Raw genomic sequence first — 144,179 nt, 5'->3', positions numbered from 1 at the left:
CCCATATTGCTTTTTTTTTTTTTTTAAATGTATGAAAACATTTATTTGAAGCAATTTTTTAATTTTATAATTTATTTAATAATTTGGGAAAAATTTAAACAACGTGACATCAGGACGGACAAGGCGACAGCTGTTTCGATTATACCTTGTAAATCTCTTCAAAGCCTTTTCTCCCGGGAGTGGGAGTCGAACTCTCACCCCTGCGATAGTTGAAATGGTTGTAAACGCATTCAGCTACGTCATGCCTGTTGTGAAGTCTTTCCCAATTGCCTTCTTTATGCATATTTTAATCTTTTACACATTGCATACTTCGTATGCAATTATGTGTTAAAGCTATGCTTGGTACGGCGGTTTTCAAAGAAACTTTGGTTTTTGTTGCTGTTTTCGTTCTATTTATAGAACTACAACGAATTAACCAATTTTGTCTGTTTGTATGATTTTTAATAATCGGGGATTGCCCATATTGCTTTTTTTTTTTTAAATGTATGAAAACATTTATTTGAAGCAATTTTTTAATTTTATAATTTATTTAATAATTTGGGAAAAATTTAAACAACGTGACATCAGGACGGACAAGGCGACAGCTGTTTCGATTATACCTTGTAAATCTCTTCAAAGCCTTTTCTCCCGGGAGTGGGAGTCGAACTCGCACCCCTACGATAGTTGAAATGGTTGTAAACGCATTCAGCTACGTCATGCCTGTTGTGAAGTCTTTCCCAATTGCCTTCTTTATGCATATTTTAATCTTTTACACATTGCATACTTCGTATGCAATTATGTGTTAAAGCTATGCTTGGTACGGCGGTTTTCAAAGAAACTTTGGTTTTTGTTGCTGTTTTCGTTCTATTTATAGAACTACAACGAATTAACCAATTTTGTCTGTTTGTATGATTTTTAATAATCGGGGATTGCCCATATTGCTTTTTTTTTTTTTTTAAATGTATGAAAACATTTATTTGAAGCAATTTTTTAATTTTATAATTTATTTAATAATTTGGGAAAAATTTAAACAACGTGACATCAGGACGGACAAGGCGACAGCTGTTTCGATTATACCTTGTAAATCTCTTCAAAGCCTTTTCTCCCGGGAGTGGGAGTCGAACTCGCACCCCTACGATAGTTGAAATGGTTGTAAACGCATTCAGCTACGTCATGCCTGTTGTGAAGTCTTTCCCAATTGCCTTCTTTATGCATATTTTAATCTTTTACACATTGCATACTTCGTATGCAATTATGTGTTAAAGCTATGCTTGGTACGGCGGTTTTCAAAGAAACTTTGGTTTTTGTTGCTGTTTTCGTTCTATTTATAGAACTACAACGAATTAACCAATTTTGTCTGTTTGTATGATTTTTAATAATCGGGGATTGCCCATATTGCTTTTTTTTTTTTTTTAAATGTATGAAAACATTTATTTGAAGCAATTTTTTAATTTTATAATTTATTTAATAATTTGGGAAAAATTTAAACAACGTGACATCAGGACGGACAAGGCGACAGCTGTTTCGATTATACCTTGTAAATCTCTTCAAAGCCTTTTCTCCCGGGAGTGGGAGTCGAACTCTCACCCCTACGATAGTTGAAATGGTTGTAAACGCATTCAGCTACGTCATGCCTGTTGTGAAGTCTTTCCCAATTGCCTTCTTTATGCATATTTTAATCTTTTACACATTGCATACTTCGTATGCAATTATGTGTTAAAGCTATGCTTGGTACGGCGGTTTTCAAAGAAACTTTGGTTTTTGTTGCTGTTTTCGTTCTATTTATAGAACTACAACGAATTAACCAATTTTGTCTGTTTGTATGATTTTTAATAATCGGGGATTGCCCATATTGCTTTTTTTTTTTTTTTAAATGTATGAAAACATTTATTTGAAGCAATTTTTTAATTTTATAATTTATTTAATAATTTGGGAAAAATTTAAACAACGTGACATCAGGACGGACAAGGCGACAGCTGTTTCGATTATACCTTGTAAATCTCTTCAAAGCCTTTTCTCCCGGGAGTGGGAGTCGAACTCGCACCCCTACGATAGTTGAAATGGTTGTAAACGCATTCAGCTACGTCATGCCTGTTGTGAAGTCTTTCCCAATTGCCTTCTTTATGCATATTTTAATCTTTTACACATTGCATACTTCGTATGCAATTATGTGTTAAAGCTATGCTTGGTACGGCGGTTTTCAAAGAAACTTTGGTTTTTGTTGCTGTTTTCGTTCTATTTATAGAACTACAACGAATTAACCAATTTTGTCTGTTTGTATGATTTTTAATAATCGGGGATTGCCCATATTGCTTTTTTTTTTTTTTTAAATGTATGAAAACATTTATTTGAAGCAATTTTTTAATTTTATAATTTATTTAATAATTTGGGAAAAATTTAAACAACGTGACATCAGGACGGACAAGGCGACAGCTGTTTCGATTATACCTTGTAAATCTCTTCAAAGCCTTTTCTCCCGGGAGTGGGAGTCGAACTCGCACCCCTACGATAGTTGAAATGGTTGTAAACGCATTCAGCTACGTCATGCCTGTTGTGAAGTCTTTCCCAATTGCCTTCTTTATGCATATTTTAATCTTTTACACATTGCATACTTCGTATGCAATTATGTGTTAAAGCTATGCTTGGTACGGCGGTTTTCAAAGAAACTTTGGTTTTTGTTGCTGTTTTCGTTCTATTTATAGAACTACAACGAATTAACCAATTTTGTCTGTTTGTATGATTTTTAATAATCGGGGATTGCCCATATTGCTTTTTTTTTTTTTTTAAATGTATGAAAACATTTATTTGAAGCAATTTTTTAATTTTATAATTTATTTAATAATTTGGGAAAAATTTAAACAACGTGACATCAGGACGGACAAGGCGACAGCTGTTTCGATTATACCTTGTAAATCTCTTCAAAGCCTTTTCTCCCGGGAGTGGGAGTCGAACTCGCACCCCTACGATAGTTGAAATGGTTGTAAACGCATTCAGCTACGTCATGCCTGTTGTGAAGTCTTTCCCAATTGCCTTCTTTATGCATATTTTAATCTTTTACACATTGCATACTTCGTATGCAATTATGTGTTAAAGCTATGCTTGGTACGGCGGTTTTCAAAGAAACTTTGGTTTTTGTTGCTGTTTTCGTTCTATTTATAGAACTACAACGAATTAACCAATTTTGTCTGTTTGTATGATTTTTAATAATCGGGGATTGCCCATATTGCTTTTTTTTTTTTAAATGTATGAAAACATTTATTTGAAGCAATTTTTTAATTTTATAATTTATTTAATAATTTGGGAAAAATTTAAACAACGTGACATCAGGACGGACAAGGCGAGTTCGACTCCCACTCCCGGGAGAAAAGGCTTTGAAGAGATTTACAAGGTATAATCGAAACAGCTGTCGCCTTGTCCGTCCTGATGTCACGTTGTTTAAATTTTTCCCAAATTATTAAATAAATTATAAAATTAAAAAATTGCTTCAAATAAATGTTTTCATACATTTAAAAAAAAAGCAATATGGGCAATCCCCGATTATTAAAAATCATACAAACAGACAAAATTGGTTAATTCGTTGTAGTTCTATAAATAGAACGAAAACAGCAACAAAAACCAAAGTTTCTTTGAAAACCGCCGTACCAAGCATAGCTTTAACACATAATTGCATACGAAGTATGCAATGTGTAAAAGATTAAAATATGCATAAAGAAGGCAATTGGGAAAGACTTCACAACAGGCATGACGTAGCTGAATGCGTTTACAACCATTTCAACTATCGTAGGGGTGCGAGTTCTACTCCCACTCCCGGGAGAAAAGGCTTTGAAGAGATTTACAAGGTATAATCGAAACAGCTGTCGCCTTGTCCGTCCTGATGTCACATTGTTTAAATTTTTCCCAAATTATTAAATAAATTATAAAATTAAAAAATTGCTTCAAATAAATGTTTTCATACATTTAAAAAAAAAAAAAAAAGCAATATGGGCAATCCCCGATTATTAAAAATCATACAAACAGACAAAATTGGTTAATTCGTTGTAGTTCTATAAATAGAACGAAAACAGCAACAAAAACCAAAGTTTCTTTGAAAACCGCCGTACCAAGCATAGCTTTAACACATAATTGCATACGAATTATGCAATGTGTAAAAGATTAAAATATGCATAAAGAAGGCAATTGGGAAAGACTTCACAACAGGCATGACGTAGCTGAATGCGTTTACAACCATTTCAACTATCGTAGGGGTGCGAGTTCGACTCCCACTCCCGGGAGAAAAGGCTTTGAAGAGATTTACAAGGTATAATCGAAACAGCTGTCGCCTTGTCCGTCCTGATGTCACGTTGTTTAAATTTTTCCCAAATTATTAAATAAATTATAAAATTAAAAAATTGCTTCAAATAAATGTTTTCATACATTTAAAAAAAAAAAGCAATATGGGCAATCCCCGATTATTAAAAATCATACAAACAGACAAAATTGGTTAATTCGTTGTAGTTCTATAAATAGAACGAAAACAGCAACAAAAACCAAAGTTTCTTTGAAAACCGCCGTACCAAGCATAGCTTTAACACATAATTGCATACGAAGTATGCAATGTGTAAAAGATTAAAATATGCATAAAGAAGGCAATTGGGAAAGACTTCACAACAGGCATGACGTAGCTGAATGCGTTTACAACCATTTCAACTATCGTAGGGGTGCGAGTTCGACTCCCACTCCCGGGAGAAAAGGCTTTGAAGAGATTTACAAGGTATAATCGAAACAGCTGTCGCCTTGTCCGTCCTGATGTCACGTTGTTTAAATTTTTCCCAAATTATTAAATTTAATTATTTATTTTATCGGCCCTAGCAGGCAAAGATTAGTGGGGTTTCTGGTTTTTTAATTAGCTATTTGGATTACTTTTTAGATATGATGTATCTGATATCTTTATTTTATTGTTTCCACACGCATTTATATTTTTGATAATTTTGCTGTTTTACTATAAAAGGTATAATTAGTAAATAAATACAAATACAAAATACAAAGTTAATGCAGACACCAACATTGCCCATCGATTTAAAACACAGCTGCTATGGTGGCTAGATCATGTTATGGGAACCCATCTATGAAAGCAGAAGAAAAGGGTGGTCCCCTCTTTAAGTGGATCAGGTGGAGAACGATTTAAATTACTTTGGTACGACCAATTTGCGCCAGTCGAAGAAGTAACTGGCACAGCTTGTTGGACGATCATGATCGTTTAAAAAGTTAAGCGGAAATTAAATATGAAAGCTTTAATACCTATCCTGTATTCATGGGTCAAAATTGTCCAAACAACATTTAACATTAAATATTTTTGCATAGCCCTCGTTTTATTTGATGAAGCTGTTTTACTTTAATAATTAATAACACTCAAGTTTAAAAACATTGATTTTGTTATTCTCTACTTTATCGGATACACTAGACAAAAAAGTGACACATACTGTAATTGTGGGTCAAAATTGCCCAATACGATAATGAGCAAGTGATCGCATTTCTGGATAGATCTGGAACTGCAAATCTTTCACTAACTCGTAAAATTATTTTTTGTTCGTAATTATCTGGAACTGCCAATCTTTCACTAACTCGTAAAATTATTTTGAGCTTTGCGGTTGTTGTTTTTGTACTAAAATAAGAGATAATAAATAGAAAAGTTTTCGGTAACTTAGGTTTATAATACAAGTATTTTCGAGTTTTTGAAACGATTTTTTATGGTGCGGTTGTGTGAAAACTGTAATTTGGATCACGAAATGTCAAATGATAATGCCAGTGAGGATGATGAAGATGAAATATCGGACGTGCGGTCATTTTATGACCCTAATTTTATTCGAGGGAACAGCCGAAGAAGGCGATATTTCGGACAATCAGCAAGAGTAGGAATTTTTCTATCAAAGGATGGTAAATATATGTGGTATAATAATTCAGTTCTAAGCAGATCTTGCAGATATTCTAAAGAAAATATTATAGTAAAAAATTTACAAAGCCGCAGTGTTACATGCGACAACTTTTTTACATCTCACGAGTTGGGCATTGAATTGTTGAGGCGTAAGCTAACCTTGGTTGAAAAAGTTCGAAACAATAAAACATTCTTTCCTGAAGAAATCACAAAAATAAAGAAGAAGAAAGATAATTATGCATATTTCTTCTTTGACAACAACAAAAAACTTCAGTCGTTGGATATGTGCCTAAAAAATCGGGAAGCATATTTGCTCAGTAAATTGCACATAATGTTGAAATCAATGACTATACTAAAAAGCATGAAAACATAGATTTTTATAACAAGACCAAGACTGGGGATGACACACTAGACCAAGTAATCAGGACATACACTTGCAAGCGTAGAACAAACCAAAGGCTCTATTTTGCAACATGCTGGATATAAGCGCCTACAATCACTATATAATTTTCAGAGAAATAGAGCCTGAATGGAATATAAATAAGAAATTTAGATGTCGTTATTACTAGAAGACTTAGGAAGTGGACTTGTTTCTCAGGAAATATCGCGCAGGACAACCTCTGCTCGCAGCAATCCAGCCAAAGCTGTTGTATGTTTTTAACGAGGTAGTTGCTACATGTGCCCAAACCGATCAGCCAGCACAAAATACAGCAACAATTGTTTCAGTTGTGAAAAATGTATTTGTAAGAATCACTCGGAGATGTCGATAAAATGCAATAATTGCTCAAAACTACTGAAATTATTTATTATATTCTTTTACAAATTAATTTTGTGTTTATTAAATAAAAGAACTGATTTCAAACTTAAACAATAATCTAAAGGTGTTTTTTTTTTATATTGGGCAAAATTTACCCATGAACGTCATATACGCTATGTTTGTGGAATACAGGATAAGGGTTAAGACATACCTATGTCAATAACTCATAAAACAGTTGGCTGAAAGCACTCAACATTATTAATATTCAATAAAATTTTTAATAATGATTTAGAAGATATCATTCTACCATTACGCAACAACGTACTTGTAGACGCATGTTGCTATACGTAAGATAGATATTTCAATTTGTATTGAATTTCACTTGCACCACTTGAACTTCGTTAATTTTTCGTAACTATTCGCAATTTGTTTTTTGAAGTGATAGTGCAACGATAAAATTTCTGTGTGTATACAAGTACATAGTTTATTCTTCAAGTGGATTTGAAAAGTTTTTGCTGCGTTAACGCTTCAATAATAATGGGCGTAAATTTTACAAGCGGCAACTTGTTCACCCGATTTTGGTTGTTTTGCACAATCTAATGTTTGATGTGTACACATGTGTATATGCATACTTATGCCTAGCTGCCTAACTTAACGGCCAAGTGATGCTGAGCGCACATCTGAGCATATATTTACTTTTCAGATCTTTTTAGCTATGTTGCTGTGTGTGTGTGCCACACCAATTCTAAGCTGTACAACTTTTTGGTCTTTTAAATGCCATTATGCGCAAGTTCCAGTTTGATCGCTGGCTGAAATGTTCATTCTAGAGAGGAAGGTGTGCAGGGGCACGCCACAGGGAGGTTCTATCTCCTCTGCTCTGGGTTGTGGTAGGCAACGAGCTTCTTGTACAGCTGGAAGCCAATGGTTGTCGGGTGGTTGCCTATGCAGATGACCTCGCTATCCTAGTCAGAGGCAAATTTCTGGGCACCCTGCGCGATGTTCTGCAGGGCTACCTGAATAATGTGGTTATGTGGGCTGAATCATGTGGATTGGCAGTCAACCCGGGAAAAGCGGAATTGGTTCTTTTTACAAGGAGATATAAAATGTCCGATTCCAGAGCTCCCTCGATTGGAGGGGTATCGTTGGTACTTTCTGATAGGGTTAATTATTTGGTGATTGTTTTGGACAAGAAACTGTCCTGCAGACCCAATGTGGAAGATTGGGCTAGGAAGATCGCGGTTGCCTTTTACTGCTACAGGGGGAGGGGGGCTATGGGGTGCTGGTCTGGTGGAAAGCATTGTACTGGCACAGCGAGCACCATGTTAGTGTCAGTGCAACGGGCGGCGCTGATCGGTATCAGTGGCACTCTCAGAATAACACCTACCATGGCACTGAATGTCCTGCTGAAAATACATCCAGTGGATATTGCGGGAAAGGCAGCCGCGGCCCGGTTGTTGGTCAGGCTTCGTGATATGGGGTGTGGGCTTTCTGACTTCGGACACTCTAGCCTTCTTACCAATTTCGACTTTATCCCTGACAGGACGGACTATTTTATGCCGATAACTGCTATACAACCTTCCTCGCTGTCACTCCCCCGAGAGAGGAGTGGGAAGAGGAATTTTCAGGGGCAGGGGACCAGTTATTTTGTTCCCGCATGGGTCGAAGTTAGACCGAAAAGTTGGTGGGGGGTCTTTTATCAAGAGCTAAATATAAGCCGCAAGTTTTAGTTGGCTGATCACTGCAATGTATTCCAAACGGAATGTGCTGAGATTAAGTATGTGGGAGTGCCTGACCTCGCTTGCGATTGCATCGAACTATTTTATAATTAAGATTATCTGGGTCCCGGCCATAGTGATATCCCGGGTAACTGTCAAGCGGTACAACTGAACCGAATGAAGATGGCTGTAGGGATTTCGGGATACCGCTGGCCACCTGTGGTTTGCTCCTCCATAGCTGGGCCTCGAATCAGCTCAGCAAACGTTGGGCGGACACCACCTCTTGCAGGGTAGCAAAATCTTTCTGGCCGAAAGTGGATGGCAGGAGGTTTGCCGAAAGGATTGGCTTCACTACGGCTCACCTGTAAATGGTCATTGGGGTTTTGGCAGGGCACAGTCCTCTGGGTATCCTTGCGGTACGTCTCAATATACTAGAAACTGCATCCTGCTGTAGCTGTATGGAGGATGATGAGGTGGAATCACCAAATCACTTTATGCTTGATTGCCCAGATTTTGCCAGAACTAGGCGAAAGTGTTTCGGTCGCGACTCACTTGGATCTCCCGAGGATTTATCCAAGGTTGAGATCGGTATCATTCGGAACTTTATCGTTGCTACTCAACGATTCCCTAAGTAGCTAGAACTACGTCACCGTTATTTCTGTTGTATGTGGTATCACAACGGACCTTCGTGTTGTCCAAGTGAGCTTTCCTTATCAGGGCAGCTACCACCTAACCTAACCTAACCTATTTTCACTTTCACATTTATATATGATACATGGTTTGCAGACTATGGGGGCGAGGGCAAGTAGGACGGCAACTTAGATATATATTTTCCCCCGGATGTTAATTTAGGTAAGATTAGGTGAAAGCTGCTCTGGTTGGGGAATGTCACTTGGACAGCATGAAGGTCAATTGTGGTACAACGTCAAATAACATAGCTATAGCTATTCAGAGAATCGTTGCATATATAGTTTCTAATGAGACCGATCTCAGTCCTGAAAAAATCCTCCGGAGCTCAAGGTGAGTCGCGACAGGTATTCTTTCGCCTAGTTCTGTCAAAAGCAGGGCAATCAAGCGTAAAGTGATTCGATGATTCTACCTCATCATCCAATGCAAATAGCCTTTGATAGATGAGCCTTAGTGAACCCAATCATTTCGGCAGAACTCATTCCATCCACTTCCGGTGAGAAAGATCTTGCTACAATGCAAAATGTGATGTCCGCCCAAGGCTTGCTGAGCTGAATTCGAACTCCCTGCAGCCATCTCCTTCCCGTTTATTTGTTCCGATGCAGGCTAAGACATCCGCTGGACAATTCGGAATATCACCATGGTCCGAGACCCAGATTATCTTAGTCAAAAAATAACTCGATGCAGTCGCAAGCGGGCTCAGTCACTCGCAAGCCGCCCTCTCTTAGTTGAACTCAATGCCCTAATAGTCGCTTGAATATAAGAGATGTTAAATTCCTGAGCGGTAGTAGCAATGGATAGAATTTCATCTACCACATTTTTAATCGCAGCAACTTTCACTTGGAAGACGCCGCTGCAGTGATCAGCCAGCTTAAACTGGCAGCTTACATTAAGCTCTAAACAAAAGACCCTGGATGCTAAGTATAAAAAATCATAACATATTGGGGATATGCAAATGTGAAGTCAAGAAATAGGAATATGAATAAGAATATCACTATACCTCCCCCGATACTCTCCGTCGGTATAACGTGTGGAACCATAAATCTTCCGGAGAGTTTTCTCTCGATCACTCCAATCTCTGTCCATGATTACGAGCCATACATCAAGATAGATACGATGAGCGACTTGCAGGGCGTGTGTTACTTTATTTTTCAATTGCCTACTCAGTCCAAAGTAGCACTTGCTGTCAAAAGTTATTCTCCGCGTTATTTCTAGGCTCACAATCCTCATCAGACTCGAATATGTATCCGTCAAAAGTGACGTGGCTGCCAAGGCACGAATGCAAAAGCAATACTTACTTTCTGATGCCTCTTTATCTAATCCAGAGAAGAAAGAACTTAGAACGTACAAGCAATTTATTTCCGACTTTCAAGGGCTGATTTGTAGTGAAAAAAAATATGGTGAGTGTCGACTCTTTTACAGTGGGTCGATCTCAGGATTTGGCGCATTGTGAGACTGGGCCGATAGTAGATTCACCAGGTCTCAAACAGCACTGATTAGGTCCGGCCAGTTCTTTGCTTTCTGGCCTCAATATTTGCAAAGTACGCTCGGTAGAGCATTATTGCGAAGAGCACACTTAAGTTCCAATCTGGAGGTATGTCCTCATCCGACTTTGTATTGCTACCGAGTTCATTCATGTTCTATATCAACTCTTTGCCTCCACGTTTGAGCAGCTCGGCGGGTAGTCCGTTACTACCCGCAGCCTTGTTATTGTTTTCCACGTATAATCCCATTCCCATTTCATCATAATTGAATACCGGAAAGTGTTTTCCATCATAAGCGAATAAAATGTCGGGTTCGTCTTCTCCCTCGCTAGCTAGTAATGAGGAGAAATGTTCCCTTCTCAATTAAAGCATACTCTTTACGTCAGTTACCAGGTCACCATTGTCATTCCTGCAGAAATTTCCACCGGCCTTGAAAACTTCTATCTTCTGGCGCATGTCTTGGTAGAATTTTGGAGCGTCCATTTTCCAGAGGCAGCTGTTTCAGCGGACCAGTTGGACACATTTGGTTTTAGCAGTGGCGATACGTTTTGAGAGGGAAATACGCTCCTACTGTTCAGTCACGTCGTGAGCTCGAATATTGATCTTTGTTTCGTGAGCAGCTTTTCATCGAAAATATTCTTTCTGTTACGTTCATATCTTGGCTTCCACAAGGTCCTAGTCGAAATTTAGGATAGGAATGGAAATTGGAATAGGAATTGGAATTGAAAAAGGAATAGGAATATGAGTAAGAATAATCCTATCCCTATTCCTAAGAATTGGAAAATAAATAGGAATAGTGATAGGAATAGGATTACGAAAAGGAATAGGAATAAGAATAAGAACAGGAATAGGAAAAGTAATAGGATTAGGCCTAGCAATAGGATTAGCAAATGGAATAGGAAGAGCATTAAAAAAACGAATAGGAATGGAATAGTAATATTAATAGGAACAGGTATAGGAGAGGGAATAGAAATAGGGATAGGAATACGATTGGGAATAGGAACAGGAATGGAAATCGGAATAGAAATGGAAATGAAAACAAGTAAGGAAGGCTAAGTTCGGGTGTAACCGAACATAACATACTCAGTTGAGAGCTATGGAGACAAAATAAGGAAAATCAATCTGGGGTAACCCTGGAATGTGGTTGTATAACATGTGTATCAAATGAAAGGTATTAAAGAGTATTTTAAGAGAGAGTAGGCCATAGTTCTATGGATGAACGCCATTTAGGGATATCGCCATAAAGGTAGACCAGGGCTGACTCTAGAATTTGTTTGTACGATATGGGTATCAAATGAAAGGTGTTACTGAGCATTTTAAGAGGGATGGGCCTTAGGTCTATCGGTGGACGCCTTTTCGAGATGTCCCCATTAAGGTGGACCAGTGGTGATTCTATAATGTGTTTGTACGATATGGGTATCAAATGAAAGCTGTTAATGAGTATTTTGAAAAGGAGTGATCCTTAGTTCCATAGGTGGACGCCGTTTCGAGATATCGCCATAAAGGTGGACCAGGGGTGTCTCTAGAATGTGTTTGTACGATATGGGAATCAAATGAAAGGTGTTACTGAGCATTTTAAGAGGGAGTGGGCATTAGGTCTATAGGTGGACGCCTTTTCGAGATATCGCCATTAGGGTGGGCCATGGGTGACTCTAGAATGTTTGTACGGTATGGGTATCAAACGAAAGGTGTTACTGAGCATTTTAAGAGGGAGTGGGCATGAGGTCTATAGGTGGACGTCTTTTCGAGATATCGTCATTAGGGTGGGCCAGGGGTGACTCTAGAATGTGTTTGTACGATATGTGCATCAAACGAAAGGTGTTACTGAGCATTTTAAGAGGGAGTGGGCATTAGGTCTATAGGTGGACGCCCTTTCGAGATATCGCCATTAGGGTGGGCCAGGGGTGACTCTAGAATGTTTGTACGATATGGGTATCAAACGAAATGTGTTACTGAGCATTTTAAGAGGGAGTGGGCATGAGGTCTATAGGTGGACGCCTTTTCGAGATATCGTCATTAGGGTGGGCCAGGGGTGACTCTAGAATGTGTTTGTGCGATATGTGCATCAAACGAAAGGTGTTACTGAGCATTTTAAGAGGGAGTGGGCATTAGGTCTATAGGTGGACGCCCTTTCGAGATATCGCCATTAGGGTGGGCCAGGGGTGACTCTAGAATGTGTTTGTACGATATGGGTATCAAATGAAAGGTGGTAAGGAGTATTTTAAAAGGGAGTAATCCTTAGTTCTATAGGTGGACGCCTTTTCGAGATATCGCCATAAAGGTGGACTAAGGGTGACTCTAGAATGTTTGTACGATATGGGTATCAAACGAAAGGTGTTACTGAGCATTTTAAGAGGGAGTGGGCATTAGGTCTATAGGTGGACGCCTTTTCGAGATATCGTCATTAGGGTGGGCCAGGGGTGACTCTAGAATGTGTTTGTGCGATATGTGCATCAAACGAAAGGTGTTACTGAGCATTTTAAGAGGGAGTGGGCATTAGGTCTATAGGTGGACGCCCTTTCGAGATATCGCCATTAGGGTGGGCCAGGGGTGACTCTAGAATGTGTTTGTACGATATGGGTATCAAATGAAAGGTGGTAAGGAGTATTTTAAAAGGGAGTAATCCTTAGTTCTATAGGTGGACGCCTTTTCGAGATATCGCCATAAAGGTGGACTAAGGGTGACTCTAGAATGTTTGTACGATATGGGTATCAAACGAAAGGTGTTACTGAGCATTTTAAGAGGGAGTGGGCATTAGGTCTATAGGTGGACGCCTTTTCGAGATATCGCCATTAGGGTGGGCCAGGGTGACTCTAGAATGTGTTTGTACGATATGGGTATCAAATGAAAGGTGGTATAGAGTATTTTAAAAGGGAGTAATCCTTAGTTCTATAGGTGGACGCCTTTTCGAGATATCGCCATAAAGCTAGACCAAGGGTGACTCTAGAATATTTGTACGGTATGGGTATCAAACGAAAGGTTTTACTGAGCATTTTAAGAGGGAGTGGGCATTAGGTCTATAGGTGGACGCCTTTTCGAGATATCGCCATTAGGGTGGGCCAGGGTGACTCTAGAATGTGTTTGTACGATATGGGTATCAAATGAAAGGTGGTAATGAGTATTTTAAAAGGGAGTAATCCTTAGTTCTATAGGTGGACGCCTTTTCGAGATATCGCCATTAGGGTGGGCCAGGTGTGACTCTAGAATGTTTGTACGATATGGGTATCAAACGAAAGGTGTTACGGAGCATTTTAAGAGGAAGTGGGCATTAGGTCTATAGGTGGACGCCTTTTCGAGATATCGCCATTAGGGTGGGACAGGGGTGACTCTAGAATGTTTGTACGATATGGGTATCAAACGAAAGGTGATACTGAGCATTTTAAGAGGGAGTGGACATTAGGTCTATAGGTGGACGCCTTTTCGAGATATCGCCATTAGGGTGGGCCAGGGGTGACTCTAGAATGTTTGTACGATATGGGTATCAAACGAAAGGTGTTACTGAGCCTTTTAAGAGGGAGTGGACATTAGGTCTATAGGTGGACGCCTTTTCGAGATATCGCCATTAGGGTGGGCCAGGGTGACTCTAGAATGTGTTTGTACGATATGGGTATCAAATGAAAGGTGGTAATGAGTATTTTAAAAGGGAGTAATCCTTAGTTCTATAGGTGGACGCCTTTTCGAAATATCGCCATTAGGGTGGGCCAGGTGTGACTCTAGATTGTTTGTACGATATGGGTATCAAACGAAAGCTGTTACTGAGCATTTTAAGAGGGAGTGGGCATTAGGTCTATAGGTGGACGCCTTTTCGAGATATCGCCATTAGGGTGGGCCAGGGGTGACTCTAGAATGTTTGTACGATATGGGTATCAAACGAAAGGTGTTACTGAGCATTTTAAGAGGGAGTGGGCATTAGGTCTATAGGTGGACGCCTTTTCGAGATATCGCCATTAGGGTGGGACAGGGGTGACTCTGGTATGTTTTTGTACGATATGGATATCAAATTAAAGGTATTAATGAGGGTTTTAAAAGCGAGTGGCCCTTAGATGTATATGTGAAGGCGTTCTCGCGATATCGACCAAAATGTGGACCAGGTGATCCAGAAAATCATCTGTCGGGTACTGCTAATTTATTTATATATGCAATACCACTAACAGTATTCCTGCCAAGATTCGAAGGGCTGTTGATTTCGCCTTGTAGAACTTTTTCATTTTCTTCTACTTAATATGGTAGGTGTCACACCCATTTTACAAAGTTTTTTCCAAAGTTATATTTTGCGTCAATAAACCAATCCAGTTACCATGTTTCATCACTTTTTTCGTATTTGGTATAGAATTATGGCATTTTTTTCATTTTTCGTAATTTTCGATATCGATAAAGTGGGCGTGGTTATGGTCAGATTTCGCCCATTTTTTATACCAAGAAAAAGTGAGCTCAGGTAAATACGTGGGCTAAGTTTAGTAAAGATATATCGGATTTTGCTCAAGTTATTGTGTTAATGGCCGAGCGGAAGGAAAGACGGTGGACTGTGTATAAAAACTGAGCGTGGCTTCCACCGATTTCGCCCATTTTCACAGAGAACAGTTATAGAATCTATGCTCCTACCAAATTTGAGAAGGATTGGTAAATTTTTGTTCGACTTATGGCAATAAAAGTATTCTAGACAAACTAAATGAAAATGGGCGGAGCCACGCCCATTTTGAAAGTTTCTTTTATTTTTGTATTTTGTTGCATCATATCATTACTGGAGTTGAATTTTGACTTAATTTACTTATATACAGTAAAGATATTAAATTTTTTGTTAAAATTTGAATTTAAAAAAATTTTTTTTTTAAAAGTGGGCGTGTTCTTCATCCAATTTTGCTAATTGCAATAAGTGCAATTTAGCACATATAGAGTAACAGTAGTAACGTTCCTGCCAAATTTCATCATGATATCTTCAACGACTGCCAAATTACAGCTTGCAAAACTTTTAAATTACCTTCTTGTAAAAGTGGGCGGTGCCACGCCCATTGTCCAAAATCTTACTAATTTTCTATTCTGCGTCATAACGTCAACCCAACTACCAAGTTTCGATATCGTTCATTTTAAATAGCGATCTGAGATGAGTGCTCAGGAACCTACATACCAAATTTCACCAAGATACCTCAAAATTTACTCAAGTTATCGTGTTAACGGACGGACGGACGGACGGACATGGCTCAATCAAATTTTTTTTCGATCCTGATTATTTTGATATATGGAAGTCTATATCTATCTCGATTCCTTTATATATGTACAACCAACCGTTATCCAATCAAACTTAATATACTCTGTGAGCTCTGCTCAACTGAGTATAATAATAATGGGAATAGGAATATGAATATAAATAGGAATAGGATTGGGAATAGAAAAAAGGATAGGGATGGCAATGGGAATATGGGTTGAAATGTGAGCAGAAAAAGGAATAGGAAAAGGTATAGATATAGAAATAGGAACAGAAAATTTACTAAGATGAAGCAAAAAGGCAAAAACTTATAAAATCAAAAAATTATTTCGTCCCTTTTGACATTTTCTATTGAAACCTGCTTACGCCTCTGCTTAATAGCATAAACACACACATATATATATTTGAGTGGATCTATATATGCGTTTGTATTCGGACTCAATCTTAAACAACTGCCTTTGCTTGCAACATGCTTGTAATTGAATAAAACAACAATAACGGAATGAAAATTGAGACTTAGTTGCAAAAAGTTTTACGTTTTCCAAATGACGGCTGGATTATAATTGTTGTTGGTATTACTTTTACTATACTTGAAGCTTTAACTGTTGAGTGAATGAACATAAGAGGCTTTACGAAAGAAGGAGCGGACCATTTGTTGTTGCCCAGACATATAACCATTTACTTTTATACTGAACAGGGCTCTTGAAATTCCAAATGGGCAATGTAGCGGGGGGAAGAGTGCTACGACCGAACGAAGTGGAGCATGTAGTTGTAGGATAAGCTCAGTGTTGACAACTTTCTTCGCTATATTTGGACTGAAGAAAATCGAATGCGTGCAACTTGCCCTTCGTGTGAAGGAATTGAATAACTGGCCAAAATATAGTGAATGGGTAAGAGGAAAGCTTGAAAGTTTGAAAAGAGAGGCGTTTGGACCAATCAGATATTAGCAAGCAAAGCATGATGGGCACTTTTCGCATGTGCTTTAAATTAGGAAAGCAAAATAAACAAAACAAAGTTACGAAATGTAGCAAAAATTTGTAATTTCGATAAAAGTTTTGCGCATACTTGTTTAATTTCGGTTCTAAAAGCGATGGGAATATGTCTTTGGTCATTGGGGTAGTCGAAAATTATCTAGATTGTACAAAAGTGTAGGTTTAGTGAAGTAGGCAATGTATTATCATTGAATATTTTCATCCCCAAATTTTCGATCTCGAAAATTAAAAAAAAATAAAAAAAAAACGATATTTCAAAACCCAAAGGCCAATAAGAATAAGAAATTATTAAAAATGTTGCTAAATGGGCATGGCACCGATCAAATTTAATAGAAAAACATTTGAAAGTTTCAGATGCCGAGATCAAATGCCATTGATGATAGGTGATGAAATTTGTCATGTAAGTTTTTCTTTCCTTTGTATAATCGCCAAGTTAGTATACCATTAAGGCCTGGCGTCTTAAACTAAGAATAAGTCTACATCGCTCAATGCCTTGGAGCAGCTTGAGCGAAGACCATACGGCCATTGTAGTATAGCATAACCAATTATATCCCACAAGCTCCCCGATCACTGTAGTGCTTTTCAGGCGGAAATACAAGCCAAAACCAAAGCAGTAGAAAGACTGGAAAAAAATTACTTAAACTTAACCCACGTCAACTTCTATATTGACATCCAAGGAGCAATTAGGGAAATAATCTCGCATACCACAACATGTTACAGTGTAAGAGTGTAAGTGATCCCTGAAAAAAATCGCAATAGGGAGCAGCATCCACCTTTATTGGTTTTCAGGGAATAAGGGAACAGATGGGAATGAAAAAGTGGATGAACTAGCTGGGTAAGGGCGCACCCCTGAAAACTTGTACCGCGGACTTCACAGTCAGATTGGGCAATAATAAAATAAGGGCACTCGATCTACCAAGCAGGAAAGGTGTGGAACCAAGCGCGAGGGTGTTAAGTAACGATGCTCATGTGTAGGTCTTAAAACCAAATTTTCTCTTATACTTAAAACTAAAGGTATGTACGCTGATGACGAGTATTCTGACGGGACACTGTCTTCTTGCATCACATGCTTTTAAATTAAGCCCATTGCCTGCGCTTTCCAGCCTAAAGGAGTGATACAGCTTTCAAAAGTAAAAGAAGGAAGCAATATAGGTTCTAAAAATCTTCAGTAATTTTTGCTAAGAAGACCTAGCTATTTTATTACGTAGGTCGTAGTGTTTGATAGGGTTTTTCAATATTAACTCATTCAGTCTATGCGAAGTCCTCACGTAACGGCCAGTTTAACCTAACCTTATGGGGCTCTATATTCAGATGCAGCATACAGAAGGCCTTTATAAAATTATAGGCTGATATCTGGGTCTTAAATTTGACGGCTTGTGTTAAACGTCATCTAAATAATTTCCTTCCCATTCGCTCTCCTCACACTTATTATCTCATATCTTGCCTCTCTCCTTTCTCCCTTTTTGTCTTACCTTTTCTTCATTTCTTTCTTTGACTATGCTTGTTGTTATTCTGTAGTGGCACTCCCCCTAATGCACCGCCTTCTGCTAGTAGCAAGCCATTTTTTTCGAACTCTCTCTGTGTGCGCAAACTTTTCAAACGATTCAAAATGACTTGTTATTAATAAGGAAAATTTTCCATTAGATAGATCATTGGAAGCACGACCTACTATAATGGAAGCTTTTACCGCAAATACTTTGTATGAAAAAATATAATTCCCTTATTTGCATAAGCCCGCCACTTTGATCAGTGGGTAATACCAGCCGCCCACTACTATTTGTTCGGAGACTGAACGTTAAGACACTTAGTTTCTACTCCCTTCTTCTCGCAGACACAGATGTGTCCACCCCCATAGTAACGGGGCTAGGACACGAATAAAGAACCTGAGTATACTACCAACGATTAGCCGGGTATCGAAAACACACATCCTATTCAATCCGCCAATCCATCGGTGCGATTCCACCAACCAACGGTTCTTTGGAATCGTTTCGTCATCACTGATTCACCGGCATCCACTAAGACACCGATTCGTTGCCTAGAATACATCCACCGATTCGTATACTGCGAATGGCCGGACATCGATATCACTAACCAACTTGAAAACAGATCAAGCATTTCGTCATCTTCGTTTTCCCAATTCACTAAACCTTTCCACCGACATCCAGAAGTTACATTTGAACCAAATACCACCAACAAAATAACGTGCACTCATTTTGAATGGAAATAGGTGCCTTCTTGACTCTGTATTGACTGAGTGCTACCCCAGTCTTCGACGTAACCCACCTTACAAACATACATATGCACATGCATATAATGTGACTTAGTTCGTGAGTTATCCCTATTTGCCAAGTTTCTGGAAAAAAAGTTTTTAGCATGCCACATGCAACATATGGCGGCCTTACATTCATACATTCAATCCTAAATAAGCATTCGTATCATCGAATGCGCCTATCATCATCACCGTTTTCACTTCAATATAAAGTTACGAACTTTCGATTACTTTTTGTTTTGCGAGCGGTACGATGTGAAGCAAAAAAAAAAAAAAATTGAAAACAGAAACAAAAAACTGAAACAAAGTTTTCTTGTTGCATGTTTTTCCGTCGTTTTGCCACAGGTGAGAGCTTTCGGCAGCATGTGCGTGTTAAGATTTCTTTACTGAAAAGCGATTTACGACTCTTTTATTACTTTTTCGTTTTAATTCGCACTTCTCTGCACCAACTTTCTCTTAGACTCGAAGTGCTGCGATTTCATTATTTCCATTTGATAAGCCTAAATTGCTGCCGTTAAGTAACTGCTGCTACAAGTGCTACTTGTCAAGTAGCGAATTGTTACTTTTTAAAAGGCTAATATTTTTTCTTATTTGTGTGTATTGCTGTGAGCAACATTCGAACTTTTAGACTTTGGTGTGCAATTATCACAACACCGACTTCAAGTGAACGACTTCAAGTTTGGCTCTTCAATGACGCACTCGTTATGTAGATTAAATGTCTAAATGTGGCGTGTAATTGGTGTGAATAAACAAAAGCAAACATGCAAGTGGATCACATACACTCATACATATATACATCAGATCACAAAAGGAAAAAGTTGGAAAAACGAATTGGTCTGAGAGTGAATGTGAAAATGAAAAGTGGCAACAAACTTAGCCATTAAGACCTATATTAAGCAATTGTGTAGTGTGAGAGAAAAAAGTATTAAATGTAATCAGTATGTGAAATGGTATGGGAGCGAAATGTAGGTAGTTAAGAGGCAGGACAAGAAGCAAAATCACATAAATAACAATTGAGATTGTTTTACTTTGCCACCCAGTATTTAAGCTGCCCAAACATCGAAAACGCTTAAGCCACCATAAAAATTACTCACTCCATTCGCGTTTCTAATTTAATGTGACATTTAGAGAGCGTTAATAGAAATTTATGGTTTGTTTGTGTTTACTTTTTTTGGCAGGTATAAGAACATATTTAGACATGGGAATGTGATAAAAGGGGAGGATTTAAAATTAAAAAATAACTAAGAGAACCCAAAAGTGGGTATATCTGTTTTGATTTTAATGTAATGCGATTAAAATTGCCCTTAAGAAGATACGAGATTTTCTCAAGTTGCGTGGAAATGGTGACGGTAATTTCTTTGTTTAACGTTTTGTTGCTTTAAAGTTGAAAAATTTAATAAAAATAAGTGAAAAGTATTAAGTGCCAAGTTAAGTAATTGAAAATATGAGAAGATAATATATTTAACTTAACCTGTTGAGTTAACCAAGGATAAAGTTTTCAAGGCATAGAAAACTACTAAGCAGTTTGTATTCGTACAGCCGTACAGCAGTATAGCGCTATTAATTATAGGGAGAACGGTCTACACGGTTCTGTGCCTGAGCTTCGAAAGTGCTATTGAGCCCAACATAGAGGCGGAGGGTTTACGAAAGTGTGCATTGGTGAGACGTCGCTCAGGCCGGAGCATCCATCTGTACTTGGTTTGCTGCAATCATGCACAATTCTGCGTGGGCAGGAGGCTATAGGGTGCTAAGATTATATCCACGGCAGATATGCCTGTCGTAAAAGGAACTCTAATACCTAAATGACGCTAGGGATTGTGTAGCGCAACCTTTTCAAGACGTGGGTTGCTGGCGCTTCTCCAATTAAATTTTCCACCTGTGTCGAATTGTGTTTCTTTAGCAAACGAAGCGACCCCAGCTCCTCATTAAACTAGGGGGTGTGGGCGAGTTAGCCTATAAGGTTCAATGTGATCATATAAAATCGTTCCTGGAATGGTACAGCTTGTACCTTAATGGTACTTGCTATTAGAATGTGCCGGATAACAAAAGAGGCGATACAAATGATTGAGACGAGTTTCTATTTTTTTTTTTTTTAATATTGCAAAGCAACATGCAGATCACCAAGAAGGGTATTGTCCCTACATATATTTTTCCAGAATTCAGCAAGACCATACGGTTATAATAGTATAAATTCAAATATTTTACGGACAGACTACCTGGCTACGTATCTGCACTTCAAAGGATCTCTTGGAGCCACAATATCGGGATAGGTAGAAATAACCTAACTAGTTATTGTTTGACCGCTGTTATTATGTGTCCCTTGGGGGACTGCACTGTGCATTGAGGGATCTCTTCGCATCTGGGACTGATGGCTATATTCCATGCTTCGTGTTCTGTCTTAGTTATTTGGCAGTCGTGAAGTTCCGCTTTGAATTGCTATAAGCTGACGTGAGTACGACATACTCACGAAGTTCCACGTGGAAACGTACTGGTGTGAGTCTAAAAAAGTGATGATTTTAATTTACACTTATATTAAATTTAAATCATAACACAAATAACTTTGCCAGAAAAAATAATTTGCGCATTTATGAGAAGATCTTTGTCGACTTATTATCGATAGCCAATTATTTGTGTAAAGTTACAGATGTGACACCAATTTTATATTGCAGTTTTATTGGAATCTGATTCACAACAAACGGATGAGTTGTCAGTACGCAAATCGATAATACGCCGATAAAAAATTAACAACAAATCGATAACAAATTTAATAAAAAATCGACCCGCTTTCGATAATATATCTAATAGACCTATATATTTTGTGCGACTCGTAACGGATTAAGATGAATTTTCAACGATAAATTTTTTGATGCAGAAATACACTCGGAGTGCTTGCAAAACCACTACCGTTTGCAAAAACTCTTTTCTAACTGAAAATACCCAAAAATCAATCAAAATTCGACCAACTTTATTGATATTCCATCAGCACTTAAGTCGTCTCTTTGATAGCAAACGTTGTATAGCCTCTTACGGAAAACGATATTTGATTCTACATAACTAGTTTGTTTTAAATCATTTAACGTTCGTGACGTTTCTCCTTAGATATATCTTTAAAATATTTGTAAGAGCACAAAACTGGGCTCATATTATTCCATTTTGTTCAAACTTAATTTTCCTTACTTGTTTTCTACTAAGTTCAGTACATACGATCTAGTTTTAGAAAAAAGTTTCTTCTATTTTGGTAAAAATTCTGAAGTACTCACTTGGATCGTGTATACTCCATACCTTTTACTGATAATGAGTACTAGCAACGATACTTTGATCCGGGTATTATAAATGAGTACCGGTGTCGATACTTTTTCTAAAAGTTCTATCACTAATCATCCACTCTCTTTCCACCCTGTTGTTGTTGTAGCGATAAGGAAACTCTCCAAAGGCCTTGGGGAGTGTTATCGATGTTGATGGTCCTTTTCCGGATGCAGATCCGGCACGTTCCGGTACCAAGCCCGACCATGTCGGGAACGATTTCTTATGACCACGTGCGACCTTCTAGGCCATCGGGTTCTTCTACCCCCTAGATCCGTTAGAAGTTCGGAGTCGCCAGAGCCTCTATTTATTATAAACGTTAAATAGAAAACTCGCTGCTCAAGCAATTTTAGACCAAATTGCCTTAATCTTGCTATGCGAACATGCTATGCAATATAAAACAAGTAAGGAAAGCTAATTTCGGGTGTAACCGAACATTATATACTCAGTTGAGAGCTTTGGAGACAAAATAAGGGAAAATAACCATTTAGCAAAAAGAACCTAGGGTAACCCTGGAATGTATTTGTATGACATGTGTATCAAATGAAAGGTGTTAATGATTATTTTAAACGTAGTGGGCTTTAGTTCTATAGGTGGACGCCTTTTCGAGATATCGCAATAAGGGTGGACCAGGGGTGACTCCAGAATATGTCTGTACGATATGGGTATCAAATTAAAAGTATTAATGAGGGTTTTAAAAGAGAGTGGCCCTTAGTTGTATATTTGAAGGCGTTTTCGAGATATCGACCAAAACGTGGATCAGGGTGACCCAGAACAGCATCTGTCGGGTACCGCTAATTTATTTATATATGTCATACCACGAACAGTATTCCTGCCAAAAGTCCAAGGGCTTTTGATTTCGCCCTACAGAACTTTTTAATTTTCTTCAATTTAATATGGTAGGTGTCACACCCATTTTACAAAGTTTTTTCTAAAGTTATATTTTGCGTCAAAAACCCATCCAATTACCATGTTTCATCTCTTTTTTCATATTTGGTACAGAATTATGGCATTTTTTCATTTTTCGTAATTTTCGATATCGGAAAAGTGGGCGTGGTCATATCCGGATTTCGGCCATATTTTATACCAAGATAAAGTGACTTCAGATAAGTTCGTGAACTAAGTTTAGTTAAGATATGTCGTTTTTTGCGCAAGTTATCGTGTTAACGGCCGAGCGGAAGGACAGACGGTCGACTGTGTATAAAAACTGGGCGTGGCTTCAACCGATTTCGGCCTTTTTCACAGAAAACAGTTATCGTCATAGAATCTATATTCCTGCCAAATTTCACAAGGATTGGGTAATTTTTGTTCGACTTATGGTATTAAAAGTGTTCTAGACGAATTAAATGAAAAAGGGCGGAGTTACGCCTATTTTGAAATTTTCTTTTATCTTTGTATTTTGTTCACCATATCATTACTGGTGTCGAATGTTGACATAATTTACTCTTATACTGTAAAGATATTAAATTTTTTGTTAAAATTTGACTTAAAAAAATTTTTTTTTTTAAAGTGGGCGTGTTCGTCATCCGATTTCGCTAATTTTTATAAAGCATACATATAGTAACACAAGTAACGTTCCTGCCAAATTTCATCATGATATCATCAACTACTGCCAAATTACAGCTTGCAAAACTTCTAAATTCCCTTCTTTTAAAAGTGGGCGGTGCCACGACCGTTGCCCAAAATTTTTCTAATTTTCTATTTTGCGTCATAAGGTCCACACACCTACCAAGGTTTATCACATTATCCGTCTATGGTAATGAATTATCGCACTTTTTCGGTTTTTCGAAATTTTCCATATCGAAAAAGTGGGCGTGGTTGTAGTCCGATTTCGTTCATTTTAAATAGTGATCTGAGATGAGCGCCCAGGATGAGAACCCACCTACATACCAATTTTCATCAAAGTACCTCAAAATTTACTCAAGTTATCGTGTTTAAAGACGGACGGACAGACAGACGGACGGACGGACGGACGGGCATGGATAAATGAATTTCTTTCTCCACCCAGATCATTTTGATATATAAAAGTCTATATCTATCTCGATTAGTTTATGCCGTTACGGATTACCGTTATGCGAACAAAGTTAATATACTCTGTGAGCTCTGCTCAGCTGAGTATAACAAACCAATAAACATACAACGAAGAATGTTGAATGAACACTGCGTGCAAGGCAAGCAGCAAGAAAAGCATCTGGAGTGAAATATGTAACAGACGGCAAAGAAATATGACTGTAAAAGCTATTAGTGGTAGTGTGAGTCCATTTTGTGTGCAAGCATTTCATGTGTGAAATGATCTTCGTTTAGTTTACGCATATACACACACACATAGATACAATCACAAACACTTGCATATTTTACCATTTTCCGCATTGTTGAATCACAAAAGCCAACGCATAATACAAAGCTATTATTGTTGTTTTTGTCGTGCACACTTAGTCAAAGAGAGATTCTTCGTATGAACGCTTTTGGCGATTCAAGTTAACCATTGACTTTTGTTCAGTTTTGGAAGGCGGAATGAAATAAATGCAAGTTCTTATTGTTAATGTATAGCACATTTTAAAATACTTATTATTTAGAGCTTTTGCTGTTTGAAGAACTTTCATGCAACTGGAATAAAAAAATAATATTGAAATTTAGTTTATATAAACAGGCTTTTTAAAACATGACTTCAGTATCACAATTTGTAACGCAGGCTCTGCGCCGGCTGTTTTAATTTTGGAGGTGCAATAGCAATAGAAATTGTGCTTTTGTTAAAAAATTTGTTAATGCTAATCGTACAATATATATTTCTATTCTATTTCATATTGCAGATAAATCAAACTAAACATAAGATATTTTAACTAATAATTCGTATTCTAATTTACTTGCAGCATAAACTTCAAAACTTAAAAAATAAAATTCAAAAGTGTCATTATCCAACAATCACCTATCTCCATTAAGTAAAAGTGTTGTACCACATTTCTGCGTAACATTTCGTTAAGGTGAGTTCATCCAAAAAATCGATCATTAAGATTATATAAATTGCGGGCGAACCACAAAATTAGCACATTTCTTTACAAGCGAAAATTGTACAAAATTTCTATCATAAAAGCAGAAGCATACCTTTATAAAGGCTTGGTATCGAATGCTGAACTTTTTTAACACCTCCTCTAATTCAACACGTGATACGATGGAAAGCTCACGCTGACTGCACTAATGAACGTTTGGTTCACTGCGAACAAACACGCAACCTGTTTTGTTTTTGAAAAGACACTATTCGCCTAATAGAATAAGTTTTTGTTCAGGAAGAGGTATAAGGTTTCGAATTAGACAAGACCGGAGGCAGGAGAGGTATTATTATTATTATTATTATTAGGCCCGGAAGCATTGCGACCTTTGTGTAGATCTTTTGTGCATGAACTTTCAGCTTATTTTGTATGTGGAGGCTTTTAATGTATATAAGTACCTCTTCAAACCAGCACCAACCCTAGCAACAACATCAGCTTTGAAATCCAGCGAAGAATAACTTGCCAATAAATCCTACTTTGGACTAGGTAGGCAATTGAAAAGTAAACTCCTCTCTCGGCAAACGAAAATCATACTCTACAAGTCACTTATCGTTCCTGTCCTGCTATATGGTGCAGAAAAATGGCCCATGACAACATCAGATGAAACGGCTCTGGGAGTGTTCGAGAGAAAAGTTTTTCGATGGTGATGGCGAGTACCGAAGAAGATTTAACGATGAGCTGTACGAGCTGTAGGCAGATATCAACATAGTCCAGTGAATTAAAACGCAGCAGCTTGGTGGAAAAATAAACAAATATAAGGCACTATAATCTCGGAAAAGATTTAAGGCCGAGCTTTTCTTCTGTAATTGCAAAAAAATTCTGCTTGAAAAAAATTGTGCTTTTTTAAAATTCTGCTTTTTCAAAATTCTGCATGCTAGGCCGAAGGCCGCCCTCGCAGAAGGGTATACTACGCAGAAGGAAATCACCGTGGCGGTAGCCAAGGTTATACCACACACCCGGACTTGGGATGGCGTAACCCAGGGTTATTTTTTATAAGCGCGGCCGAAGGCCGCCTATGCAGAAAGCTGTTCTACGCAGAATTACTGCGCATGGCACAGCCGGTGTTGGATCGGCTTTTTTCAGAATATTGACTTCCATAATATTGATTTCCGGTGTTTCGAATTCCGGAATTATGAATGCAGAATTTCCAAAAAAGCAGAATTTTGACTTCCGGAATTTTTAAAGCAGAATTTTAGAAAGCAGAATTTTAAAACAGCAGAATTTTGTTTTTAGAATTTTGTACATACAGAATTACGACACCAACCCTTCCCTAGATCATTGGACTTGTACCCTAATGATGGTTGTTACAGGACAGGGGATCTATACCCATGTCTATATCACTACAAGAGAAACAAAAAGGATAACCGTTTTTTTATTTATTTCATACTAGAAGCGTATCCGGCGTTGCTCGGGTTGGGCAGGTACTAATCTAAATAAGGTGCATTTTAACGCATTCCTTCCTGGTACTCAAAGTCAATCAATCAGCATATAAGATTTTATTGATCTTCTTCAAAATGTATCTCCCGATTTTTCTCATTTTTACCAGTTATAATTTCCTTATCTCTCCCTCTTCTTTTTACACCCTCTACCTCTCTCCTTCTTTTTTCTTAGATTCCTTATTCCTCTTATTTCTCATTCTTTGCTTTATTTTTAAAATTTTATTTTGTCACACACAATTCGTTCCCAAAATCTCATAACTTAATTAAAACATTTTAGCTGCACAATTTTTGTCTATCATCTCATATAGACAGCTATTTTTACAATGGAATGCTTAAATTAAATAAAAACCTTTATATCACTCATGCAATGTTTTAACATTTTGTGAATTCAATGCTATGACCAAAAAAAAAGTTCTGCACTTAAGTACGTACATACATGGCGTATGAGTAACTTATGCTGACATATATCATTTGTCGCACCACCCAGTGCAATTGAAAAAAAATTTTATTTTAAAATTCTTAGTTCTGAAATATGAAAATGCTTCGTCTGGATCCAATGAACCTATAGCCAAAATTTGGTGATGATTAAAGTGTAAGAAATACGTTTCGTTTTACGATTTCTATGTATATAGGTTAATCGCAACAGTTGCTTGAGTAAATCTATTCTGTTTATATCATGCATCTTATACAACCGATTATTCGAATACTGCGAATATTATAAGATTGTTGCTCAGCTCCATTCATAAAATCTATGAGCTCCACAGCACAGAAGACAGTCGCGTCCTTACTTGTGTTTATTGCACTTAGATACGAGACAAGATTCGCGAATTTTATTTCGCAACTTAGTCGTTCTTATATTATTTTACGAACTATTTTTTTCATGCCAACATTCAACTTGAAAACATATCGCTTTAACACTAATACATCAATAACTTTTTATTTCTTAACATGTAGTTCCACAAACTTGAACGTATAGATTTTTGTTATTTCCTTGTTTGAACCTCTCCGATATTTAAAAAGTTTAAAAATTATCACTGTACGTCTTAGATATGCTGCGTTAGTTTACTACATCATTTTTAGTTACTTAGGTTAGTAGAGAAAGATTACAATTGCTCATTCTTCTTCATACACATACAAACATTCATATGCATGCTCGTATAATAAGAATATTGCTCATACGCAGTGTCGTACATAAAACTTTTATTGAGCATTTAACTCAAACAAAAAGCTATTACAACTTTCATAAACATAAGCGCATTAACGACACAATACAATTATCAGTTGAGTTGTCACTCTTCAGGTCTATGCCGTTGTTGTTTAAAATCCCTAAAAGCTTAATGGCTCATCGACTCCAAGTACGTGCATAGTTAGGTCTGTCCGTATGTATGTTGCACATAAATAAATAACATCATTGACCCAATTATGGCTTTTGTTTTATGAGTTCACCAACTCCTCTTGCTCTCACTTGACTTTCTCTTCCAGCAAAGTTTTATTACTATAGCTTACGTAATTTTCGCTTCGAACTATCTGCCTTATTCGATTAGCTGTTGAGCTTGACAAGTCAAAATATTTTTCTGAAATTAATTTCATAAAATATAGATATTAGAGGAAATCCACAAAACTTCCACACAGCCATGGTAACTAAGACATCTGAATTAGCTTTGGGATATGAGTTTTGAACTTGAAATTTTCTGCATTCATACAAGCGCAAAATCTCATACTCCAGTGGTGAAAAATAAATGGGGCATAAAATTTACGCATTAGACGTTTACTACTTGAAGTACAAGCGAAAGCGGATTCACTGCTGAATCTCAGTCGATACGCTCACACGACATGTGAGCGAATGCCGTATAAATGCCCGACCCTCTACGAAGCTCTTGTGAACATCTCTGCTCTATCCACTCAGTCATTTGAATGCCTCGCTGCACGCTTTGTAGTTGATTTCCTAGTATCGCCTATTTGTTGTTTTTTTTTTCTTTTTATACACAATCAGGTACAAAAGTATGTATACTATATCCAAATTGTGTGGAACATTTACAGGCGCGTTCAACAGAACTGTAGCATTGGATTTTAAGCAGTGATTTTTTAGCAATACTTCCACTGACCACTTTTATATCAATATAAATTATATGTACTTTCCAGAATCCCTTAATATAATCAAATATAAATAATCTGTATTTAGCAATTAACATTTTCCAGCAAGGAAGCTCTAGACATATTGTGCTACTATCAACACCGGAATTATATTTACATTTTAATTATTCTTCCCACTATAGATTATTAACAAGGTTAGGTTAGGTTAGAGTGGCCGCCGAGTACCAGTGCACTTATGCCCAAAAAGATCAAATTGTGATACCACGTGGGTCTCTCCTCTACTCAAATCAAGAGCTCGATTCAATAAATGTCAGGAATTTCTTAGGTTCCCATTAGTCAGATCACAAAGATCGTCAAAGAAGGGTTATCCCAGAGATGTCTTCCTCTTGCGCCAAAGCGCAGGAAAATCGTACAGAAAAAGCTTGACTGTTTCTATCTCCTCTTCGGCTTTGCAGCTATTCCAGTAATCATTAAAGGGGGCACCCTGTCGTTGCGCATGCTTCTCGATTGCTATGTGACCGGTTATAAGTCCAACCACTAGAGATATATCCCCCCTTCCAAGAAGAAGGAGACTTCTTGTACGTCTCGCGTCCTATTCAGGCCATATGAGCTTAGTGTGGTAGCAGGATTCGAGATTGCTCCATCTCACACTCGCTTCTCTTTTAAAGTGAGCTTACAGGTAGCGAGCGGCATGCTCAATCCCTTCCAGGACGACAAAATTTGAAGGGATGTGCAGCTTCTTGAAAGTTCATCAGCCATCTCATTGCCCGGTACAACAGAGTGTCCAGGATACCAGACTGGGGGAATTTTGCTCAACGATCTCGTTAAGAGATCTGCGGAACTTCTCTACTGTCCTGGACTTACATGTGACTGATCCAAGCGCTTTTAGTGCAGCCTGGCTGTCAGAGTAAATACAAATTTGATTATAGTCGTGAACAGCATTTCTCAGGTGATCAACGGCCTCATTTATAGCAGCCACCTCCGCCTGAAAGACGCTGCAATGAACGAGTAGGCTAAGGAAGGGGTTCCATTCTAGTTGAGGTGCAAATACCCTGCGGCCCATCTTTTTATCCAGTTTGGAGCAGTCAGTATATATCTGCAGCCTATCGCTCAGGTCCGGCAGCTCCTTCAATCAATAATCTGGTATAACCAACCAATAATCCGGGATAACAACCTCGTACTTCATATCGAAAAATACAGTCGGAGCGCAAGAGTCCGACAAAGGCGAATCCAGATTCTTAAGGATAGCTGCATGGTCAACCACATTTTCTCTCCAGCCGGATAACTCACGCAGCCGTAGAGCAGAAATTACCGCATATTGTTTGTCCATTAAATCTATTGGCAACACATTAAAAAGAGTATGCAGCACCTCCCCAGGGCTGGTGCGTAGAGCACCCCCCCCCCCCCCCCCCCACGCAGACTGACAAAGGATGACAAAACTCTTTTAGCTTGCAGGAATTTTTTATTTGTATCATTGTGTTTGTAACTTAAAAGATTTTTTTTTTTTTTTTGAATTTCTTTCCATCGAGCCCTTAAAAGTTTCAAGATTCTGATATAAGTATAGGTCGAACAGAATAAAGTTTAAAATTGATCCAGGGTAGTTTAGATTAGATCCCTCTCTTTGTTTCCCAGGCAGCGCTGTATGCCGTCACTCAACACTGGGTGGGCACCAAGGAAATAATTTACCCTTTTCTTCCCAACACTCAAAAAAATAATTTCCCAAAAACGTGGAAAATAGCTATTGAAATAAGTAAAAATGGTTTATGGTATTCCGCCATAGAAACCCTTTCGTACGTCTGGACAAATAAATTTCTTAACAATGTAATTTATTTGTTTCCTTTGCCGTGGATCTCCCGTTAATATTTCCCTCACGATACGGCTCCCTTGCTTATCGGCATGCCTACCAATAAGGCAATGGCCAGTGAATTCTCCTACAAGTCTGTTAATTGTATCCATATCCACGTAACGAGATCTCTTAAGATCTCCTTTCTACCAGGTTTGCTTAGATGTCCAACACTCTGGAGTTTGAAGCCATCTTTCGGTGTCTTCCCGGTAGATGTAATCTTTAAGCATAAGCTTACATGTGACAAAAGCTATTCCTAAGCATTTTTTGTCAGTAAGGATCGGCTTGGTAATGCTCCGCCTAGCAAGTTCGTCTGCAATACTGTATACCTCGATGTCCCTTTGTTCTGGCATACATGTGAGGTGAACACACTTCTGTTGGGTCATCCCTTGAAAAGATCGGCGAACCTTAAATGTTAGTTGAAAATTTATTTAGTAGGAGCCGGCGTCGCAGTCGATAAAAATAAAAAACCATTTGTCGATAGCGTGTAATCCTTCAATTCACGGCATCCATGGTATTTGCTATTTATTCTAGAAAATACCACAATGATCGTGTTCTCTGAAAGTCTGTTGGAGATGTCGATTGTTTAACAAGGACCTTGCAGCAATAACCTTTAAATTAAAACCATCAATGTATATAATAATGTAGTCGTTATCGATTGCCTTTATCGCCGGAATCTCAAACATAACTAAACTATATCTCTGATTCAGATAGAGATACAGAGAGCTTAAAAAGTAAGACTTAAAATGTGACTAACTTAAAAGTTGCGATAAGTACGATAAACAAGAGCAAGAAGAAAGTAGTATAGTAAAGTAAAAGTATGTAGTTTCTTAAAAGTATAATTAAAGGAAACTTAACTAAGTGAGAGTAGCAAAGAGAAAGAAGGATGTGCAAGATTACTATGTAACTATATGAATATACTGGCATGAACAGCAATCTGCTCCACTGGAAATGTTTACCAGAAATTTCTATCGCCCACAGTTGTCATAGAACAGCGGTCTGTACTTCGGGAAAGAACAACTGAGCTTCTCCATTAAACGCAGAGCCCAGGGGTTTAAGGGGTCATCTCCTTAAGTATTTTGAGGAAATACGGCACCTGAGAACACAGCCGTATGAAGCAAAAAAAGCACAAGCATATCCTCAGTAATATCCACAAACATGCGCCGGACCTCTATGCCAGGAATTGTTAGGCGAATACAGTACTTGAAGAAAAATACACAAAACTAGCAGAGGAGGAAGGCATATTCCCTAGGGAAACGCGCGTTACTCTAGCTCAACTTAGATCTGGGTACTGTAACAGGTTAAGCTCTTACCTATACAGAATCCACCTCGACATACGAAATTGCAATGCGTCCCCACATGACACCAACCATCACCTCAATTGTATTGTGGAACCAACGCCTCTAACACCCCTCTAATTATGGTCCTCCCCTGTTGAAACAGCAAGTTTCCTTGGACTTCCGTCAGATGATTTTGATGACAATTTGTGATTGGTCACATTTATTGGATGGGGTGAAGCTCTGTTACAACAACAACAACAACAACAAAGGTACTGTTCGGTATTTTGTTAAACCCAAGGTTAGGATGTCTCGAATGATCTCAAGAGCTTCGCTCGGTATTTCTTGGAGCACCATCTGTGCTCATCATACTAGATATGTGGACTTCAACAAGCAAGTTTAGGTTTGCCGCCTGGTTCACCGTTCGCCGCTATACGCCTTTCCCATACAACGTAACATAATCGCGGTATGGATCCATCTACATATAAATTGGCTTAAGTTTTTCTGAAACTACCTTAATTATTTAGTTCTGTTATTGAGATGCACACTATAAAATATCTTAATAAAAAAAGTAAGATAGACTTAGTCAGTATCGCGAACAAACACGTAGCTTTAGCATAAGGAAATGGTAATTACTAGTACTAATTTTGTGCCCGAATGTCCTCTTGCTCTCTGTAGACCAAGTGATCGCATTTTTAACTGGTTCGAAGGTGATTCTGAAATAGTTAGATCTTTTGATTTATGAACTTAAGTTAACTAAGCTCACCCTTAAGCGCTGTTGGTACGATTATGGCTTCCAACTGTCCCGATCGTCCCATTAGCAAGTGTTAGGAGATAGTCAGTAAAGTTCGTGTGTGAAACTGTTGCTTGATTCTCTCCAAATTTCTCTGCAAAGTAACTATCAAATGATATGTCATAAGCTGTTGGGGATAAAATTGTATGGCTGAATTCCCGATCGTTAATATAGTTTTTCAATATGGACTACATATTTATTTATTTTTCTACGTGAATTATTGTAGCAGAAATGTCACCATGATGTGTTCTATTTACTTTGAGGAATATAAATAACTGTAAACGTGTGAGTCATAACTTATGGTGGTTTTACTACTTGTTTTCAAAGAGCATACCCGAAATATTATTTCAAATTTCAATGTTGTTATAAAATTTCACATTTTAAAACAAGTAAGGAAGGCTAAGTTCGGATGTAACCGAATATTATATACTCAGCTGGCAAATTACAGCTTCCAAAACTTTTCAATTGCCTTCTTTTAAAAGTGGGCCGTGCCATGCCCGTTGTCCAAAATTTTACTAATTTTCTATTCTGCGTCATAAGGTCAACCAACCTACCAAGATTCGTCGCTTTATCAATCTTTGGTAATAAATTATCGCACTTTTCGGTTTTTTTGAAATTTTGTATATAAAAAAATGGGCGTGGTTATAGTCCAATTTCGTTCATTTTAAATAGCGATCTGAGATGAGTGTCCAAGAATTTACATACCAAATTTCGTTAAGATACCTCAAAATTTACTCAAGCTATCGTGTTAACGGGTAGAGGGACGGCCGGACGGACGGACGGACATGGATAAATGAATTTATTTTTTGTTTTGTTAATAAATTTATAAAATTACTAAAAGGTATGTAGAAAAAAAAAAACTCACAATAAGTACTTTAACGATACGTATATCCCAAAAATGTTTTTGTGGTCGCTTTATCACGACTCGCTTTATATTTTGTGAATAAGGAATATCAGTTTCTTTTCATTTTAAAGGTCTTTTGAGATGAACTTATTGACGTACCTATCTACCTAAGGTGCAATTTATATGAAAAATTCAATTATTTATCAGTTGCTTGACCGATTTAAGCAGTCAAAGAAAGCGTTAGTCTCTTCCACATTTTACCACGTGACGCCTGTTACAAACGTTATAGAATCTTCAATCACATAACGTTGGATTTGAACAAAGAAAATGAATCAAAATATATACTATTTTTACATGTGAAAATGATTTGTATCCAGACGTACTTTCATTAGATAATTTCCGTCCATGCGTTATCACGGAATCTCGGCAAATCAGCTTGGTGCAGGGGCATAAGTAGAACTATCAAAGTTTGGTGTTGAAAATGACCAAAATCACTCTTTTAATACACCCAGATTTACAAATTCGAAAACTTTCAAAATTAGAAAGAAAATGGATAATTCAATAATCCTTCGTAAGTTCAATTTATTATGTGCAAAAAACTTTAATGAGATTTTTGAAAAAAGGTGTGGCATCATTTCCATGAAAATTTTGTATTTCAAAAGGCTACAAATTAAAAGTAAAAGTAGTATCGTTATAAATAGCTCCCCTTGTTATACCCAGCTGTACTTCTACACAGGATATTATAACTTTGATTGGATAACGGTTGGTTGTACAGGTATGAAGGAATCGAGATAGATATAGACATCCATATATCAAAATCATCAGTATCGAAAAAAAATTGATTGAGCCTTGTCCGTCCGTTCGTCCGTCTGTCCGTTCATATTTCCTTTTACACGATAATTTAAGTAAATATTGAGATATCTTCACCAAATTTGGTACAGGAGCTTATCTGGACCCATAATAGATTGGTATTGAAAACGAGCGAATTCGGACCACTCTTTATATATATAACATTTTGGAAAACACAAAACCCTGATTTTTAGTAAATAATACACTTATAATGTTGAAACTCGACATGTGGACTGATATTGAGACTCTTGATGAAAATAAAAAAAAAAATTTTAAATGGGCGTGGCACCGCCCACTAGTGAAATCATTCATTTTTACAAATATTATTAATCAAGAATCAAAAATCGTTAAACCTATCGTAACAAAATTCGGCAGAGAGGTAGGTGGCCTTTACTATAAGGAACGATTATTAGAAAAATCAACGAAATCGGTTAAAGACCACGCCCACTTTTATACAAAAGATTTTTAAAAGGGTCGTGGACGAATATATTAAGCTATATCTTTGCAAAAAAAGAGCTTTATATCAACAATAAATAGGAATCACTTCAAATTAAAAAAAAATGGGGGTGGCACCTTTTATGACTAAGCAATTTTCTATGTTTCGGGAGCCATAGCTCAAACAAAAATTAGTTCAAAATAGAAACAAATGTATATGTATTATTGCGCAGCCTTGTAACACTATTAAGCACACAACACAAACAACAACAGCATTTTAAGTGTACGGCTGGGTATGTTATATTCGGTTTCACCCGAACTTTTAAGTTAAATCATGTTGATAATTCACATCAGTAGCGATACAGCGGAACGAAATTTCGTTTAAAGGCTTAGCCAAACCTCTTTTTAGTTAAGCTTTGAGTAATAATTATATACATAAACAAGCAGATCTCGCTCACGATGCTTTGCTGTACCTTTGGTATAACTGAATGACTTCAAGAATGCTTACATATTTTACTTCCACTCTATCTCCAAGCTCGTTCCCTCACTCAACCCCTATCGCACTCCCTCTCTTTCATTCTTCTCAACATTTTCCAGGTCTTTGAATCTCTCTCACTTTGCCTCTCTCTGCATCACGTTTTCTCTTCCGTCCTTTCCTTCCCCATATTTTCTCTCCGGCATCCAGCATTCTCTCTTTTACATTCCTCGCATACATATGTACTCAAATGAGTAGTTATGCAAGCAAGTTCTGTTTTTTTTTTCAACTGTTTGTTCCAATTCAATATGAATGTAATGTGGTGCAACTTTTCCCCGAACGCATGTTATACGTTTGGTTCATAACGAACAAACACTCACATGACCTTTTTTGCAATATTCGCACGGAATCTGCTATTTTTGTGATGTGGCACAGACTAAATATTTTAAAGTTAAATTGCAAATAAGATAAAAATAAGTCTTTAAAACACTTAATCTTCATTTGGCGACTTGACTTTAGAAGATGTGTAGATTAGTTATAGCAATGAAATTTAGAAAAAACATGTACCCTAGCACATTTTTATTGTTGTGCGAATGCCTGAAAAGGGTTTGAGAGCTAAGCGCATTTGTTTAAATTAGTAAAACCATTTTATTTCCTTCATATATTCGTGAAAACACAGTACGTAATGTTCTTTCACATCCGAACTTAAATTTTTTACTTTTAATGTATAGACTTCATATGCAGATGGATAGCATAAAAGTTAAGATTTGCTGGTAGGTTCTAATGTCTACACATACATATATATTTACTCATTCAAACATTTAAGCGGTAGTCCAAAATTACATTGCAATACAATATTTTCTTTGAACACTGTATATAAGCTCGATGGACGTTGTACGATATACGCCCGTAGTGAAACATATACAATAACAAGAAAATATTTATTAAGTTGTTTATTCAACCTTTTATCCACCTGTCTGGCGAAGGTTTAACTTTGTTTCCCAAATTGTTATAAATATTCATTTACACATTCCTACAAACATCCATTCATACATATATAGAAACATTGCTGACCATTGGTTGATAAAGAAATGAAAAGGGATTTACCTGTGTAAATGTGTGAGGTTGTATTAATATTTAAGCTGAGGGTAAGGTTGGACATTTTATCACTTTCTTATTCTGTATTACTTACTATTATGGCAAACGAAAATCCCCTTTGATCCCTTTCAATTATCTTTATGGCAAACTCATACAAATGTAATATAACACTGATTTGGATTTAATTCAAATTTGTAGGCGTACGCAAATTTACAAAAATACATAGTTCACGCATATATGTATAAATATGAGTAAAAATTTGAGAAAAGATTGTAAAGTTCACGAATATATGTATACATATGAGTAAAAATTTGAGAAAAGATTGTAAAGTTGGAAGTGCTGATTTTTCTACTCAAGTATTTTACATACAGATTTCTTTATAAATGTCCAAACATTTGGATTTTAAGTGCATTAATTTTACCCTGTGAAACCATATTAAATATTTGTTCCTGTATGAAGCCATTTACCTCTTAGAAAAGCTGTAAAGTCTAAACGTCCATAGCGAAAACGCAATAAAATTCACTATTGCCTTTAAGGAATTTTGATGCCATTAAATTTCTGTGATTTATTTTTTACTAAAGTTTGGTTAAACCGGCCGGCTAGTGCGGACATCACATAATCTGAATGAGTCCGTAGTGTTGCCAGGAGTTCGTTTAATGACCAAACTGAAAAATCCTATTAAAAACCCGGACCTGTATTATAAAATAACTTCTTTCTTTTGGCAAGTACTAGAAGCTTTTGACTGCTTTTTGCTGGATTTAGATCTGAGAGCTTTATCACTCTACATAGCTAGAGTTTTAGCTTGGCGAGCGCAGACCATGAGCACAAAATGTGCTCAATCGTGTCCTCTTTCAATCCGCATTTCCTACCTCTGCTGTCACAGACCAAACCTAATTTAACCGTGCTGTGCATAGATGGGTAGCCGGGTACCTTTTGCATATTCAAAAGCCATTTTTAAGTAATCTACAAATAGAAACGAGTAAAAATTTTGTGGCATGGTATGGGAATAAGTTTTCTACAAAAAGGAGAGACAATTTTTTCAAATATAATTTCATAGAGATGATTTTTTTAATAAATTAGTTTTTTATTACTAGTTCTCATGGCTGGGATACCCAGGTACTGCTCGTAGTTCTCACGTTTTTACGTAATCTTCAAATAGAAACAAGTTAAAATTTTGTGGCATCCTATGGGAATAAGTTTTCTACAAAAAATTTTTCAAATATACTTTCATAAAGATGTTTTTTTTTAAATTAGTTTTTTATTACTTAAGTTAGTTTTTTATTACTAGTTCTCATGGCTGGGATACCCAGATACCACTAGTAGTTCTCAGGTATGAACTGCCTTGTGGTACCCGTGTACCCAGCCATGCAAACTAAGAAGAAAAATAATTCATGAACAGGACGGTTAAAGGCACGTGACGCCAGAAAGCAGTGTCCAGTCAGAAAACCATTCATGAGTCTACAGTCTTCTCTTTTCAATGAAAAGAGCCACTTTGTTAGTATATGGTAACTCATTGACAAACCAAATGCTCGTTTAAAATTCATATTCAAAGATAAAGCGAGAATTGTTATTTGATGTTGACTTGAGAACTCCTTAGTTTCTTATATAAAAATTCGATTTTTTTTTTAGTGCACATTTTACATCGAACCGCCTTTTTCTATGAACGAAAGTATAGTGAAATATGCCACTTATTAACTGAACAGCTTCATGCAAAAATGTATGAAATTACAATCGAAATGTCCCAAATTTTGATGGTTTAGTGTTGCCAGCAACTCCCTTAACAAGAGTATGAATGAAGTTTTACTCGAGTTGAAAGCTTGACACCCGAAAAGCTAGCTGAAGAAGTTAAAATTATAAGAAGAAATTCAAAAGTATGTCCTAGTAACAATGGTCGCATGTAAATCTTGTAAATTTTACTCTATTAAAAAAATAAAAAAATAAATAAATATAAGGCGAGATGGCCTATTAAGGAATTTGAGCCCGAGCTTCTCTTCTAACTATTTTTTTCTAATAGACTTTGTGGCAGCGCGCTGCCCTCAAGTGGCCCAATGAAAAAAGGCTAATCCTGCTCACGCGATCGATTTATATATATATACTAGCAGACCCGGAAGACGTTGTTCTGCCCTAAATTTCGCCTATCTGCATATATTTTAATAAGCTTTTTCCGTCTAAATCTGCCCTATCCCTCTACACTTGTTCCTAATATTTTTATTAACTCCTCCCTCCGTCTTTTTCGCTTCATCTCCATCTTCGTTTCATTCTATATCTTTCTCAGTCTCCTTCTCTCTTTTCTCTTCCCTCAAGTTTTTCTCTTTCTTCTTCATATCTTATTGCCAGTCCCAGAGGGTGGTATGTGTTTTGTTCCATTCCAATTCCGAGTCTCAGTCCCAGTCCCACTCCGAGTCTCAGTTTCAATCCATGTCCTAGTCCAAATCCCACTCCCAGTCCGTCTCTGGTCTACTTCCCGGAAAAAAGCATTGTAAATACTAATATAGGCAAATTTATATACGAAATTTCAGGCAAATCGAATAGGACGTATGTAAATAGGTATGTGAGTATTATTAATTCTTGTCTCTATTTCGGCTTCGCATGCATATTTATCAGTTTTGCCAGGTTGATGCGACTAAATCGAATATCGCAATTAACTTTAATGTCTGCATTTCTAATGTATGCATTCTAGGGGAATCCAGGCCCATGTTTTGGCCTATATCTCGAGACCTTAGTCACTCAGCGGTGTAAAACTTACTCTGTATTATAGCACACATCAACAGCTTCAATTTGATACCCATATTGTATAAACACATTCTAGGGGTACCCGGGTCCACGTTTTGATCTCAAGACCCTAGGCACGTAGCGAAAAAACAGGTAGACGTTGGCCGATCCTCAGACCTACCCAATATGCTCACAAAATTTCATGAGAAATGGTTCAGCCTTTTCGGAGGAGTTAAGCCTCTAAAACCATGACAGAAGAATTTTGTATATTAGATAATAACTTTTTTTTGTTTTTGCCGAGTCTTTGATGGGCAGCGATTTGTCAAGCGTCGCGATCTGAGACTGCTCAGCTACAGAAGAGATTTCATTAGCCAAGCGTAATACTTAAGTAGAACAGAAGCAAACGTATTATACATTAATTATTAAGAGAGGTGAGAACAATATTTTTTATAGAACAAAGGGAGTCCGAGCTATCAAGTGTGTTTGAGTGAGAGTTATAATCTTGGCATAAACGCCGAGAAAGATCATTTTGTTTGAAATTCGTTCTACATTGTTTCAGCAGAAGAGGTTTGAAGTGTCTCCGAGAGGGAATGGAAAAGTTCACTTCATTCAGAAGGAACGGGCTCGAAATTGATCCATTTAAAAGTTGTGTCATAAATATTACACCAAGCATTTCATTTCGACTAGCAAGAGTTGGAAGATTGATAAGTTTTAATCGATTAGTATAAGGTGGAAGTGCTTCTTATAAGATTTCCTACAAATTGTTGGGGCGGGACCTACTTGTGTTATGCCGACTTCGAACAGCACCTGCAAAGCAAATGAGTTTTCACTAATCATGTGAAGCAGAAATATACTCGTAGTGCTTACCAAACGCTGCCGAGGGTCGACCACGCTTAGAAAAATTGTCTTCTAATTGAAAAACCCTACAATCGCCTACTTCTTATCAATAAAAAAAAAAAAAAAACAATTATATAAAGCACCAATTCAATACATATAAATAATAGATATATAATAATGAAAAGCGGAAGCATTGCAAATAATGCACTATTAAAAATGCAATTTTACAAATCAAGATCTGTTGAACGTGCCTGAAAATATTACACATAATTTGGATTAAAAATATGTAGTAAGCACATGCACCTAATTTTCTACAAAAGGAAAAGCAACAGCAAAAGCAATGATTAGAAAAAATTTCTGCCCCTTCAAGTACGAATATTGGAGAAACATTTGAAGTTTTCTAAGAAAAAAATATTTTCTTTGAACATCACTTTTCGTCATTAACTACGGAAAAAATGCTGAGGAAACCAATTTTATAAATACGATCCAATATAATAAAAAGGTCATCAATATGACGATCTCCAAATTCCCAAAGTTTTCGGGATTATTGTACTTTTATCCCTGAAATTTAAAAATTCATTTTAATGTTGCTATTTCAATATCCATTTAGATTATTTAAACGTTGTTCCATAAATATCCCTCTTTCAAGAGCAAAACAAGCGCTGCCCTGGTGGTCAAAAAATATAAGAAATCGGTGGCAAGATTTTTAGTTTCCAAGGGTTTTTTTTTTTTAAACAACATATACTTTCTCGAAATTTCGACGTGGTGAACACGAAGCAAATTCATCAGTTTGGCAATTTGCGCTTGAGCGTAAACAGCACGACGTCCTTAGACGCAAACAGCAGGAAGCTACAAAAGTTTTGTAGTAATTTTCGGGGAAGACCGACGTTGGGTTCTAATCCAAAATGTCCCGAGCGATGCAACCATCGCATACACGTGACACACTTACATAAGTATGACCGTCTGAGATACACCTCTTCCCACCGCATTCAGCGGAACCACAACCTAGAAGCGGAGCTAGGTTCAATACCTTCCTGGAGCAGGAGGGCATGGAGCAGTTCTGATGCTAGGATCTGCGCCGAAGAATTTGTGTGAGGGACGCAATTAATAAAATGGGGTTTCACTGGTATGACAGCTCTTCATCGATATAAAAAAATCCCAAATCGCTCCGGTACAAAGAAAATGCTGCCGTGGGAAGCGCAAGCCAGTTGCTAGATATAGAGATATAGCTAGCTTAAAAAAAAACTAAATGTCCAAAATTCTACTGCAGTATCCAACTAAAAAAACATAAACAAAAATGTAAAGTTTTTTTCTTAAAAATTTCTAAAACCAATCTTATGATGGGTATCTTATTATTGGCTTTATTTGATCAAAAACATAATCTTATTGAAATTTTGAATGAATAAAATCCAACCGTTAAAAACACCTAGTTCACCTTTTTGACATAAACACTCATCGCTTTAGAAATTTACTTATCTAAAATGTGCCCAAGTATAAAAACACAAAATTCGACAAGCAACGACAATAGATGGCCTAAACTTTGAAATTATTTCAATTGAAAAATTAATTTAAATCCGCACATAAAATGCAAATCTGGTCAGAAGATTAATACGAAAAAGGCATGACCGCAATCGAATTCTATGAAAATGAATATTTATTGACCCTTCACTGCATAGTTCGAATGAGAATGTATGCATTCCGTTAAAAAAGTTTATTGAAATCTGGAAACTTTAGTTGGTTATGTGTTGGATTTTAAATAAGATACTTTAGGAGGCGATGCATCTAAAAAAGTAGAGGTTTTAACAGTACCGTAAACATAGATATTGCTTAAGAAAAAGTGGGAGTGCATATAATTTAATTTGGTAAATTTTCAATATAACAAGTAAGGAAGGCTAAGTTCGGGTGTAACCGAACATTACATACTCAGTTGAGAACTTTGGAGACAAAATAAGGGAAAATCACTATGTAGGAAAATGAACCTAGGGTAACCCTGGAATGTGTTTGTATGACATGGGTATCAAATGGAAGGTATTAAAGCGTATTTTAAAAGGGAGTGGGCCTTAGTTCTATAGGTGGACGCGTTTTCGAGATATCGCGAGAAAGGTGGACCAGGGGTGATTCTATAATATGTTGGTACGATATGGGTATCAAATTAAAGATATTAATGAGGGTTTTAAAAGGGAGTGGTGGTAGTTGTATATGTGAAGGCGTTTTCGAGATATCGACCAAAATGTGAACCAGGGTGGCTCGCAAAATCATCTGTAGGGTACTGCTAATTTATTTATATTTTAATAACACGAATAGTATTCCTGGCAAGATTCCAAGGGCTTTTGATTTCGCCCTGCAGAAATTTTTCATTTTATTCTACTTAATATGGAAGGTGTCACACCCATTTCACAAAGTTTTTCCGAAAGATATATTTTGCGTCAATAAACCAATCCAATTGCAATGTTTCATCCCTTTTTTCATAGTTGGTATATAATTGTGGCATTCTTTTTCAGTTTGCGTAATTATCGATATCGAAAAGGTGGGCGTGGTCATAGTCGGATTTCGGCCCTTTTTTATACCAAGATAAAGTGAGTTCAGATAAGTACGTGAAATAAGTTTAGTAAGGATATATTGATTTTTTCTCAAGTTATCGTGTTAAGGGCCAAGCGGAAGGACAGGCGGTCAACTGTGTATAAAAACTGGGCGTGGTTTCCTCCGATTTCGCCCATTCTCATAGAAAACAGTCATCGTCATATAATCTATGCCCGTACCGAATTTCACAAGGATTGGTTAATTTTTGTTCAACTTATAGCATTTAAAGTATTCTAGACAAATTAAATGAAAAAGGGCGGAGCAACGCCCATTTTGAAATTTTCTTTTAATTTTGTATTTTTTTGCACCATATCATTACTTGAATTGAATTTTGTCTTAATTTACTTATATACTGAAAAGATATTCATTTTTTGTTACAATTTGACTTAAACATTTTTTTTTAAGTGGGCGTGTTCGTCATCCGATCTTGCTAATTTTTATTTGGCACACATATAGGAATAGGAGAAACGCTCTTGCCAAATTTCATCATGATATCTTCAACGTTGGCAGTCGTATGGCTTGCAAAACTTTTAAATTACCTTCATTCAAGGGTGGGCGGTGCCATGCCCATTGTCAAAAATTTTACTAATTTTCTACTCTACGCCATAAGGTCAACCCACCTACCAAGTTCTATCACTTTATCCGTCTTTGGTAATGAATTATCGCACTTTTTGGGTTTTTCGAAATTTTCGATATCGAAAAATTTGGCGTGGTTACAGTCCGATTTCGTTCATTTTAAACAGCGATCTGAGATGATTTCCCAGGAACCTACATACAAAAATTCATCAAGGTACCTCAAATTTACGCAAGTTATGGTATTTTCAGACGGACGGACATGGCTAAATAAATTTCTTTTTTCGCCCAGATCATTTTGATATATAGAAGTCTGTATCTATCTCGATTGATTTATGCCATTACGGATTACCATCACGCGAACAAAGTTAATATACTCTGTGAGCTCTGCTCAGCTGAGTATAAAAAAAAAATAAAAAACAAGTAAAGACGGGACTGTCTTCGGCTGTGCCGAAGACTTCACACCTTTCATGAATGGGGCTGAACAATAATCTTATCCCGTTTGTAATCTCCAAATAATCGGATGTACATATAAGATAAGAAGTATATAGTGAACAGATGTACATACCTAAACGATTTTTAAGATAAATATAAAATAAAAAATGGCAAAAAACCCCTTATCTGAACGATCTGTTGTATGGGATATATATTATATATAACTCCGATCAAAGTGATTTTTCAGGAAATCTTCTATGATATATAAGAATAAATATCAAGTTTAACGTTTTATATTGGATATTGGATATTAGGGGAGAAATGCCAAAAATCTTTCTATCTGAACGATCGGTTGTATGGGATATATGCTATATATAGCTCCGATCAAAGTGATTTTTTCAGAAAATCTTCTATGATATTGTAACGAATGTTAACAGCATTGAGCGATGCTATCGTCTCTAAGCCGATCCTAAGCAGTGACGTGAATTCACATCCATAGATCAATCATTATGTATCTACATAAACGAAACAATAATTGCGTCTACACATATGTACCATGTACGTATACGAGCAGCGGAGAGTCAATGCACAAACACATGCATATATCTGAGATACTCCTGAAAGTATGCAATGAGAAAAACTATAAAATTATGCAATTGTAGTTACAGCTGAGAAGTTTGAGAGCTACTGGGCTAGTAGATTCTGGAAGCGCCTAGAAGATGCGAACGTTGAAATCTGAGAGTATGAAAGGCGGCAATTGTAGAGGCGCTGGAATTCAGTTTGATTTGAGTTGTCAAGCAGTTTCGACTAAGACGCTATCTAGCGAGAAAGAGCAGTATTATTTTGAATAGTAGTTTCATTTGAGCTATCAATCAGTTTGGTTACTAAGCAAGCTATTCGTTGCACAGTTTGAGTGTTATTGTGAAGTACTTTAATAAAGGCCATTTTGCATTATTACAAATTGGAGTTATTTATTCAACAGTTTAGTGATTCGAACTTAGCAGAGGATTGCAAATAAGAGGGTTTGCAAGTAAATTCGTTAAAATATATTAAAACATATATCACCGAGTTACACTTTTATACTTTCTAAATTAAGGGATAAATGATTAAAATCTTTCTATCTGAACGATCGGTTGTATGGGATATATACTATATATAGCTCCGATCAAAGTGATTTTTACAAAAAATCTTCTATGATATATTAAAACATATATCACCGAGTTTCACGTTTATAATTTCTAAATTAATGGAGAAATGACCAAAAATCTTTCTATCTGAACGATCGGTTGTATGGGATATAACTATATATAGCTTCGATCGAATTGATTTTTTCAGGATATTTTCTATGATATATTAGAATATTTATCACCGAATTTCACGTTTATATTTCGGTATACTTAATGGTGAGTCTATCTTCTATGTTTCTTAACTTTACAAACATCGGACCAAAGTTAATATACCATTTCATGTTCATGAAAGGCATAAAAAGCTAACAACAAAGGTATCAAGGGATGTTAAGGCTGGGTGAAGGACATGCCAGTCATACAGGCTGCCAGTCAACCAGATACATATTGTATCTCTACATACAAATACAGTCAATAAGTTGTAAAACTCATGGAAAACTGGGTTCTTCGTCTGCGTGCTGCAGCAATCCAGTCATTCAACCGAGGTTGATGTCAGTCAGTTAGCTCGAAAAAAATATTTAACTGACAGGCAATATATTGTATGTTTGTACGGGCGTTGTATGTATGTTGGTAATAAATTTGCTTATGTGTGCCTAAAGAGCTTACTCATCAACTGTCGTGTATCGTACAAATCTTGTGGTTATTTGTGTGAGTATGCCTCAAGTTTATTTACAATTTAAAAAAGGAAAGAGAATTCATATAAATCGAAATATGGAGGCAGTTTTTTCTTGCATTAATGTATACAAACACATAAAGACACATACACTCTCATATATTATACTACAAATTGTCTTCTTTGTTGACTGTTGATTCTGTAGTTGTTATCAATGTTGTGTGCTTGTAAGCAATTTTATAATTCTCAGAAACATGAATACCAAAATCGTTTTCATAATGCATATAAAAGTTTATTGAAAACATTTATCATTTTCTCCTATATATTATTAGCTCAAGCTATTGAAACGGAAGTTTGCTTTGAGGTTATTATTTGGTTGTTTGAAAAGATTATTCATTAAATGAAGACAATCAGTTTTTAGGCTGAAATATGAGATAAAGGATATTAAAATTTACTTGTCTATAGGCACGTGGATATTTGTTAGTTGTATGTATTGAATATTTAACTTGTATTTATTTGTTTTGCTTACAGATACAAAACTTAAAATTGCTTGATCTTTGATCAGAATAAAAAGGACGGCATGTCTAGAAAAAATTTTAATATATTCAACAAATTTGTAATATGAGTAGATTAGGATTAACAAGTAAGTTCGCCTCTAAAAATGTTTGCTTTTAACAGTAATTAGTATCAAATGTGGGTGTGTTTACTCAGGATTTTGCTTAGCTATGTTAAAAACATTCCTTTTTACAAAGAAAAAATTGAACCTGTAAGGTTTTTGGCGATAGATTAGTTATTCTTCGAATTATGTCTCCCTTTACGAGATTAGACACACACAATGTTTCAAATTTACGAAAGGGGTCGGATCTGCTGTTTACTGAATCGATCCAGAAATAAGTAGATCTTACAGACAGCGAGATTACTGCAGCGTCTTTCAGGCAGAAATTATAGTCTGTGAAGAAGGGAGTCGAAATTCTGGAAGAAGCGTTCTTGAGCTGCAGTCAGCAGATAAGGCAATAATCCTATACAGTAATTCATCAAGAAATATGTATAAGCAATTAAGCTAGGTCGTAGAAAACTTCTATTATTTGACAAGAAGACCGAGTTATTCTTTAATATAAATCCTGGCACCTGAATGGGGTTCTTCCCTTTGGTCGTCAAAGAAATTCTGTTAACACTATAAACGCATTTAGTCTATGTGAAGTCCTTATCGACGGGCCAGCTCAACCTAAGCTTTATCAGTACGTGTTTCATTACCAACCGATGACTTATCGATATGTAATCGAGAGCAAATCTATTATACATCTTTGTCATACCGACAAAAAATTAATAGCTTTTCGATAAAAAATCAATAACACGCCAATAACAAATTCGTACCACTCCTAAACAAACCAATAACTTTTCGCTAATATAAATTTTTGATAAATAATAGTTAGGGTTGATAATAAATGGATAACACTCGCATAAGAAACCTATAACTTTTACATGAACAATCTACAAAATTTTCGACACAAAATCAAAAGCTCTTTGATAAAAAAAAACTGATAACTGGTGGAAGAAAACTCGATAACTGGTCCTTTTTATCGATACTGTGTTGGAAACAAGTCAGTAAACATATAGCTCGTTGATCAGAAATGGATAAGACGCCCATATCCTGCCAACAGCAAACCAATACGTCATGAATTCATTCCTTTTTATACCCGGTTGTACTTTGTTGGATAATGGTTGGTTGTAGAGGTATAAAGGAATCGAGATAGATATAGACTTCCATATATCAAAATCATCAGAATCCAAAAAAAAAAAATTGATTGAGACATGTCCGTCCATCCGTCTGTCCGTTAACACGTGTAATGTACCTTGTACCCATACCCATAGGCTCGCGAAGATGTTACCGCGCCAGTGAAATGATATACGATCGTGCATGCTTGTTGAACTAGGCTAAGCTCTTCGGCTGGGTTGGGTTGTTGTATGAACCATTCATACTGCATACATACATAAACATTTATTTATCATGCACTGTGTTTTCGTTCCAAAAGAAAAATACTCAAAACAAATGACTACAATAATTACGGCAGCGCTCTACGGAAGAACACAAGAAAGACCACTTAGAATACCAATCAAAACGGACAGACGGATAGGTAGCATTTCTTGCGGGTATGGAAACATGTAACGAAATGATTGCGAAACGAAACCCTACGAAAATAAATATTTATTTTGGGAGACATAGATGACATTTGTCTCCTTCTCACTCCCTTCCCAACCATGTGTGAGAGTACAAAGATTTTGTCTCTCCCAACCCACCTAACATATTATTCAACGCGTGGATCACATTCAAAAGAAACTTATTTACTCATTATTCATTTTAATATAAATCTTCGTTACATTAGTATATGTTTTTGTTGCAGTGAGAGCAATTCAGTACGCTGAATGACTCTCATCACATGCAACCACAAAAAATTGATAAACGTACATACGTATGTACGTATATTAGGGTGGCTAATTAATTTAGTGAAATCATTTTATAATGAAATGAAAATTTATGAAAATAATTTTTAATTAAATGAAATCCATGTTGGAATAGATACTTTAAGCGTACTACGCGATTTAAGCCCTTCTATATATAAAAGGTTACCAAAGAAATGCGTACGTAACTTTTGCAATTGGACGATCCCGCGTTGTTTGCGCAAACAGCCAGATTTAGCCTTGCAGGCGTCTATCCAGTTTCGCTATTCTTCTATAGGGCAAAGATGCTTATATCGCTTTCACAAAAAATGAAGTTTTCCCTCAAATGTCTTGTAACTCAAATGCGAGTCGATTTACACAAATCAAATAAAATTATTTACGAGGTAATTTCTAATCCTTTGGAATTACACCAGAGTTTACGTATATATGTATCGATGATAGATTAAATAGAGAACATATAAATATGTATATGTCTAGTCACGCTGGTTAAATACAATGCTGGATAGCTTATATTTGTTCGTCTGGGGATTGGTTGTCTGGGCCGGGAATGATTTGTTTCTTGGAGTTGAGGTTAAGTTAAGTGCCGGTTAAGATTTTCGTTCCTGCTCCGATTAAATAATTTATTTGACAGATGCAGGTAATTTTTCTGTTGAAACAAAGTTGGGATATATATATGAACGAATGCCTAAGGAAATTCATTTTACGTATTATAAATATACGTATCATGTGGGTAATGAATGACTGAAAATTTAAGCCTCCGGTTGCTGAAAATTTTACGACTCAGGCGAAGAGCCTATGCTCAAATAGCACTCCTCGAAAAACGTATGCCAAAAACTTTACTTGTATTTACTTTTTTATTTAGTTTATTTTAAATTAAACTTGTGCCGATCAGTGCGCACCGAAAAAATTTTTTAATCAGTTGGCAAATAAATATCGAAATGTCACTATTAAGAGCTTGTGCGAATCGGAAGCTGAATCAAAAATGGCCGAGGCCAAAGATGTCCACGAGCGACTTTGATGGAAATTTTGCGAAACGATTTCTAGAATTTTCTGAAAGGTTAATTTTACGCACTTTTTATAAGAGAGAGTGAAACACTAAGACAGCTTAATACTCTTTTCACATAGACGGCTTATTGAATAATAAAGGCAATTTTCTATATTAAGACGCTTATTGAGCTCAATCTTCCCTACAAAATTCGAATCTATTATTATTTCATTAGTAGCTAATCGAATGCCTAATGAAGTCAAAAGCACAATGCAACTCTGTTGGCAGCGTTCCGCTTACGTTTCCGCTTCTTAGTTTTTGGTGTGTTCAGTGCTTAAAAATGTCATTTGTCAAAGCAAATGTCATTGTCTGCATGGCGGAACGATACAAGGTGGCCGCAACGAACAGCTGATTATAACCTTTTTTTATTTGATTTGATACATCAACTACCGGCGCAGTACGATTTTGACATTTGTCCATCCAATTTACAAGTACATGGAATTTTTTTTGTTTGTAGGTATGTCACCATGCTCCCACCTTGTATCGTTCCGCCATGTTTGTCTGTCTCATCCTTCATACTAATCGAGCAGTTACTTCTGTGAGAAAGCAAAAATTTACGATTTCATTAGCAGGTGAAATGAGATCATTAAGTTTCTGTGTGAAAACAGTATAAACCCTGTTGTTAGCAGTGTGGCTTGTTTTGCCAAGGTAGTCGGTTAGGCTGTTCAAAACCAAACATGGCAAACGCATACGTGTGAATGAAGTCTACGGTGATGTCACTGTAGGGAACCGACACTAGTAAAACCGAGAGCGAGACAGAATTTACTATCCTCGAACTTGTAGGCACTCTACTCTAATATTACAGTCGTGGTGGCAATAAAAGTATACTAGGAAAATATGGAAACATAATCTTATTAATGAGCAGACATCACACACGATAACTTTAGTAAATATTGAGATATTTTCACTAAGTTTGGTACACGAGCTTATGTGGACACAGAATATATTGCTATTGAAAATGTTCGAAATCGGATGATAACCATGCCAGCTTTTTATATAGATAACATTTTGGAAAACCCAAAAAGCCTGATTATTTAGTAAATAATACACCTAGAATGTTGAAATTTGACGTGCGGACTGATACAGAAACTCTTGATAAGGTTGTCTTTACTATAAGGAATGCTTTGAAGAAAAATTAACGAAATCGGTTAAGGACCACAACCACTTTTATATAAAAGATTTTAAGAAGGGTCATGGGCGAATAAAATAAGCTTTATCTTTACAAAGAGGAGCCTTATTTCAATGGTATTTCATTTCCCAAGTGTATTTATAACAATAAATAGGAAAAACTTCAAATTTTAAAAAAATGGAGGGTGCACCGCCCCTTTTATGACTAAGCTAATTTCTATATTTCGGGAGCTATAACTCGAAGAAAAATTAACAGATCGTAATAAAATTGGGTTCACAAATTTTCCCTATAGCAGGAAATATTTCTAGAAAAAATGGACGAGATCTGACAGCTGGGTTTGTAGTGTTCGGTTTCACAACTTTTAATTTTCTTTCCCTGCCGTTCCTTAGCTTTTATTGTTATGGCTTTGCAGCCGTGACGAATATCACAAGCGTCGTTATTATCAGTCACATTTAATGACATTGTTAAAACGACCTTTTTCTTCCTCTTCTTCTTTTTTACATTTGCATCTTCTCCTTTGTCGTTTCAATTTCTCCTTTATAAAAAATTTGTTTTCCTGTCTTCGTTAATCAACTAGTATGCTTACACCTTATAGTTTAACCTTAATGAAACAATTTCAAATAAAAAGTTTGTATTTTTTGTTGCGCGAATTATCTGAATAACAAAATTAAATTGATCGATAGTGCTATGATAGTGCGAGTAAGCAATGCGATTAGTTTTCTAACAACTACATTTAATAGTAGTAAAGTACTAATAGTCACCAGAGAATGATGATGGCAAAGTACATATAGCCTCAGGGATAGGATGTCCAGGCACCGAGGCAAGCATTCTTGGTTATACCGACGAGGAAGTGTCATTAGTAATCAGTGGTTACAAACGTGCAGTAGCAGAACTTATTTTTTACCATGGTGGCTTTGGTGGGGTTATTTACCTCTTACCGGAAAGCAGGAGCTTTTTTCTCACTCCAACAACAGCGGAGATCGGTTGACTAAAACCAACTTTGGTAAAAAGCTCCCTCTCAGTGTTACTCAATATATTGGCTCTGACAAGCGACCAGGCCAGTTGACGAGTCCGAACTGCTGCAAGAATTGGGAAGTTTTGCCCTCTTACGTGAGCAGAATTCTCGTGCAATACCTTTCTTCTGGGTAATAGGGAAGGCAAATCACTTCTTACCGGGAACAAATGTGGGCAAATCGATGGTTACCCTATGGACTGTGGGAGTGACCTGTCTTATGGAGCAGACGTGGTAAATAGCCCCCTCTGACCCAAAGAGAAACACCTGTCAGAAATCAGAGCAACCTACATGCCCAATACTAATGAGAAGAATAGTCGAAACTCTTTTTGCGACAAAATATTACTGGTACCACCAAAGCCAGGACCTCAAAAATATGGAAATTCTACGAATAACAGAGCAGAAGGTACTGGATACAACATATAGTGTTGCAGATAGCAAGTCCCCGGGACTCGATGTAGTGCCATATATAGCACTTAAATCCGCGATAAAGTCTAGAACATTAGCATTTATGGACCTCTTCAACGCATGTATCAAAGAAGGCGTGTTCTTCCGCCCATGAAAACGTCAAATACTGGTTCTTTTGCGGAAACCTGGTTCGATGCCCGTGCAGCCATATTTATAGAGGCCACTTTGTATGTTGGATTCGATATAAAAGATTCTCGAGCGCATTATTAGTGGGCGTCTGCAGCAAACCCTGGAAGGCACAGATGGCCTGCCAAACAAACAATTTAAATTTCGAAAATCAAGATCCAAGATAGTTGAAATGCATGTCAATATAGCCCATGAAACCATAACCGGAGGTCAAAATAAAAGGAGCTGTGTACACTGATTACTTTGGATATTAGAAATGCTTTTAACCCAATTGGATGCACATAATGACAGCGCTACGAAATTTTGGCACACCTGCTTACTTGCTTAGAATAATTGGTAGCTATTTTAGCGAGAGAATACTCCTCTTTGATGCGAATGAGAGACCAAGAAAGCACAACATCACTGGCGGTGTCCCTCAGGAATCTGTTTTATGGCCAACGCTATGGAATGCGATGTAGGACGGTGTGTTCCAAAACCAACTTTCCGGAAGAATGCAAATTGTCCGTAAGCAGATGATATTGTCATAGTAGCAGTTGCCAAGAAACTGTATCTTCTGCAAGTATTATGTAGTGACGCCGAGGGAATGATAAATGAATGGCTAGCTATAAGCTTCCGGTGACCTGGAAGTAGACTGTGTTTATGAGTTTGTCCTAACTATAGGAGATAAGGAAATAAAGTTAAAGCCTTTCTTGAAATATTAAGGAGAAAACACTGACTAAGAACTAACTTTTAAGGAGCTCTTCGGGGCGGTGGGAGATAAATTTTCTAGAGTTTGTGGAGCCCTAACGCCAATAATACCCATTTTCAGCAGCCCATGCGAAGCTACCCGTCAGATTTTATCCAACATAACCAGTTCGATAATTTTATATGCAGCACCAGAACGGCACAGATTTAAAAGATTCCACCAAAAAGAGATACTAGCAGTCCATCGTATTACTGGTATACGAATAGCATGTGCTTATCGGACGGTCGTGGGAAGAACCGAGGAAAGGGCGCTGGATTTTCATGTTAGTTCATGACGAACGGAAGCACGGCGAACAAAGCTACAATCTCACGCAGATATTGAGTAGGCACAGCGGTTTCAAGGAGTATATATATAAGGGTAGGTTAGAGAGGGATCCTTTCTGTCCACACTGTCGGAATTGGAAGAGCAGAACACTAATCTTTTATTGCCTTCGTTTTCTCTGCAAAAGGCTCTCTGTACGCAGAGTTTTTGGAGGGAAGCTTTCCATAAGGAAGTTAGCTCCCCCAGTGTGCAGATAAATACATTGTTTGACTTCAGTGAGTAAAATAGCGTTTCTAGTGATTTTGTGATTGATGCATTCCAAAAGTGAGCGCATAGGAATGCGGATGAGAAGCAGTGGCGACTAAACCGCCGTCCCCACTATGAAATTATTCCCAGCGAATGAAATTTCTAGCCTGTTGGTTGTGCATGATTGCCAGAATACATAGCGCTTGTATTGTGGCTGTTGTGAGGGATGGGTATTAGAATAATGTGACGTAATATTTGCTACGTTACAAGGTAGAAAATGCTAACAAAAAGTACGAAAATGAGTAACCAACGTAAAAAAGTTAGTGATCAATACAAAAAATGTTAACTTTACCTATCTTTCGAAAGAAGTGTAGACAATATTAAGTGCAAGTAAAAAATGGAGTAGAGTTTATTATTGTTTGTTTATTTTTACAATAGTTGAAAAATTATGGAAATTACAACATCTTTAAAGCTTAAACTTTTAAACATGAAAAAATTGTGACAATAAATTGCAAAAATGCGCACAGCGGCACAAGAAAATGAGCCTAAGTGCCATCCATCAATGTTGCCAAGTGATGGAGTTACTAGATTTGTTCTAGCCGTTTGTTCCTCACTCGCCATTTGTTCTTCATACTCCGTTGTATCTGCTGTCAGTTTTGTCTGGCTTAAGCTTTTCATAGCTGTTTATCTTTTGCTAGTTGGCTAGCTGCCTACAGTAAAAATAAACACATATCATGTTTATGGCCGTAGTGTTAGAAGTACGTTAGAGGCGCAAAGCAGCTTGTTAAAGCTTTGTAGGCTATATTTTTGATGCTGTTGAATAAATCACATCGTAAAATGTAAAATATATTTGTCGCGGAATGGAGACTGACAGCTTTAAAGCTGTTTTTATATACACCAGTTGAGATATGATTGCGGCCCGCCGCCGTGGTGTGATGGTATCGTGCTCCGCCTACCACGCCTAAGATCCTGTAGCCACGCCCCGGGCAAAGCAACATCAAAATTTCAGAAACAAGGTTTTTGAATTAGAAGAAAATTTTGCTAAGCGTGGTCGCCCCTCGGCAGGGTTTGGCAAGCACTCCTAGTGTATTTCTGCCATGAAAAGCTCTCATTCAAGAGTCATCTGCTCTGCAGATGCCGTTCGGAGTCGGCATAAAACGAGTAGGTCCCGTCCGCCAATTTATAGAAAAAATATAAAGGAGATCGTATAGCAATTCGTATAGCAGTGGTTCGGTAAGCTGCTAAATAAAATTTGGTGGGTCATTTTATATCCGTGCGTATAACATTAAGCTGGGTAGGTTTAAAAATAGTTGACGAGTAGCTTCAATGGCCCGCACGGCGATGGAGATTGTTCGCATAAGTGCTCCATTAACTTAGAAAACTTTCTCTTCCACCGCCTTGCTTGTTGGTGCTCATTAAAAGTCAGTATTGAGTCAATTTTTAAAATTCAAATAAACTTCATATGACTAATTCAAAGAAAGCTTAGAATTTACTTCAAAATCTCCTATGATTAGGATCAAAGGATCAACTCATCCAAAGTCCGCTTTGAACTAACCACTAACTCACATCTGCTTTTTGCTAGCCATCTTCAGTTCCATGTTCGCCAGCCACTACTTTGTCTTCTTAACGCCTCATTACATAATGCTTGGAGAAGATTAAGTTTATTGGCTACCCGTATTGCGACAATGTCACCTGCATAGCCGACGCTTTGCATACCTTGAAGAAGGTTGAATTGTGGCACACCGTCATACATCGCATTCCATAGTTTGAAGATCACTGAGGGACACCAACTGGATGTTGCGCTTTCTTGGTCCCCAATCCATATTTATCTCTATATCGTTCTCTTACTCAATTTCTTTCGAATTCTCTTTCTCTCTGCCATTTATTATTTCCCTCAGAATACCTATCATGAGCCTACACTCCCTTCTTTTCAAAACTATCCGGAACTTTGTTAGTGTAGTGCTGTAAAACCTGCAAATGATTTTACACATTTTGCAGCACCCTCTTTATTCCACGCTTTTTAGGTTGTTCGATCATGTACAGCTCGCGTCTTCTTCAATCCCGTCTAATCTGAGTGCAACGTCTGCAGTGCAAGTTTGATATGGGCTATGGGCTTTATGGCTTTTGGCACTCTAGCCTTCTTACCAGTATCGACTTTACCCATGACATGACAGAATAGTGTGTGCCGCTTACTGCTCACTGGGCATCCTTCACCCCAGTGGTTCCCCAGAGGCGAAATGGGATAGGAGGCTCATCTGGAGCAGGGAACCAGTTAAGTTGTTCATGGATGGTTCGAAGTTGGGGAGCAAGGTTTGTCGGGGTGTCGTATTTAAAAGCTAAATGTAAGCCGCAAGTTTAATTTGGCTGATAAATGCAGCACCATGCAAGCGGAAGTTGCTGCGATAAGGATGTGGCGGATGAAATGCTACGCAGTTTTACTACGGTAAGGGAACTAAATATCTATCCAAGCTGCTATCAAGGCCTTGAGTTCAATTATAGAGCAATCGAGGGTGGTTCGGGTGCATCTGACCTCGCGTGCGATTGCATCCCACTATTTTATAATTAATACTATATAGGTTCCGGGCCATAGTGATAACCAATACAACTGTCAAGATTATCTCTTGGCCCACATCGGCACAATTGAACCGGATGAAGATGGTTGTAGAGTTTCGGAACTCCACTGGCCATCTGTGCTCTGCTCCTGTTCAGATAGACCTTGACTCAGCTCAGTAAGCCTCTTGCAGGGTAGCAAGATCCTACTGGCCGAAAGTGGATGGTAGGAGGTTTTGGCGAAATGATTGGATTCACTAAGGATCATCTATCATTGGCCATTGAGGTTTTGACAGGACACTGTGCTAAGGGAACCTTCTGCAGCTGTATAGAGCATGATGAGCTTCCCGGCCTTTTCCAGAAGTAGGTGAAAGTATCTCGGTCGCGACTCACTTGGATCTTCGGAGAACTTATCCAAGGTTGAGTTCGGTCTCATTAGAAACTGTATCTTTGCTACGCAACGATTCTAATCATAGCTATAGCTACGTCATCGTTATTTCTCGCTATCCTGACTCTTTTTAGGGATTGCTTACACTCAAACACACTTTTAGATGTTGTGCAAATTGTTTCCACTGCTTAGGCTACGGTTATTACTTCCACCTAAAAACGATACAGTGATCTGGCAGCTCTGCAGAAATAAAAGCATCAGTAATTTTCAAGCAACATTTTCTTGTTTTGGACTTATATTTTATATATCCCTTATTTCTTACCAAAAGTTTAACTTCTAGCACATGAACAATAGCTTGCAGGTTTTTTTGTTCTTGGTACTACTTAAGGCATATTTTCTTGGTACTTAAGTACGCTGCTATTCTTTTCATTACATTTCACTTCACCTTCATTGTCATTGTGGCACTTGAGACCATCACCAGCTTTACGATTATTGTTTTATTTTTGTTTATATATGGATGTAGGTGTAGTTTGTATATGTACAACTTGTATGCCCGCCTGCTGATTACTCTCGCATTAGTACTTAGTTACGTATACGCCCCGTAGGCATTTTCATTCTCATCGAAATCTAAATCGCTAAAACATGCATACATAGATTTACGCAAAAGTAAATGTTGAAATAAAAGTGAAACCCATTCATTGTGTCATTTCCGTTAGAGATTAACGTAATTTTTATATCCAAAACTGTTTTTTTGAGTGCTATTGTTGATCTTTGCTGTTGTTGTTATTTGTATGCTTTTGGCACTTTTGTCTGTGTTGATTGTACATTAGTGGCGGTCATTTTCAATATTCTCATGACTGAGAATCTAATGACAACTTAAGTGGTCACCGCCCGCAAATAATGAGTGTCTCACACATGCCCATATTTTGTTAAAATTCACGTGTATGTGTGCGTGCTTACGATCGAATGATGTATACATGTGTGTATATTGTATGATAAGTGTAATTTGTTTTAAGTGTGATTGTTGATGTCACTTAATGCTATTTGGTTGCGAGCTTTTTCAAAGTTTTTCTATTAGTACTAATGAACTGAGTAGAGTCATTACATATCAATAACTCCTGCGTTCCTTGTTTTGAGCCTCAAGCTGTTCAGCTCTAGTTAAAAAAGTAAATTTATGTTGAAATCAAAAGGCCTGAAAATGTGCTTACTTAATACGTTTACATATTTCATTGGTTGCAGATGTACATAATAACAGTTCTAATTTCATTATAGCCTTCAGAGTTTAAAAGTCTTTATTAATTCCGTATATTCCTCATAAGTCTCAAAAACTAAAAACAACTTCAAGTTTTGTATTCAAACTTAAAAGATTAAATATCGGTGTCGCTGCGCTTCAAGAATACCCTTACCGTAAAATCCGTCAAATCACAACTCTTCAAAACATAACTCATCAATCAGCAAAACACAACCCTGCTGCCATATGAGTAAATTTTATATTTTGATATTCTTGTATGTATCTAATTTCGAATTCTCTCAATTTATGTTACTTTACTTTCGAAAACTCTCAATGCGCTCAATTGCACACATTTGTTTGTTATATATAAGTAATTTTTATGCATAATAAGAGTTGTAAATTTATCAGTTTCAAATTCTATATACCCTTAAATGATTTTGTATGTATGTATCTATTTAGGCATACTTTTTCGAACATTGCATTATATAATTTTTCTTCGCGAATATTCTTGTCATTCGATTTGTAGCAAGCGCAAGAGAACACCAATTTTTGAACGCGTCAAAAGGCCTGAATAAAATTTTTTAAATTACAAAAGCGCACAAATATACAAATTTAAATGGAAGGTAACTATGTTTAATAAATATTTGTTTTTTGCAAGAAACAAGTCGTCGTTCTACTTTATTTCGCCTATAAACGGGTTAGTTATACGAAGCAAATTTGGTTGTACAATCTTGCAAGAAGTGATATTATTTGACACAGATACAAGTGGGAGTGGTTGATCATAACCAAATAATTGATGGCTGAGGTTTCCTTTCTTCATTAGTAGATGTGCTCCCTCTCTAAAGCAATTATATTATATTCTTAGTGAAAAAGCATCCATTTTGGTTCCCGATTGTAAATAAGGCTTTTCGTACTAGAATAGGACATGGAACTGACCACGTCTGTGCCAATTCATAGCACGCCGCAATAATACGCAATCTGCCACCCAACGACAGAACACTGTAGTTTGAACAAAGCTTGACGATATCGAGGACACGGCCTGGGAAATGGATGAAGTGGTAACCAAAAGGAAGACGGCTACTGGACATGGCGGCTAGGCTAACAGTCATAAGCTCGACCACCTTCACGATACTAAGCTGCGAAAAAATAGTTAGCATCTCCGGAGGCATACAGGAGTAGAAAGTGCTTGGTGATTTTAATTGCACCGATCGCCAAAACATCTTTTTCCAAGACGGGCATTGTTATAAACCCACGCAGATGGAATATGTCAAAGCTTAAAACTGAATTAGCGGGTATGTGGCTAAACTACCTCCTTTCAGGCGAGAATATACAAAGGCCAGATATCCGAGAAAAGCTACTGTCGGAGAAGAGTCATACAGGAAAGAAAATGCACCGATTTTATTCGCTACAAAGAGTGGAAATAGACGGAACTTCGAGAAAATATCAACAAGAACCTTAGGGCCTTAGGGCCTAGGAGTACAGTATATAACCTAAAAAAATCTGGACCCTTACGAAATTGCAAAACTTCGTCCAGAAGTCGTGCTGAATATGTGTTAGGCATGTAGAAAAGACGGATTTTTCATCGAAAAATAGAAAATGTAGCAGACAGTGTTAATTGGCAAAGGCAAGGGGAACACAAACTGGCCGTTAGTATGCTGGTAACTAGCATACTCTACACAGCCGGACAATTTTTTGAAACTCTCCTGAAACAACGTGTCGCAGATGCTGTAGATCAAGATGAAGGACACGTAAGCATAAAGGCCTCAGGTCCAGATAATGCATTTAAGACATAGAAGGCGCCTAAAAATATATAGCTGATCCGAACTGTGGGCAACCGCACTCCGGAAGAAGAATCTTAAATCAATACAGCGTCGTTGTTCCCTTTTGACAGAGCCTTAATCGTGCACTGACTGTAGGTGTGTATGACATACTTAGATCTTTTGTAAGAAGCAAATTTTAAAACCTCGTGTTGTTGTATGTAAGTAGGCTGTTGATGGAAGGGTTTCTCGGTATATGTAAGTCAGTCGGTGTTATGATCAATAGGACCGGGTTTCGAGTTCCAGTTCCTTTGCTAATGGTATACAACATCTAATTGTTGTTTAGACCTCATAACCGCTAAAGTGTTTTAACTTTGATTGACTTGTTAAAATGTGGGCTTGTTTTACATAAGAGTTATCTTGTTATTAACCTCAAGGTGGCGTTTAGAGTTCATTCCTTTCAATTGAGCGTAGTCTTCCTTCTGTTAGTATCGCTCTTTTGGCAGCTGTATGATAAGGCAGATCGATGATCTGAGGCTTTGTCTTGGCGTAGTCACAATATAAGAAAACCCCGAAATGGAGTTTGTATGGCATTCTTTTATTGCGTTGACCAGTACATTTCTATGTACTAAACAGTTTTTGGATGTTAAACTTTTAATAATATAAAGGCCCAGTATGACGCCGTGATACTTTGCATCGCAGTCACTCACATTCACAGTCTCCATTATATCGTACCGAGAATTGCATTAAGGCATCAAGGTTAACACTTTCACCACAACAAAAGTTTAAACATAACCAAAAAGATGTTTGGAAAATATAATTTTTTCTTGTATCATAATGCCACCATAAAACTTCCTTAAATTTAAATAAACGTAAGCTTTCTTATTTCAAATAAAAGTAAAAACGGCTTCGCCTGGGAAGTCAAAGACGGGCGGAAGTTGCACAACCGTATTGCACGGTAAGTAAGAATTTATGGGAAATTTGTTGTGACCCATTTCAAATAAAGAAAAATGTTTATGTCCCATGTCCAGAAATTTCTATACAAGATTTAATATTTATATCGCTTATCTAATATATTGGATTGGTTGAATTTTCCACCACTGGCGATACTAATATTCTATAGGTCATTCTAAACTACTAGGGTCCGGTTCCTCAGTAGTTGATTAAGCTAAGCTTAAACTAAGTTTGCTTAAACTCTAGTGAAATTTAAACAACAGTTGAACTCCTCAGCAGTTTTTCAGTCACAGTTTAGGGCCGCCTTTGTGGTTGGCTTTTTTCTGCGCTTTTTTTATTATCTATATTATCTACATAATTTGTAAGTACGACAACAGCTGGATTTTGTTTACCCAACAAACATGAAAAAAAATGTCTGCAGCGAAATATATATTTAGTTCCAAAGGTGATATCCAACACGATTATTTAATTATATTTAAAGCAGATAGTTCGCGAGTTGATATCAAACTTCATTCTCCAGTCACTAAAACATTTGAGAAATTTTTAAAAATTAAGAGTTTTCGAGTTGATCTCCAATGTTATTATCATTATCAAACTGTTATCCAACCTTTGAGAGATTTTGAGCAATGTACAGTTCTCAAATGAATATTCCACACATTTCTCCAGTTGATATCCTACATTGGATATCGAGCTGAGGGGGAGTTGAAAAAAAATCTCCATGGTGGTACCAGCAAAACCAAGAACTGTTTACTGTGGGAAATAAACACCTGGTTGATAGCAGTAGTGAAGCGTAATTAATCAAAAATAAATTATATATATTTTATTTTATTTTGGTGAAAATACTGTAGTATGGAATTCTACATTTGAGTCCAGTTAGAGAAACACAAATTGTTAGTAAAATTTTTTTGACTTAAGTAATAGCATTTTTGCTTTACAAAAAAATTCTCTCTTTTGCTGAGTACGCTATGATTCTCGAGTTGAGCCACTGTTTCGAAACAACTCTTGAGATTTTATAATTATACCTAATTATCAACATGAGCTCTAATTGTACTCAAACCCAAATGGTTGTTGGGTATATTCGACCCCATTTCGAACGAACGGAATTAACTGAAAGGTTAACTAGAGTTCAACCCTGCAAGATCGGCCGCTTAAACTCAGCTTAAACTTCAGTTAAAGTAGACTGAAGCACTGCAGAATAAGTTTAAGCGTAGTTGCATAGAGCTGCAAATGGATACTTTTATGCAGGGAAAACAAAAAAACTTGCTAAAGTAGCTGAAATTAACAGATATAATATTTTTTTATTCGTATTTATTTATTTATGAACATAAATACAAACGAAGCAACAAAAAACATATAAAAGTCAGGTAATATTTTAATTTGCGGATATTCATACATTCTTTACAACCAGCCATTAATTTTTATTTAAGCACACTCCATATAAATTATTGATGTGGTCGGAAACCACAAAAGCAAATAAATAATCTCTATATCATTGCATTGCAAGGCAATTTTTTTGTAGATATGTATGCATCTTAGTAAGAAAAAAAAAGAAATTTAAAAACAAGTTGTGATATAAAAGTTCAGGTGAAACCGAAAATGATTCACTCAACTGGCGACCACCACTCCTCTTTTACGCCACTTTTCGGGAGCTCTTTGGATATTTGCAGGTCATTGGGCTATGAAATCAAATTCCCGTTTTGCGTGGAGAGTATTCCCAATGTACATGCTTCCGATATTCCATCTGTCACTTTCAGAGGCCGTCTAATAGATGATAGTAAATGGTATGGGTCGCCTATGAACTCACAAAATGAATTTCCAATTTTCAAGCTTGCCTATTCTGGGGGGATATTCACACAAGTAGACGTGGCCCGCTAAAAAATGCACAAGGTTGAAGTCGAACATCACATGTAGCCTCTCTGACCATGGCTTCAATTCCAGAGTCAGGTCTCTGACAGACTTTTCGACAGCGTTGCATGTCTATTACTGTTGCGAGTATTTGATAGATACTTCTGCGCGGTTTTGATAACTTTATTTGATATCTGAGCAGGAAGGCATGTAGGTATTATGCCCGCAAAGGCAAAGATAGCATGCAAGTAATAGCTGCTCAATACTTTCAGAATTTCACTGCATCCGCCAGATTACTGCACCGTACAATAGTGTACAATAGTGTGGCACATTTTTAGGAAAAACCAAGAAGAAGCATGACAGGAACTGGAAACAAATTCTGTCTTAATCTTCTCGCAGGAAAATCTTATAAATTATCTGTTAATTTTTTATAAAAGTATAGAGTACGAAGCAGATGTAATTTTTTTACATGGTCCCGGCCAGCCTTAGTCTTAGGTTTCCTATGGTCTGTGTAGTCTTCTCCTAGGCTTAGAGAGGCTTCGTATGAGGTTTTCTTGTTCCTTGTCCTTTTTTAAAGGTATTTCGTTAAGCTAATGTATCTGTTTCTAGCCCTCCGACCAGGTGGTGGAAATTGTTTTCTGACATCTGCAAGCAAAGCAGGCTGCTACTCCATTATTTTCACTTATCTTTAGCCTTAATTTGTGACATACGTGAACCAGCGATGTTGAAGTTTGAGCCTTAGTATGACAAATTTCACGTTCCGCTAGACCTAACAGTCAATGGACCTTGCCTGGCGACACGTTTTATCAGCCTTTCTTAATATTATCAATATTAACATTATTAAATTTGGGTATAAAAAATCGAAAAATTTAATTACATTTTCGTCCGAACAACTTTCTGCTTGGAGGATACTAACAAAATTGGGAAAATTGTCTGACAGTGATATCTTAAGATGTTCACAGAAGACAACCGCTCCCACAACTAAGTACATTTTGGAGCCGCTGATGTGGAGCCCGTCACCAATCCAGTGCCTTATTGATAGGAACTTAACCTTATCTAAAAATACCCTAGTCTTAATGCCGAACAAGTTCCAATTTCACGTATACGTAGGTCCAGGGGTAGCTGATTTATGTGCACATTTAGCGCATTAGTTGAACGTGACCTCGGGGCACCTGTTACACCTCTGAAAACTGCCCGCTGTGGTTCATTCATCTGTTTGATATTATACGGTTCAACGTTGGCCGTATAAAGCCGTATCACAATTTGGGGTCTAAGATCTCAGTTTCTGCTCACGATTATTTTACATAATTAGGGGGCTATGTCAGCCGTTTCGACCCAGGCTCAATACTCCGTTTCCAGCCAAGCATTATGTATATCTCGATGCGTAGATACATGTCACTGGTAGACATAGTGAGGGGAGTGCCATTTAGTGAGGGCAGATTTTGGCCGTTTCGTTTGGAGGCTTTTCGAAAACGAGCTGTCGACTAAAATTCTTTCTTGGCAATAACTTCTTATTCCGTTAACATAACATGACCTAGCCAGCAAAGCCTTTGGGTTTTATTCGTTTCACTATCGTCATATCTGCGTAAAAGTAATGCAGTTTATCATTTTACCTCGTTCGATACTAGCCGTCAGCATCACGGATATGACTATGAATATTCCGGAGAACTTTTTTCTCGAACACTCAAAGAGCCCCTCATCTTCTCTTGTCACCGTTCATAATTTTTTAATCTAAACTGGCATTGTTTTTGCTGCTAATGCTGGTTCCCCAGTAGACGAAATCCTTCACAGTCTCGTATATATATCCATTAATAATGATAACAAACATTATCAACAAAGTTTTATTAAAGTTGATATTAAGGCAAATTTTATCTGCAAAGACGTAAGGTTTTCAAATCTCCCTCTCTACTAATCCACTTTAAGTAGATGGGAATGGACCCGATACAGAATTATGACGTTGTTTGTATATGCGACTATACCGAAAGAAAAAGACTGGTAAAATCAACCGAAATACGGGTCAATTCAACCGAAATTTCTGTTAATTTTTATCCATCGCAACAAGATGTTGAATCAACTGCGCATAAATCGTTGATTCGTAATTGACCGTTTTAGTAGTCAAATGAACAAAAAAAGTTGTTGCGACAGCTTTGTATGAAAGTACCTATATTGCCATATACATACATAAATAAATAAATAAATCTAAGGCGCGATAACCTCCGAAGAGATCAAAGGCCGAGCTTCTCTTCCAGTTTGCGTCGTGCTCGTCTTGATTTTCCCTAAAAATTGGCCGGACGGAATTATATATTTTATGCCGACTCCGAACGGCATCTACAAGGCAGGTGAGTTTTCACTGAGAGCATTGCGGAAATACACTCGGAGCGCTTGCCAAACACTGCCGAAGGCCGACCACGCTTAGAAAAATATTATTCTAATTGAAAAATCTTATTTCTAAAATTTTTGATGTTGCTTTGCCCGGGAGTTGAACCCAGGGCATACGGTGTGGCAAGAGGAGCACGCTACCATCACACCACGGTGGCACTTACTAATCGAACGTCAATTGGGCTTACATCAAATATGCTGGCACACATTAAACATTTTACACTTTATTATTTTTTTTTATTAAATGCACTTTCACCAAATTTTATATATTATAATTTATTTAATTAATAGTTTTGAACTTCGGTTTGCAAATAGAAATGAAAATAGTAGTCGCAAAACTGATTCTCAATTCTTTCAGTTGCAGCTCAGCTCATTCTCAATTTATTCTCTCGCATGTAGTTGCCACACTTGATTGTTTCGAACAAAACTTGTATAAATGTTTGACATAACATTTTAAATAGAGAACTTGAAAATTATAGAAAAGTAAAGACTCAAATCGCAGGAAGGTAATTCACCACTGGGAACCTTTACATGTAATTGGGCAAGTTCATTTTTGCGCTATTTTGCATTTCGCTTGGAGGAGAATTTGCCCGGTATCTCATAATCTTTTGCACAGTAAGTTCAAAAAAGAGTTTTTCGTTTTGTATTGATAACTGAAAAACTAGTTTTTTGTTGTTTTCCCATTTTGTGTGTTTTTTCGATTTGGTGGTTTTCTTATTTTGGTATTTTTTTTTTAACAAGTGGCACCATCATCATAACTACAAAGTAAAGAGCGCAGTGAGCGTAAAAGTCTCTCTGAAATTTGCTCACGTATTGACTGTTGATCGCTGTGAGATCAGTTGTGTTAACAGAAAAATCAGTTAGATTGACCAGGGATCTGTCAATTTTACAGAATTTTCTTAACTTAAGAGTGACATTTTCTCTTCTGTTGAAATCAGTAAACTAATTTGTTCGTTTGACAAAGAACTCGTCGAATTAACGGATCTCCGTTAAGTCAAGGACAACACAACCGATTTGTTGATTTTACTAGCACCATTTCTTTCCGTGTACATTCACTCCATTTTTATTGGGCTGCAGTAGAATCACGTTCAGCTCGACCACCCACAAAACAGTGAGCGAGCTCCTCCCTGAGAAGTTCCTCTGCCCACAAGGCGGGTAGTTTAAACCCAATATATGTTAGCTTGTATTACTCTACTCTCCAGCATGGATTTCCTCAATAAAAGAATTTCAAAGATATTGTATTTGTGTATAGCTACCTAAAATTCCCCACACTCCCTCCTCAACTATAGGATATCCTCATAACGTTGAAAGAGGGTTAAACTAAAAAGGACTTCAGTTTTAGTCAATTTTTACTTACATGCTGTTTATAATGTCTACATAAATTGAATTTAAAAGCTTTCTCTAAAAACTTTCTCTTTAAATCCCCCGTGCCGTGTAATACATTTAAAATTTCGTTTTAAATTTGTGCTTATATACTTTTTATTAAATATCTTATGTAATCAGAATTTGCTTTTGTGTAATTTCAGAATGTTCTTCAGCATTGCCTCAATAACTTCAATGTCATACACGGCGTATGAGTGACATATTTTGAAAGGTGAGCGATTATAACAACCGAAAATTAAAATAATTATTACATTCACAATATAACATACCTGTGAGTTCTAAAAAACAAATATAACGGATTTAAGTAGTCAAATAAATATTTTCAAAGGATAGCTTTGAAATTTGTTGTATGTTATACAGGTTAACTAAACTACATAAGACATAGCTGCAACGTCAAACGTTTCAAGAATGCTAAGACATGTCATTAACATTCTCATATCACACATCACACATCAAATGATGAACGTAATCTGTTTCGCAATCACGCATAAAAAAAAAAAAAAGATAAATTCGCATTTATGAAAAGTCACATCAGCACAAAAGACTATGACGATATTACAGCACACACTAACACAACCAAGCATACATACATATACAACAACACATTAGCAAGTAACAGCCATATAAACCATGAACAACCATATAAACTATGAAGATAAACTTTCAGAAAAATCTGGATGTAAAAGCGAGTAAGTTTGACTGAAAAGTCAACGAATTGTGTCATTATGATGCGACTTGAACGTTTAATACGCAAACAACCTATGAGATCTCCATAAGCATAAACATAAATATATTTATGCATTTATGTATAAATGTAAAAACATCAAGTTCAGCGTGAATAGGCTGTATGTATGCACGGCTTAACATTTAGGCAACAAAAATAATGAGAGAAAATATTTAAATAAATCCAACAAAATGAAAGACAAGCAAACATATATAAAATATAAATAAATCTTAGCTGTTGTTGAGAGGCACAAAAGCCAAAATACATGAACATATGCAATTTTATTAGGTTGGCGCATATATGAGTTAAATAAACGAAGCTATTTAAGTGATACTACCAGGGTAAAAAATATTACTATCTATCTGCATTACTTTTAAAAATTGTTATCCCTTACTCCCCGTCCCCCTATCCCCCTTTTTTTTATCCTTTCTTTCACTCCTCTCTCTGCGTCTCTTTCTATCCGTATTTTCTCTACCTCCTTTTATTTCTAGCTGCATATCATTTTTTCTCGCACGCTCTATCTATCCCTATCTTTCTTTGTAAAACTCTATCTCTTTCTCCTTCCCTCGTTTTTCTGCTTTTTATATCTTTATATTCTTCTCCGCGCTTTGTTCTCAGTTCCATTCCCATTCCTAGACACACTCACATACCCTGTCTTGGTCCCAGTCCCATAATTAAATTACAAAAATTAAGGGGTGGACTGCCTTCCCATTTCGGCGTATAAAGAGATATATAAGATACGATCTCAAATCTACTTAATATCCTAAAAATCATTGGAACTGGTCCAGGAGTAGAATCACAAACACTGTTGCACGAGAATTTTATATATAAGGTAGCGATCTTGAACTGTATCCCGTAAACGGGTTGAGATATCGCAAAAGCTAACCTTTTTATTAAAGCTCTCTTCAGCAGCTTTCGTTTGACTTCCATATTGTACAATACCCGGATCCATAGTTAGAGTTTCAAGACCCTAATGATATAGTGATCCGAACTATGCATTTTACATTAACTCGGTAATAATAAATAGCCATGCAAGTGGCCGCGTAGGATTTGGTTCCTAAGTTCTAAAAGAATAAACATCGATACACTGACATTTATGTATGTATATACATAAATTTTTGTCCCGATTGGAAACTACTCGAAAATTCTCGATATAGTTAGGTAACTATGCCATTATCAATTTTGGACATTCTATACAAAAAAATTTATTTTATATTTTTGAGTCTGCATAGAATAATCTTAACTATAACCGATGTCAAAAATGGAAAAAGGAATTGGAGCTGGAATGTACTTAAAGTTTCTACAGGTAAATCAAGCGTATCGACTGCCTGACTGTGGCAGTGACTTCAAGGCGGAGTTCTGTATCATAGAGACAGCAGTCACATTGATCCAGAATAGTACGGGTCAAGCCACGCATTACAATCCAACGTCATAAATTCGCATATTGTGCGGAGCTATCGAGCATTGCTGGCATTCATTCGGCACATGAGTGTCTGAGCACAGCAATATTCAAAGGAGCGAATTTGAAGTTCAGATGACCAGAAAAGGTTCCGAAGCAGATATAAACTAGGCGGACAGCTCCATTTGACCACTGCTGGGTTATCTTCTAGTAAAAATCGAGGAATGTGAGAATAAGGCAATGGACTTGCTGTGGACCAACCGTAATGAATGCGAGGCTTCAAGGATCTTATGGCCATGTTTGGATGAAAAAAAACTATATTCTTTATCAAGCAAGCCAAATCTGCAGTGAGATTACCTACGGGTATAACCATAGGTCATTGTGTTATTGCACCAATGCCCGAATGGCGGCGCACACCAACAATTTCCATCTGAATAAAGGATGAGGAGGAAGGGGAGTCGATTCATCACCTTCCCTTTCGATGTTTAGGACTGAGAATAAGACTACTCTGATTTCTTGACGCTCAGCTTTTCGACGGTGTGTCAGAAGTTGGAAAAAGTGGATCTTACACTACTACTAAGGCTCATCAGAGAAACCTAATGGTACAATGAATTGTACTAGTTAGTAATCTGGTAGGACGAATGTGCCGCTGCCCGTCATTCATTGAAGGGACTCAGAAGGGATAAAAATTTCACCCAGTGGAAGTGTGGGCAATTCTCACGCATTCCCCCTAAATCCAAACTATCATTTTGTTAGCTGGGTTTTACTGTTTGAAAGTGTTAGAATGAAAAATTTCTTTATATGAATTATAAAGACCACCCTAATATTTATAAATATATTATATATTTGCCTTTAATATTTGGCATAGTAGTTCGAATGTGTGAAATGAAAACAGCAGGTCGGAAACAAAATGGTACTATTTTTAATAGTTAAAACTTTTTAAATATTTTCGTTTTTATGTTTTACGATTTGATAAATATATTTGTTGGACGTTGTAAGTTTAAGTCTTACAAATATTATATCGATAACAAAGTTTATCAATGGGTTTACAATTTTAAAACGACGTGTCGTTGCATGTATATCGAAAAAAATATCTATTAATCATTATAAGTTTTTGATACATCTGCTATACTTATACTAACTATATATCTAGTATCAGAAATTTATCGATTCATTTTCGAAAACCTATCGAACATTTATTGGAAAAATATTGATGTTTTATCAAAAATTTATCGATTTTTTATCGAAAAGATGTTGATTGGTTATCACAGAACTATAAATTTTTAATTGAAAAGATATCGATTTGATACAAAAAAAATATTCTTATCGTCCCGAAGTATTTTCAATTTGCTATCGATTTGTTGCTGATGACTCATCGGTTTGTTATGTAACTGATACCGATAAAATTTCAAAATATCAGCGATAACGCATCTATCACTTGTCGATGAAAAGCCTTTAGGAAAGTAATATGAAGCCTGTTATTCGAAGTAACAAACTGATAACTCAACTGTATTAATAAGCTATCGATAAAAAAACCAATGATAAACAATAACTTGTCGATATCGGCTGTTACAGATAAGAAGCCGACAAATTTTCTTCGTTGCGGTTTTATAAGGGAAACTCCTCGAAAATCTTGAGAAATATCCCCTTATTATTATTATTTTTTTTTTTTTTTTTTTTTTTTTGATAACCAATAAAATCTTTTAAACAATCGAAGAGTATTTATGGCATCAAATATTGGGATAACTAACTATACCATTTAGAGTGTGATGAACTGTGTTTAAATTTGTTATATATGTCCTGAAGTTTCGTTTATGCAGACATCTCGCCTTTTGCCCTCTTAACACAATCCTGCGCTCAAAGCACTTTCACGCTTACAAAAACATACCCGGTGGGAAAAAAATTAAAGAAATGCGACTAGGGATGTATCGAACTTAGGCACTATGCAATCCAGAATGCATCTTCTTTATCGCAACGATGTTCTAGGAATGTAATGTACATATTTACGAAAGCCAGCGTAATTCAAAAAATTGTTTTTTTTGAATTAAAGACCATTGTAAATTCCATTCCTTGATTAATTTCTCTGCTCTTTTCTCTGAAAAAAAAAGAAAAAGAAATAGTACTACGGTTTTGTTACTATCGACAGCGGATTATTATCTTCGAGTGGCCAGTTTGTCATCGGTTTATCTCCGGATCAACGCATTATTATTAGTTTCTTATCAACAAGTTATCGACGGCTTACAGATATTTTCTTTGATAAATAATCCAAAAATGTTTAATAAAAAATCAATTACTTTTCGATAATAAATCCGTGACTTTGAGATGACAAATAGATAATACATTGATAATAAATCGAAAGCTTTTAGATAACAAATCGATGAATTTCTATAAAAAAACGATAACAAATTAATAATACTCCGAGTACTAATCGATAGCTTTTTGAAAGCGAATCGATATTTTTTAATTAAAATATCAATAATTTCTCAATAAAAAATACATAAATTTTTGGTAACAAACCAATAAGTTTTGATAAAAAAAATTTATAATTTTTTGGATAAAAAATAGAAAAATTGATGATAATAAATCCATAACGTTTCTATAACAAATCGATTAATTTTCGATACGAAATCAATAATTTTTCGATAAATATTAATAACAATTAAGTAACTTTCCGATTACCAATCGATAAATTTTTCATAACAAATAGATAAAATTTTCATAGAATATCAATAAATTTTCGATAGAAATTCGGTAACTTATGTTATCCACAGAAAATTTTTAACACGTAAGATCAAAAGTTGATACATAAAGCGCAAACGTCACCACTTTTCCTACTGGGCATTTGATCGGAATATGTATGTTTGACTCTTATGTATTTTTCTTAAGTATTTAGTTATTTAGCTTTTGTTGTTTTTGTATGTGATGATGAAACTTATATGCATATTACATATTATCAACGATATGCACACAAATAACACCAGCGCTTGACTTACATAAATGCCCATTTTCTTCAGACACAGCATACTTTCGCTTTGCTTAGTTCTCCCACTTCCAATCATTGTAGCGGTAAATATGTGATATTTATTCAAAAAAAGTCAAACATCGCTACAAACATGGAACAGTTGTGAAACGTAATTTTAAGGATGCTAGTATAATGGGTCCTTGATATTGTTATTGTAATTTTATTTTCTTTCATAAGGCAACAACACATTAATGGGTAATTATTCAATGACAACAAACTCAAAGAGGTTGCGTTTGCTTGTTTGACGAACTTTTAAATTAGATAATTTTTTTTGGAATTTCCTTTTAACATACTTACAAACATTAATCTAAAGACATGAGTTCATTTATCACCAAAGTTCACCCAGTTTATTTTGTATCCAAGTTTTTGTTACACCATTATTTGATTATTTATACAGGTAAATCATTCATTTTAAAGCACTCACCTAAAACATTTTATTTTAAATAAACCAGTGTACGTGGTAAACTTGATATGGACGAAATCAGAGAGTAAACCAAAGCAAGATAAGGTAAGGTTGCACTGGACGGTCTATGAGGATCTCACATAGACTGAACCAGTCCATAGTGCTACCAGGTTTCTTTAACGACCGAACTGAAAACCCCTATCAAAAACCAAGAGTTTTGCTATAATATAACTCCGTCGTCTCGACGAATACAAGAAAATTTCTAGGATTTCCAGGAGCTGTAAAACTCCTTATACCTGGAGATTTAGCCTGTAAAAAATGGGGCACGAGCTCGATCTTTTCGCACTTCCTACATCTGCTATCACTGATCATGCGTTATTTAAAAGCATTTTACGTCAGAAGGCAGTATCTAGTTCGAAACCCGGTTAAGAGTCTACAATCTAACTTTGGTAGATTAAGGTTGTAAGACCTACACGTGTTCTTCAACACTTTACAGCCGCGCGCTTGGGTCCACGCGTTTCGCGCTTGGTCGATCATATGTAGTTGCGGCCTTCTGTTATTCCCACCCAATCTAACTAGGATGTCAACGAAGCAAGTTTCGAGCGATACGCCCTTTTTGGCTAGCTCAACCGCTTTCTTAATCCCACCTTTTCTTATATGCTCTGAGATTCAATTAAGATGTATGCTTCTTCCTATACCGAATCTTTCTTATGTTTGTTTACATTCTAACACACTTTTGGATGCTGTGGTATGCGTATTGCTATAATTGCTGCTGGCTGTCAATATAAAAGTTGACACGACTTTATGCTATTTTCATTCAGTGCTTCTACTGTTTTAGTCGTGGCTACTTCTTCCGCCTGATATACGCTGCAATGATCTCGCTGCTTGTACGATCTGTTTGTTTCCAAAAAAAAAAAAAACAAAGTTTACCGCAGACCCTACTCTTTTCACTTCTTTGAAAATATTTGTGCAACCGTGTATCGCCTCGTCCGCCATTCAGGCACCCTTATATCAACCATCCACCTCGTTTGTGCTCCAAGATCACTTCGAAGTGCAGATAATAAGGATACATAGAGATAGAAATAAGATAGTATGTTCGTCCTGTAATTGATGACGCTATACCACTTTTGTCGCATTGTCTGTGGTGAAGCTTTCTCGGCGCACTGAGCCTCGTTACAGTTGTTTGTTCTTCAGAATGCATACTTTAGATTTCATTAGAACATTACATTATCTACTTTTTAAAGAAGGTTCTTTTTTGTGTGGCTATCCACCAAACAACAAACTTAGCACATGATAGGCTTTGCAATAGCTGAAAATACCCGATTCGAGAGAGTGAGGGCGATAGACACCCAACACCCAGCATTCTTTAACATTAATAAAGTGCGTTGATGCCTTCTTGACTATCTCCTCCACGTTGAGCTTCTACGATAACTAACTACCTTTAACCATTTCTATATATTTTGTGCAGCGGTTGCCCTGCGGGGTCACCCTTCCTATCTTAGGTCTGGTCCAATTTGGGACTTTGTTCTTCTTAGTAAACAATACCATACCCGTCTTTTCAGCGTTGGTTGTCTACCGGGCATTAGAGGCCCAGTTATGTTTATACCGAAGCGCCCGATCAATCAAAGAGCTAATTGCTTGAAGGCGCTTTCCAGTTGTCAGAACTGCAACATCATCTGCGCACGCCTTAATTTTGGCGTGTCCTACATTGAGCGGCCTTAGCAGTTGTTTGTTGACCAGCGTACACAGCAGAAATACTAACACCCCCATCGCGGCACGCGCCTGTGCACCGATTTCGTGGCCTTATACTACCCCCGCTAAGAGTTCTTCCTACAATTTAACGTGTAGACGATCCTTTTGGTATTGGCTGGATGTACTTCAATGTAGTATAGACCATATATAAACACCCGTTTTGAAACGTTTTTGAAAGCCGGGTTATGTCTGAGAATAATCTCTTATGTTATACAAGGTGATGGCAAAGCGAATTTATTTAATTCGCCGTACAGAAGAATGTCAAGTTAAAAGAAAAATCTCATTGATTTCGAGTAACTGACATATAATGTAGCTCAAGGCGTTATATGGAAAATAATCAAAAAAAAAAAAGGAATCAGCTGTTGGGATAGCAGAATTCGTCTAGATTTTTTGTTAGTAAATTTTTTGGTATTCTTTTGTTTGCTTTCCCTATCCATTATTTCTTTATTTTCAAATACTCGTAAATTTGATTTAAATTTTAATAATTTTTTTCATCAATTCGTCTTTCCATCTCCTTTGCAGCTCAATAACTGATTTTAGTTCCGCACAAAAATCTTATTTTTTCCGTTATCACAATACTTTCTTAATTTTACTGTACATTCATAAAATTCATTATCAGTTCTTCTTTCTTCATAAATATTCCTCTTCTAGCCACCACATAGGTGGCAGAAGTCTCCCACCAGCACTGCAAATTCTTAATTTTCTTACTTTTACTTAACTATCACTTTTTAAAGCTCCATTATTTTCGGGTTAGTTTATGTTCATTATAATTTAAATATTTCATTTGCCACCCTTGCAATTGTGAACGCGCTTGTAAAATCATCTTCATCAGGAAAGTTGATTTACGGTTTCTTCTTCAATTTCCACGTTGATAAGCCGTTAACGGTTGGCAGCCATATAAGGTTTTATACATATACATATACATGTATGTATATTAACCTGGGTCGGTTTGTATGGACGAAAGTTAGCCGATATCGCGCCATTGATTTTTCTTTAGGATTTGGGCTCAGGAAAAAAAGTTCCACTACGCATACCCAAAAAAATAATTTTCGTGCCTACACAAAAAAATGGCGAAAGGGTAAATTTTTCGACCAAAACACTCCCCAAAATCCAAAAAATATTTTTTTTGTTTCAAAAAACTGTTATCCCAACGTTTTTACAACGGTTTTTTGAAAAAAAAAAAAATATTTTTTGGGTTTTTGTGGAGTGTTTTGGTCGAAAAATTTACCCTTTCGCCACCTTTATTTTGCTGGCTCGAAAATTATTTTTTTTTGGTATGCGCAGTGGAACTTTTTTTTCCTGAGCCCAAATCCTATCGCAAAATCGATGCGCGATATCGGTTAATAAATCGACCCAATCTAATGTATATATATGAAATATTTTCTCAAGTGCTCCTTAAATTACAGCAGATTTAGTATTTTCAATCCAAATGGAGCAAATGCGTGATAGCCAAAATGTTTATTCACCTTGAATTTAGTTCGAGCATGAGTTCCCTGGTCAAGCGTTCTGCTTCACTTCTGCCCCACTGTTGTTGCTGGCATCGCATTGATTCCTCTCGCGTCTGCTTAGTAACAGCATCTCAATTCGCTACGGTACAGCTGTCGTATAATGCTTTTCACTCTTCAGCAACGATATATATCGGTATAGTTCCCGCAAGGGCCAGCTGTGGCGGAGAACGTGTTTTTAAGCTGAAGTAATTTTCAGTGCTTCTTACGTTGAACCGTGATGAGGGCAGCTCGGTGCTTCGTGCGTTTCATTTCAACCACACAAATTTCAGCACCACTTTCTTGTGCATGAATTTGGACCTCCTGCGTTTGCCATTATTCTACTCAAGCTCGCCAGAGTGTGGGCAGGCCTTTCACAGCCTCTTCGAAAGTGCTCCTAAGAGGCTAGCCTTACCCCAGATATTTCTTTGAGGAACGTTTTCTAGACCCTAACCGTCATATTCCTGATAGTCGGTATACGCCTCCTAGTGAGGATTACAGTTTCCAATACTGTGCATCACCGTTTAGTTAAACCTTGCCACATTGTCTACGAAAGCGACGAGAAAGGGGAAATTTGGCTTGTCCAATCGAAGAAGACTGTTATTAGTATTATTCCAGCAATCGGGATCTAGTACCGAAACTAACGATTTCTAGAATAGTCTTTAAATATTTCTAGCAGATAGAAGATCGTTCTAGTGGCTGAAGCATGGTGTCTGACCTGGCTGAGTTAAAAGCGTGTCTCGGCTCTCTTGATTGCGTCTGTAATTTCAGCTATGCCATCTATTTCTTAGTGCTTTTACCGTTAACCATGCTGTCAATGAGACAACCTTTTAATTCTCGTTTCTCTCTATAAATATTTTCCTTTTATGCGATTTTCCTTTAGCATTACTTAGCCAATTTATAATGCACTTCCTTCGTTACTTTTTTTCTAAATACTTTGCTATATTTTTATTTTTCTTATTTACATTCAATAAAAACTTTTCAAAATCTTCAAAAATTACTTAAAGTTTATAACGCCGTAGTTCAGGCATGTAGGCATGTAGGCATTCTTATTCTTAATTTTTTTTTTTAAGTTCAGTATAAGTTAAATACGGTCGCCGTGATATAATGGTAGCGTGCTACGCCTACCACACCGAAGATTCTGGGTTCACGGCCCGTGCAGAGGAACTTAAAAATTTTAGAAACAAGTTTTTTCAACTAAAAGAAAACTTTTCTAAGCGGTGTCGGGCCTCGCCAGTATTTGGCAAGCACTCGGTGTATAATTCTGCGATATAAAGCTCTCAGTGAAAACTCGTCTGCCTTGCAGATGCTGTTCGGAGTCGGCATAAAACAAGTAGGTCCCATCCCGCCAATTTGTAGGAAAAAAAGGATCACGGCGCAAATTGGGAGAGAAGCTGGGCCTAAAATCTCTTCGGAGGTTATCGCGCTTTTCATTTTTTTTTATAAGTTAAATACCATTTTTTTGTGATTTTCAACTTAATGGAATTCAAAGCATCCACTATGTTTACAAAAATGCATTGAAATCAAAGTTCATCCACATGAACATTTACTTCACATTACTCGATTTTCTTTCAACATTTCTACCAACAATGTTGCATACTTAGTGAACTCGGAAAAACCCCTATAAGAATTTGACGCACTAATCAGTTGAAATACTCATTCACAAATAGAGCTTTATGATTAAACCAAAGATAATCCAATAAAAACTTGTACCAACTTAAAGTTTGTTGTTCTGAAGAATGGTACAGTTTCGGAATAACTCATCTAGTTTACTTGGCTTGCGCGGTCAGGAAAGGCGGGATGCATTGTTCCTCTTGCCCCTGCCTCTAAGCTGTCTTTCATTGCAAGAGTTGACGTACTCCGGCGGTGATTTCTTACGAGGTGATTAGTATTATGAGAGGTATACGGAATCTCCTTGGGTTGTAACTACCTAAGATGCAATGTGTCGGGTGTTGAAGTGTACAACGAAGGCCGGCCAATGGGATGCCGGGATCTCTTTATGGGCCCTGGCTCTTCAGCACAGTGGGACTAATAATGTTCAATGTGGTCATATTAAATCGTTTTCGAAACGGTCGCTACCTTAATGGTGCTTTTCACCACTTTTTCACTTTGTATCCGTCAAAGGACCATCAACATATGCAAAACCTTCCGGAGTGTCTTTATAGCTATAAGAAGAAAAAATAGAAGTATAGGGCCTCGTTGTGCTTTGGAGTGTACTTATTCCTTCAAAGCATGAGTCTTTCGTGTATAGAAGCCGTGGTGTCAAGCGAGGAAGCCAGTCTCCTTTATTGAGCCTTCTTAGTCTTATTACAGTCGACTATTCGTCTGAATGAGTTAGCCACTGTAAGATAAAATATTGTGTCACCACATAGTCTACCGACTAAACTGGATTTCAGCTATTTAGGGAACGCATGGCAACGATAAAGCTACGAAAAAAGCACACATCGATCTTGACAATTTCTCCCAACCAAGATATTTTTTTATGTTGACGAAACGGCTAGACAGTTTTGCGTACAAGGCCTGGGTGATTTCGTCTCGCCGACTCTGAAACAGCTAACATACAGCTCGGACTGTTAAGTATATTAAAACGCACCGCATGGACTCTCAATGGCATTGGGCAGTGCCCTACTAAAACGTTCAAAACAACGAATAGAAGAGTTTTTTATACTCTAGCAGCTCTACGGAGTGATTGAATGCAACAACGGTCCAAACTGACCTCGACACATGGCTAGAGGAGGTATTAGTGCAACACTTGTTTAGCTGACACCTAAAGTCTTCACTGTCAGACCAGTTCAGATTGCCAGTGCCTGCCCGCGCCAAGAGATCAAGCTGAGAATTACACCCAGATAATTTGTTTCAAAAAGTAGTGGGATATCACCGTTAGTCAGGTCAAATATTCCCTCATCGCATTCAACCTCACGTTGACAGAGTTTAGTGCCTTTATGTCTAAGTAAATATCTAATACCTTGGCAGCTACGGCGAGAGACAGCATTCGACCTACCGCATTATTTATAGAATCGGCCTTCACCTGAAGTATCCAACCACCCTAAATTTCCGACTAACACTAAGATTGTTGCAGAATACCCCATACACAAACGCTCTATTATGAGTCCATCCGTGAACAGGTTCACCCGACTCCGTCAGTTATAATTTGGAGTGGTGAATGTGAGAACAGAAGCAGAAGTCTGTTCTTTTAGAGATGAAGTCGAAGCTTATTTTTCTACTAAGTTAACCCGCCACAGATTCAACATTGTTTCCGGTGCCAGTATAAATGTTATACGAAGTGCTACGCTTATTCTAACTATCGCCGATGACCGTGGAAGAAGTTTCTAGAGCTTTCTCCCATACGATGTTGGTTTCTCTCTTTGCCACATTTTCTTCCCGCCGCCATAGCGTAGCTAAGCTACCGCTGCCCGCATTAATAACTATGAACAGCTGTTGCCGTTCTGGTTCTTCGTCGCCACATTGCCATCTTTGATTAAGGGCCAGATTGTGTATGAAGCCGTGACACTTTGCATCGCAATCACTCACATTCACAGTCACCACTATATAATACCATACATTTAAAAAGCATTAAGGTTTACTGTCATTCATGGAAGTGAATGGATGCTCTTATATAATAGGAATTATGGGTGATACGAGAAAAACTTACTAGTTTCGTTATACATAATTTGGCATTAAACCCTATTCACTATAACCTGGGCATCCGCCCAACTGTTGCATTGCTGATTGCGAAGTAGAAATGGGAACTCGACTATAATAATTAAATATATAAACATCTAAACGAAACGAACTTCTTAAGTGACGACGTAAAATATGACTAAAACATTTCAAGGGAATGGTCTCGCAATTTGCAGCTTCTGCAACCCAATTGTTAGCTTCACCGAACCGCGGCGAATCTCATTTCTTTAGCAGTCGAGGCTCTGGCGACCCTAATTTACTTATAAAACGAGGATGTGGAATAGCCTGTAGGGTTAAATGTGGTCATATTCTATTGGTCCCAAGATGGTTGAGCTTTTCCGTTAACGGAACGTTTGGGATCTATTTCCCGCAAAAGGTCCTGCAAGGCTTGATGCGAATACTGGTTGCAATCAAAACAACAGCTTTGACTGCAGGGTATTATTCCTGAAATTCTCATAGCCCCTCTTTTGATAAAACTTATTTTGATAAAACTTTGCAATCATTGCATGAAAAAAACTTCACTTGTTTGAATGAATAAGAAATCTTCTTGCGCGCATTCGTTAAAATATATGGCAAGTAGAAAACAGAATGGGGAAAACAAAAAGAGAAAGTAGAAGTTTTTTTTCACAAAACTTTTTGTAAATTTTTTTTCTTTTTTGAGAATCAATAATAGTAAATTAACTAATTATGCTGGGTGCTATTGGTAACTTTTACCCCACAGATTCTACTCGTATTTCATTTCTCAACTCCGTCACGTACAAATGTATGATATTTGCCAATCTCTACCTCGATTTCTCCACTCGATCCGTAATTGTCTACAAACTTTAAAAATTCTTGCTTTTATTACTTATTAGTTATTGTTGGCTTTATTTGCAGTAGTTATGATTTTCATTTTCGCTTTCTTTTTTTTGCTGTTATTAGCAGTGTCTACGTGGTGAATGATAGTGATAGGAGGAAAGATTCAATGCAAGCTCGATAAAATTTATGAAGAAAATTATTGAGAGTTTATTAAAGAATTTTTAAGTCGAATTTACTTCAATGATTTATCATCAGTCATACACTTGAATGCGCACTTTTACACATAAATATATGAGAAAATGCTTTATCTATTCCATAAATGAAATAATTGTCAGTTAAAAGGAAACTTACAGCAGCGTGCAGCAAAATAGCGGTAACGGTTTTTTCAAACTTTTTTGAATTGAATTATTTTTTCTATATTCGATAAATTTGAAAAAAAAAAATTCATTTTAAACGGTTTTATTTAGCTTGACTTGTGCTGCCGGCCGAGCAGAATTTTGTAATTGGAATTTAAGTAACTTCCAGATAAGCTACAAGCTTGAGACTTGGAATATATGTAGTTCAGAACACGATGACAATGCAATAATAAGAAAAAACTCCGATAGGTGGCGGATTGATCGAAATATTAAAAAAAAACCTATTTGTGATCCGATTTAGCATACGTGAATAGAATGCGACCTATGAAAAAAATCGCCGATAGGTGGCGCAAGGATCGAGATATTAAAAAAATCTTATCTTTGCTCCGATTTGGCTCATATTTGGAACAAGTATTACATACAGTCAGGTATAAGTGACATCAAAACACTTTGGAGTTCGGAGAGAGACAAGCATACGTGGCGCCGAATCGAGTAAAGTCTTTGGAAGGATTATGTATTAGGACTTAGATTGTAACAAATTGTCAGGACAAAGTCCTTGTGATATCGAGTCACTAAATGAACTAAATAGAATGAGAAATAATAGGCAATTATATAAAAACTAAAAACTTGAAAATAAAATAATGTGAGGCGTAGCATAACCTGCTTAAGGTTCAGTTGGTCTTACTTATGACTTTTAATAGAAATTTGACGTGTCCAACGCTTTTATTTAATTGTCTGATCAACGCCATAGATTGATAAGGAGTGTGATGACTAGCACCTAGGACCTACCTAATTATTTTCTAGCTTTTAGTATTATTATTACTTCATGTAAGTATTGTTTTCTATAAAATCATTTAACTTAAAATTTTTTTAATTATATTTTTTTTTTGTTTTGGAACTAATTTCACCTTTCTGTTACGTTAAGATTACGTTAAGAAAAACTTACACACGTTCTATGTATATCTGCTTAAAGGTTTGTAATCTCAGATGCAGTTTTCAACATTTATAAATTCGATTGATTATTCTTAGGTTTATAGACAAGGATTAGGTTTAATTCCGTATTTTTTTTTTTTTTTTTGTAATCTCTAATGTGTTTTCTGAACCTCAAATCCACAAGCCGGACACTTAAATGAGGCCCATCATTAATTTTAAACCGGGACCATGTTACAAACTGTCCAAATATTCAAAAACGATATTGAAAGATACTCTGGAGCTAAGGAACGGAACGAATATGCAATATCTAACACAACAGAACTAATAGAGAAACTTGATTGAGACCATACAGCTGACAAAGTACACCCAATTGGTACCTTTTGACATAAAAGATTTATACCCAACAATACTACTATCGGAGACTTTGGATATAGTTAGCTCAAAAATAGCTCATAATACAAAAAAATCAAAGGGAATAAGTAAAGGAGTCTAAGTTCGGGTGCAACAGAACATTATGTACTCAGCGTGAGCTTAAATTGTACATTTCATTTCAGATAAATTACTTTTCTACATAACACGTGGCACCGCCCGTTTAGAAAAAATGTCTCCCCATTTCCTCCTACAATAAAACTTGATGAGTGAAATATCATTAATTCAAAACTAGTTTTTGTTAAGTTATAGCTTATTATTCTAGTCTACGACCCTTTTAAAATTGTGTTATGTCTAAGTTGCCGTAGTCTTTAATCGATCCCGTCCATTTTTACTAGAAATATTTTCTGCTATAAGAAAAATATGTGTACAAAATTTCATTAGGATATGTTAAGTATTCTTCGAGTTATGGCTCCAGAAATATAGAAAAAGGGGCGGTGCCACACCCATTTTTTAAATTTGAAATTTTTCCTATTTATTGTTATAAATCCACTTTGGAAATGAAATACCATTGATATAAAGCTCTTTTTTGCAGCGATATAACTTACTTTATTCGCTCACGATCCTTTTAAAAATCTTTCTTATAAAAGTGGGCGTGGTCCTTAACCGATTTCGTTAATTTTTCTTCCACGAATTCCTTGTAGTAAAGGCAACCTCTCTGCCGAAGTTTGTCACGATAGGTTTAACGATTTTTGATTTTGAGATTAATAATATTTTTAAAATTGATTTTATCACAAGTGGGTGGTGCCACGCCCGTTTTAAAAAATTTTTCCGAATATTTATTAAACGTCTCAATATCAGTCCACACGTGAAATTTCAACATTCTCGGTGTATTATTTACTAAATAATCAGGCACGGTGGTCGTCGACCAATTTTAACCGTGATGAGCTTGCGCCTCCGAATTATTTTCTGAACATGATTAAGGACCACTACAGAAAACTGCTCCTATAGCTCATAAAATCGAGCATTTGGCCCTTTTTTTAATTCATTTTTTTCAAAAGTGCATTTGCTGGGTATGCATGGGCATATATTTAGAGCTAAATAAGTTTTGACTATCATTATTTATGTTTTTTTGTACGCTGATCACGAAAATGATATTCATTTTACGACAAAATAGTGCTATCAAAAGTTATTAATCCCTTTATGCCCAAATTTCAATTGGAAGAAAAAATGTTTGTATCAGATTTATGTAGGTCCTATTAAAACTCAAATAAAAAGAACTTGATGTACTAGTTAACTAATAATAAACTCAAAGTTAGGCAAATGATGATTACGACATCAAAAATTAATTAATATCTCATATTTCCAATGTTTGAAAATCGCAGCGTTGTTATCGGTATTTATTATACTAAATAATATTACTATCAGAAATTGTTACACATACGTTTTTATAATACTTGTAAGCATATAACAACGTATTATTTGATAAAACGACATAAAGCTATAAGGTTAAAAAATTATATATATTATATACAAAACATGCTGAGAACTATACTCGCATACGGATATAAGTAATTTCTTTGCATAATCCGGATGTTTTTTGGATACTTTATACTTGGCCCAAGTTGCATAAAAGTCGTAATGAAAAGCTTCCATGGCCTGCTCGCTGTAAAAGCCTAAACCTTTCTTGTGGCTCAGACAAAACTCTTTTACATGGAAAAATACAACATGAACTTTTGTTGTCATCGATACATTTAATGCCAAATATTCTTCCCTGAATTTGTCAACGAACTCACCGAACTTCGGACTTAGTTCCACAGTGAAGCAAGCTTGGGCTACTTTGTTGAACCATCGAAAAGCTTCCACGTAATTTAGGCAGCCCAAGCTGCAAACTGACATCAATAAATCAATATTACTTAAAAGTTTTTTACAGCTGCTTCCTTTGAACGAAGGGCTTACGTGTACAATTTCTCGATTAACATAGCAGCGTTCCGCCCATAACGTAGCTTCTTTCGGAAAATCCTTCAACATATGGAAGAATATTGTATTTACGACCCCTAGCAGCAAATATAGTTCTTAAATTACTTTGTCTAAATTACTTTGTCCTCACTAGTTTCAATAACTGGTGGTCTTATGCAGTTTTTTTTAGTACTTAGCATTACTATTTTCACCACTGGCATCGCACCAGGCTATATAATTTTTCAGGATGCTTCCTATGGTTCTGTAGTCACTAACTTTCTCAAGACTATTTTTAGTTGCGTAGCACCAACAGCATGGATGCTCTCCTATCTTAGGCGTCATCTTGCTTCTCCGTATACTTATAATTTGAAAGTTTTATTTTTATTTGACAGCATTTTCACTGTCATCACGGTTAAAATTGGTCGAGGACCACCGTGCAGGTTTTTTTGTTTTCCAAAATGTTATATATATAAAAAGTGGGCGTCGTTATCATACGATTTTGCTCATTTTCAATACCAATCTATTCTGGGTCTAGATAAGCTCCTGTACCAAATTTGGTGAATATATCTCAATATTCTCAGACGGACGGGCGGCCGGACATAGCTGAATCAATTTTTTTTCGATACTGATGATTTTGATATATGGAAATCTATATCTATCTCGATTCCTTTATACCTGTACAACAATCGTTATCCAATAAAAGTTAATATACTCTACGTGCAAAGCACAAACGGCCTTGGAATGGGAAGCCCAACATCAGTCATTCTTATGGAAGTGTTCATGCAAAATCTGGAAGAAAAGTACATACATGAGCTGAAGTCCTAATTAGGCGTGTCTTTTAATGCTAGATGCGCTTGGTTCCACGATTTTGATGCTAGGTTGATCATGTGAAACTCTTGCCTCCTTTTAGTCTTGTGTATTCGGATTAAGGTGTCTACTTTGGCAACTTCGATGGATACCCTATTCTGGGTTGGTCATGCACTTTTTCATATCCATCTTTTATAATAATAATAATACCCAACGGATTAAACCCTCCAAAGCCCGCCCGACCGGCGCGAGGGGCGCATCCACATGACGCGCGGATTTGTTATTGCCGAGTTGTTGATAGGCGGAGGTTTGTTAAGCGTCGAGATCTAAAACTGCTCAGCTACAGAATAAAAATTATCAGCTGAGTACTATACATAACAGTTAGAAATTACATAGAAATTATACATATATATACTACATTGTTAAATAAGTGAACATTTTTAATTTATTTGATTTTCTTTTTTTTTGTTAAGAGTTAAGATAGGATAAGACAGTTTTCTTTATGGTAAAAAGTGAATCTGTTATATCAAATGAATTAGAATGAGTGTTAAAATCATGACACAAACACCGAAAAGATTCATTTAATTCGAAATTAGTTCCACACTGCCTCAAAAGAAGAGGTTTGTAATGTCTTGACACCCGTGATGGGACGTTGAAATTTACTTCGTTCAAAAGAATTGGACTAGAAATCAGTCCATTCAGGAGTTTAGCCATAAATATAACGCCTAGCATTTCTCTACGACTTGCAAGTGTTGGAAGATTGATAAGCTTTAACCGACTAGTATAAGGTGGAAGATTATACGCAGAGTCCCACTGAAAATTCCTTAAAGAGAAAAGTAGAAATTGCTTTTGTATTGATTCAAGTCTATCTGCATGAATTCGATATTGTGGATTCCAGACTATTGATCCGTATTCTAGTATCGGTCTAACTAAGGTGATGAAAAGGGCTTTAGTTACATAAGAGTCACTAAATTCTTTGGACCACCGTTTCACGTATGAAAGAACACATCTAGCCTTATTGACAGTAGCATTAATATGAAGGTTGAAACTAAGTTTAGCATCTATCGTGATTCCCAAGTCCTCAAAATAGTTTACTGATAGAAGACAAAAATTATTAATTACGTAAGAGGCTGCTGGCAATGATCTTCGAGATAGGCACATGAACTTGCATTTATTGAGGTTCAGCGGCATTGAATTTACGTTGCACCAAGTAACTATGCAGTTTAAATCCGCTTGAAGCAAGGAACGTTCTTCGATAGACGCACAAGACCTAAAAAGTTTTACATCATCAGCATACATTAAGATTTTGGAATATTTTATAGTGGTACAGATATCATTAATAAATAGCAAGAACAGAATTGGACCCTTCCCTAATAAAGTTTTAATTGCTTCCTCTCTCAATTATTTCTAGGGACTTCGTTTACTCTTATACACTTTCAGATATTTTGCTATGCTTTATTGTCGCTTAAACTGCTGCTTGGTTTTCAATATAAAAAAGCGGTTGCAGTTCAAACATCTTTCCTTCTGTGTTCTAACAGCTTTGGTTACGGCAGCTTTAAATATTCTTAATTTTGGAACTAGCAGTGTACACGTGAATCGACTACTCCTGGACTTTGGCGCCCTTGCGCTAATGCTACATAATTGGCATAGAAACGCATGTACGCAATAAGGTAATCTGTTCGTCCACCTATTTGATGACCATCCATAATCGTCCGATTAGAAACATTTTTTGAAAGCGCCGGCAAATTTCTAATAAGATTCCTAAGGAGTACTCCTTTTGTTCCAAAGCTTTCCATTTATTTGTAACCGCCTTACGCAGCATCGTGAGTAGCGATGAAAATGTATGTCTGATTTACCCACCTTTGGTAGAAAAACTACACGAGCAATTCATCAAGAGCGGAGTTTGCGACTTATTCGTAGGCAACCGTCGAATATTATTTTGAGCCATTCCATGTTCACTCTGCTAAACATTTGTAGGAAGACAAGTGGTAACCATCTGAGTTTAGCAATTTAAACTTAGAGAAATTCTTCATCATCCACCTTGTCTTAGTATCAGTCAGCCAGACCGGCACTCTGTGCTCCAAGATCCATATAACTGCTGCCTTCAGGCTCGCCTGCGTCATCTCCAGACGGAATGTATGAGTCGAGAAGCGAATCGCGATTCCCAAGGCATTTTTTATCCTAAAGTCTCGGGACTATATTTTTCCAAAACCCTATGATCTAAGACTGATCATCCCTGCGCAATCGCGGAAAGCGAATTTTTGCCGATTTAAAAATTTCTCTTACCTATTAAGTCAGCTGTTTAGATTTTACCTTTTAAATTTCTTTAAAGACTTTTAACTACTGAGGTAATCAGTACCCATCTTGATGGCTCTACTTTTATCTGAATATTATCAAAGGCAAACCCTATTATATGCTGTCCTGAACGTTCTTTGGGTTTCTGAAAGTAGCGCAGTGAAGCATTTCTTTCCCAATTGCCTCGCTATGTATCCCATGAACACAGGTTTGGACGTCGTCATGAAACTTGTACGACGAAATTGGCACAACACCTGACTGTGTCGCATTTTTCTGTAGGGTACAGATTTAGGTGTATTTTTTGTAAAAGTTAAACCAAACATAAACTGTCAGCAACAAACTTTTCATACAAATTACTGTTATTTACTTCCTTTTTGTAGATTTTCTGCATACCAGCTTTTCTTCTGTTGCGTTTTTGATCAACACCCCATTCCTTATACATTTCACAATTCTAATTTCACTTTCGAACAATTTCATAAGCAATGTAACTTATTTTGACCTCTTGTTGCTGCTGTTGCATTTTGTTGTTGCATGCTGATTGTTTGTTTGTTTCTCATCAAAAATGCATTAAACAACAGCATGAGCTACAAAAACAAAAACAACGACATGAATGCCAAAAGGCACGTTGTGGTATGCAAATAAAATTGGGCGAGTTTGGTGAATGGACGGATGAGTGGCTCATGTCCGTTGCGGTGAATGAATCCGTTGAAGTGGCAGTACATAAATGATAAACGCAATACAAATACTTACATAGTTACATGACTATTCATAGACAAACTTTTCTGTTGAGCGTTGCTTTATATTTACTTCAAAATTGTGGCAAGAGTTCACACATACACACAAACACACACACACACACTTATTCATATGCCAATAACAACATGACTTCAGGTTGGCTATGACCAATTCGTTGAGTTGGATTTGTGTCACAGAAATGTAACAAATTCGTTGGAAGGCACAGAATTTGCTGTCAGCTCAGGCATTCGGCATAGCAGCAAGACATTTGTCAGCAGCGAACTTTGAAAAGTCAATTGCTTATGCCTTTATACCCCAAAGTGATAGTTGGAGAGGGTTTTCACTGTGTTCTTTTTCGCACTGAGTTAGGTTACGTTGAATTGGCCAGTCAATAATCAGCATAGTGTTGCCAGAATTTGTTCGACGACCAAACGGAAAATTCACATTATAACATAAGTCCGTCCTTTTGGCAAATATTTAAAATTTTCTGGAAACATGCTTAATTACTGCCTCGAGACCTAGTAATTCTTCTGCCCCTAGTAGCTGGAGCCTTGACCTGCCGTTTCTTCCCAAAACTCACACTTCCTACATCTGCTGTTACTGACGAGACCTTACTTATAAGCATATAACGCCAAAAGGCCGTGTCCAGTTTGTATGTCCGGTAAATATCTGACCCCTGACGTTAATTCGCATTAAGTTATTTCATTGCAAAATATCTACTCAAATCGATTACTTTTAAACAGACGTCTGACGTGGCTTCAGTGACTCAGAAGGATGCATTATCTAAGGCCAACTACTGATAAAACGGGTCCTAGACAGTTAAGCGCCAACTAATAAAATAAAATTTTAACTACTGGGTATTTTGTGTATAGTCTACCTGAGATCTTACATTTTATATTGTTCACAAGACTGCTAAAACAGTTAAGCACCAGCTTATGCTCAAAGCTACCTATAAAGCAACATGCAAATAACGTAAGTACAATCTTTAGAGAAGAAAATAGCGGTGAATTGATTCTTTTGGGAAATTTGCTGTTTCATCGATTGTTTCAAATTGCAAAACCAGAAACAATTATGTGCACTGTATTGAACAATGAAGAATCGGTGAAGTTCCGTTTGGATTAGTCTTGAAAAGTGTCGCCTTGTACCAATAGCCGCCATGTTGATCGAAATCAAGTCCTTTCCGGCAAAAAGAATAGAAAAATTATAAAAAGTACTTTTTCACAAGTTATTTTCAACCTTCCAATAAATTGTCTCACAAGTTTCGTCTTTTGGAACTGGCAATTCTCGACTTGCATGAATAGTTTATATGTGCCTTGTAAAAATTCTTTATACGCGGTTTGCACTTTTTGTGACTACCTATACATGCCTAGCTGGCTACTGTTGTTGTAGTAGTGGCATTTTGCTGCTCAACGGATGTGAAGCCACATTCATTCTATGTACGATTTCAAATATTTACTAGATTTTTATCAATTCCATTGCTGTCCAATGCTGACGGCCGTCGTTTTATGCTGGTAGCGTGCTCCGCCCACCACACCGAAATTCTAGGTTCAACTCCCAGACAAAGCCAAATCGAAAATAATGAAACAAGCTTTTTCAATCAGAAACAAGTTTTTCTAAGCGGGGTCGCCCCTCTGCAGTGCTTTGACTAATTCTTCGAGTGCATTTTTGCCATGAAAAGCTTCTCGTAAGATATGTAGGTCCCTTCCCGCCAAATCCTAGGAAAATTTAAAAAGGGCCACGACCCCACGATTGGATGTAAAGCTCGGCCTTAATTCTCTTCGGAGTTACATCGCGCCTTTTATCAATTTTTGCTATCGGTCAACATTCCTTTCACTCATTCATTCATTCACTGCTTCATTTTTCATTTTTTTAAATTAAAGTACTTTTTCTGCCCTATTCGTTTTATCTTCTGTATGAAAATGTATTTAGTTTTTTTTTCTTTAAATTGAATGTTTTTATTTCAATATTCTTTACAATTTGCAATGATATTGTTACCTATTATGATGTTCACACTGCACCTGTCATTCGTAGTTCACTTTTCCAATCATTATTCAGTCTTCAAATTGATATAAACAACGTCAAGTTTCATTAAAATTTGTTGTTGTGGCAGTGCTTCGCCTCATCCAGTAAATTATTTTTATCAATACCCTCATCGACGAGTCCAAGGATAATCGCTGTTTCAACAAGGATTTGACCAAAACAACATCGCAATTAAAAAAATGGTTTGTGTCATGTGGAAACACATCACAAGTAGGAATACATTGGGTATATCGGGGTTGATTCAGGACAAGTAAAATTTAACCCATTACATTATCTAGATCAAAGTTGAGCTAGAGTGGGGCGCGTTCCCCTATGCAGGTAGCTTTCCTCAACTGTGAGTTCCTGGTATTTATGTTTGAGAACGGGGTTTACAGGGCAACTGTTCGCATAGTAAGCCGACGACCTTTTTGAATACCTCTGAAGACATTTTCATTCTCTTCTTCTTCATACGGCTGATTTCTTAGGTAAAGCGTTTTTTCATTGTGGTTACGTAGATGACTTCTTATGTTCCTGGGAGGTGAAGCAACTTCAATCAGGTGTTGTTGAGATGCACTGGTTTCAGCATTTCATTTCTCTCCTTTATGGGGAGTTTTCTCGCCTCACTGTAGAGTTGATGTTCTGGAGACAGCTCGTGGCAGTTCTATTGAGTTAACAATCGTATGCTAATGTAATTCTTTTTGAATTACCTCTTGACAAACGCTAAACGTAATTTTTGACAAAAGTTTGTCAAAATATGTGGAGGCTCCCATTTATGAATATTATTTCTGCCCGTCAAATCGCGAACTACGTAGTGAATTATGTTATTCGATCAACAACTAATGTCCATGTGGACATCATATAAAATTGTGGCTGATAATATTTACTTAAATAAAGTTTATTCATGACAGTATAACCACCTACACTTACACACACACACACACACACACACACACACACAACCAAAGAATCGTGCGGACAGGTTGTGATGTTGTTGCTGATAACGCTTTTCAAGTGAAGGATTGAACTGGGCGTTGATGCCGTTGAATGTGAAGAGATTAGCAGCTGTTATAAAAAGTGTTAGAAATCAGATAAAATACGAGTAGCTGTAAGTAGAGTGTAGTGGGGATTATTCATGCCTTTGTTGGTACTTCAGATTACTTTGAATTGGCCATTTAACAAAGTGAATGTTGACTGATGTTTCCCTTTTTTATTTTGTTGAGATTATCATGAAATAAGGGTCTTATGTTATTCAAAATTTAGGTATTCAAGGGATATTGCTATAAATTGTTTTATTATTTTTTTTTCAATCAATTCTCTTCGGTAAAATTATGTCTAGGCCTAGTTCAATATCAATTATAAATGCTAAAACTGTGAGTTAAATGCAGTAGCAGGTTATGAGTATTTTTTGGGTGCTAAAATGTATCCTTTTCTACTAGTTTATTTGAAATCTGGCTAGCGATTCAACTCTGGACCGGGTCTATATCGGCCACAAAATTTTATTAAAATAAGATAAGTTTTGAATTTTATCAATAACAGTGGTGCAAAAAATCAAGCAGAGCTTCGAACATAAACGCAAATTTTTTTGTAGAAGTACGCGTGTTCAAGAAGCATGGAGAGCAAACGGACTATGATATATTTACCGCTTGAAGCACCAACGGTAACTGATATCCAGTGCTTGTTCCGCTGAAACCCAGTCGCTGCGATCGACGGAGCTCACCGTATCCATGGTGGAACTATAAAGGTGACGCCTGGAGACCAGCTGATTTTTCTTTTTAAACTGATTTGACATTTCAACTTCGGGCGAAGTAAGATTTTGACAATAACCCACTAAATTACAAAAATAAAAATTAAAAAAAATTTTTTTTTTTTTCAGGTAATGCTTAGCCTCACATTTTTAGAAATTTCACGCGCCCAACGCTTTTTTAATTGTCTGATCAACGCCGTAGATTGATGAGGAGTGTGATGACAATTTTGAATTTCCCTACATATCAATACAATTTGATTACTCTTTCTGACTAAATAATGAGTTATCATACATTTAAACAAAAGAAATAATCAAATATGAATACTTTTGATGATGAAAAACTAAAAAGCATTTTTCGATCACTTTTTGGAATCATTTTTGAAGTCCTTTAATGACTAAATTTTAATATTTCATAAAAACCAATATTTTGGAATCATATTTGAAGCAAATGTGTTTACTTTAGGTGATCAAACACATACACATATTTTTTCAATCATGAAGCTAAGAAAAAGCACATACAATTTTTTTTTTAAACGTTGCCGATGAAGGAATTTAGCAAATCCCGAAATGGATCTATACAACGAGCTTTGGAAGTTGTCTAAATTTTTTCTTTCTTCTATACTAATTTAAAAATTTTTTCAATTAAGAAAAAATTTATCATAACAATAATAATGATAAAAAATTATTGTTAGGCCTTGAGCTCGATTCGAACCCGCGATCTTATAAAAATTTTATTATTTATGCAAAAGATATTCTTCAAGACAAAAATAATGTAATGCTGCTCGTGAACGAAGATTTCCCCAACCATTTCTCCAGTTCAGCTTCCCAGAAAATACATAATGATTGGACAATACATAAGTTGTGAACTATTTGAACCCCAGGTAAGTGAAGCTATCTTGACAAACCTGGATACGGCTTCAACATCCCGTATCGTATCCGTATTTTAAGATGCAGACGATAATGCTGATGTTGGATGTTGTAGTCGCAGGTGTATATCGGTCAAGTTTGTTTGCGAGTTAGCTGTGGTTCGAATAGCTCACTTTCGAATGCTTTCTTCCCCTGATGAAATAAAATTATTATGTGATATCCTATTTTGAATGAGATATGAAGAATAAATGCATTATAATAGCATTCAATTATTTTCTGGCTTTTAGTAATATTATTACTTCATGTAAGTATTGTTTTCAATAAAACCGTTTAACTTAAGTTTTTTTTTTTATTTTTATTATTTATTATTTTTTTTTTAAGTTTTTAGTCTTTATTTAATTGCGTATTATTTCTCATTCTATTTAGTTCATTTAGTGAATCATTATTACAAGGACTCTTTCCTGACAATTTGTTACAATCTAAGTCCTCACTAGATAATCCTCCCCAAAACTTTACTCGGCTCAGCGCCACGTATGCTTGCCCCTCCTGGAACTCCAAAGTATTTTGATGTCACCTCTACAGGACTGTATGTAATATTAGTCCCAAATATGAGCCAAATCTGACCACAAGTACGAGTATTTTTAATATCGGGCTATATCAACCGATTTCTATTTCTGTATGTAATATGTGTTCCAAATATCAGCCAGATCGGACCACAAATACGATTTTTTTGAATATCTAGATCCTTGCGCCACCTGGCGGCAATTTTTTTTTTCATAAGTAACTTTCTATTTCTGTATGTAATATGTGTTCCAAATTTGAGCCAAATCGGACCACAAATACGATTTTTTTTAAATATTTCAATCCATGCGCCACCTATCGGAGTTTTTTTTTCTTCTTATTATTACACGGTCATCGGGTTCTGAACTATATTCAAAGTTTCAAGCTTCTACCTTATCGGGAAGTTACTTAAATTTTAATTACAAAATTCGTAAACAACGGCCGACCGGCCAGCCATCTGCTAAATAAAACCGTTTAAAAACACATGGAATTTCTACGTGTTGCTATTTTCCCATCTTGTATGGGTCCTTGGTGTGACCAATCGGCGCCAAATGGCAGAGCGAAGAAGCACTTGCGTGCCTTTTTGGATGGCCATAACCGTTTAAACGTCTAAGCACCAATAAAGTAAGTAAGTACTTCGTGCAAATAATTTTTTAAATTAAGAGATTCTTGTGTTTTCTGCAGCGCCCTCTTGTTTCAACACAAAACGGAACAAAAAACAATCATTATTAAACGCGGGAGAAATTTTATCTGGCGAGTTAGTGGGTCTCTTCTTTCCGGTGTCAAATTCCGCTTCCAAGTCCATCAGCAGCGCCCAATAACTGCTATCGCTCGGCGAAGGTGAATCTTTTCACAAATATGTGATACCGCTTACATTCTTCGACCAGTTTCTCCTTCTTTGTTTTTGAGGTCCCACTGAGAGAGTCGGCTTTTAGTATATTTTCGCTGCCGTCCTTGTTTTCGGTAATATTCATGGAGCTCGGACCTACAGTTTATCGTTAGTTTTCCACCGTTGCAAGTCCCTGCTCTCGGACACCATTTTTAAGGTAGGCAATGTCGATTCGAATGGCTGGCTAGAACTCAACGAATTTCAAATCAAATATGCCCTGTGGCAATTATAAATCAACAAAGATTATTTCGTTTGTATTGTTTGCTTCAAACACACACACATCGTGGCTGAAGCTCGTAACTATTCGAGCGAAAGCTACAATAAGGAACAACTGACTAAGTCGCCGGATCAATGTAAGATGAAAAGAGGTGCCACAACTGTTGGAACAATCATGAAATGGTGTGTCGGTGTACGGATGTCTGATGCCAAAAATGGAAGATTGCTTAGATGAGCGGTACCCAGTCAGCGGTATAATAGAGGCATGGTGAATTCATGATCGGTTGATTCCGTGTGGTGATCGATGAAGTGGTTTCCGGATAATCAAAATCCAGTATAATCGGTGAATGTTGAATCGATAACCAAGTAATCGGTAAATTGGTTAAAATGTAGACGATTTCCGGATACCCAAGGTTAATAGTAGAAAACGGGTACGCTATATCCAAGATCGATAGTTGGTGGATTGTGAACCGATGACAAAATCCGAGGGACTGATGAATGGCGAGTCCAATTCCAATAACCGCTAGACCCATTTGTCCAGAGGGATGTCAAACAACGGTTAGATTGATCAACGTTAAATAGATGTAACTTTAGTCGCTTTCCAAAAAACCGGTGAATCGGTGAATGGTAAAACTCGAATTGATTTGGTGGTCTGACTCTAAAAGTGAAGATTCGGTGGACATACTACTGTCTTATAGAAGAGTTTATAGTCATTTTTGATACTTCCTTAACTTCGGTGAACACACCAAAAATAGTTGGTAACCAAAGTCGTCAATATTATTTGCCGGAATAGCATCGATATCACTGAATGGTGGTAAAAGACAAAGAAAATCCAAACCGTGTTTTCGACCCCACTGTTAAGTTGAAATATTTTTACATAAGTGTACTTTAATACCTGAAATGATCAATTGCATCGTGTTCGTTTCTACCATTCTTTTGTGGATCAATTTTATAGTGAGAACTTGTGGTGCAAAACTGAGGACTCGAATGGGTGTGATGGTTGCTAGGCTCACTGTTTCATGTAACACATTCTAACAGTTTTCGACGGTCTTAGAGGAGGGACTTTAATTGTTAATCCTAGGTCATGGCTTCTTCTCGTTAACGTGGATTGAGGCACCGCCCTCCTCCTTGATTATGGCCGCGGACCAATCCGTTCTCGACGAAAGCATCAACTTATTTTTCTTTGTTGCTTTTTGCTTATTTTTTTAATGTGGCATTGCTTTGTCCGGACTGGCAAAATACTATAGCTACGTCCGCTACGATGGGTTTTGTAACCGAAGGACAAAGCCCATCATAAGTTTTAGTCTGAGGTCCTATTTTCTGTTGAATATTTTCTTCCACGTCTCTTAGGCTCTTGCCTACGTCTATTCCACTCTTCTTTCAAATATTGACTTTCCAGTTTAGCATATTTTCTATTCAACACCGAGACACTTCGCCCTCGTTGAGATTGAGATTTCTGTGCCGTTAGTTTGGGCGACTTTACTTTTGTTTTCCTCGAGCCTTTTGCACTAAAGGAATGCGTTAGCGCTATTTGTAATGCATCCTTCAGTGGGCAAAGCAAGACGTCGTGCAAACAGGCGCGCACTTGAAGACATTCACGACATGCCACCCAAGCCAAGAAAGCTTGCCTCCAACCGAAGCACCTCTATGGTCCAGCCCTGTTGGCGCGGCTATTTATTACACCCAGCTGTACTTGTACACAGGGTATTATAACCTTGCTTGGATAGCAGTTGGTTGTACAGGTATAAAGGAATCGAGATAGATATAGACTTCCATATATCAAAATCTTCAGTATCTAAAGCAAGTAAGGAAGGTTAAGTTCGGGTGTGACCGAATATTACATACTCAGATGACAGCTTTGGAGACAAAATAAGGGAAAATCACCATTTAGCAAAATGAACCTAGGGTAACCCTGGAATGTGTTTGTATGACATTGGTTTCAAATGGAAGGTATTAGAGAGTATTTTAAAAGGGAGTGCGCCATAGTTCTATAAGTGGCCGGAATTTTAGGATATCGCCATAAAGGTGGGCCAGGGGTGACTCTAGAATGTGTGTTGTACGATTTGGATATCAAATTAAAGGTATAAATAAGGTTTTTAAAAGATAGTGGCCCTCAGTTGTATATGTGAAGGCGTATTCCAGATATCGACCAAAATGTGGGCCAGAGTGACCCAGAACATCATCTGTCGGGTACCGCTAAATTATTTATATATGTAATACCACGAACAGTATTCCTGCCATGATTCCAAGGGCATTTCATTTCGCCCTGCAGACCTTTTTCACTTTTTTCTACTTAATATGCTAGGTGCCACACCCATTTTACAAAGTTTTTTCTAAAGTTATATTTTGCGTCAATAAACCAATCCAATTACCATGTTTCATCTCTTTTTTCATATTTGGTACAGAATTATGGCATTTTTTCATTTTTCGTAAATTTCGATATTGAAAAAGTGGGCGTGGTCATAGTCGGATTTCCGCCTTTTTTTATACCAAGATAAAGTGATTTCAGATAAGTACGTGAACTAAGTTTAGTAAAGATATATCGTTTTTTGCTCAAGTTATCGTGTTAACGGCCGAGCGGAAGGACAGACGGTCGAATGTGTATAAAAACTGGACGTGGCTTCAACCGATTTCGCCTATTTTAACAGAAAGCAGTTGTCGTCACAGAATCTATTCACCTACCAAATTTCACAAGGATTGGAAAAATTTTTGTTCGACTTATGGCCTTAAAAGTATTCTAGACGAATTAAAAGAAAAAGGGCGGTGCCACGCCCATTTTGAAAATTTATTTTATTTTTGTATTTTGTTGCACCATATCATTAGTGGAGTTGAATGTAGATATAATTTACTTATATACGGTAAATATATTACATTTTTTGTTAAAATTTGACTTAAAAAAAAATTTTTTAAAAGTGGGCGCGTTCGTCTTCCGATTTTGCTAATTTTTATTTAGCACACATATAGTAATAGGGGTAACGTGCCTGCCAAATTTCATGATGATATCTTCAACGACTGCGAAATACAACTTGCAAAACTTTTAAATTACCTTCTTTTAAAAGTAGGCGGTGCTACGCCCATTGTCCAAAATTTTACTAATTTTCTATTTTGCGTCATTAGGTCAACGCACCTACCAAGTTTTGTCGCTTTATCCATCTTTGGTTATGAATTATCGCACCTTTTCGGTTTTTCGAAATTTTCGATACCGAAAAAGTGGGCGTGGTTGTAGTCCGATTTCGTTCATTTTAAATAGTGATCTGATATGAGTGCCCACGAACTTGCATATCAAATTTCATCAAGATACCTCAAAATTGACTCAAGCTATTGTGTTTACGGACGGACGGACATGGCTAAATGAATTTCTTTTTTCGCCCAGATCATTTTGATATATAGAAGTCTACATCTATCTCGATTAGTTTATGCCGTTACGGATTACCGTTATGCGAACAAAGTTAGTATACTCTGTGAGCTCTGATCAGCTGAGTATAAAAATTTTGATTGAGCCATGTCCGTCCATCCGTCTGCCCGTTAACACGATAACTTGAGTAAGTATTGAGATATCTTCACCAAATTTGCTGCACGAGCTTATCTGAACCCAGAATAGGTTGGTGTTGAAAACGAGTGACATCGGGTGATGACCACGCCCACTTGTGATAAAATCAATTTTACAAATATTATTAATCGTAAATCAAAAATTGTTAAACCTATCGTAACAAAATTCGGCAAACAGGTTGTCTTTATTATAAGGAATGTTTTGAAGAAAACTTAACGAAATCGGTTAAGGACCACGCCCACTTTCAAATAAAAGATTTTTAAAGTGTCGTGGACGAATAAAATAAGCTATATCTTTGCAAAAAAAGAGCTTTATATCAATGGTATTTCATTTACCAAGTAGATTTATAACAATAAATACGAAAAACTTAAAATTTTAAAAAATGGACGTGACGCCGCCCCTTTTTTGACTAAGCGATTTTCTATGCTTCGGAAGCGATAACTCGAAAAAAACTTATTTCAGAATAGAACCATATGTATATGTATTATTGCGCAGCTTTGTAACACTATTAAGCACACAAAACATACAACAACAGCATTTCAACTGGGAATGTAATGTTCGGTTTCACCCAAACAGAGACTTTCTTACTTGTTTTTTAATCCATTTTGAGAACTGTTATCACAATTTTTAAGTGGCGGCACCAATGAGTGGGGCGAAACTGGGGTTAACACAACAACAGCGTAGAGCTGGAGCGAAATCGCATTCAGAGGAGCAGAAGCATTGCTAGTATATTGGCTTTACTACTATGTGGGGTGAGGACATATTTTTAAGGATACTTAACAATACAAGTACAAGCTTATTAAGTCACTTATCAACCTGGTGTGGGCGGTCTGTGAGGGTCGCTTTTCTTAAATGCTTTACACATTTTTCGTATTTAGTTCTCCTTCGATTCCTATAGCTGAGAGTATGGCCTGATATGAACTTTTTTCTGAAGAAAATTAAGGAGTGATCCGAAATAGACGCTTTAAAAAATGGCATTCATAATCTTTTATATTGCTTAGTTCATGAGACACATACAAATTTTTGGCTAAAGTATAAAACTTCAACAGGTTCAATACGCTTTTTTGGTACACAAGTAATAAATTTCGGAAGCTCTGAAGATTATCACGAAATCTTCTCCAATGTATTTCCTACAACATCGCACTGTTTACGCTCATCTCACATACTTCATCATCATCATCCAATGTTCATCCGTAATTTACACTATTATTTGTGGCATGTAATTAAAAATGCAATTCGCGTCTGTCTGCCTACTCTGCATACTGCGCCCTTCATCCACCGATCGGCCCAAAGGCAGTCGTATATTCGTATATTTAACTTGAGTGTGTATTAATTGCTCTGCTTTGGTGGATAATAGTAATCGTGGGGTGGTTCGGTTGGCTGAACTTTTTAATAGCATATTATTTTCAGATATAAATTATAGCAAAGAATCGTCTAGGAAAATTAAGAAGCATAAGATACAGAGCAGGGTGTATAGATAAAAGGAAATGCGGCACACAGCAAAAATAAAAAAATACAGCAAAGAAATATAGTTACTTGAGCAAGGATATCAACTGCTCAAACAAGAGAAGATAAAACCGTTAACATTTCACTTGATATATTTTTAAAAGTCAGTGGGCGTAGATTGAGTGCAAAAGTGCGTGTTGTGAGCGAAGAGAAGAGGTTGAATGCTTTCACTATTTAAGCGTGCCAAACGTTGCGTATTCATACAAAGCGCAGTCAAAACGGAAGCCGTTGTGGTGCAGCGAAAAAAACGACGCAGGTTGGTGGGTGAAGAACGGTGCACATAAAAGAAAAATATTTTTAAGTAAAACTTTTGAACTAAATCAGAATTGCAGCAACGAAGAAACTTATTTTATGCGAGTTGAAGTAAAATGTAAAAATAAGAAAGTTAAAAAAGTAAGATCAGGAAAAGCTTCAAGGCGAAACATATTTAAACTACGCAAAGAGTATTATGATAGTTGCAATTTTTACCTTTTTATACCTTTCATGAAATTGAAATGGTATATGAAGTTTGTCACGAAACTCAAAATTGCAAGTCTTTAAAAGGGAAGAGATAGACCCGCTAATAAATATACCGAATTTATCCTGATGACGATCTGAGTTGATTTAGTTATGTCCGTCTATCTTTTTGAACACAAACTAGTCCTCCAATTTGTAAGGTATCTCGACTAAAAATTGCCAGCGGGTATATCTTCTTGTTGGGTTAGTCATTTGTCGAATTATCTTCCTCAATTTATCAATTAGAAGCTTAAAATGTCAACAAGAGCCTACGTTCACAGCATATATTGTTGTCTAAAAAAGTCTTAAGAATTGGTAGTATATATAGTATATACTCCATAAAAATCGATTGTTCAGATAAGGTGTTTTTCGTAATATCTGCCCTATTTTAAAGCCTAGAAGCTGCAAATTTCATGAAGATCTTACGTAAATGACATTCATTGTTGTCTAAAAAAATTGTATAGATGGGTCGTATAAATGTTATACATATGTCCCATACAACCGATTGTTCAGGTAAGAAACTTTCCATCACTTCTGCCCTATTTCGACAGCTAGAAACTTCAAATTTCACCGTATGCTTTCATGTACAGCAAGTATTGTTTTCTAAAAAAAAAAAACACGAAGAGATTGGTCATATACATATATATCATATATCCCCTACCACCGATTGTTCAGATAAGAAACATTTCGCAATTTCTAGATGATTTTAACAGCTGGAAGCTTAAAATTTCAACAAATGCTTACGAATACATCATATATTGTTGAGAATAGTAATTCATTGTCATCGCTATCTCATGCATACTACAATAAACGTGAAACTTTGCATTCTCACTCAAAGTACCTACCTATTTTATATACTCAGCGTGCTTTGCACACAGAGTATATTAACTTTGATTGGATAACAGTTGGTTGTACAGGTATAAAGGAATCGAGATAGATATAGACTGCCATATATCAAAATCATCACTATCGAAAAAAAATTTGATTGAGCCATGTCCGTCCGTCCATTAGCACGATAACTTAAGTAAATATTGAGATATCTTCACCAAATTCAGTACACTAGCTTACCTGGACCCAGAATAGATTGTTATTGAAAAAGAGCGAAATCGGATAATAACCACGCCCACTTTTTGTATATATAACATTTTGGAAAACACAAAAAACCTGATTATTGTTGACATGAGGACTGATATTAAGACTCTTGATAAAAATTTGGAAACATTTTTTTAAAATGGGCGTGGCACCACCCACTTGTGATAAAATCAATTTTACAAATATTATTAATCATAAATCAAAAACCGTTAAACCTATCATAACAAAATTCGGCGGAGAGGTTGCCTTTACTATATGGAATACTTTGAAGAAAAATTAAGGAAATCGGTTAAGGACTACGCCCGCTTCTATTTAAAAAATTTTTAAAACGGTCGTGGATGAATAAAATACGCTATATCTTTGCAAAAAAGGGCTTTATATCAATGGTGTTTCATTTCCCAAGTGGATTTATAACAATAAATAGGAAAAACTTTAAATTTAAAAAATGGGCGCGGCACCGCCCCTTTTATGGTAAAGCAATTTTCTATGTTTCGGGAGCCATAACTCGAAGAAAAATTTATGAAATTGTGTACACATATTTTCCTTATAGCAGAAAATATTTCCAGTAAAAATGAACTGGATCGGTTAAATACCACGGCAACTTAGATATAAAATAAATTTAAAAGGGTCGCAGAGTAGAATAATAAGCTATAACTTAGCAAAAACTAGTTTTGAATTAATGATATTTCACTTATGAAGTTTTATTGTTAGAGGAAATGGGGAGACATTTTTTTTTAAACGGGCGGTGCCACGTGTTATGTAGAAAAGTAATTTATCTGAAATGAAATGTACAATTGAAGCTCACGCTGAGTATATAATGTTCGGTTACACACGAACTTAGACACCTTTACTTGTTTTTTTTTATGTTTAGCTTAAAAATCTCTTCGATATGTACATCTGTTCACTATATATTTGACATCTTATACAGCCGATTATTTTGATATTACGAATGGGATAAGATAATTGTTCAGCTCCATTTATGGAAGGTATGAAGTCTTCGGCATAGCCGAAGACAGTCCCGTCCGTTTTTAGTTAAGAATGTGATATGAGTGATGGTACGCCGGCCCAGAACTGTACCAAAGCCCTGGAAGATATAACAAATACAAAATAAATAAAATGCAATACCTAGTTTTTAACGCCGCAAATCAGTTTATTCGAGGTGTGATCCAAAAGTAAAGATAATCGGTTTTCCTAGTGCACACAATAATAAAAATAAATTTTCCTCTGATTGCTTGGATATATGCATATGAAAAATTTTTCGAAAAATTTAAACAAAGATACAGCCCTTAAAACCTGTAGCACATCTACAATGATCGACCTGTTGAAAAACTGTGTCGACCAATGCTACTTCTTGTTGTTGTACAACTTTGTCTCAATTGCCGTCTGCTTTCAACATTTATTTTTTCACACTAAACATACTATTTATATATTCATATACAAATGCTCTGCAGTGTTGTTGGCTTACTCTTTTTGAATAGGTTTTATGCAATTTAATATTTCTAAAGTACAATATACAAGTAATGACTATTTAACGAAAACGGATAATAGTGTACGTTAGTTAATTGCAGGCTAACTTTAAATTGGTTTGTAGCTACATCAAATTCCTAGTTCGTGCTTAAATGAATGCGCTTCTTGAATTCGCGCAGTTTATTCCACCTTTATAACGTGAATAAAAACAACCCGATTTTTTTTCATAATCTCCTTAGTAATTTCAATAATATTAATCACAGTTTCACGTAAAAGAACGTACGTGGATTTTTCCGAAATCTCAACAAAACTTCAAAATAGTTCCAAAATTATCCTGAATTAGGCCCGAAATAGAGTTGACTACTGCTGCTTAATGATCTAATTGTTCTCAAAATAGTCATGAGGTAATACTGATAACAATTCTAATAAAACGATAATGATTTCGGAAAAATACAAAACAATCCCGAAATAGTAACGAATATAATTCCGAAAATATCTCAAAATACTCTTGGAATTGCAGTAATTTCCCTCGGAATTATCTTGGATATTTTCACAGTAATTTAAAATTGGTCATGAAATGATCCCGAAATGATCACAAAATTATCCACAAAATACTCCAAAAATCACCTCGAAATAATACCAAAAACATGACGAAACGATCTCAAAATGTTGTCGAAATCATCCCGAACTATTCGCAAAAATAGTCCCGAAATAAACCTAATTTCTGCTTAGCGATGATCTTGGTTTTCTGCAAAATGATCTCACAAAAGTAATGAAGTAATCCCGAAATTTTCACAAAATTATGAATAAAATATTCCCAAATTGATCTCGAAATAAACACAAAAATAATTTCGAAAAAATTGCAAAAATGTCTCTAAAAAATATTAAATATTTTTTATGATGTATGAGATCAACTTTTCATATAATAAATTTTATAAAATTTCTAAAAATTGTTAGCATACTTGGAGGATGATATTGGATATCAACTTGAGAATCATTATTTTCTCAAAATTTAAAGTAATATTTGGTTTGAAGTTAATTTTGGTAATTTTCAAATGGATATAACTTGATGTAAACTCACTACTGTTAATACTTACAACTCCCTTCCACGATTACAATAGCTCGGAACTATCACAGAACTATCGCATTAAGATACGGTACTTGTTCTTATTATGTCTCTTGCAGTGCTTTCCACTGACACTTTACATTGTAATCTTTTTAATACTGCTAACTACGGAACACAACTCCAAGACACCAAAACAGAGAAGATTCTTACTTAAACTCTTGTCTTTAATGATGAACTGAATCTGAATGGTCGGTAAACACATGTTCCATTTGGCAGCGAAACCTCAAAATCTGTGAGAATTAAACAAGGCATGACACTTGTAGGTGTTCTATCACCATTTCTGTTTAATTTCTACATATTAAAGCTGCGTTGCCCAATCGAATGAGTTATTATCCTTTTTCATGCCAACGACTACGCGATAATGGCAACAGGACTTGGCCATTCAAAAGACAAATTAGTTTCCTATATATAAATATATCTCCCCAGTCTTTTCATCCTCTTCACCTCGCGCGACCTAGCAGACGCATGCCTCTGAAACTCGAATATTTATTTAAAGTATAAAGTTGCAACAAAATTTTCAAATCGCTTACCGGCAAGTCTTGGGGGAAAGGTAGAGAAACGATGCTAGCAACTTCAATTTGCCGCTCATGTGCTATGCGTCGCCAGTCTGGTCGCCTGGTCTAGAAAAAACACTCCAGAAATGGCTGTAGGTCTACCAAATTTCTGCACTCAGAACATACATGGCATATCATCTTATGACCCCTGAATATCATCGGCATGCTGAGAGAGAAGCACTCAACATTAAATGGCATAATGAAATGCTGAACAAACAGTTCTTGCTGAACTGTCACACATCTGGACATTCCTCCCAAATCCTAATCCGCACATAATCCGTAAATACCTTTGCTAGGTCGCGGGCGGTGAATCCCGTCATCAATATATCTAACCCTTGGAGAAGAAGAAAGCAGACTACCTAGGGAGGTAAGAGTCACTTCGGCCCAACTTCTTTCTGGATACTGTAATAGGTTGGACGCTTAATTGTCCAGAATCAACCACGTCATACATACATAATGTACTTATAACCTGCATGTGATGTGTCCCCACATGACACCAACTATCTTTTCAGTTGTAATGCAGACTCTACGCCTCTTACAGCAACATCCCAATGGTTCAACACTGTTAGAACTGCTACAACAACAACTCTCGGCTTATTCCCCAAATTACCATCTCTACAGTATTACCCCTCAAGTTTATTAATTTATATTTAGTCAAAGTTTATCAATATTTTCCATTAAACAGAATTAAGTATAGTTTGCTAGCTTTCGAAGTTTTTTGCTAAATTCTCCTTAAAGAAACTCTGCACAAGCCGACTTAACACGCCTGTTTAAGTTTTTTTGACACAATCAAACCACATTTTTGCGGGTGTCAACATAAAAGTGCGTGGTGAGGATAGTGCAAGGCAATACAAAAAGTGACTGTGTATAATCCGTCGACAAGTTGAATGTAAATTTTATATGCCACTTGAAAGTTTTGAAAAAATTAAATGCGGAAAATGGAGCAACAACAATAGTAGGTAATGGCAACGGCAAGCAGTTATTTCACATGTGAGCGCAGAATGATTGCATAGCTCACAAATAAAAGCTCGCGTTAAGCTTACTGTTCTTGCAACATTCTAGGATTTGATGCTGCTTAAATTATAGAAAGAGATAACTTTCTTTTTTTAGCTTTTGTAATAGGTTCCCATAAGTTCTGCTTGCCTTCACTGTCTCTTCATTGTTGTTAAGTGCTTTCCACGTGCACAAACAAACATATACAGGCGGATATATTCACCAACAAATTTGGCTCACTTTGGCTTAATGCCCTACAAGTTAGGCACCTTGTCGATGGTATGGGGGCTTAGCCGAACTATATGGGTGAGCGGTTAAGGGACTACATATTCACCGTTCGGTCTCATAGAGGTGCGGCGGGATATCGGTGAGAAAGGACTGCCAACCCCTCCTAATCCAAGATGCTATGCGGTCCGTGCTTATTGGATGATTTGCAGACAAGAGCAACATTCGGCTATATTCCAACAGACCCTTCTAGATAACGGGCCGCCTCGAAAAGTAACGATGGCCTTAAGTGGCGCTGCTGTGGCGGATGGTTTTATGGCCCTATTTAGTATTAAGTACAGCCAATATGAACAACTCAAGATCCTATGGTGAAAATTTTTATGAAAAGTGAGAACGGTGTCCTAGCCCAGGGAAGACAAGAGAATGAAAGAGGGAGAACGAGCTCGCAAGCCAAAGAGGACAACAGCGCTATGAGTGATGCACCTAACTCGGGGGGCGAAAGTAGTGGAGAGTAAACGAACTCAATGATGGAAAGGGCGGTGAATCCAAACAGAAAATTGGAGTTATACAGAGCGGAGAGAGTAGAAGAGCTATCTCGCATTATCGTGCAGCACTAAAGATTGTTCAACGCTTGGGAGCAGTGGTCAACCCAACGTGGACCTCGAAAGCCCAAAAAAAGGGGAAATCATGAGGTTGCAGATTTCACTACGGAGGCACTGGATGGATAAAAACAACAAACTGGTGTTGCGAGTCTTACAAAGGAACCTACAATACAGCATTCCCGCCTCGGGAAGAAAAGGCCAGAGAATAGCAATAGCAACATGCAAGAAGCGGGTGACGTTTAAGAGGTCCTCGAAGGTCTTAAACCGAAAGGCCATTAGAAGGGCGTAGAGTCACGAAGAAGGTGGTGGGGTGGGACAAACAAATGCGTCGACCGAACTCCTCCTAAGCCTTGAGAGGATCCGTTTGACGCTGCACTGATTCAGGATCCACATCTTTTTCTCGATATCTCAGCGTAGTGCTCAAGCTTTTTTCTTTATATTTTCAGAAAAGTTGACAAAATACAAGCACAGTACATCACTTTTAAAGCCAACGCGTACGCCCATGGTTTAAAAGGAACAAACGTGAAAGTATCAGTGCTTGCCTTGTTTCAGGCAAGGCGACGCGACGCAGCTAAAACAAGAATAATAACATTTGATAGCTTAACAGAACTATGCATATGTATGTATGTAACTGCTACCACGTATTTTATGCATCAGAGATAACCTCAAGAGCTTCATAGTGCTTCGGGAATTCACTCAACTCTCATCTACATGTCGTGTGAATGCAGCGACTGAGATTCAGCAAGCAAGCAGTAAAACAGTTTTCGCTTGTTTTTCAAGCAGTAAATATCTCATGTGTGTATTTAATGCTCACATTTTTTTCCCGTTCTCTTTTATGATGAAAACGAAACAACACTATCTCGTTTACTCGTATTACGTAAACGCTAAAAGTCTAAAGGCCGCGGTACGATAACATTTTTCATATAGATGCGTTTAACACAAGCTTATGCATTTCAATACATCGCCACAATCAACCAACATGTTGCGTTTGTAAATATGAAGAAACTTCAGACTTGGCAATTGAATTTTATTACGCCTTGCCCATTTACATAAAAAATTTCGCGAAGCACTGTTGTAAACATTCTCCCTATACATCAAAAATACTCGCTAACATATTTTGTGTCGTATTCGATTGTTATATTGCAGTTTTTAATTGTGAAAAATGTTAGAAAATTTACCAACCAACGGGAAAAATAATTTCACTTGCAAAGCAAATGTCAAATTCTCCTTCTTATGATTTACTTGGAACAGAATTGGGGAGTTGGCTACTTTTTAATATCAGATGGCGCCAGTGTCGCTCATTCTACCATTCTCCATAAAAATACGTGCAATCTACTCATAATGCATAAGCATGTGTTAAACTGATCTATATGAAAAACTGCTTATGTGTCGAAGCTATAGTAATTTCCAGAGACAGAATGGGTTAGTTTTGTAAACGTTATGAAACGTTCGAAGTTCAGTAGACGTAGATCTTCTTATCAATAAGCGCCACAGTCAAGGATTACTTCGCTTTGTCATCCACCCACTGAGGGACAAAAGGAGTCACAGGGGCAGAGCATAATTTTTAAATTATCTTTTCCTTATCAGACACTTTGTCCGTCCCACTGCTGCTTTTGATAAAACATCAATGCCTCTCGTCTCTGCCTTACAGTTCTCAAGATGCGTTGCATCTCGCTATTTGGAACTTCTTCGTCGCTCTGCTTTTAAGCTTTTGAGGTGCACGTTCTTTTATCGCTGGTAGTTGTTATCTTATGCTCTATACCGTTCAGCGCTCCCTCCTCGATTTCGTAAAATCCACGCTGCCCTCGCTATGTATATAGGTCTAAATCATCGCTTATAACACTTTATTCTGTACCAGATTGGGAAGCTTTTCTCTCACTCTTCTGCTTGTTATCGCCATGAAAGGTTTTAGCGGTAATAATTCGTTTCGCCACGGCAGTGCGCCTTTTTATGTTAAAACCATGTTTTATACTCGAGGTGATCCGGTATTGGGATTGCACATTCAACTATAGCCAAATTAACCCCCTGGCGGCAAATCATCAAAAAGGTATGGTACGCATATTATCATGGATAAAAGGTAAGCATTTTTTGGTCATCCAATATATGCCGAAAAGGCAGAGATGCACCTTCCTAAGCCTACTGGTCAAAAAGCCCGACTCTAAAGAGTTCCGCAAAGCCTAAACGCTATCGAAGGGTACCTTTTGAAGCTAACTGACAAGTCTAAGAAACAAGTTTTCAGTGCTATTGAGTACCTCTCACAAAAAGCTCTAATTTGAGGCACGGTGTGGCCTACTTATATCACAAAATTGGTTTTCGTGGGGCAACGTCTTTCTCAGGAACTACGTATGAATGTATATTTATTTTTATGTGTGTGTATATGTGTACATCCTCTTTAAATAATGCCATTATTTACCAGTGTTTTTTTTTTTTTTTTTGGTTGTTGCTACTTTAGAAGTTATTTACTGCAATAGATTTTGTTGTTGTACATTTCGCACTATTTATGAGTGAATTTATCCGCTGAAAAACGCATGAAGTTATGTTTGCGCCATAAATGTGCGGAAAATGTGGTAAAAATAGCAACTTGAGCCGGCAACACCTGCCGTGCATACCATCAACCGCATTACACCAACAACACATACGAATAATACCGCAAAGCTTTGTTATTTATGCAAAGTGCAAACTCACAACAGCAGAATGTTAACTTGTATGTGTTGGTGTGAAGGACTCACATGAAGCCTGAACGAATGTGATTATTTGGGGTTCCTTTTGGATGATCTGCAGATAGTTTTATTAATCTTACTTTTGTATCTTAAGATTTTTTGAATTGCATATGAGTTGTTTGGGCCAAGGAAGTTTTTTTTTGTATATATATACGATTTTTCGTCATCCCTTGTCAAATTTGGTTCCGAGATAAACGAGTTTCGGCGTTGCGCCATCATCAGTGTCAAGTTTCCTTGTGACACTGATGATGGAACATGCCAAAACCGGTTTATCTCTAATTCCAATTTGACAAGGTATGACGTTCCAATATACGTACATCACTACCCTGTTGAAAAATTAACAAAACAAATAGATTAAGTTCTTTTATCCTTTCCTTAATCAGTGCATCCCAATGTCCAAAATGTTAAACTTTCATCTGCTCTTTGTCTACTGGCTAAAATCATTGCATCATAGTTACTTCGACCTTGAGTAGTGCTAACTCAAATAACTGGATTGATAATAACTTACTTACTAACGTAATTGACGCTTAACCTCACCCCCTAGCAGGGTAGGAAGCCTAGAATATACCCGCAGTAGGTATGCCTGTCCCAAGAGGCGACTAAAATACCAAACTGATTCAAGGGGTTGTGTAGCGCAACTCTCTCAAGGACTTTCCAGCGCAATATATAGCTTCCCCAACCCAATTGTCAACCTCACCTACCCGTGGCGAATCCTGTTTCATTAACTGCCGTGGCTCTGGCGACCCCGTACTCATGATGCATATAGGGGGTGGGAGGGCGGTATGGCCTAGAAGGTTTCATGTGGTCATACCAAATCATTAACGAGATGGTCGGGCTGGTACCTTTATGGTGCTTGCTACCGGAACGTACCGAATCTGCATCCGGCAAAGGACTATCAACATCGATAACACCCCAAGGCCTTCGGGCAGTGTCTTTATCGCTACAACAAAAACAACAGCGTTTAACCCGTTTTAAGGGTTATGGCCATCCAACAAAGCGGTAGTCGCTTCTTCGTTTGGCTAACTAGCGTGAATTTGTTCACACCAAGGGAATTCAATTCGTTTACCATCTGGTCCTTCCGGCGGAGAAGGAGCCGCCCTCTTTCTCTGCTTTTTTTTCATTGCGTAAAAATGGCCTGGGTTCAACTTCCGAGCAAAGTAAAATCAAAAATTTAAAAACCAATTTTTTCAATTAGAAAAAAGTCTTTACAAGCGGGGTCGGCCTTTGGAAGTTATTTAGCAAACACTCCGAGTGTATTTCTGACATCAAAATCTGCTATCTGAAAATTCAGAGTTGTCATAAAACACGTAGGTCCCATCTGGCCAACTTGTAGGGAAAATTAAAAAACTGGCACGACGCCATTTGCAAGAGCAGCTCGGCCTAAAAACTCTTCGGTGGTAATCGTACCTTGCATTTATTTATCATGTTAAAAACGACCATAATATAGGAAACGGTTGGATCTTATACTGCTTTTATCATGCCTCAGACAAAAATTGTCTAGAAAATACAGACATAAAATCATAGATAAAATCAGGCGCCAAGTTAAAAGTTGATTTCGTTAAGTTATATTACCTCTTTTTTAAAAGTTTTGTCTATAACACAGAAACGATGCGTTTATTGTTGCACTTCTCCAGTTATTGTCTCGCTGTATATAAACAAAATAATAAATTCGCTCGCAACTACAGTTATATACATTTACAAGCGACACACGCAAACGATGCTCTTTATTGTAAAAAAAAAGCACACCTACATAGCTGAAATGCAGTGTAAACGCACGAACATAAACGACCGCTGAGTAACATAGGTAAAAATAAAATATTATTCCGTTATATACTTTCATGCTTGATGTATTTCAGAGGTTGTGTAACCTAGTGATCTTAAAAATATTCGAAAAATTAATTAAACGAATATTCGATTATTTGATTTTGGATAAATTTTTATAAATCGAATTTCACTATTCGAATAGTTTAATCTATTAGATTACTAGCAGACCTGGCAGACGCTGTTCTGCACTAAATTTTACCTATCTGCATACATTTTAAAAAGCTTTTTCCGTCTAACTCCGCCCTCGCCCTCTTTACTTTTTCCTAATCCCTTTATTCACTCCTCCCTCCGTCCTTTTCGCTACATCTATCTCCATCTTCGTCTCATTCTATCTATCTCTCAGTATATCTCTTTTGTTCTAGTCCCAGTCCCAGTCCCACTCCGAGTTTCAGTCCCAGTCCTAGTCCTAATCCCCATCGCAGTCCGTCTCTGGTCTACTTCTCGGAAAAAAAGATCGTAAATACTAATATAGGCAAATTAACACCAAATTTCAGGCAAATCGAATAAGACATATGTAAATAGGTATGTGTGTATTATTAATTCATGTCCCTATTTCGTCTTCGCATGCATATTTATCAGTTTTGCCAGGTTGATGCCACTAAATCGAATATCACAATGAAAATTACTTTAGAGCTCTCATCAACAGCTTTCATTTGTTATCCATATTCTATAAACACATTCTAGGGGTACCCGGGTCCACGTTTGACCAGAATCGACCGACGCCTTTCTTCAAACACCGGAGACCAACTAACACTTTTTAGCCTTTTTTTTATATATATAGATTTTTATTTTTCACACTTCACTATAATATTAAAACTAAATGCAGATATTCGTTGCTTTTGAAATTCGGCTTAAAAATGGCACATGGAACAACTTAAAACTCTCCTGAATTAAAAAAATGTCTTAGTACTTCTAAATCGCGGACCCCCTAAGAAGCCCGGATTCCGTGGGTAGTCACCCCATCCCCATCCCCATCTCGACGGGCCTGTTGATGTGCTATACTTGATATCATTCGCTATAATATTTCTTATTGATAAGGACGTTGTTTAATTAAACACCAACCAATTACACGGAAGTAGATCCGCACCACCTGAAAATATGAGGGCCGGTGCGTATACGCAATATTTTATTATTAAGTATAAACATATAAAAAAAAATTGCAATAAAATGATATTACCACTATAAACTGAGATAGAAATTACCCTATATTTGAAGTTATATCAAACTACACATGGGGTGCAAAACAAATTCAAAATCGGTTCAGTAGTTTCGAAGTCCATCGCGGACAAACAATGTGGCACGTGATTTTCATATATAAAGATATCGTTGGGTTACTATTATTCGAATGTATGTCTTAGTTACATAAATGCGTCTTTTTGTTGAATCATTGTTCAATTATTAGATTACTAGAGAGTGAAAAACATAATTTCAGGAAAAATAAATTTTTTTGGTGAATAGTCAAAAAATGGTCCAAAATCTAAATACTTTACAATTTTTGGGAACCCATTTGTGGTCATCGCAAATACCTGCCACATCAGTGCCCGTATCGTGTTATCTGATCCGTGATCGAAATCCATTTTTTAAATCGCAGTAACTCTGAAATGGGCAATCGGATTAGGGAAATATGAGAAATGATGGCTTCCAGTACTCATTAGATCTATAATTTAATATCAATTTTCCGACTCTCTTGATAGTTTCTAATCTATCGTTTGAGTGAATTACTTTTCGATACGTGGTCGTATAACACGATATAGGCCCGATGAAAATCGGCCGAGATGTGATGAGTAACAATCGGCTTACATGCGAGCTTTGAACACAGATTTCGAAAAAGTTCTATGAAACTCAATAAGATGTATCTTTAATTTTTGCCCACCTTTGCTCCAGGAATACGTGATTAGAATATTTAATGTATTGTTGGATAACTTTGCGTATAGCACATTGGTTTAAATTTAAATACACCTAATTAGACGAAAAAATTTAAATGTTTTTGCTAATACATACATACTTGAGTGACAAAAAACTTAATATATCTCGGGGTGATGCAGTTGTATAGCCAGTATCGTACTACGAATGTCGTTGGTTTCAAAGACATGTCAGCGCTAGTATTGCTATCACTTTCCGAGTACTTTCCGATAATTTCGGAGATAAATGGGTTTCTTTGGGACTTTTCAGTATTACACATTAAGGGATTACATAAAGGCCAGTTAAGTAACATACATGTTCGGCATTTGTTTTGATTTTTACTAGAAATAGTCTAGACTAAATAAAAAGTCCTCACCTCAAAAAAAAAAGCGGCAAAACGTGACAAGATAAACCATGTAAGTGCATCAGTCATGTATTTAGCATTACAACAATCGTTTTTTGTAAGTGACAACATAACCGCAACCTCATAAATTTTGTGATCAAAGAATACTCAAAAGCTGCAGGTGGGAATAGATTTGTAATTTAGTTAAAATTTTAAAGCCTTTTGACAAAGCAAATGCTGCACTATGTGGAGATAAAGTGGTTGCACTGAAGTTATGTAGCCCTTTGGTTCATTGTTCCATTAAAACTCATAATGCAAGATCCCCAGAATGCGAAACCTATATTTTTGACTTTAAAGATACTTCACGCACCTCTCTCTTCGATAGATTTTATACGGTTTGGGTTTGGGCGCGCTTAAATGCAATTTGATATACTCGACATAAGGACCTACTTATGAAGGCAATCTAATAACAGAACAGGTGTATATCAGAAGCCAACCTTAGGCAACCAATATCATTCCACAAGAAGCAGAAAATGTTGAATTAACTGATGAAGGCTTTGCTAAACCAAAGAAATGGCGTTGTGATACAAATTGGTTTGTTTATGGTCGAATCTAAAATCGAACATAATATTCATTCCTTAACAGAGTTAGAAAACCACTGTAGGGTTCATCTTGAGATATGAAGTTTGACGCTATAGTATTACCCCCCGCAGGATAGGGGCTTAGAATGTACCCGCCGCAGAGATGCCTGTCGTAAGTAGTGATTAATATAACCAATTATGGCTTGCGCAACTCTTTTAAGGGGATGCCTGAACGATTCATAGCTACTCAACCTCACCTACCAGTGGCCAATATTGTTTATTTTAGCAGCCGAGGTTTTGGCGACCCGAAGTACCTTAACGATCTAGATGATAGGGGCAGGATGGTACATAAGGTTTAATCTGGTCATAAAAAATCATTAACAAGATACTCGAGTTTATACCTTAATGATGCTTGATACCGGAACGTATCCAATCTGAATGCGGCAAAGGATCATCAACATCGATAACACTTTTAAAACATTCGGCTAAGCAACGGTTATTCGAATAGTTGACAACGAGCAAAATTTTCGAATAATCGACGACTGTCCGATTTCTGCTAATCGAATTCTGAAAACCGAATATTAGAGCATTCGAACAATTTGAGTAATTGATCTATCGAGCATCGGAAGCTCTAGTGTAAGGCCCACATAGTTAGCGTCACAATAACAAATTTTTTTTTTTTTTTTTGCAAAAGCAACGACAGTACTTGCATCATTTTATTGACCACCTACAAGATAAGTCATAAATGGTAAATAAACAAAGGCATAAATGCTTACGTAAGCAAATGTATATCAGCGCTCATACGTCAATTTGTAAATGCATCCTTGTTTTCGTTTAAAGTTGAAATATATAGCTTTAGTTTATCAAAAATTTTGTTCTACTGCTTCATATCTGCTTCAAACTGAACTATTTATAAACTGTTACTTCCTTTTGGCGCACACAATAGTTCCTAATCCTGATGGTGAGACTAAGTTCTGTGAAAAACTGTAAAACTTCACGCCTTAGGTTGACTTGGTGGTTTACGGTAGCGTTTGAACATCAATGTAAATAAAAGCATACAACAAAGAATGGTAAGCAATATAGTTGTGTATGTTTGTGTACGTGGCAAAGAAAGATTATTTCTTCTTGGCGCCGATGGTACTGTTATTTTCCGCTTGAAAGCGGACATTTGGAAGTAGAAACTTCAAAGCTACAGTTTCCACATTAATCAACTATTAGAAGTTGTTTATGCCTGATTTCACGTGTTAAAGGAAAAATAAATTGTGAACACAAAAATTGTAAAAAAAAACGCCGAAATAAACCTATAAATACATACTAGCATATATCATTCAGTCGGTTCAGGTGTTTTCATCTACCAGCCGCATGGGTGATTTGGTTTTGGGCTTTCAAAGCCAGCTTTACTTAGATAGCATAGCAGGGCACAGCAACATTGCTCTCACAAGCTATACTTTTGCAAAAGGACTTGGGTGTAATTGACTAAGGTAGGGTGGAGACATCTGTATAAGTCCACGCAAGTAGGGCAGGCTTCTGACCGTCATTCACCAGGGAATGGTCAGAGCGATATTTTGCATGCGGTTCAAGCAGCTCTCTACTGCCAGTCACTTGCGGGGAAATATGCTCTGGTTAGCCACTTATGTGAGAAGGTAACAATTTGGATAAGCCACTAAGCGAATAGCTTAAAAGGCTAGCTGTGCGATTTCATCGGCAGAGTCTGTTCGCCATCAAGTGTCTGTTTGGATTAAGTGGCTCGTTTTTCGGTTGGTTGATGTTCTCGTGAAAGCAAAGCCAACGTCACCGTCATCTAAGGAATGCAAAGGACGAAGCAAGAAAGGAAGAAATTTGAAAATTGTGAAATTTACAGGAATGGCCATCCAAATAAGTGCAATGTAAGCCTGAAGACGAAAGTTTCGGCGCTATCCAAATAAAAAGGACATTTTTTAAGATATCGCTCATCTGCGCCCGTACACCAATAGAGGAGAAAGGTGATGAGGTAAACGAAGCTTTCTAAGAACGCCCATGCGAGCACTGCCCCGCTATGATATAAAAGTAGTGCTTGGCAAGTTTAAAGTCAGGGTGGGCAAAGAAACTGTTTTTGACCGCACAGTCCGAAAGTTCAGCCTACACAATAAAACCTCTCTTTATGGAGTCAGGCTGATTGACTCTGCCGGTACTCGAAACATAGCCACATCCGGCGCGTGGAACATAAAAAATATTATAAATCAAGCTACATGCCTGCCCTCTGATCAATATAAGCAGATCGACTACGTTGTGATAGACGGACGACATGCCTCCAGTGTTTAAGATTCGCACGATTAGAGGACCCAACATCGATCACTCTCTGGTTGCAGGCAAAATACGCGGCCTCTGTAGCGCGGCCAGAAGCATGGAACAAATACACAAGGGAAGCTAGACGTTGAAAGGCTTCAATCGCAACCCGTCCCTCACACCTGAGAGTACAAGTCAACCACACAGAATGCAGGAGCAGTGGGAGCATATACCCAAAACACTTCGTAATGTTTATGAGGAAAAAATTGTTTAGTGGTGACCACGAAAAAAAAAATGTTACGATTAAGAATGGCTTTTTGCAACCGAAAAAAGGGCGCTGCCTACAGGGCTACCGCAACGAAAAGAATGTGTGAACGCTACCGCGAGTTGAAAGGGGAAGCGACTTGCCTTTACAAAAAGAAAAAAGCAGAAACAGAAAGGCATGAGTGCGAGGAGCTTAAACTGCTAACCGTCAGGAATAACGTTCTAAAATTTTATCAAAAAACTGGTAGCAAACGGAAAACTCCTGTAAAAAAGGAAATGGCGACCTGGTAACCGATGTCGATAAGGTGCTTAGATTATAAAATGAACGCTTCTATGTGCTCCTAAGTATAGAGAGAGCAAAAAAGAACAAGTGAAATGACAAAAGCGGGCCCGCAATCGATGATGATGGAATAAATGTTACCGCCATCGACAGTAACGAAGTAAGAATAGCGATGAGCAGATCTAAAAAAAGCAAGGCCCCGTCCGCTGGTTGAACAACTACGGAGCTTTTCAAAAACTGCGCCTTTTTAAATACTGCTTACTCAGAAATTAAAAAAGAAGCGGAAAAGATGCGTCTGGTGGTGAACGAAGATAAATCGGAGCCTACAAGCACAGAGTCAGCGCATTTGCGCCCTGGAAATCACGTCACTGTTGGCAGCCGTTATTTCGACTTCTTTTAGTTGGGAGCAAACATTCACACAAACAACAACATCAGCTTTGAAATCCAGCGAAGAATCACTCTTACGAAAAAATCTTACCATTAATTGAGAAAAGTCCTCCCTCGGAAACCATGACCTACAAGTCACTTATCGTACCCGTTCTCCTATATGGTGCAGAAGTATGACAACGTCAGATCTGGTGGCACTGGGAGTGTTCGATAGATAAGTTCTTTCAAAGATTAATGGGCATCTATGCGTCGCCGACGGTGTGTACCGAAGTAAATTTAACGATAAGCTATACGAACTTTATGCAGACATCAGCATAGTCTTGCGAATCAAAAAACAGCGGCGACGCTGGTTAGCCCTGCCATGTTTTGCGAATGACAAAAGATGATGCTCCAGCGAAAAATGTATTCTTATTGGAAGCCGCATATGGAAGCAAGAACAGCGGGCGTTCTCCACGCCGCTGGAAGGACCAGTAGCAAAACGATTGAAACGCCCTTGTTGTAACCAATTAGTGCCAGTAAGTCTAACGAATAAGGGACTAGCGCGTCTTTTTGGACGACCATAATCATTTGAACAGTGCAATGCAATAAGCTGGCTGATTCTTTTTTCCGTATTGTAAGTAAAATATTACAAAAGTTGCATTTGAAAAGCCAATTATGATCGACGCTTTTTTAACCTTACACAATTCCCCAAATTAATCCAGCACAGAATCACAGTGCAACCTTATTGCATTCCAACATTTAAGTAGAGCATGTGTTTGCCATTAGGCGAAAATAATTGCAAACATCTTGCGCTTCCTCATGCCACAATACAAAATTTGTACAAATTTTGGATTTTACATGACGGCATTCAAGGAGTCGTAAAATGCAAATTCTCAGGGTAATTAAGATATTGCTAAGAACATGCTGGCATGTTGCAAGTACGTACACATTGTTGCAGGCACACCCATGCCGTGCGTATATATGTAAATACTACCCAGCAAATATGTAATAAGTAGATAAGTGCAACGAAATTAGGAAACCAAACGAACCCGTTCCTGTGACACTCAAAAATAAGAAAAACAATTAAGGACGGCTATGTTCGGGAGTAACCGAATATTACATACTCAGCTGAGAGCTATGGGGACAAAAAAAAGGGAAAATCATCATGTATGAAAATGAACCTAGTGTAACCCTGGAATGTGTTTGTATGATATGTTTATCAAATGGAAGGTATTAAAGAGTATTTTAAAAGAGAGTGGACCATAGTCCTATAGGTGGACGCCTTTTCGAGATATCGCCATATAGGTGGGCCAGGGGTAACTCTAGAATGCATTTGTACAATATCGGTATCAAAAGAAAGGTGTTAATGAGTATTTTAAAAGGGAGTGGGCCTCAGTTCTATGGGTGGACGCCTTTTCGAGATATCGTCATAAAGGTGGACCAGGGGTCACCCTAGAATTTGTTTGTACGATATGAATATTAAATGAAATGTGTTAATGAGTATTTTAAAAGGGAGTGGGCCTTAGTTCTATAGGTGGTCGCCTTTTCGAGATATCGCCATCAAGGTGGACCAGGGTGAAACTATAATGTACGATATGTGTATCAAATTAAAGGTATTAATTAGGGTTTTAAAATGGAGTGGTGGTAGTTGTATATGTGAACGCGTTTTCGAGATATCGGCCAAAATGTGGACAAAGGTTACCCAAACCATCATCTGTCGGGTACCGCTAATTTATTTATATATGCAATACCACGAACAGTATTCCTGTCATGATTCCAAGGGCTTTCGATTTCGCCCTGCAGAATTTTTTCAATTTCTTCTACTTAATATGGTAGGTGTCACACCCATTTTACAAAGTTTTTTTCTAAAGTTATATTTTGCGTCAATAAACCATTCCAATTACCATGTTTCGTCCCTTTTTTCGTATTTGGTATATAATTATGGCATTTTTTTCATTTTTCGTAATTTTCGATATCGAAAAAGAAGGCGTGGTCATAGTCGGATTTCAGCCATTTTTTACACCAATACGAAGTGAGTTCATGTAAGTACGTCAACTGAGTTTAGTAAAGATATATAGTTTTTTGCTCAAGTTACCGTGTTAACGGCTGAGCGGAAGGACAGACGGTCGACTGTATATAAAAACTGGGCGTGGCCTCAACCGATTCCGCCCATTTTCACAGAAAGCAGTTACCATCGTAGAAGCTATGCCCTTACCAAATTTCACAAGGATTGGTAAATTTTTGTTCGACTTATGGCATTAAAAGTATTCTAGACAAACTAAATGAACCACGCCCATTTTGAAATTTTCTTTTATTTTTGTATTTTGTTGCACCATATCATTACTGGAGTTGAATGTTGACTTAAGTTACTTATATACAGTAAAGATATTAAATTTTTTGTTAAAATTTGAATTTTAAAACATTTTTTTCCGATTTTGCTAACTTTTATTTAACACATATATAGTAATAGTAGTAACGTTTCTGCCAAATTTCATCATGATGTCTTCAACGACTGCCAAATTACAGCTTGCTAACATTTTATATTACTTTCTTTTAAAAGTGGGCGGTGCCACGCCCATTGTCCAACATTTTACTAATTTTCTATTCTGCGTCATAAGGTCACCCCATCTACCAAGTTTCATCGCTTCATCCGTCTTTGGCAATGAATTATCGCATTTTTTTGTTTTTCGAAATTTTCGATATCGAAAAATTGGGCGTGGTTATAGTCCGATATCGTTCGGTTTAAATAGCGATTTGAGATGAGTGCCCAGGAACCTACATACTAAATTTCATCAAGATACCTCAAAATTTACTCAAGTTATTGTGTTAAGGGACAGACGGACAGACGGACGGACGGACATGGCTCAATCAAATTTTTTTTCGATACTGATAATTTTGATATATGGAAGTCTATATCTATCTCGATTCCTTTATACCTGTACAACCAACCGTTATGCAATCAAACTTAATATACTCTGTGAGCTCTGCTCAACTGAGTATAAACAAGTAAGGAAGGTTAAGTTCGGGTGTAACCGAACATTATATACTCAGTTGAGAGCTATGGTTACAGCATAAGGGAAAATAACCATGTAGGAAAATGAACAGAGGGAAACCCTGGAATGTGCTTGTATGACATGTGTATCAAATGAAAGGCATTAAAAAGTATTTTATGAGGGAGTGGGCCATAGTTCTATAGGTGGACGCCATTTAGGGATATAGCCATAAAGGTGGATCAGGGTTGACGAATGGTGTTAATGAGTATTTTAAAAGGGAGTGGGCCTTAGTTCTATAGGTGGATGCCGTTTCGAAATATCGCCATAAAGGTGGACCAGAGGTGACTCTAGACTTTGTTTGCACGATATGGGTATCAAATGAAAGGTGTTAATGCGTATTTTTAAAAGGGAGTGGGCCTTAGTTCTATATGTGGACGCCTTTTCGAGATATCGCCATAAAGGTGGACTAGGGGTGACTCTAGAATGAGTTTGTACGATATGGGTATCAAATTAAAGGTATTAATGAGAGTTTTAAAAGGGAGTGGTGGTAGTTGTATATGTGAAGGCGTTTTCCAGATATCGACCAAAATGTGGGCCAGGGTGACCCAGAACATCATCTGTTGGATACCGCTAATTTAATTATATATGTAATACCTGCCAAGATTTTAAGGGTTTTTTATTTCGCCCTGCAGAACTTTTTCATTTTCTTCTACTTAATATGGTAGGTGTCACAACCATTTTACAAAGTTTTTTCCAAAGTTATATTTCGCGTCAATAAACCAATCCAATTACCTTACCATATTTCATCCCTTTTTTCGTATTTGGTATAGAATTATGGCATTTTTTTCATTTTTCGTAATTTTCGAAAAAGTGGGCGTGATCATAGTCGGATTTCGTTTATTTTTCATACCAAGATAAAGTGAGTTCAGATAAGTACGTGAACTGAGGTTAGTAAAGATATATCGATTTTTGCTCAAGTTATCGTGTTAACGGCCATGCGGAAGGACAGACGGACGACTGTGTATAAAAACTGGGCGTGGCATCAACCGATTTCGCCCATTTTCACAGAAAACAGTTAACGTCATAAAATCTATGCCCCTACCAAATTTCAAAAGGATTGGTTAATTTTTGGTCGACTTATGGCGTTAAAAGTATCCTAGACAAATTAAATGAAAAAGGGCGGAGCCACGCCCATTTTGAAATTTTCTTTTATTTTTGTATTTTGCTGCACCATATTATTACTGGAGTTGAATGTTGACATAATTTACTTATATACTGTAAAGATATTAAATTTTTTGTTAAAATTTTACTTTAAAAAAAATTTCTTTTTTAAAGTGGGCGTGGTCCATCTCCGATTTTGCAAATTTTTATTAAGCGTACATATAGTAATAGGAGTAACGTTCCTGCCAAATTTCATAATGATATCTTCAACGACTGCCAAATAACAGCTTGCAAAGATTTTAAATTACCTTCTTTTAAAAGTGGGCGGTGCCACGCCCATTGTCCAAAATTTTACTAATTTTCTATTCTGCGTCATAAGTTCAACTCCTCTACCAAGTTTCGTCGCTGTGTCGGTCTTTTGTAATGAATTATCGCACTTTTTTGGTTTTTCGAAATTTTCGATATCGAAAAAGTGGGCGTGGTTATAGTCCGATATCGTTCATTTTAAATAGCGATCTGTGATGAGTGCTCAGGAACCTACATACCAAATTTCATAAAAATACCTCAAAAGTTACTCAAGTTATCGTGTTAACGGGCGGACGGACGGACGGACGGACGGACGGACATGGCTCAATCAAATTTTTTTTCGATCCTGATTATTTTGATATATGGAAGTCTATATCTATCTCGATTCCTTTATATATGTACAACCAACCATTATTCAATCAAATTTAATATACTCTGTGAGCTCTGCTCAACTGAGTATAAAAAGTTACATCTTTGAGTAAAGAAAGAATGTAAAACATGTGGTGCAACGTGGCGCTAAAAATGTTGATGACATTGTCTTTAGTTGCAAACGCATTTACTAATATGACGTCGTGCACGCTCATGTGTACGTGTATGCATGGATGTGTGTGTGTATGTATATGTGATATACTACATTGCGTAGCATTTGCATAATTCAAATTACCACGGTAATTGTTGCTGTTGCAACTCTGTCGCCTTAGTGGCATTTTTAGCGGTAGAGCTATTTTACCGACGGCAGTCATATTGGCGCCAATTACATCTTTTTAACGTTGCACAGTGTTTTCTTTCAAGGCGTTGGAAATTAAATGTCAAACAGAATTTAAAAGAAGATACTGATATGATTATTTCCAAGCTTTATGGTAGAACCACTGAGTTGTTAATAAAAGCATAAAGGGCTATATTTTAAGTCTCTAAAGCCTTTGAAACTTTTTGCATGATGTTATTAATAGCCGTCTCCGTGGATTTTCCTGACTAATAAGTAAATTGATTCATACACAGTGAGAAATTGTTTAGGTTGATCTCCTTTATGTGAGATGTCCATACTAATAACACCACAGCCATTCTGATCAAAAATCGTACCCGTATATAATCATATATTTCCGAATGTAACTTACTAATAGGCGGTGACTTTTGATTAACTAACCAGAGTTCCCCGACCGAAGTAGTGAGAAACACGATACATCAGCTGTCGAACAAGCTATGATTGGCAAGGTCTATGCTAAAGAGAAGCAAAATCCGTCTTGAGCTCGGAGGGTCAATAGTAAACTGAATGCACGAAGAAACAATATACAATCTCATGCAACAAGCCCTGCTCATCAAAGAAAAGTTGATGTGATCCCAAAGGGCTGTAGAGGGTTCAATGTGGTTATACTAAATCGGTCCCGAGACTTTCGGACTTGTACCTTACTGGTGCTTGTTACCGGAACGTACTGGATCCAAACCCGACAATGGACCATCAACAACACTAACTCTCCCCAAAACCTTCGGGGAATGTCTTTATCGCTGCAATATCAACAACAAAAGCTTTTTTTTGCCTGCGCCCGCCTCTATAGGAAAACATGGCGGGTATCTCCCAAAATGGTATTTTGTACATTTAGTACTATCGTGAAGCCAATATTCACTTATGCTTCCTTAGTTCGGTGGCCGTAGCCACACAAAGAACAGCAATAACAAAATTAAGCAAACTGCATCGACTAGTTTGTATTGGCATAACAGGTGCGATGAGAACGTCGCTCAGTAATTTACTGTAAATAGCTCCCTTTTCTCTTGTTCTAAAAGATAAAGAGGCAACACTTGCTGCATTAAGACTTCAAAATATCTCTGAGCTAAAGAGCGCAACCGACGTGGTGTGATGGTAGCGTGCTTCGTCTACCACACCGAAGATCCTGGGCTCACGCTTGGGGCAAAGCAACATAAATATTTTAAAAACAAGTTTTTCAATTAGAAGAAAATTACTCCAAGCTGAGTCGCCCCTCGGATGTGTTTGGCAAGCACTCGGGTGTATTTCTGTCATGAAAAGCTCCCAGATGCCTTTCGGAGTCGGCATAAAAGAAGTAGGTCCTCTTCCACAAATTTGTAGGAAAAATTGAAAAAGAAGCATGATGCCAATTAGAAGAGAAGCTCGGCCTGAAACCACTTCAGAAGTTATCGCGCATTACATTTATTTATTTGTTTTATTTAAAAAGTGTAAACATGGCAAGGCAAATGAAAGTAGTAAGAAAATATATAGGAAATCCCAGTTTACTACCACGCCTGGAAGCATACGGAATATAAAGAAGCCCGTTGTGGACAGAACTCTGTAAAAAAAAAGAATCCATATACGGATCCTATTTCAAAAGTCTGGTTCAAGGAAGGATTAAAATTTGTTGATCAAGAGTTCGATAAGATAGGTATGCTACCCCACTTTTTTGAGGCCGAAATCCATGTAATAGAAGTTTTTCGTAGAGCATTACTACGAAAGGGCTTGTTTTCGAGGAGTACGCTCATTATTTCAGACAGCCAGGCAGCATTGCGTGCCTTGCAGTTATAGAAAATTACTTCTTAGCTAAAGGATGAATGTATCAGTGGCCTTAAAGGACTGGGAGCCAAAAACCAGGTTTTATTACGATGGGTGCCTGAGCATCAGGGACATAAAGGCAATGAACATTAAGACTAGCTTCGAAAACAGGGTGCTATAGCACCATTGCACAGACAAGAGCCCTTCTGTGGACAAACAAGGCACAATCTTAGGAGACCATAAGCAACGAAAGCATTTGCCAAACGCATTTTCCTAAGCAGAGAGGAACTAAAAACCCTCATGCATACTAGACGGGACACTGCGGCCTATGATATCACCTTAGGCCCCGTTTTTGAGTACAAGTTCAACTCAATTTGTCAGTTAAACTACGCTTAAAGTTATTCTGCAGTTTTTCAGTCAACTTTAATTGAAGTTTAAGCTGAGCTTAAGCGGTCGATTTGGAAGGGTTAAACTCTTGTTCACCTGTCGGTGAGTTGCGGACTGGGAGCCAAAAACAAGGTTTTATTACGATGGGTACCTGAGCATCAGGGACATAAAGGCAATGAACATTAAGAAAAGCTTCGCAAACAGGGTGCTATAGCACCAGTCCATAGACAAGAGCCCTTCTGTGGACAAACAAGGCACACTCTTAGGAGACCGTAAGCAACGAAAGCATTTGCCAAATGCATTTTCCTAAGCAGAGAGGAACTAAAAGCCCTCATGCGTACTATACGGGACACTGCACCCTATGATATCACCTTAGGGCCCGTTTTTGAGTATAAGTTCAACTCAATTTGTCAGTTAAACTGCGCCTAAAGTTATACTGCAGTTTTTCAGGCAACTTTAATTGAAGTTTAAGCTGAGCTTAAGCGGTCGATTTCGAAGGGTTAAACTCTTGTTAACCTATCGGCGATTTGCGTTCGGTCGAAATGGCGTCGAATATACCCAACAAGCATTTCGACTTGAATACCATTAGAGCTCATGTTGATAACTAGCAAACCTCTAAAATCTCAAGATTTTTACAAAACAGTGGCTGAACTTGGGAATCATAGTGTACTCAACAAAAGAGGGAGTTTTTCATAAAGCGAAAAATGCTATTACTGAAGTCGAAAATAATAGTTCCAAACTTTTGGTTCTTTGAATGGACTCAAGTATAAGGTTCTAATACTACAGTATTTTCACGAAAATAAAATAAAATAAATGATTGTTGGGTAAGCAAACTCCAGCTGTTGTCGTATCTACAAATTATCTACAATGTTGCTGCACAAAAAAAAAACCATCCCACAAAGGCGGTCTTAAACTGTGACTGAAAAACTGCTCAGTGGTTGAACTGGAGTTTAAATTTGACTAGAGTTCAAGCAAACTTAGTTTAAACTTAGCTTAACCAACTACTGAAAAATCGGGCCTTAGTAAAAATGAATCTATCGGAGACAAAAATCTATTGCTTTTTTGAGCTGGAGAATGATACGCCGGATCATATTCTCTGCGAATGCTCTGGCAAGGCAGAGACTTTCCCATACAGGTGTGATTCCCAATCCTCTATTTATATGAAGTAAAAAGCCTGATGAGGTACTTGATTACATTAAAATTCTCCACATACAATAAAAGACTGAAAGGTCAATCACATTAGATATAAATAAAGCTCCAGTGCTTCGAGGTCTAATAATAATAGTAATAATATGAACAGCTCATATTTTTAGCGTTTCTTCAATCTGAAAATGTATACTGTGCTTCTTCATTAATATCCTCTAGCCAACGAAAGCTTGGATACATACATACATACATAACAGACACGCACGTTTTCTAGAAACCTTGCTAATAATGCTTGTACTTTTTACATGCATATCATAGTTGAGGGCAGTGCATTGAATACTGATGGAAAACACTTTTAGCTAATGATACCTTGAAGTATTTATGACAGGGATCATATGACTAAATCTCAAAGAGAGTGAGCCGCGGTTGATGTCTTTTGTCTACAATGTATCTAAGGAGCAGGTATCTGTATACATATTGTTTTTGTGAACGTTCGGAAATACGTTTAGTTGTTGTACTTTTAATATTTATATATATTTTTGTAACCCAGAAAGTGTGGGGGTGACATTAACTCAACAGCTATACCGTCAATTGACGTTACAAACATATGAATGTGTCACAACTTTTAACTTCAAATAGTTACAAATTCAACTCATGTTATCTCAAACGGCCAAAAGGTCAGCTATTTTATTTCGTACCTGCACGTACCAGATGCGTTTCCATTTAAATATTTTTTGTTATTTCCGCTATATTTTTGTTCAGTCTAATGAAAAAAGCAATAAGTGCAGACCGGTAAAAGTAAGAGAAGTTATTTGAGCGTAAAAATTGTCTATAAGGACTGTATAGGAATAAGGAGTTTTTTGAATTCAAACAAGTATGCAAATGAGTTCCGAGGATATAGAATGTGGCGCGGGTTTTTGGTTTAATATCTTGGTTAAATTTCAGTGAAAAATCAGATTTAAAACAGGTCCAGGGAGGATTTCTTTGAAATATAAAAAAATTTTTTGCAAACCGCTTATTTATCCTGCCCAGTTTTTTTGTGTTGGTGTTGGTCTAGATCATTTTAATGAATTTTTACATCTTTGAAGTATTTTCTGTGTATAGTGTCTGTCAAAACAACCGAGAAAACAGTTATTCGAATTGAAAAATGTTAAAAACAATTTTTGAATTCCGAATAACAAAAGCGAGCATAAAAATAATAATGAAAATGTTTAGCAAAGTGCGTTAACACAATTTTTTAACTGAAACTATGCAAAGAAATCTAAAAAATATAATCGGATACATTGCTTATAGGGCACTTCTAAACGTCGAATGTTACTAAGCTCTTGAAGCGCGTTTATACAATTTGAATTATGAAATGTATATGTAGTATACTTGCGTGTACCTATTGGTAAATAAAGGAATAGCAACAAAACGGAAATTTTTAGAGACCACTTGCAAAGCGAGACATTCATATGGCTGAATGGATTAAGGCATTCGCCTTAACACTAGTATGTAGTATGAATGCTGGGGATTTCGAGTTCAATTACCAGCTCACGAGAAGCTGACTGATGAAGCAGTGAAATTCAGAAATATGTCATAGTAACCATCGCTGTAAATTTTGTAATTTTTCTCTAACATCAATAAATTTCAAAGCTTTTTTTTATAATTCGAGGAAGAGACTACTAAATTTTTCTATAATTTTTTTTTTTTTTTTTTTAATATGCATTTTTGTAGCTCAGAAAAGTAAAAGTTATAAATCTCTCAATTTTCGCATAGATTTTTTTAAATTTTTTTTCAAAGGCGAGTTTTATATTTTTTTCCATAAGTGGTATAAAATCTAAAACACCCTTCAGAGAAAAAAGTTGTCATAAACCATTGCGAATTTTTAGTGACCGCTAACGTGGTTTTTGTTAGGCTTAGGTTGACTAGGAAAACTGCATACTTAAAAAATTCGAAAAAATAAAAATAAAATAAAAAAAATTCGAAAAAGTCAAGATAAAAAGAGTAGTAAAATTTTCTGTAATTTTAAATTTTATGCCGCTTTGAGAAAAGAGCTTTTGGCCCTAACTGCATATCTCGAGGATATACTCGAAATTTGGAATGAATAATATATGTAAACTCAAGTAGTCTTACAACTAAGGGAATGTCTAATAGATATTTATAAAATTTCTATATTATTGCACAGAGAAAATTTAGTGCACTACCCCCAACTCTGACACATACGAGTACATATGTATGTTTTGTGGCTAGAAAATGCTAATGAACTTAATTGAGTTGCGTTATTTAGAATGACGTTAGGCTAAAATTAGTGAATAGAACTGGCGCAAGGCTATAGATGTCTATGCATGTATGGGTGTGCATTCCTAAACAGTTGTTATAAAGAATAAAATTATTAGGAATTTCTTACTTATGTACATAATTCTCCTTTCACACAAAGCACACGCATATTTATATATATTTAAATACAATTATACATACTACTTATATATACACATATACATACATAATAACTACATATTTTAATAGCACATTAAATATAAAAAAGTTAGTACTTTTAGAACCAAGGCAATTTTGAGGCGAAACGGCAAAAATTATTCGCGTTCTGCAATTTCATGCACCATTTAACTTGCAACGCTCCATATAAATTTAACAAGAAATATTGCTACATTTTTATGTACTAACACATAATGTTGAAAAACTTTATAACGCATTAACCGTGAAAGTATTCCACATTACTTTGATTCAAATAAACGCGCATTCCGACTTTATTTTTGCAGGTTTATTTGGCTTGATGCAACGGCACGAAAAAATTACGCGAATAAATTACCAAATAAGGAAAAAACTAATAAAATAGAAAACTTCCTTTGAAATGTCAACTTAAATTGTTGAAATGACGTATGAAATATGTATGTATGTATAAGCAAGATAATTTTATATGTATCTGAGGAGATTTTATACTAAGCTTGATTAAGGGGAGCATTATTTTCTTTGAAAGGGACTACATTAGATTTGCCAAAGCGTCTGCGTTATTAATTGGCTACAATCCTGATATCAACCGATCTTCAAGGTCAGCCAAAAGAGGGGAGGAATTGAAACATGCGCCAGGAACCTTATGTACCAAATTTACAGCGATAAATATCTTTTGAGTACACAGTTGGTGGTTGCAATCAAATACAATATAACTAAGCCTCGATCGAATGCACTGGTACAAATTGTACCGTACATTGGTTGTTTGGCATGATCAATACCTATGCTTCATCTTCTTACAGCGATGAAGACACTACCTAAATTTTTGTTAGTGTTATCGATATTGATTGGTAATCTGGAGAAGGGGTTGAATGGACATATTTTCGAATTGGTCAAAGTTCCATTCGAGCGTTAAAGGGACCCATTCTTCTAGGATTACATGGAAATTGATATGTGGATATCTCAGCTCGCGCTGGAATGTGCGAGCTGCAGGTAGATGCAGTTTACTCCTGGAAAGGTAGGTTTCTGGATCAGCTATGGTCTGACGTTCGGTTTTGTGGGGTGGCATAGATTTTCTGACCGGTTTTCGATGCCGAAAACTCGGCAAAACTACAACAGTTAAATCAAATTTAAAACAATAAATTCTCAAATATTCAAAGTGTGAACATAAAAGTTTTCAAATTTGGAACCAGCAATTAACTTGTAGAATGTTCCCTCATCCAGTGCCCACTAATTGACCTACAAACGTAATAATTATATGGCTATAAAGTCTTTATTTATAAAAAAATTGTTAATAGTATTTGTTCAACAATGGGTGATCCTAAGGAGCGTTGAAATACTTCGCCCATATATTTCTGGAATCAAAGCTATCAAAAAGTATAAAACAGAATACAAAATTCGACATCATTAAAGTACAAATAGAGAAAGCAACATTGCCCAAAACAAATACGCTCCAACCCATCTGTTGAGCTAAGATGTGTAAAACAAATACATTGCGGACTGTTTTTGTTTCTACATAATAGCGATTCATCGCTCAATAAAACCAGTTAAAATGAAATGCTCCCTTGGATCATGTAAGTGAACTGCTTTATCGATTACGGTTCCTAAATGGATTCATTTAACCATGTCCGTCCGTCCGTCCGTCCGTCCTTAAACACGATAACTTGAGTACGTTTTGAGGTATCAAGATGAAATTTGGTACGCAGGTTCCTGGGCACTCATCTCAGATCGCTATTTTAAATAAACGAAATCGGACTTAAACCACGCCCACTTTTTCGATATCGAAAATTTCGAAAAACAGAAAATGTGCAATAATTCATTACCAAAGACGGATAAAGCGATGAAACTTGGTAGGTGGATTGACCCTATGACTCAAAATATAAAATTAGTAAAATTTTGGACAATGGACGCGGCACCGCCCACTATTAAAAGAAGGTAATTTCAAAGTTTCGCAAGCCGTAATTTCGCAGTCGTTGAAAATATCATGATAAAATTTGGCAGGCACGTTACTCCTATGACTATATGTGCGCTAAATAAAAATTAGCAAAATCGGATGATGACACGCCCACTTTAAAAAAAAAAAATTTAATATCTGGCGTGGCTCCTCCCTGTTTCATTTTATTCGTCTAGAATACTTTTAAGGCCATAAGTCGAACAAAAATTTACCAATCCTTGTGAAAATTGGTAGAGCATATATTGCTATGACGATATCAAAATCGGTTGAAGACACGCACAGTTTTTATACACAGTCGACCGTCTGTCCTTCCGCTCGGCCGATAACACGACAACTTGAGCAAAAATCGTTATATCTTTACTAAACTTAGTTCACGTACTTATCTGAACTTACTTTGTATTGGTAAAAAAAATAGCCGAAATCCGACTATGACAACGCCCACTTTTTCGATATCGTAAATTACGAAAAATGAAAAAAATACCATAATTCCGTACCAAATATAAAAAAGAGATGAAACGTGGTAATTGGATTGGTTTATTGACTCTTAATACTCTCTTATACCTTCCATGTAATACCACTTATACAAACACATTCCATGGTTACCATAGATTCATTTTCCTAAATGGTGATTTTTCCTTATTTTGTCTCCAAAGCTCTCAGCTGAGTATGTAAAATTTGGTTACACCCGAGCTTAGCCTTCCTTCCTTATTTAAGTCTGGGTTTGTTGAAACGTTTGTATTTCTACGCTGTGGTGTCGTGGTAGCGTGCTCCAGCTACCACACCGACCCGGTTCACGACCCGGGCAAAGCAACGACAGAATTTTAGAAACAAGTTTTTTCAATTAGAAGAAAACTTGTCTAAGCGGGGTCTAAGCGGCATTGTTTGCAAGCACTTCTAGAGTATCTTTCCATGAAAAGTTTTTCAGTGAAAACTTATCTGCTCTGCAGATGCAGTTCGCAATCGGCACAATACAAGTAGGTCCGTCCCTCCAATTTGTAAGAAAAACTATAAGGAACACGAAGGAAATTGGAAGAGAGAAGCTCTCCCAAAAATCTCTTCGGAGTTCATCGCGCCTTACATTTACTTATTATTTATTTTTTATTTCTTTAAGTTGAGTTTTCTATTTTGCAGATATATTTTGTAGTTTTTGATTAAGTTAAAAAAAAAACAATTGAGTTGCGGAAAATAACAGTTTTTTATCAATTTTGTTCTTTTTTCTCAGATACTTTCACATATGTATAACAAGTAAGAAAGGCTAAGTTAGGGTGTAACCGAACATTACATACTCAGCTGAGAGCTCTGGAGACAAATGTTAGAGTTGAATGTTGACATAATTTACTTATATAGTGTAAATATATTAAATTTTTTGTTAAAATTCGACTTTTAAAATTTTTGTTTTTAAAGTGGGCGTGTTCGTCATCCGATTTTGCTAATTTTTATTTAGAGCACGTATAGTCATAGGAGAAACGTTCCAGCAAAATTGCATCATGATATCTTCAACGACTGCCAAATTAAAGTTTGCAAAACTTTTAAATTACCTTCTTTTAAAAGTGGGCGATGCCACGCCCATTGTCAAACATTTTAGTAGTTTTATATTCTGCGTCATAAGGTCAACCCACCTACCAAGTTTCATCGCTTTAGCCGTCTTTAGTAATGATGTATCGCACTTTTTCGTTTTTTCGATATTTTGGATATCGAAAAAGTGGGAGTGGTTATAGTCCGATTTCGTTCATTTTAATTTGCGATCTGAGATGAGTGCCCAACTCACACACCTGATTTCATTCCAAATTTACTCAAGTTATCGTGTTTACGGACAGACGGACGAACGGACATTGCGAAATGAATTTCTTTTTTCGCCCAGATCATTTTGATACATAGACGTCTATATCTATCTCGATTAGATTATGCCGTTACGTTAAATACTCTGTGAGCTCTGCTCAGCTGAGTATAATTATATACAAACATACATATGAACCAATGCATATACATATGTATATGTAGCGAGACAGTTTCTGCTACTTACCAAATGTTCGGATGCCAAATCAATCAATTGTTAGCGTATTTGATTGTATTTATTTGGTTATAAAAAAAGGATCACAGCTAGGTTATATTATGCAAATACTTATTTGCATTTAGCTGGGGAAAATGTAGCTTCTTAAAAGTGATGTCCGTCTCTGATGAATGTTCGCCGAAAAAGGAAAGAGAGAACGCAGTTAAGGTGCCGAACAGTGATTTTAATTTTCAGGGTCAAGGGCACGGCGAATTAAATCAGCTGTTGAGGTATTACATTGAATTAGACCATTAGGCTGACATCACATGCGCAATTGTAGAGCGAAAGTCGCTACAGACTCCCCTTGTTTAAAAAAAAATCTTGTGATATTAGTAATATAAATTAATCATGTGATGACAATGCAAAGATTTGAAAAGTAAACAATGTTTAGATTTGATAATATAATGTTTAGCAAGAATATGAAGCTTATAGTTAAGTAACTATTTTTTGAATGAAACTACTGCCGAGTGTTGAGTCGACGCCAACGTATGAGAGGATGTGTTTGAAATTTGTATATTTTCATCTGCAACATAAACTGGCTTTAATCTGTCAACTGATATTGCGTTATGTTTTCCTTTATAATCCACTATGAAATATTTGTCATGGCGTGAAATAACTCGAAAAGGTCCCTCGTAGGGTGGCGAGAACGATATCTCGATGTGGTCGTTTCGTATTAAGACGTGTGAGCAGGTATCGAGTTCCTTAAAATAAAAAGTAGAGCGCTGGCCGTGACGTGACATCTCGGCGGGCGCCAAAGTTTTGAGAAAGTTCTTTAAGGAGCATAAGAGCTCGCTAGTTGAAATTTTAGAGTTAGATGGAGCGATAAACTCACCTGGTAGGCGTATCGGCTCACCGTACACAAGTTCGGCAGGAGTTGTTGCTATGTCCTCCTTCCAGGCCGCACGAAGGCCAAGTAATACCACGGGTAGAGCGTCGTACCACGATTCGTTGTGGCATAAAAGTGCTGACTTAAGTTGTCTATGGAGACGTTCAACTAAGCCATTGGATTGTGGATGATACGGTGTTGTTCTTAGGTGCTTGATTCCGAAAACTTGCGACAGTGTTTGAAATAGCTTGGATTCAAATTGCCGGCCTTGGTCCGAGGTAATTCTTCTGGGAACTCCATATCTCGCAATCCAATTTCGTATGAGTTCGCTTGCTACTGTCTCTGCGGTTCCGTTTTCCAAAGGCACCGCTTCTGGAAATCTTGTGAAGCGGTCGACTATAGTTAGACACTGATTGAAACCGCGTGACGACGGCAGAGATACCAAGTCTATGTGGATATGTTCAAAGCGTTGCGAAGTCGGTTGGAAGGTTCTTATTGGCGAAAACACATGACGTTGTATTTTGTTGCGCTGGCAGTTGATACACGCTTTGGCCCACGTACGGCAATCTTTGTTCAACGAAGGCCACGCGTAGCGCTGACTAACGAGTTTTTGGGACGATTTGATTCCGGGGTGTGCGAGAGAGTGAAGCGCATCAAAGATGCTTTTCCTCAAAGGCATAGGAACGTAGGGTCTGACAGTACCCGTTGATGCGTCGCAGTATAATGTAGGCTCGTTTGCCTCAATACGCAGCTTCTGTAGGTTTAAAGCGGTGTTGGAATTGTTGATTAGACGTTGAAGTTCTATGTCTGTCTGCTGTGCATCTGCGAGCTGACGTATTGAAATGGTAGGTGAGATGGCTTCTACACGCGAAAGGGTGTCGGCTACTGTATTATCACGCCCTGAGAGATGTCTGATATCAGACGTGAACTGGCCTATAAAATCTAGCCTTCTAAACTGCCATGGTGAAGCCCTCTCTGTACGTTGCTGAAACGCATGCTGTAGTGGTTTGTGATCCGTATAAATGATGACGGAACGGCCTTCGAAAATATGACGAAACTGCTTCACCGCCTCGTAAACTGCATGTAACTCGCGGTCGTACGTTGACAGCTTTTGAATAGACGGCGGCATTTTTCTGCTGAAGAATGCTAACGGTTGCCAGTTTTTACCGACAAGTTGCTGCAAAACTGTTCCTACCCCGTAGTCTGATGCGTCTGTGAATATGGCCCACTGTGCTGTTACGTTTGGGTGTGCTAAAAGGGTGGCTTCTGCAAGAGCGCTTTTCGCTTGCTGAAATGCAGCTTTTCGTTCCTCGGTCCAGTCAATTTTTTGGGAGCCTTTCACGTTCGGCCCTTCCAATAGTTTGTTAAGTGGCGCAAGAATCTCTGCGGCATTCTTTATAAACTTCCTTTACAAATTTATTTTTCCAAGGAATCCTCGCAAAAATTTTATTGTAGAAGGTAGCTCGATATTAATAATAGCGTCAACCTTTTCAGTTAATGGCTTGATGCCATGCCTATTTACCGTATGACCCAGAAAACGTACTTCACTCTTGCCAAAAACAGATTTTGAAGGGTTGATAACAAGGCCATAATCTTGAAGTCGTTGAAATAAAGTCTCTAGGTGTTTCAAATGATCCGTCTCGTTGTTTGACGCAACGAGTATGTCGTCAATATAAGAAAAAATATCTACCATATATTTTCTACACCGTGTCACCTCGTCGATGAACCTTTGAAAGGTTTGCGTGGCGTTCCGAAGTCCAAACGTCATGTAAGGGAATTCGGAAAGCCCGAAAAGTGTAATAATGGCAGTTTTGCAAATGTCTTGCGGTGCCACTGGGATCTGGTTGAAAGCACGTACTAGATCGATAGTCGAAAATATTTCTTTACCACTGAGGGTTGCGGTAAAATCTTCCAAGTAGCGTACTGGGTACTTATCAGGAACAGTGCGAGCATTGAGACCACGGTAGTCTCCACAAGGTCGCCACTCGCCAGAACGTTTAGGTTGTAGATGTAGTGCTGATGACCAGGTGCTATTTGAAGGTCGTGCAATACCCAGTTTTATCATTTTGTTGAACTCTTCGCGAGCGATGTTAAGCTTATCTGGAGCAAGTCGGCGAGCCTTGCTTGTTACTGGAGGTCCTTCTGTAGTTTGAATATGGTGCTGTGTAGCGTGCTTCTTAGGTTTATTGACACCATCAGGTTTGGTGATTTCAGGGTACCTACTGAGCAATCTGTGAAAAATTGTGTCGCCGTCGATTGCTTTAATCGATGAAGCGCCTGTTGCGTTGGCAAAAAACGCAGGCGATGTAAACCCTGTAACTCCATCACGAAAACATTTTCGCTTAAGGTCGACAAGTAAGTCAAAGTGACTCAACAAATCTGCCCCGATAATGGGTTTCGTTACATCCGCAACGATAAAGTTCCATGTCAATTCGCGTCTAAGGCCGAGATTTAACGAAATTATTTTGGTGCCGTATGTTTGAATCACCGTACCATTTGCTGCGTGGAGCTGGTAGTTGACTGGAGGTAATTGGGTTCTCAACTGCGACCTAGGAAATACGGACAGATCGAAACCTGTGTCCACCAAATATGACGTACCAGAGGTGCGATCTTTAATAAAAAGGCGGCGAGAGTCGAGTAGTGAATCACTATCCGCCATTAGTGATTCTCTTTCGCGTTTCCCGAAAACTTACAGCCCTCAGTACAGCGTTTAGTATCTTTACCAAACTTTTCGTGGTAATAGCAAATTCCTTTCGAATTTAGTTTGCGAACTTTTGAAAAACTGCGTGACCTATGTCGAGGTTGGTATTGTTTTCGGCTGCTTCGCCTAGACCGTTGATTGTTAATAGTAGTAGTCAAAGCGGCCACTTGTTTAGTTAAATCTGATATTTGCATACTCACGTCCGCAGTACTTGAGGAAATTGCAGCTGTCTGCCTATTCTGAAGAATTTCGTGCAATTTGTCAGCGCTGGCACCTAGCTCGTCTAACGAAGCGGTGGTTTGTAGTGCAAGCATGGCGCGCATGCCTTTAGGGAGCGCTGATAACCACTTTGCTTTAATAACGTCTTCACCAACTCCGGTTACCAAGGATTTGAGGTGGCGCAAAAATTGAGAAGGCGTTCTGTCGCCGATGGCTTCGCCATCCAGTAATTGTTGCAGCTTTGCCTCCTTGGATTTTGAAAAACGCGTTATTAGCCCCGTTTTAAGGGTCGAGTATGGATTTACCGACGGTGGTGCGACAATTATGTCCTCCACTTCTGCGGCGTAGCGGTCGTCAATTACCGAAATTGCATGGTAAAATTTGTCTACTTCTTTCGAAACATTTAAAATAATAAATTGAGCTTCGATTTGGGCAAACCAAAGAGATGGCTTATCAGGATTAAATTGAATTTGCCTCACTACAGATTGAGCAAATATAGGTTTGAGTTCAGGCGCAGTGTTCTCCGAATTAGTCATGTTAGTTTTTTACGTACTTCGGGCAGAAGGAAAATATCAAATCGAGATGGTAAAATTGGCAAAATTAAATGTGCGTTGCTTTTCCTACGATTATTGTGCAAATTTGTGGTTATGCATAAATATGTAGCAACGTGCACTTTACCGGGTGGCAATGTGATGATTTCACAAACGATGATGATAGCAAGTCGCAAAATTACTGCTTGCGAAACAATTCTTCGTCGGGGTCACCAATGTAGCGAGACAGTTTCTGCTACTTACCAAATGTTCGGATGCCAAATCAATCAATTGTTAGCGTATTTGATTGTATTTATTTGGTTATAAAAAAAGGATCACAGCTAGGTTATATTATGCAAATACTTATTTGCATTTAGCTGGGGAAAATGTAGCTTCTTAAAAGTGATGTCCGTCTCTGATGAATGTTCGCCGAAAAAGGAAAGAGAGAACGCAGTTAAGGTGCCGAACAGTGATTTTAATTTTCAGGGTCAAGGGCACGGCGAATTAAATCAGCTGTTGAGGTATTACATTGAATTAGACCATTAGGCTGACATCACATGCGCAATTGTAGAGCGAAAGTCGCTACATATACCAGCATCAAAAAAAAAGATATTTGGATATCAGTCTCTGAGCATAGAGAAAATAATCGGTTTCATTATATTATGCCCCTCCTACACACACACACCCATGGATAGACAGTTTATGAAGAAATAATTAACTTAATTTTGCAATTCATTTATTTTCTAATTTTACCCTTTTTGCACATTTCTCTCTTTACAGATATAGCTCGAAGTATGAATTGAGCTTTTACTCTTCTGCTGACTAATATGTAATTGGGTATCTCGTATTAAGAAAAACCTAGACTAGCAAGAAATAATTTGCAGCAAAAAGGAAAATACAAAGCTACGAAGACAAAATCGTTACAGCCATCTGAAGCAGAAGCTCCAGTTTCTTAAAAAATACATGCATAGAAACAATTTCTTTGGCGCGTAGTTGTAATTGGTGTAAATAAAAATTTTTTCCAATCGATATAACAGGTGAGTTTAATTGTCGAATTAAATTAAAAAACACAAACTTCATAATGAAGCAAGGAATATATTGCGAGTTTTTCCAAATACTCCAGAGTGTCTCTAAACTTGGAGGCCACCATGCTATTTGGACTCTGTGTCTGTTGCCCAAATTTTTGTTTATTTTTGTTTTTTAGAGCGTATCAGTCCAACCACGTTTACGCTCAAAAGACCTTGGTTTCGTTCGGCTATAACGTTAAAATCATAAAACAACATACTAAAAGCCAGATTTTTTTTTAACTCTTATATAAGTTTTACTTGTATGCACGTAACTTTTTTATAAAAAATAACAAAAAACCCCTGAGCACCAGGTACTCTTGAAGTTCAATGTGGACGTTTACCAAACTGAGGGTTTTAAATAAACAACAGCTCACACCAGGGTTGAGTTTAGGCCACAAAAGAGGTCACTTAACCAGAAACAAGTAAGGAAGGTTAAGTTCGGGTGTAGCCGAACATTAAATACTCAGTTGAGAGCTATGGTGACAACATAAGGGAAAATAACCATGTAGGAATATGAAACGCGGGAAACCGTGGAATTTGTTTGTATGACATGTGTATCAAATGAAAGGCATTAAAAAGTATTTTATGAGGGAGTGGGCCATAGTTCTATAGGTGGACGCCATTTAAGGATATCGCCATAAAGGTGGATCAGGGTTGACTCTAGAATTTGTTTGTACAATATGGGTATCAAAAAAAAAGGTGCTAAATAGTATTTTAAAAGGGAGTGGTGGTAGTTGTATAGGTGGTCGCCTTTTCGAGATATCGCCATAAAGGTGGACCAGGGGTGACTCTAGAATACGTTTGTACAATATGGGTATCAAACGAAAGGTGTTAATGAGTATTTTAAAAGGGAGTGGGCCTTAGTTCTATAGGTGGACACCTTTTCGAGATATCGCCATAAAGGTGGACCAGGGGTGACTCTAGAATATGTTTGAACGATATGGGTATCAAATGAAAGGTGTTAATGAGCATTTTAAAAGGGAGTGGGCCTTAGTTCTATAGGTGGACACCTTTTCGAGATATCGCCATAAAGGTGGACCAGGGGTGACTCTAGAATATGTTTGAACGATATTGGTATCAAATTAAAGGTATTAATGAGAATTTTAAAAGGGAGTGGTGGTAGTTGTATATGTGAAGGCGTTTTCCAGATATCGACCAAAATGTGGACCAGGGTGACCCAGAACATCATCTGTCGGATACCGCTAATTTATTTATATATGTAATACCTGCAAAGATTTCAAGGGTTTTTTATTTCGCCCTGAAGAACATTTTCATTTTCTTCTACTTAATATGGTAGGTGTCACAACCATTTTACAAAGTTTTTTCCAAAGTTATATTTCCAAAGGTATATATTTATATTAAACCAATCCAATTACCATGTTTCATCCCTTTTTTCGTATTTGGTATAGAATTATGGCATTTTTTTAATTTTTCAGAATTTTCGATATCGAAAAAGTGGGCGTGGTCATAGTCGGATCTCGTTCATTTTTTACACCAAGATAAAGTGCGTTCAGATAAGTACGTGAAGTAAGTTCAGTAAAGATATGTCGATTTTTTCTGTAGTTATCGTGTTAACGGCCATGCGGAAGGACAGACGGACGACCGTGTATAAAAACTGGGAGTGGCTTCAACCGATTTCACCCATTTTCACAGAAAGCAGTTAACGTCATAAAATCTATGATCCTACCAAATTTCAAAAGGATTGGTAAATTTTTGTTCGACTTATGGCATTAAAAGTATCCTAGATAAATTAAATGAAAAAGGGCGGAGCCACGCCCATTTTGAAATTTTCTTTTATTTTTGTATTTTGTTGCACCATATCATTACTGGAGTTGAATGTTGACATAATTTACTTATATACTGTAAAGATATCAAATTTTTTGTTAAAATTTTACTTTAAAAAATTTTTTTTTAAAGTGGGCGTATTCCCTCTCTGATTTTGCTAATTGTTTTTAATCGTACATATAGTAATAGGGGTAACGTTCCTGCAAAAGTTCATCATGATATCTTCAACGACTGCCAAAATACAGCTTGGAAATCTTTAAATTACCTTATTTTAAAAGTGGGCGGTGCCACGCCCATTGTCTAAAATTTTACTAATTTTCAATTCTGCGTCATAATTTCAACTCACCTACCGAATTTCATCGCTTTATCTGTCTTTGGTAATGAATTAGTACACTTTTTCGGTTTTTCGAAATTTTCGATATCGAAAAAGTGGGCGTGGTTATAGTCCGATATCGTTCATTTTAAATAGCGATCTGAGATGAGTGCTCAGGAACCTACATACCAAATTTCATCAAGATAGCTCAAAATTTACTCAAGTTATAGTGTTAACGGACGGACGGACATGGCTAAATCAAATTTTTTTTCGATCCTGATGATTTTGATATATGGAAGTCTTTATCTATCTCGATTCTTTTATACCTGTACAACCAGCCGTTGTGCAATCAAACTTTATATACTCTGTGAGCTCTGCTCAACTGAGCATAAAAACCTGTGTCGGGTTTTTTAGGAAGAACTTCGTTGGCCTCTTATCGGTAACAATCTATATCGACAATTTATTGTTTCGTTATTAATAGCGAACTACTTTTGTTGGGTTTTTGATTTGTTATCAACTAGCTATCGACTTGGTGTCAGCTTGTTATCGTCTTCTTATTGATTTCTTACCGCCTCGTTGGGTTACATATGTTGAGCTGTGCTGATCGGAATCTCCATGCATTCCGACAGCGTCATAAATGAAAATATATGTTCAAAATTTTGTTGCCTTATGCTGGGAGCACCGGAGGGTTGGAAACGTGTCCTTTCCAACCTCCAGACTCACAGACTCGTCCGTTTGTCAAGTTAATAAATATGCTGATCGGAATCACATGGCATTCCTGCAGCATATTCAATAGAACTAAGTGACTTTAATTTTGAATTGTATTTAGTAGTTTAAGTTTTAGGCCTACATAGCCGTAATAATAAATAAATTAAGCTAATATGTGAGATCGATTTCATATTAAAATTGTATCGGTTTCTGATTCATAGCAGCTCGATACATTTCTGATAACAAAATCGATAACTTTTCGATAAGAAATTGATATCGTTTTAATAACATATCTATAACTATTCGATAGCACTCCATAAGAAATTGGTAATAATCCGAAAACAAATCGATTTGATAGCCTGTCAATAACGTTTCGTTAATGAATCGATAAAAAACCGATAAATATGCTATTTAATTAAATTTTTATTTTGTTTTGTTTTGTTTTATTTCATTTTATTTTATTTTAACGGTTGAGATAATTTTTTTTTAAATTTATCTGTTTCTCATTTTCTTTTATTTTATTTTATTTTTTTAATTATTTTATTTAGATTAATATAATATAACTTAATTTTATTTCAATATGGAAAAAAAAAAAATTTATTTAAACAAAATAAATTAAAACAAAATAAAATAAAATAAAATAAATTAAAATAAAGCAAAATAAAGTAAAATAACATAAAAAAATAAAATAGAGTAAAATAAAACAAAACAAAAAATAAAATAAAATAAAATAAAATAAAATAAAGTAAAATAAAAAAAAATTAAATTAAATTAAATAAAGTAAAATAAAATAAAATAAGATAAAGTAAAATAAAAAAAAAAAAAATAAAATAAACTAAAATAAAAAATTACAATGAATAAAGTATTCAGTAATCAAAGTTTCGCATTTTCTCACGTTTTTCATTATATATCTGGCTCTTTGTTTTCAACAAAACAGCAGTTGATACATCTCTTCGTGCTCGGAATCTTTAATTAAAATTTAAATGACGTGTTTGCCTTGAGTTGCTGTGTGCTGTCGCTCATATCAACTATACCACGTAGATTGTTCCCACTTTACGCTACACTAAGTTACACTAACACTTTCTCTAGTACTCCATACAGAATACCAATACCCCATATTACGCCTGCAATCACATACATATATATCCCCCATATAGCATTCCCAAATACCGTAAGCAAAGATGTTTACTCATCAAAAATATTACGTATACGCACTGGTGGCCGTCTTTTCATGTGGTGTATGTATGTTTGGATATTATTTGTTGATTTTAAATAAAACATCGCACATATGTAGATTTTCAAGTTTTAGGCGGCCAAAAATATTTTATTGCCTATATCTTCTTAAAACTGTTTAATAAATGAAAAGTTATAATAATTTGTGTAATAATCGGTTATATTAAAGAAATAGATATTACACTGTTTAACACTAAATAATTCTGCGCAGTGAGGCTATTTTTCATGTTGTACAGCAACAAAACCCTCTATCTAACCCCCTATCTGCAAGTATCTGCAGCTAAATTTAATACAGTTGTCAAGCTAATTGTGCCAAGTACCATGTTCAAAACTAATTTTCACTTGGACGGACTTGGAAACATAACAAATCTGGTTTTGAACACCAAAAATCAAAAAAAAATTTTTTTTTAACATCCAAGGTTCTTTATCAATTTATAACTTTTAAAAATCATAGGCACCATAAATTATGTTAGTATTTACCTGAAATATCAGAATCCATCACAACTACTCAATTCAATTGTCTTAAAACTTATAATATTCACGTTAAAACATGCGATTTCACATAGGTTGAAAAAAACCATAGCACGCGTTTCAGAAATAGCTAAGTTCCGATTACTTGACAGCTAACGCCAGATATGCGATGGATGGGAACTGTTGGAGTGCTGTTTTTGTAATTGCGGCAACTTCAGAAATTAAATTATGGCCGCCTAAGTGTCTAAAATCGTTTATATTTGATGAAAATTTTGTAGCCTTAATTGAGAAAAATTAATTGAGAAAAATAAAATTTTCCTTAGAAAGCTAAATAAACCAAAGGGTTTCTTTTAAAATTAAAATAGATATTCATAATTAAAAACAAGTAAAGACGGGACTGTCTTAGGCTGTGCCGAAGACTTCACACCTTTCATGAATGGGGCTGAACAATGATTTTTTTCAGACAACAATATATACTATATACGTATTCATTTGGTGAAATTTGAAGCTTCTAGCTGTTAAAATGGGGCAGAAAGTGCGAAAAGTTTCTTATTTGAAAAATCGGTTGCATGAGATATATAATATATATACCACCGATCTCTATGATTTTTTCAGACAACAATGTATGCTATATGCGTAAGCATTCGTTGAAATTTGATGCTTCTAGCTGTTAAAATGGGGCTAAAATTGCGAAAATATATATATATATATATACTATATATATATACTATATATACCACCATATATATACTATATATACCACCGATCTTTATGATTTTTTCAGACAACAATATATGCTATATGCGTAAGCATTCGTTGAAATTTGAAGCCTCTAGCTCTTTAAATGGGGCAGTAATTACGAAAAGTTTCTTACCTGAACAACCGGTTGGGGGGGATATATACTATATATAGACCGATCTCATCCATTTTTCAGACAACAATATGTGCAATATACGAAATATACTTCAATCTGATAAATTGAAGAAGATATGACATAAATCCTCTTTTTCTGAAAAATCGGTTGTATGGAGGATATATGCTATAGTGGTCTGATCCAGCCGGTTCCGACAAATCTATAAACGGAGACCTAAGTACACCCGCTCACCAGATTTCATCAAAGAAATCTCAAAAACTGAGGGACGAGTTTTCTTACAAACAGACAGACAGACAGATGGACATGGCCAAATCAACTCAACTCTTCATCCTGATAATTTCGGTATACCTAATGGTGGGTCTATCTATTTTCCTTTAAGGTCTTACAATTTTGAAATTCGTGCCAAAGTTAATATACCATTTCACTTTCATGAAAGGTATAAAAATTGCTTCTGCGCGCACACCACACACGCGTTAATAACACTTTTTAATAATGAGATTAAAATTTTTAAGACAGTGGTATCCGCTATTTGACAGCTTAAAAAAATTAAGTGTGATAAGCAACTCATAAGGCACACGTACACATGTACAGAGAAAAAGGTCTAATATTTTAAGCTATCACATTCCTAACGAAAATGACTGCTTAGCATACTACATGAAAGTTTTAATACAATCTAGAAATTTCAGCAGGAACGCCGACGCTTAGTATGCCTAGATAATAAAAAGGTTATGAGAGATCTTCATATCCGTATAGTTTCATTAATTTTTTATAGTTTGTATACATCAACTGAGCACTTAACAAATTTTTCTTAAGGCATTTGCGACCATTTGACATAAACTGTGTTTGCGGTTTCCCTTTGAAAACAGCGCTACCACAACCTTAAAATATAAACGTCCAAACCTAGGTTTTTATTCGCAATTCTACTCGTCTCTTCTTATAAATTTTCTCTGGTATATTTTCTGATGTTCAATAAGCTGGTCAGGGAAGGTAGAGAATGCTTCAAATTGACCCAACGCAAATAGTCCTGAATGGACCTTGAACGGACAAATTAACATCAATTAGGATAAAGCTTTTCTAACCGGGGTCGCCCCTCGGCAGTGATTTGGCAAATACTCCAAGTGTATTTCTGCCATGATAAGCTTTTCAGCAAAAACACATCTGCCTTGCAGATGCCGTACGGAGTTGGCGTAAAACATGAAGGTCACGTCTCACCAGTTTGTAGAAAAAATTCAAAGACCACGACACAAATTGCAGGAGAAGCTCGCAATTATATGTCTTCGAAGCTCTCCCGTCTTGCATTTATTTTATTTATTATTAAAGGCTCCGTTTGTCCATAAGAAGATTAGCGGAGCGAAGAAGGCATTCCTGAATGTGGAGCTCCTATGAGCAGATAAGTAGCGAGATAATGAAGCTTAGTTGATAAGACTGAACAAAATTAACCACTGAAAATATATAAAGTTAGTTTACCAAACATCTAAGGGAAGGGCAAGAATCCCACGTGAGGTGAAGTCTGAGGACGCGCCAAACCTGTTGAATAAGCAAAACCGCAATATACCGACAATGAATTGAAATTCCGCATATGTCATTCCTCCTAATGACTAAACAGTTAGCACATATGTTATATTAAGAACAAAAATAAGGTTTAGTTTTAATGCTTGAAGTGCTGCAAAGGGGGGAAAACTGCCTAGCAATTGGTTGCAGGGTGGTTTTTCCACTTAAAAGGCAAATTCATCAGAAGTACAACTCACTTTAAATATTTTTTGAATTTTGTGAGAAGCGAAAGTTATATGCATGATTCAATCACAAGAGGTTTGTTCGGCAGTCAAAATTTTTGACAATTGCGGCCATCTTGCTCCCAAGTTGAACTGACATCCCCTGAATGTGTTGCTTCTTGGCAAGTTTGTCTAAAAAAAGTAGTTAAAGGCGAAATCTTGGTATAAAAATATTTTTCAGCAACACTTATCTGTTAACTTATTAAGGTAAAAGTCTAGCATAGGAGTCTACTGCTAAAACGCGTCTAAAAATATCGACAGAGGTGACCTCGACAACAATAATCCGAAGGCGGAGAAGAAAATTGTATCTCTGCCCCGAGATATTTGCAGTTGAAATTGGCAAATTTTCATGTGGTTGTTGTAATGTTTTTGTGCACAGAAAAAGATTTTGTGTACAAAGGGATTTTGCACGAATTTAATTTTGATCCCACCTCATTGGTGGACCAGCCAGGGTAATTCTTTATAAGCTCAGCTGAAGGCCGCCAACGCAACCCGGGGTCATTTTTCGGTTTTTGGTCAATAATCTTTTGAACGAGCTAAAATTTTTATTTCCGCCTTCGAATTATTGTTATCGAGGTCAATACGCGTCTTTTGACTCTTCTCTGGATATTTTTTGGGCGCATATTAAAAGACGACCTTCTGTTCTATTAATTCCGGAACATTCGTCTCCACTTAAGAATTTGGGGAATAGGTTTATATTTGAAATATTATGTATATACTTATTTGATATATTCGGACCTCGTGAGGTAGTATCAAAGAACGTGTTCCGAATATTCTAAATTAACGGTTTATACGGAACGCTTCCATGAATACTTAACGGAAAAGAGCTTTCCGAAATTTCAGAATAAAAAGGTGAATACTCCCTGTGTAGCAGGACCGAACAAAAGCTTAACTCTTCTGTCAAAGTCAAGGAAGGAATATTAAGTTCTAAGAAAATAAGCCATTTTCTTTTATTTTTGTTTTTGTCAGTTCGTTGCGGCTGCTGAGTAGCGTATCACCCCATGTCGGCTGCCTGCTCAAAATCGTGCTATCTCAAAATATTTTTCAAAAATTTCCCAATTCAGGATTTGTCACAAAACCGCCCCATATTAGAGTTAGATTGAAGAATGCTCTTCTAAAAACGCTTTCCATTAACTCCCTCTTATGACAAAATGCGTTGAACTTATGCTCGTATAGGGAGTTTTTGAAACAAATTTTGAGATATTGCACTTTTGAATAAAATTCTAACGTACGGCATTCTTCAAACAATTTCTGAAAGAATGACCAAACCAACATAACTTTATCAATTCACGAAATATTTAGTACAAATGAATTATTTCCTCAAAAACTTTTGGCATTCACAAATTTATTATCACTACTAATATAATACCAAAGATACTTTTCTACTACAATTTTCACTGAAGGGTATTGAATTATTCCCCGTTTTCCTTACTTCGTAAAAGCAAGCCGTCCAGGTTTTTCAACTTGGGAGTGTCAAAAATCTGTCATCATTGAAGATCAAACTTCTAGTAAATGAATCATGAGTTATATGTACATTTCTGGAAAAAAATATGGGTGGGTTTATGAATGACAGGAAACAAGGGAGGCTAACTATATGCCACTCACAAAACACAAAATCTTTACTAATATGTTTTGTAATCTTTTGAACTCATTCACATAGCCTGTGGCCTACCAAGCAAACACCCCCACACGTAGTATTTTATGCATATGTATGAATGTATGTATATACGAACGCCTTTTAATACATTTATCAGTTGAACATCATACAAGTTTATATTAAAAATATTATTCATAAAGTATTGCCCTTAGCGCTTGCCATTAAACAAACTAACAGTTATTTGTTTGCAGTGGCAAAGGTCATCGAAAATATGTATATATTTATGTACAATGTATAAGGAATACATAAATACATATATTTAACTGAGTTTGTGCTGCATAGATAGACTTAAACTAATATGTTGATTATGTGTGTGTTTTATCTACGTTTATTTATGTAAGACTCGTATTGCAAATTTTGATTTAGCTTGAGGCTAATTTAGTTTGGGTTGTGGTGATTAATTACTGATTCTGATATTAAATGAGCTGTTAATTTCAACATTTTAAATAAATAATGCAACATATTTTTTCACCAGATTATCATATTGCATTAGAAAAATACATATT

The 144,179-nt window shown here is 36.8% G+C and overlaps 1 long non-coding RNA gene across 1 annotated transcript; it reads left to right on the top strand.

Moving 5' to 3' along the window:
• Positions 1-25,169: 25,169 nt before the first annotated feature.
• LOC137244495 (uncharacterized) lies at positions 25,170-134,824 on the top strand. The gene is made up of 3 exons (XR_010951046.1): positions 25,170-25,281; positions 65,551-65,618; positions 134,574-134,824. It is a non-coding gene; the product is annotated as an uncharacterized lncRNA (long non-coding RNA).
• The last annotated feature ends 9,355 nt before the right edge of the window (positions 134,825-144,179 follow it).

Source organism: Eurosta solidaginis, chromosome 1, assembly GCF_040869045.1.
Source record: "Eurosta solidaginis isolate ZX-2024a chromosome 1, ASM4086904v1, whole genome shotgun sequence".
Taxonomy (NCBI): Eukaryota; Metazoa; Arthropoda; class Insecta; order Diptera; family Tephritidae; genus Eurosta; species Eurosta solidaginis.
This window is presented reverse-complemented; position numbering and strand designations above follow the sequence as displayed.